Consider the following 125,602-nt stretch of genomic DNA (forward strand, 5'->3'; position numbering starts at 1 on the left):
GGGGGAGAGGGGGGGGAGGAGGAGAAGGGGGGGTGGGGGGGAGAAGAGGGAAGGGGGGAGGCGGAAAGGGAAGAGGGGTGGGGGGAAGAGGGGTGGGGGGAGGAGGGGGGGAAAGGGGGGGGCATAGGTGTACTTCAAACATTTCAAGCATTTCACGTTCTTATATAATACATCTATTGTGCAACCCTGTACAGTGAATATATTGTGAACAGTTTGGTAATCAGGAAAGATAAATTCAACTTTCTTTTGTCTTTGCATTTAGGTGGGGTTCTAGATGGGTTTGCTAACCAGGGGGGGGAAGGGGGGGGAGAGGGGGGGAGGAGAGGGGGGAGAGGGGGGAGGGGGAGGGAGAGGAGGGGGGGGAAGGAGGGGGGGGGAAGGGAGAGGGGTGGGGGGGAGGAGGGGGGAGGAGGGAAGGGGGGGAGATGGGGGGGAAGAGGGGGGAGAGGGGGGGGGGGGTGGTACAGGTAGGTCATGTTTCCAACTTGATCTCTTCACACATTTCAAGCCTTTTGTCTATACATGTTATCTCTACTTCTGAGCTCTTAGCATGTTATTAACAGTTGGGTAGCCTGGGAGATTATGTTCAGTTTCTCCCTCTTCCATTCGATTCAACTGAGAGTTTTACCTCCTAGTGTAATACACCAGTGAAGTTATGGGCAAGATTGCTAATAGAAGTATCGGGCGGGGGGGGAGGGAAAGGGGGAAAGGGGGGAGGGAGGGGGGAGGGGGGGAGTAAGAGAGGGGGGAGAGAGAGGGAAGGGAGCTGAGGACACTCTTCAAAGTGTATGATATACCTTCAATTTACAGTCTTGCAGTGTTATTGGATTTTAAACAGTTTAGTGATCAATGGGCGCATACATGTCAGTTCCTTGCGCTCTGATCTTAAATTGTGGGGAGAGGGAGGGGGGGGAGAGGGGGGGGGGAGGGGGGGAGAGAGGGGGAGGGGGGGAGGAGAAGAGAGAGTTGGGAGCTGATATCACTTTTCATGGTGTATGATATACATTCGGTGTACATTTTTGCAGTGTTTATTGGGTTTTAAACAATTTAGTGATCAGTGGGCGCGTTCATGTCAGTTCCTGAGTTCTGATCCTAAGTTGTGGAAGATGGGGGAATGTGAAGTAGGGTTGGGGGGGGGAGGGGGTGTGTGGGGATGCAGGGGGTGTGTGGGGGGGCTGGGAGGGGGGGGGGTATATGTGAGGAAGGGGGGGGAGGGGGAGGAAAGGGGGGGGAAGCGAGGTATTCTTTAATATATATATCAGTTTGTTGTTTTACTCACGGCCTCCGGGACATCAATATTAGCTTATAATTTTAAGTCCCCTAGATCAGTCTGGGTGGTCCATCCTCCCAGGACCGCAGTCGTCCCCAATTTCACATATTGGGAAGTTCTCTGCGGTATCGGGACTCGTAGCCGGACTGGACGTCTGCAGCAACCCCCCCCCCCCCCCCCTCCATGAAAAAGAGGTCTGCTCCGCGGGACCGGGATAACTGGCGGGAGGAGGGGGAGGGAGACCACAGCTGCCACAAGGCCGAAAAGTTGGAGGTCGGGGTGGGTGGGATCCAGGCTCAGATTTCCCTCCATGTTCCAGAGGTGGAAGATCAGCGATCTCGCTGCACCGGGTTGAATGAGGTGGATGCCGGGTTTTTCATCCGGTGGACGGGATCTTCTCTGGAGCCATCGCGGGAGAACGCGGCCCGTGATCCAACGTGGAGGGCGGTGTCTTGCGTCGGCTTACCAGGGAGGTCGGAGGCCCTCTCCCCGGTATGGCTCAGGTCGATGAGGTGATTCCAAAGGTGAGTGGAAGTGTCTTCTCTCTCTTAGATCTCTCTGGAGCCATTGCGGGGGTAGGCGTCCCGTGACCTCACATTGAGAGTGATGTCCCTCGCCGGCTTCCCGGGAGGGTCAGTGGCTCGCTCTCCAGCGTGGCTCCGGTTCGATAAAGGGTTCTTTAAGGTAAGTGAAGGCACCTTTTCTCCCCTAGCTCCATCCAGGGGGATTCGTCTGGGTGCCGCGGCGGTTGTTATTTATCTCTGGGGTGTTGGGCCGCAATCCTCTCAGATGTTCGGGGGGGGGTCTCCTGGAATATCCTCGGCGGTTGGATTGGTCGTTAACCACGCTTGTGGTGGGGTTAGACCTAGTGCCTTTGCGAAGGGGGCCATGTCTATAGGATATTTCATGGATATGAATTTTCCATTTTAATTGACCGTGAGTCTGAAAGGGAATTCCCATCTGTATTGGATTCCTTTCTCGCGGAGCAGGTTCGTTAAGGGTTTTAGTTCACGCCTGCGGTCTCTCGTTGCCTTTGAGAGGTCGTTATAGACTTGGAGGGTTTCATTTTTAAAGGTTATTTCACCCATGTCTCGGCAAGCCGCGATAATTTTTTCCTTAGATGTGTATTTGTGCATCTTTATTATGATGTCCCTTCTCCGCCTTGGGTCGTCTGATTTAGGTCCTAGGGCACAGTGAGCCCTATCCATTTCGACTTCTTTTTCCTCCAGCTCCCCGCACACCAAATTAAAGAGCTCCAGGAGGTAAGGTCGGAGTTGGTCCTGTGTGACCGACTCTGGCACGTTCCGGATGCGGATGTTTTGGCGCCGGTCGCGATTTTCTTGTTCCTCCATTCCTTCTTTAAGGAGGGTAAGCTCCTCTCCCAGGTGGCCTATCTCTTCCTCTGCTTCACTCTGCCTTTGTAGGGACTCAGTGAGTTTATTCTCCAGGGTAGTTGTTTTCTCCGTTAGCCCTGAGATTTCCCTCCTTATGTCGCTCACTGCAGTTCTGAGCTCTGTTTGAAAAGAGGATTGGAGTGTTGTTGACATGGCCGCTAGCAGCTCTTCCAGGTATGACCTGGTTATGGGGTGTTCAGGACTTGCTGGGGGGCGATCTTTTTGCTGGTTTTTTTTCCCTGGTTGCTGCGTGGTGCCATGCGGTGCGCCGCCATCTTGGGGCTCCATCCCGCTGTCTCTAGTCCGTTGCGGCGGCGAAAAGTATTTGGCAACTCCTTGATTGCTCGCTTTTTTGGGTTTTGACATCGCCTAACTACTCAGCTTTTCGGGGGTGTAAGTATTACCCGGCAATTTTGGGGAAAAATTAGGGTTTTTTCGTCTTTTAACTCGCGGGTCTCTAGAGCTCCTCTTCTTCCCGTCCATACCGGGTGACGTCACCGGAAGTCCCCCAAGAATATACATTTTAATAATAATGTACATGAGCAGGGGGTCTCCAGAGCTGAACCGCATTTTTTTCAGGTCCGGGTACCCTCTACATAAGTGATTCCCAACCTTTTTTGTTTGGAGGAACCCTTGAAGTATTTAAAAAAATCTCGGGGAACCCCTATCTGGCTGACACATAATAGGTTCAACAGGGGTCAGTCATAAAATGTCACACCTCACGAGCCCCCTGTATTTCCTACCCTCTACTCATGAATTTCTCTCCCATCCGTCTCACTCACTATCCCCCCTCCCGCCTCGCATGTATTTATCCCTTGCGTCTCACTCTTACTCCCTCTTTTCCTCACACACTCCCTCCCCCCTCTTTCCTCTCACTCGCCACTACCTTCCGTCAATTACCCCACTCTCACTCAATCCACCCTATAAAATACATACCAAAAAAAACACCCCCCCCAAATACATATAACCCCCCCACAATACATAATAAAAAAAAAAACCTCCCCTAACAATACATATTAAATTTGTAAAGTGTGAAGGGCTGAACTGCTCCAAGGAAAACAGATTTGGGCCGCACAGGTAAAATCATCATCATCCTCATATACCCACCCCCTGCATCTCACATCACCCCCCTGCATCTCGCATCACTCTTCCCCCTGCATCTCACATTACCCTCCCCTCCTGCATCTCACATCACTCCACCCCATATCTCACATCACCCACCCCCTCTGCATTTCACATCACCCTCCACCACCCTGGATCTCACATCATCTCCCTTCTCCCGGTTCTCCCCCCCCCCCCCCCATATGCCTACCTCAGGCAGGAGGAGAGAATGATATCCTCCGGTTGCCGGCAGAGGAGGAGGCGGTGGCGGACAGCAGAATGGAAGACCAGACAAGATTGCACACGCTCACTCTAGCTAGCAGCAGGCACCGGAAGTGCTGGGTCACACTGATAGCGCGCGCTCCTACCCTGCAATCCTGAGAGTGAGCAGGCTTGGGGGGAGAAGGGGTCTGTGGTCCATAGAAGGAACCCCTGAGACTGCATCAAGGAGCCCCAGTGTTCCACGGAACCCTGGTTGTGAATCACTGCTCTACTTCATGAGCTACAGGCCCCGTTATGCTCTAATTATGATGTCCTTATTGTCCCGTAGTGATTTAAGTGCCTGCTGCTCCGCTACCGTAAAATTAGTGAAACTCCTCTTATATTGACTCACTTGTTTCCTGGTGTCAGATTCCACCAAACTGATGAAAGTTGAAATGTTGAAATTGCAGACTTGCGGATCTAACGTGCTGACCTTGCGAAAAGGACACATGGTTGGTTCCTCGTTGCTTGGTGTCTGTGCACTCTCGGTGCATTTCTCGAAGAAGTCTTTCAGACGGAGTCGGCGATTCAACCTGTACAAGTCAACTTCCCAGTCAAAGGGGTCCATTGTGTGTGTCGGTATAAAGGACAGCCCTTTGCTCAATACACTCTTTTCCATTTCAGATAATGGGTGTGAGAAGATATTGAAAATCACTTCCTCTGTGTGCGCCCCCCTTGCGCACCCCTGTTCTTTGATTCTCTGGGTAGAAACCTTGTTCCTCCCACCACCTCTCCGGATCGGTAGCCACCGCCGTGGTTTGGTAGTGGTGGTTTTTGGTGGGGTATTGTGCCTTGACCTAAAAAAGTCCATGTAGGGGGAGCGTCCTGACCATCCGAATGGTCAGTGTCACTGGTATTGTACGCACTTCCCGTAGCCGCTGCCCGTCGGGATCTAGAGAAATTCTTCCTGGGGCCTGTTCTTCCTTGTGTGGGCTCTCCAATACCCAGAAGCCAATTGTAAATCCGACGTTCTTTGTAGTCAGTGTTCACTTGTTTTAACTTGTCCCTTTTGTACTTAATCAGGCTCTCCCTGTACGTGTCAACAGCCACCTGTATTTTATCAATCCAGTTTGTCTCGGTATCAGCTACAAAGGTTTGTTCGTGCCTGCTCTCAATAACCACGATTTCTTTCTTGATTTTAGTAAGTTCCTTTGTCGCCTGTTCAATGACCAGAATCATCAGGTCGAATGAACATTTATTCAGGATGCTGATCCAGCGCTTGCAAAAATCTGGATCGCTGCAACCTATTGTGGGTTGGTTCTTTATACTAAACCCCCTTGGTAGCTGCTTTTCACGATGATAATGCGACAGGGTCGCCCCATGTAGATAATAATCCACCTCCTTTTTAAGTTTCAAGAGGTCATTGTAGATGTCAGAGGCCTTCTCGGGTCCAAAAAATCCACCACTAAATCAGTGTATCTGATGTTGGTAACTTCCATTTAGCTGTAGCTCAATGTATCCGATATAGATGAATATAGACGCATATAGCTCGTCGTCACAGTAATGGAGGACGCCTGCCTTACACTCCACATATGAGATTGTCATCCCCCCGTCGACGCGCATGCGCGATGCTTATGGCAGTGACAGCCGGATGTAAACAGAGCTGGATGGAAGCCTAGCTGACGCACAGTAATGACGATGCCCCCGGCGGCCATGTGACCCTTTTTAATTTTAGAAAAATGGAAATGTGTGGTGCTCTAAAAGAAGCCTCAAAATATATTTGCAAAAAACTATAACATTCAATATTCCATATGATGTTCCTGAGATGAAACCCCTCGGTAATCAATAAGTAGTAAACAATCCAACATGAATCACTTCTCCATTGTAATCTGACTAGTAGGCTAGGACCCCCACAAGCACTGCAGTAAGGGTCTACACAATGAATAAAAGTGTCCCAACATAAGGCATCAGAATGGAGTGTATGCCAGTGATAAAAATAACTCACTTTTGGAGTGGATGTTGTCCTTGTAGATACTGCACCGACACACTTTATTCGAGCAAATACCCAGTATGTACCTGGCAGATACCTGGAATGCGCCGCTCCTCACCTCTGACAAGCCCCGTTGCGTTTGCCTTCCCAGCCTGGGTTCATGCCTGGCTGACGGGCGGCTGATCTGTTAAATGATAATGATTAGGATTTAATAGGCTGCAATGCTTCGCGTGTCTACCAGATGGCATAAATTCATGAATTGTAATGCAGTATATATATATATACTGTGCAGTATTGCAGCCAGCGGGAATAAAATGCTTCAATCCCTGCCTGGAAAATACCTCAATGCACTCAATGCACTCGGGCAGAAAACAGTCACAAACCTCAATACACCTGGGTATACCCGAATTCGTGGGACTAGCCGAGCTCGAATAAAGTGTGTCGCCAGTGTATGAAATCTTCCTCTTCCAATGGGGGGTGTGCATCCATTTTTTCTGATAGAGATAAAAGCAAAAGCAAAGAAAAAGCAGGCACTGTTTCTCAGGGAAAAAGCAAAAAAATTGAATAAAGTCAAGGAGAGCGTTTGCCCTAAAAAATTATTTAATGGAACCAGCAAACAAATACAGCTACATTACGGGGTGCAAATGACCCCCACCAACGCGTTTAGAGCGTGAGCTCTTTATCAAGGTGACTTGGTGGGGGTCCTTTGCACCCCGTAATGTAGCTGTATTTGTTTGCTGGTTCCATTAAATAATTTTTTAGGGCAAACGCTCTCCTTGACTTTATTCAATTTTTTTGCTTTTTCCCTGAGAAACAGTGCCTGCTTTTTCTTTGCTTTTGCCTTTTTAATTTTAAACAGCTGTCCCTAATTGTGTTCACTGTGTTTGGTTGAGGGTATAAATGTTTTCCACAGTCATTGTTCTCAAGCATTCCCCTGATGAAGGTCGGTTGGTTGGTCTCTCTTTCTCTCTCTCTCTCTCTCTCTCTCTCTCTCTCTCTCTCTCTCTCTCTCTCTCTCTCTCTTCCTCTCTCTCTCTCCCTCCTCTCTCTCTCTCTTCTCTCTCTCTCTCACAAAAATGGTAAAGGATATACATGCACCAATAAAAATCTCACATCTCCAAATGAAAACACATCACAGCCATATTACAAAAAATAGCACATAGCAAAATAACAAGATTCCCATCTCCAAAGAAAACACAGCACCTATCCAAATCAATATCTATCAAATGGCAATAAAAACATTGCATTTTACAATGTGTACATGATGCAAATAATCTGTGCATCATGTACACTATGCCAAGCAATGCTCCAAATCAAATAAACTATTCCAAACAATCATTAAATAATAACAAAGCAAGTAAACCAAAATAATCAATTAATCCAATCTAAAATCAATTACAATCCAATCAAAATCAATTACACTATTCAAATCCTAAATCCAAACCATTCCGAAAAATATTCTATTTCAAAGTAAACATCATCAAACAAAATCAAACTTCCAAAAATAAGCCACTTAAAATACACTATTGCAACCACCCTAAAATTTTACCTCGACTTAAATAAAATTTACATTACACCCACATTTGTACAACAAGCAACAAATTACATTTAAAAGCCATCAAAACAAGCCAAACAAACATTTGCAAAACAAGTTTTTATTATCCCTGTATATATATCCATCTAGACATATACAGTAAATGAATGAGCATAATAAACAATTTATTAACATTAAAAATAAACATACAATACAAGCTGTTATTATTCCTGTATGTATGTATATCCATAGAGACATACATAAATACATGGGCATTAAATGGACATCCCAAAAAAATCAATGACATAAAAAATAAAAATAAAAATCTGTAAAAGTAAAATAAAATAAATTTCTTTTGTTTAGTTACCATTAGATGACCCACTCACCGAATCCCGTGGAACTGGATGCTCTCAAACCAACAATCCAACAACAATCCACATGTAACCATAAAATAAAAAACCATTACAATCCAAGTGTGTGTCTTCTTTCTTCTATTTGTAATCCATACCGAGGGTCTTCATCAGTGTTCTTCTGTGTTCTTCTGTCTACTTCCAGAGTCTTCTTAGCTTCTTCTGCCACGGTCTGGTCCTCTTCTTCTTCCGGGGGTCCTCCCTCCTTGGCGTCTGGCTTAAAAATGAGACGACATGTGATAGTGACGAAACTAGTTGGGACAAGGTGGTGACGTCAGCACGCACGGCGGTAGAGAGAAGGTCTCTGTACCTGACGGATAGCCTGGTGGCAAACGCTGCACATGTGGTCTGTGTCCAGAGCATTTAGCTGACCGGAGGACTTTCATTAATGTGCTGAGAGACTGGCTGATCGAGTGTAGCATTGCGGAAGTGCGACAGGAGTTTCCAGCAGCTGTACCATACCAAGGCAGAGTATTACATTGGACCCCTCCAACCCAGCTGATGTACCCCTTAGAGATTTCTCTCAAATGTTGAGGTTTTTTTTAAATCTTGTGATTCCTAGGGACTGGGTGTCATATTGTATTGTATGTCTTTATTTATATAGTGCCATTAATGTACATAGCGCTTCACAGTAGTAATACATGTGGTAATGAAATAAATAACAGATAATATAAATAACAGATCATGGGAATAAGTGCTTTAGACATAAAAGTAACATTAAGGAAGAGGAGTCCCTGCCCCGAGGAGCTTACAGTCTAATTGGTAGGTAGGGAGAACGTACAGAGACAGTAGGAGGGAGTTCTGGTAAGTGCGTCTGCAGGGGGCCAAGCTTTATGTATCATGTGTTCAGAATATCCACAGTGCTATTCATATGCTTCTTTAAGCAAGTGTGTCTTAAGGTGGGTCTTAATGGTGGATAGAAAGGGTGCTAGTCGGGTACTGAGGGGAAGGGCATTCCAGAGGTGTGGGGCAGTCAGTGAAAAAGGTTTAAGGTGGGAGAGGGCTTTAGATACAAAGGGGGTAGAAAGAAGACATCCTTGAGAAGAACGCAAGAGTCTGGATGGTGCATAACGAGAAATTAGGGCTGAGATGTAAGGAGGGGCAGAAGAGTATAAAGCTTTAAAAGTGAGGAGAAGAATGGAGTGTGAGATGCGGGATTTGATCGGAAGCCAGGAGAGGAATTTCATGAGGGGAGATGCTGAGACAGATCTAGGAAAGAGTAGAGTGATTCTGGCAGCAGCGTTTAGGATAGATTGTAGGGGATACAGGTGAGAGGCAGGAAGGCCGGACAGCAGGAGGGTACAGTAATCGAGACAAGAGAGAATGAGGGCCTGAGTCAGAGTTTTAGCAATCGAGCAACAGAGGAAAGGGCATATCTTTGTAATATTGCGGAGGACAAAGCGACAGGTTTTAGATACATTTTGAATGTGAGAGGAGAATGTGAGAGAGGAGGGGAGTCGAGTGTGACCCCTTGGCAGCATGCTTGGGCTACTGGGTGAATGATAGTACTTCCAACAGTAATGTGGAAGGAGGTAGTAGGGTCAGGTTTGGGAGGAAGTATGAGAAGCTCTGTTTTTGCCATGTTAAGTTTAATCCAGGATGATATCGCAGAGAAACATTCCGAAACTTTGGTCTGTTTGAGCAGACCTGGAGCGTGGATATCCTCACGAGAGAGCCAAGAATGTTCCTCAGGCCCATAGCCCTTCCAGTGAACTAGGGACAGGACTTTACCTCTTGAGAGACGGGAATCCAGTATAGAGTGGACCTCATACTCCTCGTGTCCTTGAATGATCAGGGGATCAGGTCTCCGAGTGCAGTCCAGAAAGAAAGTTCTGGGGACGAATGGTTTTAGGAGGCAGGTATGAAAAACATTAGGGATTTTCATGGCTTGAGGTAGCTGAAGGTGGAAGGCTACAGGGTTCACCTGTTCCAGAATCGTGAATGGTCCCAGAAATTTAGGTGCCAATTTAAGGGAAGGGGTTTTCAGATGGATGTTCTTGGTAGATAACCACACCTTATCCCCAGGCTTGTATCTGGGAGCTGCTTGGCGGTGACGGTCAGCCTGTAGTTTGAATCTTTCCGTAGCCTTTTGGAGAGCCGACTGGAACTTAATCCCGAACTCCTGTAGTATGGAGATTCACTCGTCGGCGGCAGGTACTCTGGAGGAAATGTTGGGAAGATGGGCAGAGTGGAAGCCAAAATGTATAAAGAATGGGGTCTCCCGTGTAGACTCGTTCCTAGAAGAGCTGAAGGCGTACTCAGCCCAAAGTAATAATTCAGACCAGTTGTCCTGAGATTCAGATACGAAGCATCATAAATATTGTTCCAACGTCTGGTTGACTTTCTCGGTCTGACCATTGGACTGTGGGTGGTAACCTGAAGAAAAGGACGAGGAGATACCGAGTCTCTTGGTGAATGCTCTCCAGAACCTCGAGACAAATTGTGAACCCCTGTCGGAGACTATAGAAGTGGGAATCCCTTGGATCCGGAAGATTTCTTTTGAGAAGATGTCGGCCAGGGCGGGTGAGGTGGGAAATCCTTTAAGGGGAATAAAATGCGCTTGCTGCGAGACGCGGTCCACCACCACCAGGATGGTATTCATGCCGTTGGATCGTGGTAATTCTACAATGAAGTCCATCGATATATGGGACATGGGGCGCTCCGGAATCGGTAGGGGCATCAAGAGGCCGGGGAATCTTGTTCTGTGCGCACACTGGACAAGCATGGGTATACTCAAGAATGGTTTTTGCCGTACACCCAAGGGGACCTCCCGAAAACACCCGGACACATGTGGGCCCCCAGACAACCGAGGGGACCACCCGAGGACCCCTGAACACCCGCATGGACCAGCCGGAGACTCTCGGAGACCCATGCCTTTATGCATCTTTCAATATTTTTAGCACCAGTTTTTAGCTAAGAGATTTTAAAGGTCGATAGGCTTATCACAGCTTTGTGAATAGCTATTACTGGCTTTTTTAGGCCTGTCGGGTGAGTTTTTTGGCTCTGGCTGTTAATGGTCATTAAAAAGCCATTATAGTGCGATACTGCAGTGTTATCACTGCTCTGTGACTAGTAGAGAAGGCAGTATCACGCTATAAGGGCATTTATTGACCATTAAATCACTTATCACAGCTTTGTGAATAGGCCCCTTAGACTTCTCTCATTCACTCAACCCCCTCCATTTTTCCCACCCCTTTCTCACTCACTCAGCCCCTCTCGTTCACTTGCCTCCTCCCCCCCAATAACTCTACAAGGGCAAGCCCATGCTGAAGAAGCACCGCGCAGTGGAGGGGAGAAGTTCTACCTGGATGTAGAAGTTGTGGCCCAATTTCTTACATTGGCCTGGTGCACCGGGGAGTAAGTGAGTTTGGCAAGAGTGCCCTGCAGCTGGGGAGGGCTGTGGCCCTGCGGCGCACGGAGGCCCCGGCAGCCCGACATTGAAGTTGGGCCCTACCTTCGGGTGGCGTGAAAACTTAAGTACTTGTTCCAGCTTTCCCCCTGTCAGCGGCCCTGTGTGGGTTTGCCTTTGAACATTAATGGATTATGTACAGTACAGTGTCTAAAGGAACATTTTTGCTGTGCCAAATACTGCTACTCCCAAGCTACTTTTTGTATTGCACTTTATATTGCACAAGTACATAAGAAGACGCACTATTAATGATGGGATGATTTTATATATAGGCATACGATATAGAAACAAAGAGACTGTGCTAATAATGTTTCTATAACCACATATGAGTCTAATACAAACAGCTCTGGTTACTATAGTCCACTTTCAATATGGATAAAGTAAAATATTTTGTACATTTGATTATTCCAGAACAATTTGGAGATTTCCCAGATGTCTGAGCCAAATTTAAAATTGCAAGGGACAGCTGATAGCATGCTGGCAGAGGTATGAATGGGGTAACACCGAACCTAGACAAAATCCTTTAGTTTTGGGAAACTGCAAAAAGCTTTGCTAAGAGGCATGGGCGTCCGCAGGGGGGGGCAAGGAGGGGCGCTTGCCCCCCCCCCTGGATCCTGGGCCGCCACCAGCGGGGAACAGAGGGCACTGGCGTGACAGGATTTAGCGCGCTCTTCTGCAAAAAAAAAAAAACCTCCCTTGTCTCCTGATTGGCTGGCGCGTGTTGGCACGCTGCCAGGATTATTTTTTTCTTGTCCCTCGCAACTCTATCTCAGCGGTGCGCAAAACTGGGGGGCGCCAAATTATTGGGGGGAGGGGGCGCAGCCTGTGCGGCGAAACCTGGGGGCAGAACAGAGCAGGGGCAGAGCAGAGCAATGCCAGGCAGAAGATCTGTGCTGTTTCCCTGTGCTTGCAGAGGGGGCGGGGCGTCCCTCTGCACAAAGACACAAACCCTCCTCTTCCTAGCTTTACTTGAGTGGGGAGCCGAGTAAGCAGTACAGGTGTGTGTGTGTGTGTGTGTGTGTGTGTGTGTGTGTGTGTGTGTGTGTGTGTGTGTGTGTGTGTGTGTGTGTGTGTGTGTGTGTGTGTGTGTGTGTGTGTGTGTATATGTATAGTGGTGTGTGTGTGTGTGTGTGTGTGTGTGTGTGTGTATATATATGTATAGTGGTGTGTGTGTGTGTGTATATATATATGTATAGTGATGTGTTTATGTGTGTGTATATATGTATAGTGATGTGTGTGTGTTTGTGTGTGTGTGTGTGTGTGTGTGTGTGTGTATATATATATGTATAGTGATGTGTGTGTGTGTATATATATATATATGTATAATGATGTGTGTGTGTGTGTGTGTGTGTATATATATATATATATATGTATAGTGATGTGTGTGTGTATATGTATAGTGGTGTGTGTGTGTGTGTGTATATATATGTATAGTGATGTGTGTGTGTGTATATGTGTATATGTGTTTATATATATATATATATATATATATATATATATATATATATATATATATATATATATATATATTGTGACAAACGGCTTACTCCGGGGCTCCGTCGTTTGTCCGGGACTGTTTAGAACACGGTCTTTTAGGGTAGGTTAAATGATGAGGCGTCACGTACTGTTCCTTTAAACAGGCTATGCCTGGTTTATTCAGTCCCAGGCACTGAGACTGCCACAGTGCATACAACAGAAAACAGATCAAAACAAAAGCTGCTCATCTGAGCGATAACTTAACTTAGATATCCCTGACTCAGGGTTGGAAGTGGCTTTTCCACTCCCAACAACAAAACAAGGTACTTTTGCAGTCTTATACAAATGAACAGAAAGATTGAACCTGTTAGGGGAAAAGGCTTCTCCCCTCTGTAGTTCAGCAGCCTTCCAGCCTCCTGGCTCTTGTGGAGAGACCAGAGCAAACAGGAAAACAGTCTTACATACCTGAGTCCTAATTAGCATGACAGGTGACAGAAATCAGGCAGCAGACAAACTCTGGTCTGGATCTCTCATCCCTCAGTTCCAGCGCTTGCCAAACTGTGGGATGGAGTGTATGTATTATAAGGCTGCACTCCCAGGCCAAACAGGATAGAAACTGTTTAGTATCCTGGGAGCCCTATATACGGAATTTATTACCATCCCCTGGTTTCTGTCACATATCCTCCCCCCCAGCTCAGACCTCGAGGGATGAGCGACCATGGATATTAGGGAGTGCATCCTTGACAACCCGTCAGCATTGCCATGTTTGTGCCCTGACCTGTGTTCCACAGAAAATTTAAAGGGTTGTAGGCTTAGGAACCACCTGGTCACTCTAGCATTCTTTTCCCTGTTTTGACACATCCAGGTAAGGGGTGCATGATCTGTGACCAACCGGAATTTTCTCCCCAACAGGTAGTATTTGAGCGTCTCTACAGCCCACTTTATTGCGAGACACTCTTTCTCTACTATGGAGTAATTTTTCTCCTGGGGATTTAGTTTCCTACTTAAATAAAGGATGGGGTGCTCCTCACCTTGAGACTCCTGGGAGAGTACCGCCCCCAGCCCTACCTCAGATGCGTCGGTTTGGACTACGAACTCTTTGGAGAAGTCAGGTGTGACCAACACTGGTTGGGCACAGAGAGCTTCTTTCAGGCTTCTAAAGGCTTTTTCGGTTTCGGGGGACCACTTTACCATTAGTGGTCCTCTTGCTTTTGTGAGGTCAGTTAGTGGGGTTGCCTTAGTTGCAAAATTGGGAATAAACCTTCTATAGTACCCAATTAACCCCAAAAAGGTCCTTACTTGTTTTTTTGTAACTGGCCTTGGCCAATTTTGTATCGCCTCCACTTTGAGTGTTTGGGGTTTGAGTAAACCTCTGCCAATAGAATATCCCAGATACTTGGCCTCCTCCAGACCAATAGTGCATTTAGCGGGGTTAGCAGTTAGTCCAGCAGACCGAACTGCGTCAAGCACAGCTTGGACCTTTGGAAGGTGGGATTGCCAATCCTCACTATGGATTACCACATCATCCAGGTAGGCGGCAGCATACCGAGCATGTGGTTTTAAAATTTTATCCATCATTCTTAGGAATGTGGCGGGAGCTCCATGTAAGCCAAAAGGCAACACCTTATACTGAAAGAGGCCGTCTGGGGTTGAGAAGGCTGTCTTTTCTTTTGCCCTTTCTGTGAGGGGAACCTGCCAGTACCCTTTTGTTAGGTCTAGGGTTGTGAGATATCGGGCTTTGCCCAGTCTCTCTACAAGTTCATCTACCCTGGGCATAGGATAAGTATCAAATTTTGACACCGCGTTTAGTTTCCGGTAGTCATTACAAAACCTTGTTGTACCATCTGGCTTTGGGACTAAGACTATAGTGCTGTTCCACCCACTTTGGGATTCCTCAATTACACCTAGTTTTAGCATTTTTTTAACCTCTAAACTTATAGCCTTTCTTTTGGCCTCTGGGATTCGGTACGGTTTAAGGTTAACTCGGACCCCCGGTTCAGAGACTAGGTCATGTTCAATTACGCTAGTTCTACCTGGCCGTATAGAGAAGATTTCTTTGTTTCTTCTCACTAAATTCTGAACCTCTCGTTTCTGATGAACAGACAGGGTTTCAGCTATGCTAACCTCTGGGTCAGTTTCTTGATTCTCTGACGGACCTGGGGGTACTAGGGTTAACAAGACTTCTCTATCTTTCCAGGGCTTGAGTAGGTTTATATGGTAAATTTGCTCAGGTTTCCTCCTACCTGGCTGTCTTACCTTATAATTTACTTCTCCCACTCTTTCCAAGACCTCATATGGCCCATGCCATTTAGCAAGGAATTTACTCTCCACGGTGGGAACCAGAACTAGTACCCTATCACCTGGAAAAAAAATTCTGACCCTAGCACCCTTATTATACGTATTCCTCTGTGCTTCTTGAGCTTTCTCCATGTGTTCCCTCACTATGGGTAGGACTGCAGCAATGCGGTCCTGCATCTGGGCAACATGCTCTATTACACTTCTGTAAGGGGTAACCTCGTGTTCCCAAGTCTCTTTGGCTATATCCAGTAAGCCCCTTGGGTGTCGGCCATACAATAGTTCAAACGGGGAGAAGCCTGTGGATGATTGGGGAACTTCCCTAATGGCAAATAACAGGTACGGTAACAAACAATCCCAGTTTTTCCCATCTTTATCAACCGCCCGCCGTAACATACTCTTTAAGGTTTTATTGAACCTTTCCACTAAACCATCTGTTTGTGGATGATAGACTGAGGTTCTGAGATGCTTGATTTTTAGGAGTTTACATAGCTCTTTTGTTACTTGGGACATAAATGGTGTTCCCTGGTCAGATAGAATCTCTTTAGGAATCCCGACCCGGGAAAACAGAACTACTAACTCTTTTGCTATGTTTTTAGCAGACGTGCTACGTAGGGGAACTGCCTCCGGATATCGGGTGGCATAATCTAATATTACCAATATATGCTGATGTCCCCTAGCAGACTTTATTAGGGGTCCTACTAGATCCATAGCAATCCGGTCAAATGGTACCTCTATTATGGGAAGGGGTACCAATGGGCTGCGGTACGCCTTGAACGGGGCGGTGATCTGACATTCTGGGCATGAGGAACAATAATTCGTAATTTCTGCCAGAACCCCAGGCCAATAGAAGCTTCGGAGAACCTTTTCTTTTGTCTTTTCCACCCCTAGGTGTCCCCCCAATGGATGACTATGTGCGAGGTGTAATACTACGTTACGGAATGTCCGTGGTACCAACAATTGTTTAGTTGTAACTGATTTCCTTTTATCAACCCGATATACTAGGTCGTTCTCTACCTCGAAGTAGGGGTAAGCAAGTGACCTATCTGGTTGGCCAGGAGTACTATTCTGGTCCCGTATATTTCCCCTTGCTACCGCTAATGTGGGGTCCTCCCACTGGGCCTTCTTAAAACTCCCAGGACTGACCTCTAGGTCAGCGAGGGTCTTATCCGGTTCTGGGGTGGTAAGTGTCTGCTCAACATCTTGATTTGGGGTATTCCCTACCAAAGTAGTGATGGGGAAGGGAATTTTACAGCACTCCTCCTTTTCCCCCTTCTTATTTGGGCCCTCGTCAACCTCCATTTCTGAAAAAGGGAAAGGATTTGTTTCTTCTAATACTTCGTTATGGTCCGCTATTGAACTCTGGGCGCTATTCTGAGCGGGGGACCACATTTTTAGAAAATGGGGAAAGTCGGTCCCTATTAACACATCATGTGCCAGTTTGGGTACAATACCCACCTTGAAATCTAAAGAACCAAACTCTGTTTCAAAAAAAACATCAACAGTGGAATATTCATGATTATCCCCATGTATACAACAAATTGCCACTCTTTGTGAACTGTTTCCCTGTTTCTTCTTAATGGGCAAGAGGTATTCGGACACTAGTGTGACCATGCTCCCAGAGTCAAGAAGTGCCCGAACCCTCTTACCATTAACCTTTACAAATGCCCACAGATGGTTATTCAAGGGGTCCTCTGGGCTAGGGCCCATACATTGGGACAACAGCGAATAAGGTTCCACGCTGTTGCATTGCATGGGCTCATCATTTAGTGGGCAGATTTTTGCTGTGTGGCCCCTCTCATGACAATTTACACATTTAGGTACATAGTCTGTGTCCCACTTAGAGCCTTTTCCCGGCTCCCCATGTTGGCTATTGCCCTTAGTGTGCGAACCACTGTTGCTGGTGCTGCGTGAAGGTGGTCGCCGCTCTTCAGCGCCCCTTAACCCCGGTACCCTTTTACCGTCTCTGGAAGAGTCCTGGAACCTCGGGTAGTGGGGTTGCTCCACGACTGTGGGTTGCGGGTGCCCTTCTGCTGCATTGTACCTTTCTACGAGGGCCACAAGCTCATCCGCATTGTGGGGGTCACTCCGACTGACCCAACGGCGTAAGGCAGAGGGAAGTTTCCTCAAGAACTGGTCCATGACCAACCGTTCCACGATGTGGCTGGCTGAGTTGATCTCAGGTTGTAGCCACTTCCGGGCGAGGTGGATGAGGTCATACATCTGGCTTCGGGTGGCCTTATCCATCGTGAAGGACCATGCGTGAAACCTTTGGGCGCGAACAGCCGTGGTTACGCCGAGGCGGGCGAGGATCTCGAACTTCAATTTTGCATAGACGTTAGCTTCGGCTGGCTCTAGATCAAAGTAAGCCTTCTGGGGTTCGCCGCTTAGGAAGGGTGCGATTAGACCAGCCCACTCAGCTTCTGGCCATCCCTCTCTCTGTGCCGTGCGTTCAAACGTGATAAGATAGGCTTCCACATCATCCGAGGGTCCCATCTTCTGAAGGTAGTGGCTTGCCCTGGTCATTTTCGGAACTGGGGCTGCCTCTGCCAGTGGAAGGTTACTGATAGTCCCCCTCAGGATCTCGAGTTCCTGCTGTAAGCCCTGAGCGAACCGCTGTTGCTCCTCTCTCAGCAAGCGGTTTGTCTCTTGCTGGTTTGCATTCGCGTTTTGCAGGGCTTCATTCGTCTGTTGCTGGTTTGCATTCGCCTGTTGCTGGTTTGCATTCGCCTGTTGCTGGTTTGCATTCGCCTGTTGCTGGTTTGCATTAATCTCTTGCTGGGCTATTAGCAGCTGTTGCTGGGCTGCATTCGTCTGCTGCTGGTTTGCATTAGTTTCTTGCTGGGCTATTAACAGCTGTTGCTGGGTTTCATTCACGTCTTTCTGGGCAGCGACATTGCGTACCAGCGCACCCACCACGTCTTCCATCTTGTTTGCAGAGGATGAAAAAACTTTTTTTTTTTTTTTTTTTTCAAAGTTCTTCAACCCGCAGACCCCCTAGTGCTCTGCCCGCATTCTCCACCATATGTGACAAACGGCTTACTCCGGGGCTCCGTCGTTTGTCCGGGACTGTTTAGAACACGGTCTTTTAGGGTAGGTTAAATGATGAGGCGTCACGTACTGTTCCTTTAAACAGGCTATGCCTGGTTTATTCAGTCCCAGGCACTGAGACTGCCACAGTGCATACAACAGAAAACAGATCAAAACAAAAGCTGCTCATCTGAGCGATAACTTAACTTAGATATCCCTGACTCAGGGTTGGAAGTGGCTTTTCCACTCCCAACAACAAAACAAGGTACTTTTGCAGTCTTATACAAATGAACAGAAAGATTGAACCTGTTAGGGGAAAAGGCTTCTCCCCTCTGTAGTTCAGCAGCCTTCCAGCCTCCTGGCTCTTGTGGAGAGACCAGAGCAAACAGGAAAACAGTCTTACATACCTGATTCCTAATTAGCATGACAGGTGACAGAAATCAGGCAGCAGACAAACTCTGTACTAAATGACTTGCCTAGGCGCCACAGCTGTCTAATAAATTATAAAGTATAATTCAGTGAATAAAATAATGTTACCCGACAGGGTACTTCTCAAACCTTCCAGGGAAATATGCTCGGATTTCCCACAAGTACAGTCGTGATTGGTTGTGGAAAGTGAGCGACCCAGTCAGGAAAAACACATGTGAATAAAAAACATATATAAAAAACAAATTAATGTGCAGTATTGTGATTCATTACTAAATAAATGTGCATAGATCTTGGCTCTAAGGGAGAACCTACTTACAACACAGTGAAGGGTAAGTTAGCTTATTTCAGATACTTAATGACGATGAAATGATTTGTGAGGTTTTCTTTGTGTAGGACTTTTTCTCCCCTCTTGAACTTCCCTTCTGAGGGTTACTCCAGGAAAGGTGTAGCTCAATTTCCCATGGTATGCATGTAAAAGAGGAGCAGAAAAAACGGCCAATAGTATAGGTTGCAGAGAACAAAGTTTTATAGGCAATGAAATCGTAGGACATGTACTCACATTCAGTACACTGATATCATGCACATAAAGGTTTCTTTTGCGCTGTGTGCGCCCGCTGTGATCTCTCCCTGTCCTCCTCTGTTCTTAGTGCTGCCGTCGCCAATGGCGTCTGACGTCACTTCCGGATGGTATCTGGTCGCATCCGTTGGTAGTGGACTGCGAGGCGCCGAACGGGGAATCACTGGGGAGTGCAGACGTCTAGGGTCTTTTGGTCTTCGCTTACAGTCAGCTGCAGCTTTGACTGGGTAAGCTCTGGATCAGGCTCTACGCGTTTCGCTGCGTCATACAGCTTCGTCAGGAGCTCCTGAGTTTACAGCATGCAGTAGCTTCGCTCCTGATATAGGTGTCACTCCCCTTTTCCTCCCTGATATCAGTGAAGCATTCGCAACCTAAGGAGCTCATTGGTCCAGGATATGGACCAATCAGATTATACCTTGACGATCTCGCGCCAATGGCAGATGACGTCATCAATCAGCTGGAGGCAGGGGAACTCCTATATCAGCTGCGGTAGCCGCAGTCTGTTTAGTATTCTCGTTGACAAAGGGCGACGGCCCGAAACGCGTTCGAGATTTTTAACATATCCCATGCCATGATGTCTACCATGGAATAAAGGATTTTTAACAGCGGTATCTAGCCCCCTTCTTACTGCATTTGCTGTGCTCCGTTCTTTCCGCAAGGATATCTTGTTGCTGCTTTCTCAAACGTGATGCACGCCGTGGGACTCACTACACAGGATTTCTCTCTACTGTGAGTACATCCATCCGTTTATTACGCCTGGCTATTCATTCACTGTTGTCTTTTCTCCAGAGGGGATACAACATTCTGTGTTACTGGGAGGTCAGAGATTTTTCACTGACACTCACCAATATAATACAGTTCCCCCATACTTCAGGAGATATAATCAGAGACACATTTATATCCATATATCTGTAGAGAGTGGTGTCTCCCTGTTTCCCTCATATAGAGGCATTATTTCAAATGGACATCTAAAGATTTCCTGCAGTTGAGCACGGTACACTGGGAACGCTGTGTCCTAGTATCTACAAACATATACAATATATCCGTCTGCTCGCTGTCTTGGATAATCACGTACTTCATGAACTGTGTTATTATTGCACTTGGGGGCTAGAAATTACCGTGTCAATTTTTATATTGAATTGGGAACGTCTGGCTTTACTCTGAGATGGAGGAAGCAATAGAGGAAGATACAACAGCAGAAAATACCGTTATTAACAATACATTTGTACAAAACTGCTCAGACAATACAGGGCGTAAGAGAAGAGCTGCACATGTATTTGAGAACACTTTCTCTAACATCTGTGAGGATGAAACTGACCTAAATCTGTACTTTTTGAAATTAGAAAAAGCTCTGTCCCTTAATGTTCGCCTGTGGTGGGACATAACGACCCTGGACAACTACTTAGTAGTTAAAAGAATACCAAGAGGGTTACGCATTAAGAAAATACCATCGTTTGGCTTTCCCTCAAAAGATTTTGAGAATGAATGGGTTAATATCCTGAATGAATGTTCAGAAAAGCTTATAGAGCTCATTATCAAAACCAAAATCCAAGAAAGAAATATAGTAAAGAAAACAATAAAAGATCTACAATCAAGTTTAAAAACATACAGAGATATGGACAATTTTGACACCTTAGACAAAAATCTCTCCAAAACTGTCAATGAGATTGAAGAAATCATAATGACAAAGAAACAGACAAAATTTGACAGAGACAGGATAGACTATGAAAGAAACCAAATATATGCATGGCAAAAACCACCCCCATTGAGGAGAAGTTACCAACAAGACCATACACAGAAAACAGACACCCATAGAAGACAACCATATCCTAGGAAGTCAACCCCCAAAAAATCTATCTTGAAGAAAACAACTTCAGGCACTTCAAGTATGTCTGATCTCTCAGATTTGGAGAATCGCACCTCAGCAGTCTCTTTCACAACAGATGAAGAAATAGACAGACACAGTGATCGCACGGATTCAGATGACAGACAGAGAAAAGATCCTCCACGTTATCAAGGAGCAGCGTCAACTTCATATGATCTTCGGGATCATAAAGAATCAAAAAACTTCCTAAAAGGACGCGGCGCTCGCCCAAAAGAAGGGCAAATAAAAAAGAGGAAAATGGATCCCTGATTGTGGAGAATAACGTTGTGAATATTTCAGGGATGGACTTGACAGAGGGGGAATTGAACATTCTCAACAAAGGTCTTAATTTTGCCATTCAGGACAATTTTGATTTGTTCAATACAATAATAGACCTACAGAAATACATCCGCAAGCTATCTTTAAAGAAATTTTTCCACTCCAGACAGCCTGCTGTGGATGGCGCTCTTCCGCTTGATGCCCCAGATGTCACAGATCTGGGTCCTCCTGCGGACGACCTCCCCGACGGCAAGCTATCCTTTAGAGAGTACACTGTCATACAGGATATGGAGGATCTGTATAATGAGCAGGATTATACTGATATGCAGAGTGTAGGGGAAGATGAACAATTTTTGTTTTTGACAAATACCAAACACACATCCCTAAAGAACAAATCCTTATTCTGTCCAGAATTTTCAAAGGGTCCACATTTGGAGACTTATGAGAGCCTGGTGGAAAGAGATCTGCAGCTTTTAGCAAAGGGCTATAAGTTCTCAGCTTCAGAATACAATAATTTGTCTAAAGAGGAACATCAGCATTTGTACACTCTAAAGAAAAGGAGTGATATAATCATAAAAAATGCAGACAAGGGGGGAGCTATAGTTGTTATGAGTTCTGAAATGTATCATACTGAAGCATTAAGACAGCTCAACAATACTGAAGCTTATTGTAAACTCACCACAGACCCCACACAAATGTATCTTAAAGAAGTTGAGAAACTTATAGATTTAGGTAGGGAGTTGCGGGTGTTGTCCAAACAAGAAGCAGAGTTCCTCTTCAATCCCTGTCCCACTGTACCTATCTTTCACCATCTCCCAAAGATTCATAAGTCACTTGTATGCCCTCCAGGCAGACCAATTATTTCCAGTATTGGATCTTTGGGAGATGGTGTATCTAGGTACGTGGACCAATTCTTACAACCATTGGTTCAAAAATTACCCTCTTTTTTAAGAGACTCTTTTGATTTACTCACAGACATTGGACAAATCACATGGTGTCACTCTTATATATGGGTCACATTAGATGTGACATCACTCTACACTATCATTGAGCACTCACAGGGTTTAAAAGCTATTAGTCACTTTCTTAATTTATCTAATCTTCACCTGGCACAAATCACTTTCATTATGGATTGCATTTTATTTTTATTGCAACATAATTATTTCACTTTTGATGATCAGTATTTTTTACAGACACAAGGGACCGCAATGGGCACATCATTTGCACCCTCATACGCCAACTTGTTCATGGGTTTTTGGGAGACTTATCACATTTTCGGTGACAATAATCCTTATAGACAATATATCAAATTCTATCATCGCTATATCGATGACTTACTTTTGATTTGGTGTGGGGATACACAAACACTTTTATCTTTTTTAGATTATATCAATGCCAATGATTGTAACTTGAAATTTACCCATACCATACATGATCATCATATTGATTACTTGGACCTGCATCTTTATGTAGATACAAATTTGTTGATACAGACAGATATATACAGAAAGGAGAACGCTCGCAACTCGCTGTTAAGAGCCAATAGTGCACACCCGAGACCACTGCTCAATGGTATCCCCAAAAGTCAGTTTTTAAGATTAAGAAGGATTTGCTCCACAGAGGAATCCTTCGATACTCAAGCTGAAAATCTCAGACAAAGGTTTCTAGCTCGTGGATACTCTGACAGCGCTATCGGGAATGCACTTAATAATGTGAAAAAGCTTAAAAGGGCAGATCTCCTACACAGATCCAAAAAGAATAGGCCAGTTGAACAAAAACAAGGGAATTATGATAGAGAGGCACCTCTCTTCATCACCACCTATTCCAGACAAGCTGGCATCATTCGGTCTATTCTGAACAAACACTGGGAGGTACTCAGATTAGACCAAGATCTGAAAAAATACACCAAATCAAACCCCAGAATAGTGTACAGGAAAGCTAAGACACTGGGGACTCATCTTTCACCGAGTATGTATAGAACCAAAAAACCCACTAAAAGTACTATCCCCAATGGGTTCTACAAATGTGGATCCTGCAATTTCTGCAAGTACGCCCTACCTATTAAATCCATCAAGAATATATATACAGGCCAAAAACATAGAATCAATTCTTTCTTAACATGCAATACAAAGTATGTGATCTACATTCTGAGATGTGCATGTGGCTGTAGCTATATAGGTAGAACGATTAGACCTTTAAAAATAAGAATTAGTGAACACATCAGAACCATCAAGAAAAAAGATGAGAAATTTCCAGTCGCCAGACATTTCAATCAATGCTCAATGGGCTCGGTAGACCAACTTACATTTAGCGCCATTGAACATATTGCAATACATCCAAGAGGTGGAGATAGAGAATCTCTTCTCAACTGTCGGGAGATGCATTGGATTTATACCCTTGGGACTTTGATGCCCAAGGGTATGAATACCGACTGGGAACTTAAACACTTTCTCAAATAATGTTATCTGATGTTCATACATATCCTTGCTCTTTTCGCCCTCTACCTCTCCCCCCCCCCCTTTTTCTTTCCCTCCCCTCCTTTTTCCTCCCTTCCTTTCCCTCTCTCATTCCTCCCCCCCCTTCCCACCCCCCCTTGCCCCACCCCCTCCCTCTTCCCTCTCCTTCTCCCTTCCCCTTTTTCCTTCTCCCTTCCCCACCCCCTTTCTTATTCCCCTTCTCCCTCTTCCTCCTCCCCTGCCCCTTCCCCCCTCCCCCCCCCCCCCTTCCCATCTTTCCCCCCCCCCTTCCTTTCCCCCCCCCCCCTTCCTTTCCCCCTCTCCTCCCTATTCCCATCGGACCTTGCCCCCCTTTTCCCCCCCCCCCTCCCTTCCCCCCTCCCCCCACCTTCCCATGTTTTCTCTTCCATTCCCTACTTATTTCCAACTATATAATTACTATCTTATATGTATATTTTGGACGTCTCTGACATAGAAATCTGTATACCACTGTTTAATTATCTATCCATGTCACTAGAGAGGCTCAACTCCTAATTATTTTATATATACCCCTGATTGTCTACAACAGATGTTTGATAAATAGTATAGCTTTCTCATTTGTAAAAATTATACCTGCAAAGATGTATTTTGCTCTATGTATATACATACATTAAGGACAGTGGATGATATTATATATAGCTACATATTAGACATAATGAAGAATATTGTACATATACCATACAAATGATATAATGATGCCCTCCATGCTCTCCATTTCAGAGTAGAAGATTGCTTCTATACATGTTTATAGTATTGTTTTTAACTCTGTATGTTGTCATTAGTGCATGTTGAGTTTACAGCATGCAGTAGCTTCGCTCCTGATATAGGTGTCACTCCCCTTTTCCTCCCTGATATCAGTGAAGCATTCGCAACCTAAGGAGCTCATTGGTCCAGGATATGGACCAATCAGATTATACCTTGACGATCTCGCGCCAATGGCAGATGACGTCATCAATCAGCTGGAGGCAGGGGAACTCCTATATCAGCTGCGGTAGCCGCAGTCTGTTTAGTATTCTCGTTGACAAAGGGCGACGGCCCGAAACGCGTTCGAGATTTTTAACATATCCCATGCCATGATGTCTACCATGGAATAAAGGATTTTTAACAGCGGTATCTAGCCCCCTTCTTACTGCATTTGCTGTGCTCCGTTCTTTCCGCAAGGATATCTTGTTTATATATATATATATATGTGTAGTGATGTGTGTGTTTTGTGATTGAATGTGTGCCGTGATTGTGTGTGGTGTGGGGGGTGTTGTTTGTGTTGTGATTGATTGTGTGCTTGGCGAGACAAACAAAATTGACATTGAAGCATGCTCAGCAGTAGTCAATGTGCACAACGCCACAACCCCACACCCACACACAAACACAGAAATAGCCCTGATCCATACCCCCCACTCGTGCTTGCAAAATTATGCAGGACACCCTGTGCTCATGCTTGGAGAGTTGGTGATGTCACCACTCTCGGCGGCAGCGTGGACGCAGCCTAATTTTGCAAACGCGAGCTGTTGAAACATATTTGTATTTACATTGTATATCGTTTAATAAAGGGGGGGGGTTCATGTGATTTTGATTACGTCAGGCAGGGGGGGCCCGAGAAATTAAATGGATGAAAAGGGGGGCTCGGCATAAAAAGTTTGCTCACCCCTGCGAGTCTATCTGACCTTGCATAGCGAGGCCTGCCCTTTCCTGCATGGAGCAAGTCAGGTGACTACTGCTCCATGCCACTCTCGCTTCCCCCCTTGTCCTCTTGCTCTGATTCCCCCCCCCCCCTGCTCCGGTCCCCCCTTCCCGTTCCGATTCCCCCCCCCCCTGCTCCGATTCCCCCTTGTTGCGAGTGTCTGAGTTTGTGTCTGAGTGTGTGTCTGTGTGTGTGTGAGATCAGGGGGGGAGGGAATAAATGTGAGGAGGACTGATTCAGGGAGTGGGTTTGAGTCAGAGGGGCATAATTGTTGGAGGGGGGAGAGTGAGGAGACAGGGGGTGTAATAGAGGAAGTGAGGAAGAGAGGGGTGAGGGGAGAGAGTGAATGAAGAAGAGAGGGGATAAGAAAGAGATGGGGCTACACCTTGGGACTATCTGCATTAGAGTGGGGTGTGTGGTGTGTGGGGTGTGTGTGTCTGAGTCTGAGTGAGAGAGAGAGAGAGTCTGAGTGAGCGAGGGATTCTGAAGGGGAGGGAGTCTGAGGGGGGGAGTCTGAGAGAGTCTGAGGGGGAGAGAGAGAGTCTGAGGGGGAGAGAGAGAGTCTGAGGGGGAGAGAGTCTGAGGGGGAGAGAGAGAGTCTAAGGGGGAGAGAGAGAGTCTGAGAGGGAGAGTGAGAGTCTGAGAGGGAGAGTGAGAGTCTGAGAGGGAGAGTGAGAGTCTGAGAGGGAGAGGGAGAGTGAGAGTCTGAGAGGGAGAGTGAGAGTCTGAGAGGGAGAGGGAGAGTCTGAGAGGGAGAGTGAGAGTCTGAGAGGGAGAGTCTGAGAGGGAGAGTGAGAGTCTGAGAGGGAGAGTGAGAGTCTGAGAGGGAGAGTCTGAGAGGGAGAGTGAGAGTCTGAGAGGGAGAGTGAGAGTCTGAGAGGGAGAGTGAGAGTCTGAGAGGGAGAGTGAGAGTCTGAGAGGGAGAGTGAGAGTCTGAGAGGGAGAGGGACAGTCTGAGAGGGAGAGGGAAAGTCTGAGAGGGAGAGTCTGAGAGGGAGAGTCTGAGAGGGAGAGGGAGAGTTTGAGAGGGAGAGTCTGAGAGGGAGAGTCTGAGAGGGAGAGTCTGAGAGGGAGAGGGAGAGTGGGAGAGGGAGAGTGGGAGAGGGAGAGTGGGAGAGGGAGAGTGGGAGAGGGAGAGTCTGAGAGGGAGAGGGAGAGTCTGAGAGGGAGAGGGAGAGTCTGAGAGGGGGAGAGTCTGAGAGGGGGGAGAGTCTGAGAGGGGGAGAGTCTGAGACGGGGAGAGTTTGAGAGGGGGAGAGTCTGAGAGAGGGAGGGTGTGTGTTTGTGTCTGTCTGTCTGTGAATGAATACAGACACCAACCCACAGTCAGTCAGTCACCCACTCAAGTGTCAGTCAGTCACCCAAGTGTCAGTCACACACGAGTCAGTCAGTCAAAGTGTCAGTCACCCACCCCTGCCCCCCCCTGAAAACATTTCTGCGGACGCCCATGCTAAGAGGAGACATACAGGCATACCCCGCATTAACGTACACAATGGGACCGGAGCATGTATGTAAAGCGAAAATGTACTTAAAGTGAAGCACTACCTTTTTCCACTTATCGATGCATGTACTGTACTGCAATCATCATATACGTGCATAACTGATGTAAATAACACATGTGTAACAGGCTCTATAGTCTCCCCGCTTGCGCACAGCTTCGGTACAGGTAGGGAGCCGGTATTGCTGTTCAGGACATGCTGACAGGCGCATGCGTGAGCTGCAGTTTGCCTATTGGGCGATATGTACTTACTCGCGAGTGTACTTAAAGTGAGTGTACTTAAAGCGGGGTATGCCTGTACTTGCTTTTACTAGCAAATACAAAAAAAGAAACAAAAGCTGGTTTTGTTAAAGCAAGTAAAGACCTTAAAGATGCATTCAAACATTGACTATATCTCTCATTAGCTAATAAAACAAACTACAGTATGTACCATACAGAAGAAGAATAAATGTGAGAGCTGGTTACAGAAAAAAAAGAGGAAAATCATATACACTAACATACAGAAATTCAAAGCTATTTAACTATGGAAACAAGGGAAGAAAATGAATGGGGAACTTACTAAAAGACTTTAAAGGTTTGAATAAGACTACTAGATTGAAAAATAGTAAAGGCAAAATAACTACTAATCCTAAAGAAATTACAAATATATTTAAAACTTTCTACCTTTACAAGGAGGTGGCAAAACATTCTACAATAAGGAAAATGTATGGAAAATATAAAATTGAACATAGAGCTTGGTCCGCTTTGTGGAAAATAAGTCAGGGAAATCTGAGGTATATCAAATACTTACATTCCAAAAACCACCCAGACTTTTCTCTAGCTGTCAAGAACCTGCAATATGAGACCTGAAGGAAAACATTTATAAGGCAATTAAAGGATTATTTGACTGTTAAACTAAAAAAAATCAAGACTTTTGAGCTTTTAAATGAAAAGTTGACCCTTCCAAATAAACATTTATATATGTATCTTCAAATCACACACTACATTAAGAGCCTCTTTAGCTTCTATTAAAGCACATGCAATCTAGCCAAACACATGTAATGCTTGGAAATAAGATTTAAAGATGCATGACCAGGATGTAGTTACATAGTTACATAGTTACATAGTAGATGAAGTTGAAAAAAGACGTAGGTCCATCAAGTTCAACTTATGCTAAATTTAGACAACAGATACTTTATCCTATATCTATACTTATTGATCCAGAGGAAGGCAAACAAAAAAAACCATTAAGGGGAAAAATGAATTCCTTCCTGACTCCAAGAATTGGCAGTCGGATTAATCCCTGGATCAACATCCTTCCATGTATACTTATTTGGTATATCCCTGTATACCTTTCCCATCTAAAAAGATGTCCAACCTTTTTTTGAACAAATCTATTGTATCTGCCATCACAGTCTCCATGGGTAATGAATTCCACATTTTAACTGCCCTTACTGTAAAGCACCCTTTCCTTTGTTGCTGGTGAAATTTCCTTTCCTCCAACCTTAAGGGATGGCCCGAGTCCTTTGTACTGCCCTTGGGATGAATAGTTCTTTTGAAAGCTCCTTGTATTGTCCTTGAATATATTTGTATATAGTTATCATATCCCCTCTTAGACGCCTCTTTTCTAATGTAAATAAATCTAATTTAGCTAGCCTCTTCTCATAAGTTAGAATGTCCATCCCCTTTATTAATTTGGTGGCTCTTCTCTGCACTCTCTCTAGTTCCATAATGTATTTTCTTAGGATTGGTGCCCAAAATTGTACTCCATATTCAAGGTGTGGTCTTACTAATGCTTTGTAAAGGGGCATAATTATGTTTACTTCCCTTCCATCCATTGCCCGTTTGATGCAAGATAAGATATTGTTTGCCTTTGCAGCTACTGCATGATATTGGGCACTATTGCTAAGCCTGCTGTCTACAAGCACTCCTAAATCCTTCTCCATCAAGGATTCCCCCAATATATCTCCATTTAATTTGTAAGTCGCCTTTTTATTCTTGCATCCCAAATGCATAACCTTACATTTATCTGTATTAAACCTCATCTGCCATTTACCTGCCCACGTTTCCAGTCTCTCTAAGTCCTTCTGAAGAGAAATTACATCCTGCTCTGATTCTATTACCTTACACAATTTAGTATCATCAGCAAAGATGGAGACTTTGCTCTCGATCCCAACCTCAAGGTCTTTAATAAACAAGTTAAAAAGCAGGGGTCCCAGTACCGATCCCTGAGGTAGTCCACTCACGACTTTAGCACAACCTGAAAAAGTTCTATTTATGACAACCCTCTGTTTTCTGTCCTTTAACCAGTTTTCAATCCAGGTGCATATATTATTACTGAGTCCAATTTTCTTTATTTTGTACACCAACCTCTTGTGTGAAACCGTATCAAAAGCCTTTGCAAAATCTAAGAAGACCACATCAACTGCATTACCCTGGTCTAAATTCCTACTTACCTCCGCAAAGAAACAAATAAAGTTAGTTTGGCAAGATCTATCCTTCATAAATCCATGCTGACTATTACTAATAATTTTGTTTTCCATTAGGTATTCCTGAATATTATCCCGTATTAAACCTTCAAGTAGTTTCCCTACTATTGAAGTCAGGCTTACAGGTCTGTAATTTCCCGGTTGTGATCTAGCTCCCTTTTTAAATATAGGCACCACATCTGCTTTACGCCAATCTTGTGGTACTGAGCCTGTGGAAATGGAGTCCTTGAATATTAAATATAATGGTTTTGCTATTACTGAGCTTAACTCCTTGAGAACTCTTGGATGTATGCCATCGGGGCCAGGTGCCTTATTTACTTTAATTTTTTCAAATCGCTTGAGCCCTTGAGAAAGGGCTCTTAGAGCCTGAAACGCGTAGGAGGTATTTTGTTTGTCCCTTTTCTCATTTTTTTGTAGTTTAAATAAACGTTTTTAAGCCTTTCTACCTGGTGAGCTGATGGTGCTTTTTTGGACATCTATTTCCAATCCTTTTCTACTTTTGCATTGCCCCACGATTGGTCAGACGCACTGAGGATCAGAGGGCACACTATATGGGAGTTGGCGTTCATCATTTTCTCCCTTGTGGATTACATGAAGGAGGGGAGCGTTTACCGGACACACCGGAAGTGCTCTGACGCACTACCGGCACTCGGAAGCTCCACGCTGTTGATGTGAGGAGGCGCAACTGATTTCGGGACCATCATGTCTACACTGCCAATCTTGTAGTAGTTTCCCTACTATTGAAGTCAGGCTTACAGGTCTGTAATTTCCCCGTTGTGATCTAGCTCCCTTTTTAAATATAGGCACCACATCTGCTTTACGCCAATCTTGTGGTACTGAGCCTGTGGAAATGGAGTCCTTGAATATTAAATATAATGGTTTTGCTATTACTGAGCTTAACTCCTTGAGAACTCTTGGATGTATGCCATCGGGGCCAGGTGCCTTATTTACTTTAATTTTTTCAAATCGCTTGAGCCCTTGAGAAAGGGCTCTTAGAGCCTGAAACGCGTAGGAGGTATTTTGTTTGTCCCTTTTCTCATTTTTTTGTAGTTTAAATAAACGTTTTTAAGCCTTTCTACCTGGTGAGCTGATGGTGCTTTTTTGGACATCTATTTCCAATCCTTTTCTACTTTTGCATTGCCCCACGATTGGTCAGACGCACTGAGGATCAGAGGGCACACTATATGGGAGTTGGCGTTCATCATTTTCTCCCTTGTGGATTACACGAAGGAGGGGAGCGTTTACCGGACACACCGGAAGTGCTCTGACGCACTACCGGCACTCGGAAGCTCCACGCTGTTGATGTGAGGAGGCGCAACTGATTTCGGGACCATCATGTCTACACTGCCAATCTTGTAGTAGTTTCCCTACTATTGAAGTCAGGCTTACAGGTCTGTAATTTCCCGGTTGTGATCTAGCTCCCTTTTTAAATATAGGCACCACATCTGCTTTACGCCAATCTTGTGGTACTGAGCCTGTGGAAATGGAGTCCTTGAATATTAAATATAATGGTTTTGCTATTACTGAGCTTAACTCCTTGAGAACTCTTGGATGTATGCCATCGGGGCCAGGTGCCTTATTTACTTTTATTTTTTCAAGTCGCTTATGAACTTCGAATTTTGGAAAATGACACCATATCATTGAAACATCCCTGAGCCACCACATTACAAGAAAATCACATTAGGGTTTTAAAAAGAACATATAAAAATATCACGTGTGCACACATTCACATGTCTCAGACAGGTCTGCAACCCTGCCTTTCCCCAATATCTCTTAGCATGCAGTGCTACCACTGCAGCCAGGGATTCTGGGTAATGACATGCAAATGAGCACCCAGCGTGTCATTTTTATTTAGACCATACATTTTCCTGTGGAGATGATCCCTATTTGTAGATGATGAGCAGGGAACATGCCCTAAATGTACGCATCATTAAGCTGTACATAGTGACATAGTGGCATTTTAAAGGATTGGGATAGCAAGAGACATTCAAAATTCCAGCGGTTACAGCAATTATATTTATCTTATCAAAACAATCCTGAAAACTTGGTTGAGTTTCAATCCTCTTTTCATAAGAGACATAAAAGTAGATATTTTGGTAGTCCGACAGTTTGACCGGACAGATACAATGAATGAGATTGAGATAGGAGCCAGGAGATTCTTTAAACCATGTAAAGTATTTCAATTCTCTCCCTGCAGATAAGAAACAGTACTTAGTTAAAACCTTTGAGGGAATTGAATGAGTACTTCTTAGAAGTTTGAGGAGCCAGAGGCAAGCTGACTTTGAGATAACCTAGAGGGAGAAATGCAATTGAAACCTCTTAAGATGTCTGGGGTACTGAGTTTTGAGCATACAAGCAAGGAATTTAATGCTACTTTCTAAGAAACGGGATAATCTTGATTTTAAAACATATATCTCCACTAAAACAAGGTTGTGTAATATTGACCTTATTATTGACAGATACTTTTTCTTTTACATTTCAGTCATTTTAATTGTACATTTTAGCTTCCTATTTCATTATCTTATTTTTGTTTCTATTTAAGTTTTATGCATTATTTCCCTGTATCAAAAAATGAAACAAAATGTGTTGAGTTGTCAAACAAGAAACTTGTAATGATGTCTGTAATCAACTTAACAAAGAAAGGTTGAAAAAAATGACTCTCTCCACCAGATGGCGTAGTGAGCCGAATCATTATGTATGTGCAGTAGCCAAAGTGGCTTCAAAAAAGTAGTGTGACTCTGTATTACTTAAAAGAAAATGATAACATTCACATAACGTTGCGGAAAAGCTATTTTAGCCATATTTTAGAAATATTTCTACATTATTTATCCTTAGAAAGAAGAAAAGGAGAGTGGCTTCCTACAATACATCCATAAGTGCATCACAAAAAAAGTGGAAGTCTGTGGTTATAGGCAGTGGTACCCTCTTGTACAATCACACTTCAACCACTGCACATGTGCAAAGGTTCACATCCAGCTTAAGATGCATTTGTCCTTTCTTACCATACCCTTAACTTAAATAAAGATACAACATGCTTTGTTTTATTGTTGGTGGTAAAGGCCACAATGTTACATTATTAACTCATCATAACAAAGCAAATATTATTATCCAATACAGTATCCCTTGCTTCCCACCATAAGGGACAAATTAATATAACATACTTTACCTACAGTATATAAATAAAAAAACTTAAATCTGTTAAGCGGAATTAACTTAGATCTACATTGTAACCCTGTGACAACATGCTTTTTTTTAATGTATATATATATATATGGTCCAAATTCTAATAGCAATATTGTCAATATGAGATATACAGTATATAAAATGATGAAACTTTATCCCCAACCCCACCCACCCCCACCTCCCATTAACTGACAAAACAGCCTTGTGATGGTCAACTGCCCCACATGACTTCACTAGCTGGCCAATGGCAAAGTGCCAACAAACTAACCCTCAACCCTTTTGCCCCTTATGAAAGCTTGTCAGCTGACAACACAGCACCTCTTTTAGCCCCAAGGGTAGCTTTCCCATGAACATGTCCAGCATAAGACGCATGTTCTGGGGTGATTGGCCGCGTTAATGCCGCGTGGAGTACAGCAGCGCACAAGAAAACGGTGCCATGATTTCTTAAAATAATGGCCGCTGCATCTGTAAATGCCTTTTAATAAGATGTATTAGCTCTAACATCTTCAATTCCCCTATGTTGGTACCACCTGTATGTAACAGCACAGATTCTGGGTCTTAAAATCTGTACTTGCTTGTTACCAGCCATGATAATACCGCTCACCAGCTCAAACCTGGGTGTCCCCAACAAACAGTTACAGTTACCTTATCCGTTATGTCCAGGTGAGATCCATAAGGCCACAATTAATGCTCTCTTACCCATTCAGTGTATATAAATGGACAATGATCCAGACACACTTCTCATTTATACTAAATAAATATGGAATATGGGGAACACTAAAATATAATGTTAATAAAGTGTTAAATACCATGCAAATTTTGAGTGCTGATATAGTGCAGCAAATAGTGCAACATATAAAACAATAGTGCAGATACTGTGGTAGAAAAGGTGACAGAATTAACCATATACTGCTTTGCTGTTCTTGTTTATTTCAGAGAACTGTAGGGGGCTTGTTTCTAACTCCAGGAGTCATAGAGAAGAGAAAAAAGGGATTCAATATTGTACATTGTATATGTTTAGACAGTAAACTTCAAATGTTACACTCACATTTTGGACTTGTGAAAAAGACAGTATCGCAATCACCTGGCGTACACTTCCTGGCCATGACATCACGGGTCTCGCGTCTCACGATGTTTGGAGCTGTAATGCTTTCGAATGCTCTGCGGACATCCCTCCGATCACCTCTGCCACTTCTCCAAAACTGACAGGCCCTTCAACTCTACACATTACACCTTGTGGCTTCATCAGGGGTGCAGGAGAGAAGGCACTATTGACCATGAGGGGTCACCGAGGAATACCACTTAAAGACCCTTATACATTGTCTGTTTAACAAGTCCAAAATGTAAGTGTAAGATTTAAAGATTGACAACAAAACTTTTTCGATAACGGTACACCATCATCATGTAGTAGCAAGCAGCCCTCGATGTCCGGTTGTCACGGTGACTTTATGGCAGGCTGTAATTTACACCAAATATATATAATATAATATATATATATATAACTGGGTTGAACTGGGACGAGACTTAGATATGATAAAATATAATTTATTCCTTGATAAAGGTGAACACAACAGATTATACAAATAACAGGCAAAATATAGACACTTACTTAAAGATTAGAACTCTGGGGTCTCATTTCTGTAGCCCCTCATCTGCATCAGGAATGCCAGCTAGTCTACCACATGGAATTCCTGGCAGGATATTCTTTGTTGTGAAGTGTGAAATGGGACACTTAAAGACTGCTCTGGTTTGAACCGTCTCCACCCTCAGGTAAACAGTAAGGGTGACAAAATCCTTTGAACAATACTTAAGTCCTAGACATTGGGTCGCCTCTCTGGCCATATGCTACCCTGGTATGCAAAGGAATTTCCTCTGGGTTTTATCCCTGCTTTGGGACACAGCATGAAAGATAAAACACAAACATATTAAAATATCCGGTTCCGTTGGGTCCAGCAGGTCCAAACTTCCCAGTTCTCAATGCCGGAACTGGGACACCCTATGGTCCAATTTGCGGCTTGCTACGACCTTCGGAACCGGAGTTACACAAATACACCTTAAACCGTTTCCTATTTTAATACAAAAAACGCTGTAAATGAAATCACGGTTTTTCACTGAATCCCCATTGAAAACAACGGGCTCCTCCACCATAGACTTTCAATGGCAAACCGCCGCCATTGGCGGCTATGGGAATCCGCCGCCATAGACTTTCAACGGGGCTGCGCCGCCGTTGAAGTCAATGGGGGGTTTCCGCCATAGCCGGTCAACGGAAATTGGCCGCCATTGAAGTCTATGAGAAAAGTCCCGAACTTTCAAGGTTGTCCATACTCCGTCGGGTTGGTCCAAAAGGGTCAAGGATGGTTCTGCAGCAATGCCGGAGCAGTGACTACAGGTACCCCAAACCCTGGCCCTCTGGACCCTCCGGAACCGGAGGTATGGATTCCCAAATTTCAGCTCTTCACACTTAGCCGTTATCTTGAGCTGTTTCTGCCGCCGCCATTGGAACCTATGGCGTGACCCGCTCTTCTCGGTTCGACCCTTATCAGGGGTCCAGGATTCGGGGACCCGGTTGTGGTTGAGTGGGGGGAGGTCTAGGAACTAGGGGCAAAAAGAACTTTATTTCTATGTGCTCTGTTTATTCCCACTTGTCGTTGAACTTGACTGCTAAGTGATCAAAGCTCTCTTATTGAAAATGTATCCGCTTTGCGGTTTTGCAGTCTGGACGGCAGCCAACTCGTTCCTGGAAAGCTCCTTCGAGGATTCTCCATTGAAGTCAATGGGCCCATTGACTTACAATGGGAAACCGCCGCTCCTCCTCTCGGACGCCATCTGCTGGTCTTCACAGGAAACAGGACCCAAACAGCAAGATTCGCCATTGAAACACATGGAGCCCCAATGGCGGCCTATGGGACCCTGCAAAATGGTGCCTGAAAAGGCGGGGAAATTACACAAAGGGCTATAATCATTAAAGAACTATTAACCCTTGTACTCCCGGATGCATCCTAGTGTGTGTGATGCAGACACTGATATAACAATAAAACATGGGAACAGGGGAATATACATTTTCATGTTATAACAAGGGTTAAATCACATTTCTGGGCATCAGCCCAGTTAACCCCTTGTCTCCCTGGTGAGGTCAGGGGGTTCCCAATTGGGGTGTAACCTCTTTAATCCCGGGCCAAATCCTCCCCATCGTCACACTGGTCTTAACTCCAAATAACATTGTACATCTGCAAATTTGTCTCCTTTCTAACTTGTTGAAAAACCAGCAAGCACCCTTACCAGTTTTATCTGTCAATAAGTATAATTATAGACGTAACACTGTCCAGCCCCCTTGTTGAGTTAGATGACCAATTATGGTCATACAGATGCAGCATCTTGAATCTATAATCAGATATGCTGGTGAACCACGGACCAAATTCAGGACAGGACAGGTGCCTGTTTATTTCTGTAAATGAACCTACTCTGTCACGTTTTCAAACAGCAGATCCATTGCATTTCACCGCAGCAAACTTGGCAAGCCCAGAACAAGTTCATTGAGGGGGAGATGATTAATTAAGATTCGTAAGATTAGGTATGGTTAAGAAAATTGGGAAGGTATTTTTACAATATTAAACAAATTTAGCAATACTATTGTTACTAGAATTCAAGATTTGAAATAGAAACAGTCACTCGCATGCATAGTATATGTAGCCAGGTCACCTGATGGCTACTATTCTGCCCTTGGGCTGGCAGTAAACCCTGGTAAAATCAGGTTGCCAGTTGTTGCTATGGGGTTTTCCCCCTCCATTTTGGTATTGCACTTGAGTGATAGCAGGGGGTGGTACTTCCTGTTGTAGCTAGGACAACGGGGTGCCGACCTTCTGGCTGTACTTAAGGGCAGGACCGCCCTAAAGTTAGTAGTGTTCCTTCCCTCTGAGGAAGGCAGGTCACACAAGTGGGAGCCTGAGATTGTGCTCTTCCCTCCGGTGGAGATTGAGTATGGACCATACCTCTGCCTCCACTAGGGAGGTGGGGAAGAGCTAGGATGGCTGCGGGTGCCCTTGGCCTGTAGTGACGGTCCAGGGACCATCATCCAGTGAGAGCTGAGAGTACTGCATCTAGAAGAAGCCTGCTGTGTAACTGTGCTGTACCGGAGCCAAGGTAAGTGCAGTTTACAGAGGCCTTTGCCGCTTCACCGGCACTTAATTTAAGTGCCTTTGGGAAGCATGCGGGGCCTCTGTAAACCCTGCGCTCTCCGCAGACAATCTCGCCCCCCCAGTTTGTGCACCGCTGGTTTAATGCATATTCTTCTGGCACCCACTAACAATTACAAGGGTTGATGGGACATGCTTTTAAGTATGTGTCTGTGAAAACGAATGAAATGTTTCTCAGTCTTAAGGTACTAGTGGAAGTTTGGGAAAGTGAATTCCACAATGTGTAATTATCTGTAGTATGGAACGAAGGCGATAATATAAAAATACTATGTTACGGTGAATATTAGGAAGAATTTACCTGCTAACAGTGGTATAATGGTATATATAGTGTAGTGGTATAATGGTATCCGTCATAATCACACACTATAAAGGAAGGAAGTATCTATTTGGCAGAATCACTATTTACGAAAGAATATTCCTCTTATTTGCATATAGATCCTTGTGCACAGGGCCGCCAACCGGGTGGGTCTGCCGGGGTTGGCGTCTCAGGCCTGTTGGGGGGGGACCCGGCAGGCAAGGCCGTCTGCCGGTCCTCTCGTGGCCGGGCCCCGGCTCTCCCTTAGCAGCATCCTGCATGACTCTATCCCTCTGTCCCACGCCTCTCTGATGTCAGCGCACCAGAAGCACTCTTACGTCACCGCTCTCTGCTTTCGGCGTGCAACGACATGAGGGAGGCCTGTTGGAAGCTCGGCGTGGGACAGAGGGATAGAAACATGCAGGCTCATGTTGAGGGGAGAGTCGGGGTCCGCCCACGAGATCACTGGCAGCCAGGCCCAGCCAGAGGTCGAGCCCAACTTGCAGTGCCGGCCGCCAGGCCCCCACATCCACTGGACCCGGCCTGATCATCCACAAGGTAAGTCTTTTTTTATATGTATTGAGGGTGGCTTTTTAGAAATATGTATTGGGGAGGTGGGGGTCTTTTTAATATGTATTAGGGGTGGGTGTCTTTTAAATATGTATGGGGGTCTTTTTTAATATGTATTTGGGTCTTGGGGGAATTTTTATATGTATTGGGGGGCTTGCGGGAATTTTTATATGTATTGAGGGGCTTGGGGGAATTTTTATATGTATTGGGGGGCTTGCGGGAATTTTTATATGTATTGAGGGGCTTGGGGGAATTTTTATATGTATTGGGAGGCTTGGGGGAATTTTTATATGTATTGGGGGGCTTGGGGGAATTTTTATATGTATTGGGGGGCTTGGGGTATTTTTATATGTTTTGGGGGGCTTGGGTTTTTTTTATATGTATTGGGAAGGGTTGTTTTTTTATATGATGTATATATATATATATATATATATATATATATATATATATATAAAAAATAATAGCATGTTCTTATATAGAGCTGCTAGTTTTACGTAGCGCTTGACAGACATTTTGCAGGTATATATATATATATATATATATATATATATATATATATATATATATATATATATAAAAATCAATTCGATTGTAAGCAGGGACTCCTCTTCCTTAATGTTACTTCTATGTCTGAAGCACTTATTCTCATGGACAAGAAATAGGGGAGTGAACCCCTCGGGATACCGTGGCTACCAAAACCGTGGTGGTTCTATTAATGCAAGTCCCTGGTAGCAAGAGGTGGACATCCTTTAAATAATAAAGACAATAGGCAACCCAGATATAGCCGTACAGACTAAAGCAGGGCGGGGGGCTTTGGACCGGGGGAAATACCCGCGGGCACGTCCAGGGAGATGCTCGAGAATAAGTCCCAACCGGTAACAGAACGCCTCACCCACGCCCTGTGTCCCGGACTAAACCCAGCGGTCAGTACTCACGACTCCTTGTGTGAACTACCAAAGTGCTGGTTGAGGGGTTGCCCAGCGGTCTGCTGTATGGTGGTGTCCTCGTGTGCTCCAGCAGGAAGTAGAAGAGATAGGTGACCGCGGCGTCACTCGCTTTTTCACCTACCACTTATTCTCATGACCTGTTATTTCTATTAGTTATTTATATGATTACCATGTGTATTACTACTGTGAAGCGCTATGTATATTAATGGCGCTATGTAATTAAAGACATACAATACAATGTGTGTATGTATATAAATAAATATATATGTGTGTGTGTGTGTGTGTGTGTGTGTGTGTGTGTGTGTGTGTGTGTGTGTGTGTGTGTGTGTGTGTGTGTGTGTGTATATATATATATATATATATATATATATATATATATATATATAAACAGGGACTGCGCTTAGATGGACAATGAGCAACACCAATATCCAATTAGTCAGATCTTGTATATATATATATATATATATGGATAAATTAAAACAATTCTATAATTGAACCATAAAAATAAAATAAACTAAAAATGATATTATAAAAACAAAAATGAATTAATGTTCATATATATATATATATATATAATCAAAAAATAAATAGATGATACCGTTCTGTGGCTAACGAAATGCTTTTATTTGTGCGAGCTTTCGAGATACACTGATCTCCTCTTCCGGTGATGTTACTGTACAATGAATGAAGCAAGCAAAAGCTATACTATAAACAGTGTCTATTGGAATGTTATCTGTGCTGGTCCTTGTCCCGGTGTGGATGAGTTTTATGACTGGAGGTGTCAAAAGGTTCCTGAAAGCAAGTGATGAAAGAGTGTGTATGTGTATCAGTGTGAATAAAAATGCCCACAGTATATACAGTTTTTATTCACACTGATACATACACTCTCTTTCATCACTTGCTTTAGGAACCTTTTGACACCTCCAGCCATAATACACATCCACACCGGGGGAAGGACCAGCACAGATAACATTCCAATAGACACTGTTTATAGTATAGCTTTTGCTTGCTTCATTCATTGTAACATCGCCGGAAGAAGAGATCAGTGTATCTCGAAAGCTCGCACAAATAAAAGCATTTCGTTAGCCACAGAACGGTATCATCTATTTATTTTTTGATTATTGAAGCTCGGCTAACACGGTACTGATACCTCTACATGGATATATATATATATATATATATATATATATATATATATATATATATATATATATATATATAAATGAATTGTCTGATGTCTAACTGTAACATTAAATATACACTTGTTAAATAAAAGACCATATGATAATTAAGTCTCTGTTATACTATATCTGTGGTGTTGAAAATTAAACCAATATTTGGGAGTACAAATTAATGTGTGTATACCCGGATGGGACTCACAAATACCATGGGTAGAACCTGTAATTAAATACCAATCCACAAATTGGGAAATAAATACCAAATGTCCTTTTAGGATATCCTTTAAAGAAGGAATGGATAAGGTGTGGTAGAAATGATACTTATGAGTCCTTTGATAAATTGTCCAATTTGATCTTGCACACTGGATTCAGGCTGCCTCCTTTGTGGGCTCAACGAACTCCCCTTTACCTACATAGAAAAAAAGAAAAGCGCCCGATCCTAGCACTGGCCTGGCACCAGTTGAAATCAATGCGGGCTTCTTAGTCTATCGTGGAGCAGCGCCAAGACTTGTAAATCACGTATAGTCCAATCCTACGTGTTTCATCAGATTAAACTGATGAAGTCATTTCAACTGGTGCCACACAGAATTGATTCCCCAGCCGGAACCACATACGCCTGTGGTGTGCTGTCGGAGGATACTTTCACCGAGGACTGACGTCGCAAGTTCTTGCTGGCACAGAGACTCGTGGTGTGCAGTTTTGATGAACAGCAGAGATACAGTCATGGATCGTTGGAGCATGAGTATATACTCATAACACGCCTTTTATTACCATTTGTTTGTGAGTGTTCATTTGTGAATCTCGGATTATTAAATTCATATATTTTTTAACATATTGCACTAGGATCGGGCGCTTTTCTTTTTATAAATATATGTATACACACACATACACACACACACACACATATCTTTTCACCCACCATAACTTAAATAATGTGTGGTGAAGACCTACTCATGTCTCAAGTTGCAAAGCCAGTACAACCAACCTCACAATGACGAGACCCACAAGGTCGAAACAGTCTGTCTGTGAGTGGCTTTATTGGCTTTGCATCTCATCTCAGGCTATGTGTAAAAGCTGTGTTTAAATAAGCATTCATTGGCTTAAGGGTTTAACCATGTAATGTAGTCTTGAGACAAAAGGTGGCACTGTGTGCTCATTTGCATGTCATTTCCCAGAATCCCTTGCTGCAGTGGAAGCGCTGTATGCTAAGTGATAATGGTGAAGGGCAGGGGTGCAGACCTGTCTAAGACATGTGAATGTGCTCACAAGTAATAGTTATATAATATGCATTTTTTTTATATATGTATTGGGTACGTGGTTTTTTGTATGCATTTGGGGGGTGGGGGAGGGTGTATATATTTGGGGGTGGGGATTTTTGCATTGGGGGTGGGAAGTTTTTTGGTATATATCTTGTGGGGGGAATTGTGAGGGGGGGGAATGAGTTACTGTGGTGTAATTGACGGAGAGGAGAGAGGGGGGTGAGTGAGGAAAAGAGGGAGTAAGAGTGAGGCACAGGGGAGAGAAATACATGCGAGGCGGGAGAGTGAGAGGGGGTGGGATGGGAGAAAAATACATGGGGAGAGAGGGGCTCGTGAGGTGTGAAATGGGGGGGGGGGGCAGCTTGCAATACCGCCAACACGGGGGGGAGAGGGGGCCTGCTTAAAATGTTTGTCCCGGACCCCACGATTTCTGTTGGCAGCCCTGTTTGTGTATCCTTGTATCCTTTCAGTATTAATGAAGCACTGGACAGATATCCTAGCAGCAGCTCCTACTCTTTATTCCTTCAGTAGAGGCAAAATAACAAAAAAGCTTCAGATATACAGGTAACAGGCAAAACAGGCATACAAGCTATGAGAAGATATGTCATTTGTTGCCTCTGATGGTATCGGTCGTTTGTTCGGACACATAAAAGTCCAGGCAAAATGTATATACCTAACAATTTAACTGTCAGTAGCAGTTTCTACCAAGCATTAATAAGAACAATGCATATAATCATCCTTTAAGGCAGGGGTGCAAACTCGTCTCCCTGCACCGGCGCGGTTATGTGACGGAACATGACCCCGCGGCATCATTTGACGCTGGGTAGCCATGGTGACGCGTCGCTGGAACGTTAAGGTAAGTACATTTACAGAGGCCTCGCGCGATCCCTGGCATTTAATTTAAATGCCTTGGGGGGAAGTGCGGGACCTCTGTAACCGCTGCGCCACCCCCCAGAAAATCTCACGCCCCCCAGTTTGCACATCCTTGCTTTAATGTTATTTATCCACCGTCTGGGCATCCGACCCAGATTTATCTAATTCTGGCATCCTCCTGATTATCCCACATATTGTTCTTTCTCTATCAAATGTGTTTAGTTTGCATTCCATAAAACTTACTGTATGTATACTCTCTGTAGTGTTACAGAATCCTATCTGAATTTGCTAGTTTACATGCGTTCACACTTCACATCGGTCATGTTTGTGTTTCCAGTGTTACATTGTGATGTGGTCAGTGCGCTAGTTTAAATGCATTCACTTTTCATACCCCAAATCTCGCGATGTCGGACATAATTGTAGTTCTAGTGTAAACTATGTTATAGTTGACATCTGTCCAAGTCCTCCTCATTACGTTGCGGATAGGCTTGTATGCTAGCAATAGTTTTTTAATGGCTTTATTTTTATATATACAGTATAAAATACCAAGAAATATATGTAAAAAAAAACAGCACAAACAAATGCTGTAATAATATTACCCAATGTATGGAATCATAGTCTCAACAATAAATCAAATACAATTTTTTTTAACAAAAGACAAAGTATATCTACAATAATACCCAAATTAAAAAGTCATAACCAGTTAGCAGCTTCACCCTCAGTGTTGCTGACCCCGGCTCCAAATTAAAACCCCCTCAAAGATGTAGAACAAAAACAATATCACTATAATTGCCCTAAAGTACAAAGAATTGTGCTGTGACGTCAATTAAAACTGGTCACAGCACCAGAAGCAATCCTACCAAGCACCCACATCAGGGCTGGCTGGGAGTTTGGTGGGGCTAGGTGTCGGACCTCTTACCTTCTCCAGCATCTCTGTCAGTTATGTCATGGTGTCATGTGACATCACGTTGTCATGCTGGAGATGAGGATATGCCGGAACTTACAGAGTCCCCGCGCTCTCCCCGGCAATCAGTCTAAATGTTGTGGGGAAGAGTGTGTGGCTCAGTGCAGTGGCATCAGACCGGCCCTAACCCACATACACCAATTAAAAAAAAAAAACAAGAATCATATAATTCTACATAGTAATTGAAAACAAATCAAAACAAATACTTCAAAACAGAGATATGGCATAATATAACATTGAAGTGTAAATGTGATAACAGTGTCGTAATGTTCAAATGTGGTCACCGGAGCAACATAATCGAAAGAGCGACACTGCAGGTGATGGCGAGGCTCTTTTCATGCATTTTGGGGGTATTTAAGTTGTAACAGAGATTGGTAAAGGAAGGCAGCGTCTGATTAATGAGTTTGTACCCGGAAATATAATGCCTCACTAGGGCTTTATTTTTTACATTAATATGGAGCTATATATATATATATATATATTTTTTTTTTAAAGAGATGACCTAAGCGCAAAAAAGATAGGGGGAAAAAGCAATACGTTCAAAAAGAAAAGAATGGAGGGATTTCAACGTATTACACTATTGTGGCACTTTAGTCATTTCTCCCTATCCTTTTTGTGCTCATGTCATCTTTTCAAATACTTTGTTGGGCTCTGCCTTCTGTTTTGATCCAGTGTGGGATCAAGGACTTTATGGTAGCAATTGAATAGGCAAAGCTTTATGATAAGTTTACGTATCACTTCACATTTGTGTATTACGTTTTATGGTGAGTTTTTTTTGTTTTACTATATATATATATATATATGATTGTATTTTTATGATCTAGTTTTTATGCGATTCAAAACATTGGCAATTTCTTTTACAGCTTGAGTGCAGGGTTTCTTTTTTTTTCTAATATTTCTTGATTTGCTAATGGTTGGTTAGGATTAGGCCGGGGTTTGACTACATGATGCACCGGCACCTTTTCGCTTATTAGACATATGTACAGTATATATGTACAGTGTATATCTGTATATTGTTTAACTATATGTAAAATGAATACAAATGAAAGCCATTTATTGTGAATACATTTCTATTAAGTAATGTGGTTCATGACTTACGCCTTTTCATACGCATACCAATCTGCTGTTACACGGCAGGGTTGTTTGAACTGGGCCAGTGTCAAGATTTTTTGAATTATGTATCCTATTTATTTTTTTTTTAGACAATATAAGCATTTAAAATACAAAGACGGCTTGGGACACTGATCAGAATTTCAACTGCGATGTTAGAGTATAATGAAACAGTTACGTTTCAGAACCAACCACATTTTAGATTTTGGCTACGTAAAAACGACTTGTTACCAATTAGCTTACAGTAATTGTTTTTATGCTACTTAAAGCAGCAATACTACATTGCCTTTTTCTTTTTCTATTATTTGTATATGTAAAGTATGTGACAATGTATAATTCTACATTCTTACCTAAGCGGGCATTAGTTTGGTGCTCCTGTTTATAAATGTCAAAATCCCAATTGTGTGCCTAACTGAATGGCCGCCTTGTGACTCTGTGCTGCAGTTGATATGTAACATTATATTACTAAGTTTAACACATTATTGCTACAGCATTCAGAGCAATAGACAGTCTGCTATCTGGAACACAGCAACATATCTGTTTGTGATACTTTGTTGCCAAAGTGCAGAGCTCAAAAAGGTGTGTGCATAGCCTGTTTCAAAAGAGAAAGTGTATATGACATTCTAAATGGTTGCTATAGAAATGATCAGTACATTAAAAAAATCATTAAAATGGCATTTGGGGTTAAAAAATTTTTTTTAAAGACAGTATTACTTAATACTACAGAGCTGATTTATTATTAAAAAAAAAAAACAGGGTTTATCACATTTTGCTGCTTTAATTTTAAAATACAGTAGCTATGAATGAAAATAGGTTTTACTTTTAAGGGCTGTATGTTTAGTGCTCCTTTATATAAGTGCTGTATGTTTAGTGCTCCTTTATATAAGTGCTGTGTAATCCAACTTTAAATTATTTCATGTAGGCCACAAAACCTTGAGATAGCAAATCTGATTTTTTTTAACCCAGTTTGTTTCAGTAGGGGATAGCACTTTTATTTAAAAATATTGGATTTTCTTTTTTGTTTTCCTTTGCTACATCTGATGCCTTTTCTTCCTTGTTGACAAAGTAGATCCAAATGTTGAGACACTTCTTTCTCCTCTATCCCCTTGTAGGTATAAAGATGAGATCAAATTGGAGTAGTCATTTGCACTCAAGACTTCTGGACTGGATTCCTTAGAAAACCTTATTTAGTATGCATATGGTAGACAATAAGCTAGGGAAAAATGAATTTGAAGGAGTTTTTGGGCGTAAGTAGGGCATGTTTGAGAAGCCGCAAGTAATAGTACTTTGCACCTGCCTTTTTATAAAATGTATTTGAAAAGTTTTTTTTTTTAAATCCCCTTCCATGGACATTTTTACCGTTGGTTGTCAGGCTATGTTCCCACTATAAAACTGTACTTCAAATGGAGCTTGTTCATCCAGAGAACACAATATATGCCAGGATATCTCAAAATATCAGTGTTTTCAATGACCGTGTTGGTACAGCATATCACGCTATATCAAAAGTTCTTACACCAGTGGGAACAATGAAGCTGCTCAAGTTATGTGCATTTGAGTGCTTTCAGGGAAAGGTTTGTGTCATGGGGTAAGAGTACGAGTTGATATGGGGTTTCTAAATGTTTTGTCCATACCAGTTCTACCTTCACCTCGTACCAGAAATGGTTGGCAATTACTAGGCTAACACCAAAACGGAAATCAGGCACTAATGAATAAAACAAGGAAGGTTCACCAGGTCTCAATAAATCCTTCATTTTTGTTGTTGTTGTTTTTAAGTTAAGTTGTTAGCTTGGTTTATTATTGTTGAACTTTTATAAATAATGCCCAATGCCGAGTACAATTGAGTATGGTTTAGTGCTCTGCTTTCAGAATGCATTCTTTCCACCTACAACCGTGATCAGATCAGCACTGCTAGGTGAAGTGGTTTTACATCACACAATATCCTGGATGGGATACAACTAATGTCTCTCCAGGGCAAGTGTTTGTAAGCCCTTCTAGCACCAAAAGATTGAAGACATGACAATTTCTTAAGCAACAAGCTTCTTCTTTCTATGTCTAGTGACAGAAAATCGGTGTAATGACCGAAAAGAAATTCAACTGGGCAACAGTCTTGAAAATGCTTTATTGAACTGTGTGTATCGCTGTAATGTGCAGTATGTGTTTGAAAAGTCTACAGCTTAAAGGAACGGTTTCTGGAAATCCTCAACAAATATGAAAAAAAAAACTGGGCTAAACTGCTAAGATGACCAGAGAAACGGTATCAAATTTTCACTTACCCCCTTCAAAACCTTAACTCTGGCATGGAGGGGATAAAACATTCAAGTGCTACACTGTGCAGAAATACAGGATCTCAGCATTTAGAGGGAATGTGAATGGAGCAAGCACTAACACTCCAGGTGTTTTAATTCTCAGCTATCATGGGTTACAATACACCACTGTTATTTTGATATCACACTATGCGCTGATGAAATCGGTAATTTTATTCTAAGAGTTGCGTGATGCTGCCGAGATGAAAAGATGCAAAACGAAAGAATTAAGTGAGAGAAAGAGAGCGCGCGCCACATGGAGACATGATCATGTAAGTGTATTTGTAAATTGATCAGAAGCTGTGCGCACGTTTTATTTTCTTTATAATCTAACTTTACATTCCAAAAATAATAATAATAAGAAGAAGAATCCTGCTTATCCCTGCGTCAGGCCCATTATGAAAGTCTATGCACAAAAAAAGAACACTGTACATTATTTTTACATATAGGATTAATAGTATAGGCATGTAGGTGGCATGATTTTTAATCAAAAGGCTTTTTTTACTTGTGTGCTGAAAGAATAATCATAAAGTAACAATAAATAAAAAGGTGCTAACTTTAGCATTTAGAATTAATTTGTAATATACTGACAACGTCAGGGAATCAAATCCTCCAGCTCTCCTTTTGCGGACAAGTCTCTGCGAACTATGAAGCAAATACATAAATAAAGAAACTCAGAAATATGATTGAGAATGTGAAAGGCTTTTTAAAACTAAGACAACATAATCAGGGCTAACTTTTGTTTAAACAGCGAATAAATGAATCAGCCTACATCTGGATAAAACATGTTTAACAGTTGAAAACTTTTTCCCCCCCCCCTCTTTTAAACAACCACAGAAAGAAAAAAAAAACTTGAAACATAGATGAACAGGGTTGTTATAAGGGAACACATACGTAGCAATTTCTGACAGTGGTCTGACTGTAATGTCAAACTTTTCAGATGAAATAATAAAGTTCAAAAAGGAATACAAAAGAAAAAAAAAAAAATCTCTCAATGTTGACCACAGAGTGGATTTTGTAATTTAACAGATAATTAGGATATTTGCATGTAACTAAAGAGCTACACACCCTTGAAAGGACACACAGCTAATACCACTGCAGACTTTGCCTGACGTGCTTTAAAACACACACACAAAACCTTGTTCTCAGTTACACATTATTCAAAAGATACGTGGCCGCAAACCGCTAGTAAACACTAAAATCTTATGTCGTCAGGTGCTGTAACCTTTTGAATAATGTTTAGGAAAGCTTTGGGATTTATAGCTTTACAACCTTAAAATTTAAGTCGTTTTTGTTTTGATTTGTTTTTTTTTGTCTTGTTAATGACTATGTCACTAAAAACTCATGCACGCTGCAAAAAACCTCATGCAGTAGTTATGGTAAACCATCCAAGCAGTTTTATTCATTAATATTCATAAATACACACAGCAGCTTCATTAGAGAATTTTTTTTTTCCATATACTTTTTTTTTTTTTCCTCTTCAGTTTGGATGTGGGCGATTAGGAGAAGTGTTTTTTTTGTTGTTTTTTTTTTTAATCTACTTTTTTGTTTATGTCATGGTACAGGAAGTAGAGAGCTGCCTCTGGTACTGCTACCTATGTTTACCTGCTAGAAGTAAAAATGAGTTAAGTGGATTTGATTATCATATATATTTGCCTCTCTTCCTTTTGTTTATTTTTTTGGGGGGGGGGGGAGGGGGGTCTTTTTTTTTTCTTTTTTTTGAATGTACACAATGTAACAAGAGTGACAGACCGGAAATTACAATCACCAAAACAAACCCAAAGATAGTTGTTTGTCCACTTTCATTGGCAGTTACAGCACAGAGGACATTGTCTGCAAAGGGGGATGTCATCAAAGAGGAGGTGGCGGAGGCTCGTTTCCTTTATTACTCTCTTTTAGATTTAGGTTTTCTAAAGCAACATCTAAAGGCATTATATCTACACAGCCCATTGCCCCGAAATCGGCTATTTCTCCCCGTTCATCCTCATCGGAGGAGCTTTCTTCCTGCATCAATGTCGACAGAAGGAGCTCCTGGACAAACAGGCTGCGGTCGGCCCGCTCGCTTTCTATTGACTGTCGCTCGGCTTCCGTCATCTTGGGGTCGTTCAATCTGTGCGGGAGGGAGGGATGAGAGGCGCAATGTTATTAATGAGGATTACAATCCACCCGGTAGGGCGAGAAAAAAAAGAAATAATACTGAAAAAAAGAAATCCATGTTTATTTTCAATGTGTGGCTACAATTCAATCATTTTACATTATTCAGTGCTCAATAGAACTTAATAAAATAAGTTCTATTATAATGTTTAGAATACAATAATGTAGAAATTGTATGAAAAACTCAACAGTAACAAATATATAAATAAAATAGACCATCACATTTTTTTTTTTTTTTTTACACAACAGGGACCCAACTGTCATTAAAAATTGTAGGACTAGAAACCATCTCTCCCCTCACTTTGGGGGGTGACACATACAAGTTCCTCTAGAAAGGAATCTTATTGGATCTACCAATTGGGCATTTTGGCCCCTGGTGAATACGAGTGCATGGACACAAACACTTTAGTTTGAAAATTCTCTCAGTCTTCCTCCTCTGCTTTTCCTGACCCTCACCTGACTTTTTTGGGATATATATATATATATATATATATATATATAATAATATATATAAATAAAATTATTTTTGACAGTGAATTAATCAATAGTCTCTACAGATGCAGTAATATTCTCGAGTTGATCCTATTGAATATAGTGACAAGTTTATTTTTTCAGAGATCCATATCAGCTGAAGTGCTTCTCTATTCTAATTCAAGTGTGGGACACATTGATTTGATTCCCTCCCCTTCCCGTTTTTTCCTTTGCGCCTAGGTCATCTTCAGCAATATATATATATCATATGTTTATTGTTATGCAAAATATTTACATATTGAATGAGAAATTGCTAGTTTAAGGGGCCATATATAATGATTCCGCTAACGTATATGTGAATAATAGTACTTTGGTCCCTTTTCCGTCTGTGCACGTATTACTAGTTTTTTACATATATATTTGTACATCGATATCTTTATGAATATATATTCTATTTGCAAATGTATTATATTATGCAATTTGACCAAGTGTATTTTGGGTTTTATACCCTGAACTTTTTTTTATGTGTTTGCAATGTTGTTATACATCCTGTACATGAAAGGTTAAATTCCCTGTGTGGCTTGGCAATTGGTTGCAAAGCACCGATACACTATTTAAACTCTGTGATATGGTTTCCCATCATCCTCTGAAGTCGTCATCTTAGTGTGATGAAATGCATTAGGAAGACGGCATTACTTCATCACGCAAGAGCTTGACAAGGCCACGCCCTGCTCAGAGTGTGTTTCGGCCGCGGAATTTAAATATCCCATAAATCAAGGATTCTCTGTCTGCTACACTGGAACTTTATTCGGATAAAGTGCTCAGCGGACTATCCATCTCATTTGCATGAGAGGACTGCTAGTATTGAGATTTCGCATCAAGAGATCGCTGGCGAGTGATATTTCACTAAACGCTGTTTTTAATTCTACCCTTGTGAGTGCACCTTTTCCCCTTCCACTATTAAATTGTTATGCAATTTTACGCTATGGGGCGTGCACTCTCTTTTCTTTTAGGTTTTCTTATGGTTTAACATATGTGAATAATGTGGAAATCCATAGCAGCCATTTTAATGCTTCATTCTCATTTAATTATCAAATACTATTTGTTCAGATTCATATCCCAAAAACCGAAAATGGCACAAAGGGGCCTATAGACTAAACTGCAATAAAATCTGTGCAAAATCATCAGACAAAGGAAAATAGTTAATAGTGATGATAAAAATATGGAATCTCGCCATAGCCATAAATAATTATGATCACTAGAAAATAAAGTTCATTTGAAACATATGACCTGATTTGTCATGGTCCTCGTAAGAAGCAGAATAATTGAGCTACGGTCGGCGCTCTACGAAAATAGAGATTTCCCTTGCACGAGTGTCTCTCTCACACTATAACAAACATCAGTCAACATAAGTTATCAATTCTGCCTATCAATTCATATAGAAGTTTACTGAATCCTGTGAATATTTAGTTTTGCGCGATTTCCGCGTTTCAGTACTACATTTTCATACTAAACACATTTTTTTTATTAAAGACCAAAATAAGTGGCTACTTAACACTTTTCACATGTTTTAGACTTGGAACAGCCAGGCATCTTTTTGATACAGCTTTAACCCCTGAAAAAGTCGAGCCTTGCACGCTTATGACTAGACCCCAAAGATCACACACACCTCGTGAGGAGAAACTGTGAATTCTGTAGAGTTTGCTGATTGTTTTCCGTATTGGATGTGTTGGTTGTTGCTGTCGATTGTGTAATCGTGGTGGTGACGCTGCTTGTGTTGTTGCGCCTAGTTGCGTTGCGTGCCGTTTCCAATTGCTGCCGCGCCGCCTGCGCCTGCTGCCGCTCTAGCTGCAATTGCATTTGCAGCTGCTGCAGCTGGGAGGCGGAGGGGCCCGAGGAATTGAGCTGCCCTCCCGTTGAACGTCTCACTCCTGATAACTGAGATAACAACTCTGCCCGGGAAAGAAGAGGAGGGAAAAAGGAATAGTGAAAATTACAGTATTGTCACATAAGAAAGCAAAACATACCTCAAGGAAACCATTGTTACATCCACATTATATAGAAGGCTGTGTCAATATGTGTTTCTTCAGTGACAAAGGGGTTTGCAATATACAGTGTACTGCTTTGCAAAGTGTTAAAAAAAACTCCTTTGGCAGTGAATGGCAGAAAAATGTTTTTCTGAACACTTTCAAAATTTGCTGCTGTTTCCTCTCAAAGATATGGCGATATTACATGATTGAAAGAATTTATTATTTCATTAAAAATTTAAAATAAAACAAAATGTTTGGTATTTTAAACAGTGCTCTGATTTGGGGACGAATCGCTCCTTAGGCCCGGCACGCGGAGGCTGTGGGAACGCGGGTGCTTTCCCTGGCCATGGTCAACGGGCCCTGGGGGGCGTTACTAGGGGCGTCACAGAGCTGGTTCGCCCTCATTGGGCGAACCGCTCACGTGACCTGCTTGTCGCGCCAAGAAATCAGTTTCAACTGATTTCTTGCGCCATGCGCGCCCCCTCCTGCCTCCGCCCGCACGGTCTATGGGCGTGATCACTGCCTTAAGTCAATATGATCGCACCCCGTGCGGATGCCTCCACGCGGTCTCCCGCACCATGGACTCACCCTTACAAAGAACGTTAATGTAATTGGATAGCTTTGTATTTGTATATACAGGTGTAGCAATACTCACTGTGCCCAGTGCCGCAGTTGACCAAGCAAAAGTCTGCGGCGCAGGGGACAGTGTCTGCCATGATCGCACTGCGGGTGTTCCACGCTTGTCCATCACAACCACATGACAGCGGCACCGTAGAGGATTGGTCTAGTTACATCTGTACAGTACTTCATGGTATACATGGCAGAGGATTTTCTGATGAACCATGTGGCCACAAAAAACGTGAGGGTGAAAGGACTGTGGGAGGCGGTCACTTCTGCCAATATCTGCAGGTATATATTTTTAATGAAATAAGATATTGACAAATTTTAAATGTTGGACTTCTGAAGTTGGTTTGTTTTTGGAATCTCAAACCTATCTTTGAAACGGTTTTAATTAAATTTAATTAATCAATTTAATTTAAAAGCCCTAATTCCAGGGCTTTTGGCTTTCTTTGTTCTAGAATAGACTGTGTTCATATTTTGGAAGCACATTAAGAATTTGTAATGCTTCCACACCTTATACAGTATTTGGAAGAAAATTGCAAGCAGAAATGGTCTTGCTGATCAATCCATAATTAACAGCAATATTATTGAGCTTGGAAAGTATTTACATTCCAGAGTACGCTGCTAAATTGTTTTTACAAATATAGACCGCGCCTAAAATACCAATGACATTTAGCGATTAGTACATGTGTCGTACCGGCTATAGGATCCATGGCTTCCCTATTGCTTGGAGAGTACGAGCTCTGCGAGGATGAAAGCCCTCCAGTGGAACTGCTAGTAAAGTGCATGTTTGATCTGCGAGCTCGAGGTCCACCCAGCCCCCGGCCAGGGTGAAACATCCTTCGTACATGCCGAACGCCGCTGGATTCATCGTGGGTAAGAGTTAAGAGAAGTAACAGGAAAAAGAAAGACTGGAGCTAAAGAACTTCAAGCAAATGAAGAACTGCAATATATATTACAGGACAAAAATTGCTAAATTCCTTTTTTTTTCTTCCTAGGGTACCCATGTTTGTACCATTTATTTATTGATTCTTTTCTTTGGTTTCATCTGACCTGTTGTTGTTCGAGTCCCATGCATTATCCACTCAGGCTAAAATGTGACATAACATGCCTATATTTTTAGATGCCTGCAGTTCAAACACTTAATGATGTTTAAAAAATTAGAACAGGTTTGGACAACTGTGCGAGGCGTGTGGGAGGCTGTGGGGTGCTTGGTCTTTAGTATGCTACAATGAAAATGAACAGAGCTCAGACAGTATCTTAGGTAATTTAACTATGTGACGCTTCTAATGAACACTACTTTAAACTTAGTAATACTACAGAATAGTACAGGCTTTACTCCAAAAATATACAATCTAATATTATTTGGTGCCTGAGACACAAGAGATAAAATGACGTGCCTACGTTTTTAAGAAGATTGTGCTAGGTTTGAAATCCTGTAGGTCATTGGAAGAATTGTTCTCACACTTGTGAATGCAAAAGCAATATGTTAATTAAACATAAAAGGATATTAAATCTCTGGGAGCTCTGTGTTCAAGTGTAAGATGGGCAGCAAAGTCGTCTGTAACGTGATTTGGATCTCCTCCAGGTAACGCTGCACATATTGGGCAAATCTGCAATGACACAAACATAATCCCGTTTAAGGATAGAATATTACACACCAAAGCTTGACAGAGGCTTCATTTTTCATCGCTCTCCGACAGGTCATTAGCAGGAAGGAAGCACCTTGTCATTGCAGAGTGTACAACACAAAGTGAAGCGCCTCTAAAAGTCATCAAAGCGTAAGCAATAAATACATATTATATATACCTGAAAGGTTATGTGAGGACAAAAAATGAAAAATAGCTGGTCAGTTGGTTTATTTGCCACTGCACTTAAACAAATACTGTATATACTTTTCTGTTTATGTTACTGTTTCTGAATACTGTACTTTTGGCTCCCTATAGAATTCCCGGTTCAGTCGTTCAACATTATTCTCTGCAACTTTCAGAATACACTAATACATTGTGTGTATGTGTGTGTGTTTAAGTGGGAGAGAGAGAGTGTGTGTAAGTGGGAGAGTGTGTGTAAGTGGGAGAGTGTGTGTAAGTGGGAGAGTGTGTGTAAGTGGGAGAGTGTGTGTGTAAGTGACAGTGTGTGTGTAAGTGACAGTGTGTGTGTGTGTGTGTGTGTGTGTGTGTGTGTGTGTGTGTGTGTGTGTGTGTGTGTGTGTGTGTGTGTGTGTGTGTAAGTGACAGTGTGTGTGTGTGTGTGTGTGTGTGTGTGTGTGTGTGTGTGTGTGTGTGTGTGTGTGTGTGTGTGTAAGTGGCAGTGTGTGTGTGTGTGTAAGTGGCTGTGTGTGTGTGTGTGTGTGTGTGTGTGTGTGTGTGTGTGTGTAACTGGCTGTGTGTGTAACTGGCTGTGTGTGTAAGTGGGAGTGTGTGTGTGGGACAGTGTAAGTGGGAGAGTCTGTGTGTGTAAGTGGGAGTGTGCGTGCGCAAGAGGGAGAGGGGGGTGAGACAGGGGAACAGGGGAGGGAGGGGGGAGACACGGTGGGTGAGGGTTGGGGTTCCCCAGAATTTCAAAATCGAATTCCCTAACCAAAAACAGGTTAAAAAACACTACTCTAACTGATTCCGTTCTGAGCGCACACGGAATCACATGTGGTACTTCACCCATGTCCACCTTTTAAAAACCCCATAATAGAGACTCAAACAAGTAGCCAGCGGTCTCCACATAATAATGAGGGTTAAAAAAAATTCTAACCGTCTTTCTTCCAGATCTGACTCGCAAGCTTCAAACAGGAGACCTCGGAATCCCCCAAGGCCGTGATTATACAAAAAAACGCGCACGGCGTCAGCCAGAGCAACGCTGCACAGAATCAAAACATATAGTATGCTTCCCAGCTAAGCACATACACCTACCGCGACTGTCGCACCGCTTGCTACTGCAATGCGGGTGACAGTTGCAGAGTTTTTGAAATTTGTTTTATGGTTGCTACGGCCGCATCACGTGACGCAGCCGTCCAATCAAAAAACAGATTTCAGCCTTGTCTCCCCTGTAGTCGCGCGCGCAGAATGTGCTTGTGCACATGTTGCTCTGCGACGTCGCAGATGAGCGCACGCATTGTAGTGCGCTGGCATAAATCGAGCCCTAACTCAGAAGACAGGTAGGGAACCCCTCCACTCGCGTGTATTTGCTGACAGTAACGCTTTAATCTTCTCTTGGGCTTGTTAAGAATCACTTATAGTAGCAATCCTGCCTGCATTTGGTCAATGTGAAGAAGCACAGGAGTTTCCCATGAATCAAGAAGCAGCTGCACTGAGGACTACCTCACACGCACACCCACCCACCACCACCACACCTCACTGATCCTAACGTGGAGTGACAATGGCTAAGCCACGGGGAGAGAGGAACATTTAAAATGATATTAAAATGTGCTTTACATTTATATATATTTGTTCGGTGAACCCTAAGCAAACCATTTCTGGTCCTCGTCACCATTCAAAAGGGGTAAGGGAGAAAGATATTATTATTATTATTCATTTCCTCAGTAAGCGGAGGCTCAGTACTTACTCAGGACCACACAGAGTAAATGTAAGTGACTAGGATAAAACAAAAAACACAAGCTTTTGTATTTGAGACACCTCAACCACTGTCCCGCACCGTGTCCCTTGATGAGTAGGTCTCTCTAAAAAACATCTACTGATTCTGAGGCATTTTATCCTTCTGCACCAGAAGGTGGTAAAGAAAGACTGCAAAATGAATCCTGCATGATGTTTTGCTTCTACTTAGCTGGATAGTCGACCACAGGCATATAAGGCAACAGAAAACGGTATATATTTGCTGCTTTCAGTGCTCTACTGTGGACCTTTGTTTATCTCAAGGAGTCGGGATGCAGCAGTTCATGTGGTCTTTTATAGAGCTACCTACATGGCCAAGTAGAGGGCCCTGCTTCAAACAGAAACTTGGGAGAATATATGTCATTAAAAAAAGAAAGCACAATAAAAATACAAAATAGTGCATAATTAAACTTGACTAGGTCGGTTGCACTGCAGCTTTCTGGTACTATGTGCTGAAATTATCAGTATGCAAAATAGTACAATTGTTGAAACTTTTGTTTAGGTCCAGTGGTAGTTTGCAGTTTGAAATTTTGCTGTGCTGAGCAGAGCACTAAAGTCCTGTCATAATGACGGCTACCAGAAACCATAAATATTTTACAGTATTTGAGCATAAACAGATTATTATTTTAACTGGACTTGGATAATGTGTCACTGGGGTTTTTGTTAGCCATCCTCTGGCCCAATATACTGTAAGTTTTAATATAAATTATCATTAATACATTTTAATCTAATAAAAGTATATTTCTATGAGAGGCTAGCTAAATTAGATGTATTAACATTAGTAAAGAGGCGTCAAATAGAGGAGATATGATAAACAGGTACAGTAGGAAGGAATTAATTGTTCCCCTTAAGAGATAACATTGGATAATGTGTCACTGGGGTTTTTGTTAGCCATCCTCTGGCTCAATATACTGTAAGTTTTAATATAAATGATCATTAATACATTTTAATCTAATACAAGTATTTCTAGGAGAGGCTATCTAAATTGGATCAATATTCTGTAACTAGGATATAGGATAAGTTATGTCGTCTAAATTTGTCATTGGTTAAACTTGATGTATGCATGTGTTTTTCAAAACTCATCAACTATGCAACTGTAACAAGGACGAATTGTAGTAAAGTATAAATGTAATACAATAAATAAACTTATGTCAAAAATGAATGTTGTTATTAGTTTTTATTAGGAATGTATTAAAAAAATCATTAAAGTTGGACGGTGCTAGGTGGTGAGTAACACACACACACACACACACACACACACACACACACACACACACACACACACACACACACACACACACACACACACACACACACACACACACACACACACACACACACACACACACACACACACACACACACACACACACACACACACACACACACACACACACACACGATACCCTGCTTGTGAAACAGTGTATCAAAGGACACCATGCCTCATTTTAAGTACTTTAGTAGATTAAGCCTACAGGGACTCTTAAACCACTTCACTCCCGTGATTGTATTTTAACTACACCAATGGATACAGTCCCGTTGTCAATCAGCACACTGAATTGTGTTAAGATCGGGTATACGTATACCAGACCATTAATGCTGTCCCAACTGACAGTTTTATTGGGGGTCACCACACAGCTCTACCATTAATAGGGCTACTGCATAATGTCTAATGGGGATCCAACATCTTTGGGTCTACCCCCCCCTCCTTTCTAAACAGGCATACTTTACCTTCCTGAGCTGCTATAGAGTGGACCTCATACGGAGTCCATACACAGCAATCAATGTGGTTTCTATTAACATTAGAGGTACTCAATCAATAAAATAGCGATCGTTACTTGCCCCAGTACCCAGTATTAATCTGTAAGATCTGACCACAACTAACACACACACACACACACACACACACACACACACACACACACACACACACACACACACACACACACACACACACACACACTATCTGTTGAGTGCAACACCAAGTGATACATAGTGATAGTACAGGTGTAATTTTATATTAGTTACTTTCACTGTGGCTACAACTGGTGCCCAGTCTCTGCAAGCCATACTACATACTCAGCAGTTTAAAGGGGCTGTCCTTTCGACTTACCTTAGCTTTTCTCCACATGATTATCTATTTGGGTAGTATTGAGGCCCTTGAGCATTAAAATAAATGCGGAAGTAACCTAAGCAGTATTTATACTCCCTTGCCCTAACATATATGCTGAAGTAGCTACTCCATATATTCAGAGTGAGGTTCCTCTACATTTGTTTTATTTTTGCGTGCTTGTTAGAGTTTGTGTCTATGTGTGATTGACCACCACTGTCTTAACCAATCATTACCCATTTTCAATTAAAAGTCATTTGAATTAATTTCATTGATTTCCACTTTCAAGTACAGAGTGCAACTTAGTAGGGATTTTGTTCTCTTCAGTGTATTTACTCATTTATCCCTCCTTGCATCGTACTCCCTTACTAACGCTGACGCAAGAGCTCTCCCCCCCCCACCACTCCTTCTCCCTCCACCTTTTCTTATATATTACATATTGATGGTTTAAAATGTTTACTCCTAAATCCCAGAGAGAAACCAAACCAATGAATATGAGAAAAAATCTGAATATAAAAAAGGTTTAAAAATCAATAAAGGTTCATAGAGTGAACTTGGCACAACACCACTCCAAGGCTTGATAACTTCACAGAGCTCATTAAAAATGAATATATTTAACAACTCAAAGACAAGTACACAAATCTCCTATGCATTTCACTCCAATAGGCGCTTTTGTCAAGGACCCTTGGATTGGTACTGCACCGAGTTACACTCTACAAACTTCCTGTTTTACATTTCATTTCGAGCATGTCCAGTAAGAGTTTTTGCAAACAGACACAGTAGTCGTGGTAGAGAATGTTAGAACACAGAAGTGGATCCCAGGTTCTCTGCAACTCGTCAGAAAGAGAAGTAAGCCTTATGGATTATTTGAAGACCTGGGTGAGTGTTCAGAAAGAAGGATATCTCTATGTTGTGCAAACTCTGGTGATCTACGGTTTGAAATGACGGTTATATGATAATATATATATATATATATATATATATATATATATATATATATATTAAGTATATCTATCTGTGGTAGTCCTGGAGCACTCATTGTGTATATACAGTGTTATAAAATCAAAAAAGCCTACTGTTCGCTTCAGTAAAGTTCAGTCAAGTTCTTTGTGGCTGCTTCTGTTTTGCTCACAATAACTTGTTTTCTTCTACCACATTGATCACAGCTTAAAGTGACACACAATCCGTTTATGGTAGACAAAAAAAAAGTGACAAAAACCCTCTTCCCATGACAGCGTTTACCTGTTTTGCACAGGTCCACAAACCTCATTCATTCACACACTATCACCTCATACAGTAGTTAAGCTGCAGATAAGAATGCTGGGAAAGTGGCATGCAAATTAGATCCATGTGGCTGTGTCACTTTTACCTTTGAATACACTTAAAATTACATGAGCTGCTTACCACTTCTGTTGACGTTTCTGCATGCTCTGAAGTAACATGCTCCTGTAGAGAGGTCTCAGTATAACCCATTTTACCGCAATAAGGGCAAGTAAAAGATTGCGGCTGCTCTACAGAGAAAGCTTCACCGCCATAGTACAAATCTGCAAAGGAAAAACAGGCAAACATTTACATTGTGGTATACAGCACATACAATGTACACGAGGGCTTTCCAAGTTGAACACTTCAAAGCAATCAACCAGACAGATTCTCAAGGCAACAAATGTCTATACAAGTTGTCTTGTTGATGATTAGAACTAGGGTAATTGTTAGTGAACTGGCCCGTTGGTTGCTCTCGAGACCTGAACTTGGGAAGTCATGGCTGTCATCACGAGGGGAGAGGGGGATTGTCCTTCAGAGGTCTCTGCTCGCTTAATAACCTGTGCCCTCGTCATCCCGCCCACCCCCACTATACCCACTCCCTGTTCAGCAACTCTGACCCCCTCCAGCAAACTTCCCCCACTCCCTCCAAACAACTGTGCCGGGACCCTAAGGAAATTTCAATTATGTAATGCAGGGATTTTTTAAATATACAATTTACATTTATGATTTTTTTTTTTTTAAACTAACCAACATAATTCCATTGTAACGTTTCCAAGAACGACCTTGCAACAAAAACCCTTATCACTGCAACTTCAAAATCACTACAGTATTCATCCTTTGGTGTATTTTAAAAGCCACAAACAGCAAAACACATTTTATGTTGTGTGACAGGCCTATTTGTTATTTTGTTTCATCCATGGAGGACAAAATGTAAAAACCCACTTAGCGCTGCTAAAAGAACGAATTGTTGACTATCTAAAGCCAAGTAAATTACAAGATCCCAGGCAGCATGGACTTACTGGGGAATTTCATGTCAAACAAATCAAATTCATTTTTTTTGACTGGCTGACCAAGGTAATAATAGATCAGGGTGGAGCATTATATGTAGCATACGTCTAATCCCAATGGCCCACATTGAACACTGCTAAACAAGTTGCAATGCTTGGGATTCAGTAAATGGAGGAGTGTCAGATGACTAGTGAAGTACCTCAGAGATCTGCAGCGGGATCAGTGCTTTTTAACATCTTTATTAATGACATTAAAAATGGTCTAGAGGGGAAGGATGTCTTTTTGCAAATGACACCAACATCTGGGTTGGCACTCCGGGAGGGTAAACAAAACGAATAATGATTTAATCAGATTGGAGGAATGGTCAAGAGTGTGGCAACTACAATAAATGCTAAAAAGCACAAAATAATGCACTCGGGTCACAAAAATACAAAGGCAGAATACAGTATTTTTATTGGCACTATAATGTCAACTACTATAGAGGAAAGGGATCTGGGAGTCATTATTTCAGCAGACTTACAAGTAGGCGAGCAATGTAACAATATAAATAAATAGCAGCGGTACAACATTCTTCCACAACAGATCTTAAATCAAATGAAGGAGCCAAAAAACGATGAATCTGCTTTGCAAAGATAGCAGGAACCCACAGTTTACACGGGACTCATGTAGGTAATCACAAACAGGAAAAAAAGACATTGTGTAATCCGTTTACTAAGGTGACCTGCACCAAATAGCTGGCAAGCACTTACAATATGCCAATATCAGGTGTACATTGGGTGTTATGTAGGGACACCCGCGGCCTCCTTGAAAAATCAATGTAGTCTTTTCTCGCTGCCCGCTGACCACCCAGACGTCAAGCATTAGAGGGACTTTCGCACGCAGCGTCTCCTCCGACCTGGAGTCTCAGAGCTGTGCAGAGCTGTGCAGAGATGAAGAAAGAACGCTACAGAGAGTCTCTACGGAACGCTGTAGGTTCCAAATTACAGCACCGAATCTTACGTGTTTCACCAATAGTTTGGTTTCCTCTGAGGAAGTCAAACTATTGGGGACTCTCTGGCTGTCTTTCTTCAGACCCTGCACAGCCGAGATTCCAGGTCGGAGGAGACGCTGCGTGCGTAAGTCCCTCTGACGCTTCAGGTCTGTGGAGCCAGCGGGCAGGGACAAAGACTGCAGTGACTGCAAAAGGAGGGTGCAGATGTCCCTACATAGCACCCAATGTCCATCGGATATTGGCATTGTGTAAGTGCATTTCAGCTACAGTATTTGGTGTAGGTCACCTTAGTAAACGGATTACACAATGTCTTTTTTCTCCTGTGATCTCTTAATGTTTGTGATTACCTACTGAAGTCCTGTGTAAACTGTGGGGTTCCTGCTATCTTTGCAAAGCAGGTTCATCGTTTTTTGGATTCTTCATTGGATTTTAGATCTGTTGTGTCTGACCGATGGGCTGCTGCTATCTATTCATATTTTCAGACCAGCAAGTTTCATGCAAGAGTATTTTACCTTTTCTTCATTATTACTCTCTTGCCATTAGTATCCCTATATTAGGTGTATATTTTTTGCACTCATCTTATCACAATAAGAGCAATGTAACAAGGCATCGGGGAAAGTCATAGGTTGTTAGCTTGTACAGTGAGGTAATAGCAGCAGAAAGTGAGAGGCGGTGATGCCACTTTCTAGATCATCTAAAGTACAGTGTTCAATTTCAGAGACCATACTGTATATCTGGAAGGACATACATTGGAGATTGTGCAAAGAATGGCTACTAAAATGGTGCATGAGCTAAAAGACTTAACAGGAGACTAAAGGACCTAAACATGCACATCTTAGAGGATAAAAGAGAGGGGGGATACAAAAACATTCAAATACAAAAAGCGTTTCCACAAAGTACAGGAGGGAAGCATATTTCAGAGAAAGAAGTGCGAAAACAAGAGGTCAGGTTCTGAAGCTGCAGGGTGGCAGGCTTAGGGGAATGGTGAGGAAGTGCTTCTTCATGGAAAGGATGCTGGCTCTGTGGAATAGCCTCCGAAGTCCTGACAGCGGTTGTAGGGATTAATACAGTAAGTTAATTAAAAAATGCATTAGATAAACAGAAGGCTACCCTAAATATGAAAGAAAGCCAAGGATCAAATAGGGCCTGAGGAACGATAGGAGATGGGGAAATAGGCAGCTAGATGGGCCAAGTGGTTCCGATCTGCATTCAAATGCTAGATTTCTATGTTTTTTTTAATCAAATGTTAAAAATAATAGAGTTATAATGCTAACATATAATTTACTGCAGTTCATGCTCATATAACTGTTGCTAAGTAAAAGTGCACTTTTTTATATGGGAAGGAAAATATTGAAGCACTGGGGAAAAAACTGTAAATAGAACAATGGATTATACTTCGTAAGAGAAATATGGAGAGACTGTGGGTAAAAAATAAAAGTGCTACAAATTTTGAATGTCTCATTTTCCTTCTGCAATATCATCAAACCTGAGCTTCTGAGATCAGGAATATCCTAGGTTAAGTCATTGACCAAATAAAGGTTGCAGTGCAAGTAGTGGGGGGCAGTCCTACTTACTGTAGCATTATGCATTACAGCTACTACAGAAATAATACTGAATACATGCAGCTTTCAGAAGGTGCTACTAAGGAAGTCACACCTGAGGAAAGACTGTGGAAATGATGATGATGTAAACACTATAGCTAAGTTATTAAGAATGTTATTAGAATAGCGGTGCGCAAACTGGGGGCGCCAGATTTTCTGTGGGGGGGGGGGAGGAAGGGTGTGGCAGTTACAGAGGTCCCGCGCTCTCCCCTCAGGCATTTAAATTAAATGCTGGGGGACCATGTGAGGCCTCTATAATACACTTACCTTCACTTCCAGCGACGCGTCGTCCTGGTAACATGGCATCAAATAACGATGCCGGAGTCAAGGGGCAGGCAGGGGTGCAAACAGGGAAAAGTTTGTGCACCCCTGTCTTATAACATTGTAAGGAGGCTGAGAAAATACAAGCAAATGAGCACACTACTGGAGAATTTCACAAAATGTGTGTTCAGGGGGATTTAAAAAAAAAAAAAAAAGAAGATGAAAAAGGGAAGTTATAATGGGATATCACCTTCTAGTATCTTGATGCACATTCCTTAATATAATATTCCCCTGGCAGACAAAGCTCCATTGTACTACGCTAAATATTTGACATATTTTTTTCTCTGTGATTTTTCATTTCGTAAAAGCTGGAAAAAGTCAAAGCTGCAGCTTAAGATGTGATCTACTTGGTGCGCTATATATTGACTGAGTAGCAAAGGATTTAAAGGTATTCATGAAGTGATGCAAACCTTCTGTAATGTACCAGATGTCCTTAGGACCTCTCGGGTTTGTATTCGTGTCTTTGCAAGTGGGATGACTTCTCATGTATGGCGATTTGTAAAATGATATGATTATGTAATTCCAACAGTGCAGGAATAAATTAACTGCCTATGGAGCAACTTAAATGTTATGAGTTTGTAACCAGTTTTTTTCTTCCTGAAATACACTGTTTTCATTTTTTAACAAGGGCCCTTCTCTCTGTAGTACACTGTATGGGGCATATCAATACAGCTTCTTTGGGCAGTCCTTTGCATCTCATGTGTAAATACGGAGTATGTATGTGTCAAACTCTGTTGTATTCCTACAACTGCCCGGTACAAATATGCAACATGCAGATATAAAGAAATTCCTAATACAGGCAGTCCTCGTTTTACAACGCTTCGTTTTACAACGAATGGCTTATCCAACGCTATGCAATGCATACCTATGTTCATTTTTACAACGCCAAAACGGTTTATCCAACGCTCTTACAACGCTTTGCAACGTTGTTTATGTGTATATAATATATATATTATACAATATACTATATTATATTTTTATATTATATATTATGTTATATTATATATATAATACAGTATATACACTATATAATTTATGTGTGTGCTGCATATCTTATTGTCTGCGAAAAATATTTTGTGTATTTTAGCATTAAAAATGCCTTCAGGAACGGAACCTTTCATTTAAACAGTGTTCCTATGGGAAAACGTGTTTCGCTTTACGTTTCGCTATCCAACGTCATTTTGAGTAACACATTGTGTCAGATAACCGAGGACTGCCTGTACTGAGTAAAGTTCGCTGTCAGTGAATCACAACCTTGCTGCATTATGCAGTGTATATTTCTATTAAGCTCTTACTTTGTTGACATACTACAACGAAAAATAGTTTAATCAGGCACAGTAGCTAGAGAGAGCACTATAAGCGCACGCGGCAGCGGCAATGTTTTGTTTTCGGGCGACGTCGCGTCGCCGTCACTATAAGCACGGCCTAACTCATAAAAGATGCAAATCCCATATTTCGTTTTTTTTAAGAACTACAAAAATAAGTATACACTTTAAACTTTTTTGTGATGTAACTTTTTTAAATGGGAAATCTATAGCAAACTGTATTTACATATATACATATACATACATACACTTTAGATCTTTGTAGAACAGGGAAAAATGCCATTCAAACGGTTATCCAAGTTATAATGAATGCTATGATGCTAGATGGCATCTTCATACAAATGGATTAAGATTGCTGTGTATGAAAACAGTTGTACAATAAGCTGCAGTGTTTTAGCTAGCCACCCAGAAGCCATTCGGACGCCATAAGAGAACATGAAATAACACTTACCGAAGTCTACCCTTGTCAATATGCACTGCATTGGATGGTCAGTTGTATGTCTTGTCGTTGTTGCACCACTTTCATAACAAGATGCACACAGATCGTAATCGTAACAAATTAAGCACTTGTATCTGCGGCCTCTGAAATTTCCTTTCAAACATGCATCACAGCTGACACCTGCGACATCGGGAAAGAGAAATGGCAGCGTTATATTTCTGGAACTTTGCATGTACTGTAATAGAATCAGTCTAATATTTGTGACCACCATGGGTGTGCATTTATTAATCATGCACCAGGTATTACTATACATATTAGGAAAGATTCTCCCATACGAGCCACTGTAAAGAAAATGGGTATATCCAAAAACAATGGGACAAGACCTACAGTAATTGTCTTGATTGGCCTGAGCAAGTGCAGTTCCTACCTCCACGTAAACTGGCCCCTTAGCCACAGATTTTAAAGAGAAAAAAATCTTTGTGATGTGTTTATGTTTACAATATCAAGTTGTTGAATTGGCAACACTACAGGCTCTCTGACTTCTTGATAAACAGGATAAACCAGGAGTAATAAGTAGAAGAATGGCAATCCCTCCTAGGACCGAAATGTATTAATGGCAGCGACAAAATTAAAAAGGGTTACTGTATATCTGGGTGATTGAAGTAGTTTTTTTTAAAATAACATCTGCCATTTAAGTATTTTTATGTAGTTGTTATAAGTTGATTTGTAAACATGGTGTGAGCGGAGAATTGGGAGGGATCTGATACTCGTTACTCACTTTTAGGCTACGCTTATAGTGCCGGCGACGGTGACGTCAGGCTGTGGTCGCTGGAAAAATCAAATTGAGATGACTTCCAGCGATTGCAAACAAGCCATCGCTCCGTCACATCGCGCTTACTATAAGCGCATCTGACGGCGGCAATGCATTTTTGACGCGACGCTGTTGCCGTCGCCGGCACTGTAAGCGCAGCCTAATTATGTGTTCAGCAAGTGCTTCTACAGTCAGAGCCCTCTCACCACCTATCCTTCTTGGCTCAGGGTGAGGAAATGGTAAGGAAAACACTTAACTGACAAACACTCCCCATTGAGAGGCCTGTAAGAAATTCAATTAGTAATGAATTCCCAGAGAAACAAAAGAAGCCAACTGTTTGATTTTAGTATGGTTACAATTACAGTATAGTGCGTGGTAAACAACACATAGGATTTTTACAGACAGTCCCTGAGGCACAGGGAGATAAAGTGATGTGCCCAATGTCACGAGGAGCCGACATCTGGAGTTGAACCAGGTTCCCCGGATTCAAACTCAGAGTCGGTATCTTTACGCTCGGAGCCACTCCTCCTCCCATTGCATTGCAATCCTTGCACTGTCAGCGGGGATTGCAAGCAATGTGTTGCAGGCCCACCAGACAAGAAAGTGTTTAACAAAGGGCACATTGAACAAACATTACAGTTAAAGTTATCTAGTTGAGGATCATTTCATATGTTTTATAAACAAAGACCGTTTTGGTAAATATTCCTAAAACACATAAATTATGTCTTCTGCCTCCACTAGTAGTAACTTTGGAAAATCTTTTATCACTGTTACACTTAACCCTTTTGGGTACTCCAAGACGAGGCACGGTCCTTCTGAATACCATATAATCAATGCCTGTTCAAATCATCATCAGTATGATACTGGAACAGGACAACTCTGTTTGCTCAATGAGCCTGGACTTTATACCAAATGTTTTTCTAGAAATTATGCTGCGACACTGTAGATTAGAGATGTGCTGAATTTCCTCATGCCTAAGTGAACTCTACGAATTTCACCCTTTTCGATCTAGTGAAAAGGGAAATTTTGATACAAAAGTTCCCTTAACGCTAAAAGTAAATGGGCATTGCATATTCAAATAAATTTGCTTCTGAAATGTGCTAAATTTGAGTAAGAGACTATAAAATGGGGTAAACCCACCATGTGCTTGTGCATTTGGGGAGGGAGTGTGGACAGATACAGATTGTGCATAGGGAGTGCTACCACTACTAGACATGCGTATTACTCAATAAATGTCTAATTCCACGGCAAAGGAAGGAGGTTGGAAAGTTGGCGTAGTGGTCATCATAACCGTGATGGCAGCACGAAAATCTACACATTAATGGGACAGGGACCGCTGAAAAAAGACTAGGAACTGCTAATTCAAAAACAGCAGCAGTTGTACTTTACACGCAGCAGCAGCAAGGACAAACCAGTCCGGCACCACTAGAAGTGGCTTACAGAGTAGCCATCCACTCCAGACTAGGCACACGTAATCTTGCTAGTGTGAGTGAGAGGGATGAGGATTCAGCTGAACAAGAGGGAACTGTACTTCTTGGTGTTTTAGGGCACCAGCAGAAACCACTGGTGAGAGAAAAGAGTGTCTCATACACCAGGGGTGAGTAAAGTTTTTAATTTGCGTAACCTCCCGGCTCGCGCCCCCCCTCCTCCTTGGCATCAAATGACATTGTCGGGTCATCTGACGCCCTTACCATGGTGACGCGTCGCCGAAGATAAGGTAGGAGAACCTGCAGAGGCCTTGCACGGTCCGTCCGTCCCCGGCATTTAATTTAAATGCCTTGGAGAACGCGGGATCTCTGTAGCGACCGTGCCCCCCCTGGAAATTCTCCCACCCCCCACTTTGAACACCCCTGTCATACACCATCAGCAAAGTGTGCATTACGTAAGGGCAACAGGTTCACAAACTGATAGATAATGGTTTCTTGGAGAAGTGTAAAGTGCAGGAAATATAAAAATCTAGATAAATCTGTGCCTATTTTAGTCACTCCTAAACCAACTTGTAACACCCTCTGTCGCCTGTACAGATGTAGCAAGACATAATATCTTAGGTGCTGAGGTCACCCGACCACAGTGGTCCCGACACAGAAGGATTAACACTGCAGTGTGTCCCATTCAGAAGTAGGGACCCTCCGCATCGCGACAGACACTGTCCCCATGGACAAGTCTTACTAAATCTGTAGCAGTGTAACAACCTGCCACGCGACAAACTAAAAGCAGATGTACCCTCTCGGTGTAACTCAACCTTGCACATGCTAAAGCATCTATCAGCAGAGAAGTGAATGATGGACAGCACCAAGCTTATACATGGACAGGGCAGTGTTTGGTGTGACTGCTGCCACAACAACAGGTTCCAGAGAGAAATAGGATAAAACATTGGAGCCTGAGACAAGCTAAAAGGGAGACTAGGCCTCGGGCATGGTCAGCGCATAACGTGCTGAGGCGCGCTGCTGCTCGGCACTGAGCCCCTGCAGCCGCAATGAGAGCGGTTATGGCAGGGTCTCGCGCACGCTTCCGCACGCTTGCGGAAGCCTGTGTCTCACCGAGTCTTCAGATTTTCCTGCTTGCCAGAGCGCATGGCCGGTCACGTGAGCGGTTCGCCCAATGAGGGCGAACCAGCTCCGTGACGTCACTGGCCCGCCCCCGACACGCCCACGAACGGCGCGCTGTGTAAGGCCAGGGAAAGCACCGCTTTCCCTGAGCCTCAGCGAGCCTCCGCACTCGGCAAACAACTATGTCCCAGGTCTTAAGCAGCCATCTTGATTGCCCTGGAGTGGACGGCCCGTGTGTAAAATATAGAACAAATAGGGAGAACTGCTGCTTTACCAGAGTAGGGCCACTGAGAACATGGCGTTCCAAAGATAAAATCCCAACACTGTTGAAAAGCCTCATTTTATTAAAACCTCGAGTGACGGATATTTACACACCTTTCCCCATGGTTTCTGTAAAATCTAACACCTTATGCTAAAACGTTACACATGTATTAATGTTTGATCATTGCTTAATGTGGTGTGACATAGTGACTTCTAAGCAAAAAGGACAATAACAACAAGAGAGAAGCCTTTGATCACCAAATTTAGCGGCATGGTTACATAATTAAACTTAAAAAAAGGGTTGTGTGCGCCGAGCACGCGCATTTTAAGTGAAACTTCTTTGTCTTCTGTCACTGTTTTTCCACAGAAATTGTATTTGTGATGGTTTCAATGAAAAATCAAAACACAATTTCAGTGACAAAACGCAAAGACATTTTACTTAGAACGTGTGTGCTCAGCACACACCCTTTAGCGATTTGCATGTCTATATTTATACCAACTGAATTCCTTGTGTGTGTGTGTGTTTGTGTGCATGTGGGTGACTATGTCAGTGTGTGCGCGTGCCTGTGCGTGTGCGTGCCTGTGCGTGTGCGTGCCTGTCTGCGCGTGTGCCTGTCTGCGTGTGCGCCCGTGCGTGCGCCTGTGCGCGTCTGTGTGCGTGCCTCTGAGTCTGTGCGTGGGCGTCTGCGTGGGCGTCTGTATGTACACCAGCGTCTGCATGTGCCTCTGCGTGTGCTGCGTCTGCGTGTCCCCGTGTGTGTGTGCCCGTGTCCATGTGTGCCCGTGTCCCCGTTCGCGTGTGTTTGCCCGTGTGTGTGTGTCGGTGTCCCCGTCCGCGCGTGTGTGTGTGTCGGTGTCCCCGTCCGCGCATGTGTGTGTCGGTGTCCCCGTCCGCGCATGTGTGTGTCGGTGTCCCCGTCCGCGCATGTGTGTGTCGGTGTCCCCGTCCGCGCATGTGTGTGTCGGTGTCCCCGTCCGCGCATGTGTGTGTCGGTGTCCCCGTCCGCGCGTGTGTGTGTGTCGGTGTCCCCGTCCGCGCATGTGTGTGTCGGTGTCCCCGTCCGCGCATGTGTGTGTCGGTGTCCCCGTCCGCGCATGTGTGTGTCGGTGTCCCCGTCCGCGCATGTGTGTGTCGGTGTCCCCGTCCGCGCATGTGTGTGTCGGTGTCCCCGTCCGCGCATGTGTGTGTCGGTGTCCCCGTCCGCGCATGTGTGTGTCGGTGTCCCCGTCCGCGCGTGTGTCGGTGTCCCCGTCCGCGCGTGCGTCGGTGTCCCCGTCCGCGCGTGCGTCGGTGTCCCCGTCCGCGCGTGCGTCGGTGTCCCCGTCCGCGCGTGCGTCGGTGTCCCCGTCCGCGCGTGCGTCGGTGTCCCCGTCCGCGCGTGCGTCGGTGTCCCCGTCCGCGCGTGCGTCGGTGTCCCCGTCCGCGCGTGCGTCGGTGTCCCCGTCCGCGCGTGCGTCGGTGTCCCCGTCCGCGCGTGCGTCGGTGTCCCCGTCCGCGCGTGCGTCGGTGTCCCCGTCCGCGCGTGCGTCGGTGTCCCCGTCCGCGCGTGCGTCGGTGTCCCCGTCCGCGCGTGCGTCGGTGTCCCCGTCCGCGCGTGCGTCGGTGTCCCCGTCCGCGCGTGCGTCGGTGTCCCCGTCCGCGCGTGCGTCGGTGTCCCCGTCCGCGCGTGCGTCGGTGTCCCCGTCCGCGCGTGCGTCGGTGTCCTCGTCCGCGCGTGCGTCGGTGTCCCCGTCCGCGCGTGCGTCGGTGTCCCCGTCCGCGCGTGCGTCGGTGTCCTCGTCCGCGCGTGTGTTGACATTTTACTTAGAACGTGTGTGCTCAGCACACACCCTTTAGCGATTTGCATGTCTATATTTATACCAACTGAATTCCTTGTGTGTGTGTGTGTTTGTGTGCATGTGGGTGACTATGTCAGTGTGTGCGCGTGCCTGTGCGTGTGCGTGCCTGTGCGTGTGCGTGCCTGTCTGCGCGTGTGCCTGTCTGCGCGTGTGCCTGTCTGCGCGTGTGCCTGTCTGCGTGTGCGCCCGTGCGTGCGCCTGTGCGCGTGCCTCTGAGTCTGTGCGTGGGCGTCTGCGTGGGCGTCTGTATGTACACCAGCGTCTGCATGTGCCTCTGCGTGTGCTGCGTCTGCGTGTCCCCGTGTGTGTGTGCCCGTGTCCATGTGTGCCCGTGTCCATGTGTGCCCGTGTCCCCGTCCGCGTGTGTTTGCCCGTGTGTGTGTGTCGGTGTCCCCGTCCGCGTGTGTGTGTGTGTCGGTGTCCCCGTCCACGCATGTGTGTGTCGGTGTCCCCGTCCGCGCATGTGTGTGTCGGTGTCCCCGTCCGCGCATGTGTGTGTCGGTGTCCCCGTCCGCGCATGTGTGTGTCGGTGTCCCCGTCCGCGCATGTGTGTGTCGGTGTCCCCGTCCGCGCATGTGTGTGTCGGTGTCCCCGTCCGCGCATGTGTGTGTCGGTGTCCCCGTCCGCGCATGTGTGTGTCGGTGTCCCCGTCCGCGCATGTGTGTGTCGGTGTCCCCGTCCGCGCATGTGTGTGTCGGTGTCCCCGTCCGCGCATGTGTGTGTCGGTGTCCCCGTCCGCGCATGTGTGTGTCGGTGTCCCCGTCCGCGCATGTGTGTGTCGGTGTCCCCGTCCGCGCGTGCGTCGGTGTCCCCGTCCGCGCGTGCGTCGGTGTCCCCGTCCGCGCGTGCGTCGGTGTCCCCGTCCGCGCGTGCGTCGGTGTCCCCGTCCGCGCGTGCGTCGGTGTCCCCGTCCGCGCGTGCGTCGGTGTCCCCGTCCGCGCGTGCGTCGGTGTCCCCGTCCGCGCGTGCGTCGGTGTCCCCGTCCGCGCGTCGGTGTCCCCGTCCGCGCGTCGGTGTCCCCGTCCGCGCGTGCGTCGGTGTCCCCGTCCGCGCGTGCGTCGGGGTCCCCGTCCGCGCGTGCGTCGGTGTCCCCGTCCGCGCGTGTGTCGGTGTCCTCGTCCGCGCGTGTGTGTTGGTGTCGCCGTCCGCGCGTGTGTCGGTGTCGCCGTCCGCGCGCGTGTGTGTGTCGGTGTCGCCGTCCGCGCGCGTGTGTGTCGGTGTCGCCGTCCGCACGTGTGTGTCGGTGTCGCCGTCCCCGTGTGTTTCGCCGTCCACGGGTGTCCGTGGGTGTGTCGGTGTGTATCTGTGACCATGTGTGTGTATCTGTGTCCGTGTGTGTATCTGTGTCCGTGTGTGTATCTGTGTCCGTGTGTGTATCTGTGTCCGTGTGTGTATCTGTGTCCGTGTGTGTGTCTGTGTCCGTGTGTGTGTCTGAGTCCGTGTCCGTATCCCTGTCCGTTTGTGTGTCTATGTCCGTGTGTCGCCCTGTGCTGCTGCTGTGGTCCTCTGCGCCATGCGCTCCGTGGAGACCTCTGTGCATGCATGCCATTCGCGCCGAAGACCTCTGCGCATTTACGCCATGCCCGCCGAGTGGGCGCCATGTGCGCCGAGCGCGGGAGGCCTCTGAGGATGTGCGCCGAGCGCGGGAGGCCTCTGAGGATGTACAGCTGCCAGCAGAGCCAACGGCCTCTTCTGTCAGTAGTGACGTCACTTCCGGGAGTGCACATCCATCATCAACAAGGCAAATTACTCCAAGGGCAATTTTCATATGGTAGGTGCCAGCATAGACATTTCACTTAAAAAACAACCCTTTTTTGTTATAATAATGTATTCCTTTCTTTTTTTTTTTTTTAAAGCTATTTTACTTGTCACACACAGCAGATTATTCATAGCACAATTACAATGTCTTCAATGGAAGACTGAGTTTTAATCTGTGTTTTAACAATTTTAAACGTAATTTAATTGCAAAACTATGTTAAATTAATGTTATGGGTACAACTCCAACTGCCAAAACATTATCTCATTTACTTCTTTTCAATTACAAAAGAAAAAGACCATTTTCAGCTGTATCTCCATCCATTAGTGCAGTTGTTTTCAACCCTATCTATCTTCAGGGAAACCCACGCAGACCATATTTTAGGGAGTCAAGTAATACCCCACTATTTGTAAGCCAAGTGTAATCTCACCTCTGTTAGAAATTGGTTATTTCTAAAGGAATGTGCTGGTGTTTGCCTAGCCGAGGCTCGAAAACCACCGCATTAGTGGATTTACTGGTTGGAACAATAAAATGTTTTGCCAGTGACCCAACCCTAGAAGTCATCAACATATCAGAAAACAGCATTGCTTGCGAGTTCATTTTATATATTTTAACCTTTTGTTGGTAATAAAGGCCTCTACATTATTGGAATGCGATGTGCACTTCAAAACTAGTTCACAGTAATAATACCTTACTTTCAAAAGTGTCAGTCAGTCCTAAAACATTGTATATACACACACACACACACACACACACACACACACACACACACACACACACACACAAACACACACACACAAACACACACACACACACACACACACACACACAAAACGGAAATAGCCATATCATCTCTGGATCTGGCACACTGACTGAGAATATTTCTGGCTGGATAGAAGGCATTCTCAAACCACGTGTCAGGATCACACCCAGCTATATAAAGGACACCACCGACCTGCTAAACAAACTTAATGCCATTGGCCCCCTCCCAACAGGAACACTACTAGCAACCATGGATGTAGAATCGCTCTACACAAATAACCCCCACATAGATGGGATTTAAGCCTGCAGATACTTTCTGGGACAGCAGGAGCCACTCACAGAGACAGTGACTAAATGCATTGAATTTATTCTGACCCATAACTACTTCACATTTTGAAATGACACATACCTCCAGGCAACCAGGACCGCTATGGGCACTCGGATGGCGCCACAGTATGCCAATCTGTTCTGTGCAAAACTGGAAAGTGACTTTCTTTCCACTTGTCACTTGAAGCCCCTTACATACCTTCGGTACATCGATGACATCCTCCTGATTTGGACCTCTGGTGAACAGAACCTCCTAAAGTTCCATGAGAACTTCAATACGTTCCACCCGACCATCAACCTCAAACTCACCCATTCCCTGGATGAAGTATATTTCCTAGACACCACCATTACTATAAAGAATAACCAACTACAGACTTCTGTATACCGCAAACCTACAGACAGAGCCAGCTATTTGAGGGACAACAGCTTCCACCCGACACACACTAAGCATGCAACCATCTACAGTCAAGCCATAAATTACAACCGGATATGCTCCAATACAGCAGACAGAGGTCAGCGGATTACAGCAATGAGATCGGATTTCATAAACCGTGGATATAACCGCAGAATTGTAGACCAGCAAATCCACAAAGTCAGCAGAATACCAAGAAGTGATCTCCTTGAATACAGACAGAAAGAGACAAGCAACAGAGTACCTTTGGTGGTCACATATAACCCACACCTAGAAGCCCTACGCAAGATCGTCAGGGAACTACAATCCATCCTCCAGGAAGATACAAGACTGCAACAGGTCTTCCCTGAAACACCCTTATTATCATACAGACAACCTAAATCTCAAGAAAATGATGGTGAGAACTAAGGTATCCAACAAAACAACTGAATGCGGGACAAGACCATGCCAGGACACAAGATGCAAAACCTGCGCAATGATCCACACAGCGGACACAATACACATACCACATAGGAATCTGGAGTACAAAATCAGAGGAAGGTTCACCTGTTCCTCCAGCAATGTCGTGTACCTCATCATGTGCAGGAAATGCCCAGGGGGTTGCTACTAAATAGGTGAGACGGGACAGGGGCTAAACAAGAGAATGAATCTGCATCGCCACAGCATCACACGTGGAACACGAGACAGTCCTGTTGGCGAACATTTCCCTGACTATGGCCATAAAATGAACGATCTGAAGGTGGCCATACTCAAAGGTAATCTTAGAACACCGAAAGAGAGACGATTGCATGAATACAAATTTATGCAACTGTTCGGGACACTTAGCGGTGACCTAAACTGAGACCGAAGTTTCATGAGTCATTACTGACACAAGTAAACTCAATTCCCATGAGTGCTAAAGGCCATGTCTATACATACTGAGCTATATGAATGCACACACAGCTGTCTCCTGCACATATAAATACCCTATGTAATTCCATCCCTATGGGACACTAGGTACCACATTGTATCTACACACACTTATAGTAATGCAACAACCTCTTACATTTCTATACCTACCCACACAGCTTTGGCAGCTTACCAAGTTTTTCAGCCAATCAGCTTTCAGTTCTCATTCACAAAGAGTGACACTTGCTCTTAGACAGGGGAGGTGATTGGACAGAAGGCAGCAGCAAGGCACTGACTCCTCCCCCTCCCTGCCTACAGAGAGCTCTGCACAGGAGAGTGAGGGGAAAGGTTTGTGTGTCTGTGTGTGTAAAGGGGGTCAGCAGAGTGTTTTATTAGTGTGTGTGCCTTCTGTTGGTGTGTGTGTTTTGTGGGTGTAGAGGGGCAGCAGAGTCTTGTTGGTGTGTTGATGCTGTGTGTGTTTTGTTGGTGTAGAGGGGTAGCTGCAGTAGGTGTGTCTTCAGTGTGTGTTTTGTGGGTGGAGGAGGGGTGCAGAGTGTTTTGTTGGTGTGTGTCTGCAGTGTGTGGGTTTACAGGGGGCTGCAGTGGGTGTAGAGGGGGGCTGCTGGTGTGTTTTTTGTAGATGTAGAGGTGGCAGAGTCTGTTTTGTTGATTTGTGTGTGTCTCTGCAGTGTTTGTTTTGTAGGTGCAGATAGGGGGCTGCAGTGTGTGTTTTGTGGGTGGAGGAGGAGTGCAGAGTGTTTTGTGTGTGTGTGTGTGTCTGCAGTATGTGGGTTTACATGGGGGCTGCAGTGGGTATAGAGGGGGCTGCTGGGGTGTATTTTATGTATGTAGAAGGGACAGCAGTTTGTTTTGTTGGTGTGTGTGTCTGCAGTGTGTTTTATGGGTGTAGAGGGGGGCTACAGTGTGTCAGTGGGTGTAGATGGTGGAGGATGGCTGCGATCCTTGAGAAAGTCACTTACTGTGACGAAACGCCTAGGACATGTGACGTCATCACGCAGCAACACACTGACAACAGGCGGGGTTTGCCCAGGACTGAGGTTTGACACGCAATCTCCAGGAAGAACCCCACAACCCTGCTCCTCAAAGAGAAGCCAGCAGCAGCTGCTAACTAATGGAGTTAATCAGCCTGGTCTGAGTGAACAAGGAAGTGATTTAAAAGACATACTGAAAGCTGCAATGCAGAGAGACTGTTTTCCCCAGAGAAGGGGGGATATAGAAAGCGCTCCCCATCCGCGGAAGCTGGTACAGAGGACCTACAGAGGAGTTTCTCAGGGCTCAACGTTGGGCTGAGTTCCCCTAGGAAGAAAGTAGAGACCGTGCTGAAGAGGCGAAGTCTGCTCCAAGGGACTGACAGATAAGCAAAAACACTTAATTGTTGTATGCAGAGACTGTTACACTGTGGCATATGCCAGGGCATGTTTTGGTTTGGGAACCAGCTTAGCTGGCCATCCAGTTAGCAAGGGCTAAAGCTACGGTGTAGTTAGTTTTCCCTAAAGGGAATAGGTGTTATTTTTATGTGGTGTTTTGATTTAAAGCAACGGTGGGCCTGTTGGCATATGATTTAATCTCTGTAAATAAACCCCACGTAAGAAGTACCCTGTTGCCTGCCTTTATCTGGGACTAAAAAATGCTACAACGTGGTGTGGGCATCACAATTGGTGGAGAATGCAAGCAGTCCAAAAGGCACTGAGCAGCGGAAACTGGGGGTTTGAAAATAAATGTGGGGATTTAAAATGGCCGCCCAACTGAGGTGAAAACAAGCAAAGCTTGTCCCACTGTGTATGACCAGTTGTGCTTACAGCATACACAGATAATGTATGAAGTGTGGATGCAATAGCACCCAGAAGTCAGTAGATGAAGATATGTTAAGGAGCTGAACCCAAGCAGAAAAAATCATTTTATTTCTGAAGAAAGTGAAAATTGCAGCTGGCAATTGCTGAGTGTAAAGTCTTCCCCATCGGGTATGAAAAGATTGCTGTGCTGTGTAAAGATAACGCCATAAGCAAGTGCTGAGTGTAAAGTCTGCCCCGTCGGGTATGAAGAATTGAGGAAATAGCGCCTCCAATAGGTCCGGGTGAAGAATACACCTGAAGGTAGAAAATGGAGGATACAATGTGTTATATGTGTAATGTGCCTAGCCACACAAAACAATGTCCTTTCAGGAATGGGTATCCCGGCGAGGTCCCGCAAAAGGAACCGCACCAGAAATGTTTATGGTGTGAAATGCTGGACCACACCAAATACTGTCCCTTAAAGGCTGGATGAGGATGACGATGACGATGATGATGACGATGACTCCGACAGGGTCCCGCGAAAAGAACAGTCTCCATTTTCAACTGAAGCTCCAGAAAAATGTTATCCTGTGTGAGCGAATCAGAGAAAACAAGTACTGACTGGAAACTATACTATGAGATGTCCCAGATAGATGTGCAAAACTTCATCACAGAGTTAGAAGTTTCTCAGCAAGAGGTTTGCGCGCTCAAAGCAGAGCTGGAACTCTCACGCCATGAGGTCTGCGCTCTCAGTACAGAGGTCTGTGAATTGAAGGATGTTGAGGAAGAGAACCTGATTCGTTTAGAGATGGTAAAAAGAGCAAATACAAGGAGACATTCAGACTTGACTGACCAGATCAGTGAAGGTGATAAGAAGCTTCTCCAAGCAGAAAAAGTGAAGAAGCAATTGATCAAGAAAAAGTTAGAAGTGCACGTAGCACTGCAGAATGCAGAGAGGGTGCAACGTGTCTCCCTGGAGCAGCACACACATGCAGCGCACCTACGACAAACCCTGAATAGACCTGTAACAGGGGACTTATCCCTGTTCAGTAATGTGCCTTTAATCTAGCAGTGTGGTAGTTAATTACTAAACACCACCTGCCTGATTAGATTGTTTACAAAAAGCCTGCCTTTGAGACAGGAAGTGTCTCTCCTTAGCTCTGACTGAGAGCTGACCTTTGGAGCTGACCGGTCTTGAGCTCTGCACAGCAGAGCTGATTTCAAGACACAGGGAAAACTACTACACCTGAAGCTGAACCAGGAAGTGAGAAGATTTTCCCTCCAAGAAACAGATAAGACTTTTATTCTTAAGAGATTGCTTATATCTGCTTATTTTCATGCTATATGTTTTGGGGCTGTGAGACATGCTTAACTAATGGAGATGTGAACTAATTGCATAGGATTTCACTAGAAATACTCCCAAGTGAATGGAAGCTTTGTTCCCCCCCCTGTGTTTGGATAATTTCCTGATGAAAACGAACAGGCACAATAAAGCCTATTATAATTTCACATTATAAAGCCTCCTAATTGTGTACCTCTGTGAACGTCCGTCTACATTTGGTGTCCGAGGTGGGACAAGAGGTGTCCTTGTAGTTAAAAAGGACCGGAGATTTTTATGTGAAATTTTTTTTAATGCTTTTTGCCTACAAACAGTCTGAGAAAAAAAAAAAAAAAACCTCATGCAGCAGAGATCAGAGTTAAAGGGACACACCACTGAAACTTACACTGCATTGAAACTTACAAAACCACAGATGGACTTTTTGCCCCAATCCCAAGAGGAGAGAGACTGCTGAAGCAGCTAAAACTTTATTTGCCTATCACAAAGCGTAATATGGTCATTGAAATAGGGGTTTTGCCTTCCAGCCATAGTCAGGGTTCAAGAAGTGAGTCAGCCCTTAAAAGGGATAGGTGTTTGTTGTTTTCAAAAGTTTCGCTGAAGCAGTGAATACAGATGGTGACCCACGAGTGGTACTGATTTTGCAAATAAAGGTTGCCACACCGCATAGGGCTACCAGCTGTGAATGCATTATATGCAGAAAAGTGTGAAAATTGATACAAGACTGTGCTGAAGCAGGGGAATTTTTAGCAAACAAATGCTGAGTGTAAAATTGCCCTATAAAGGAAAAGGTTTTTCAAAGCCAATTGCTGAGTGTTGAGTCCACTGCAAAGAATGTTTTTTTGTAAAAAAGTAAAAAAGTATACCTATTATCTTGGGAGCAAAACAGACACCCAAAGTGTGAAGTGTGAATGCCATAATACCCAAAGATGAGACTGAAAATTACTGAACTCAGGCAGAAAACCAAATTCTGTTGCTGAAGCGGAGGGATGCACCTAGCAAATAAATGGTGTATAGCAAATAGACTTTTTTTACCTAGCAACTGCACATCTTGTATACCTGATAAAAGAAAATGCATGCACAGTACTGCTGATATTGAAAAAAAAATTACCCAAGAAAGAAAAGTCTACAGAGATGTCGGTGAAAGCTACGACCTCTACAAGCAAAATATGCCCATCTGTAGGACTACCACAATTGGGGGTTCTAGCAAATACAGTGGCAACAGCTGCAATAGCGCCTCCTGAGGTCAGGAAGAAAATTACACCTGACAGCCTAAAAATGGAGGACAAGATGCAGTGTTCCTGTAATGAACCCTACCCCACGGAAGAGTGGCCCTTCCAGTCCAATAAAGAGGAAGACATCTCTTACGGGGAACCCGAACCGAGTCACACCCACAAAACACCCCAAGAATGGTGGGGGTGCCTGAACTCGGCACGAACAGAAAAGACCGCTCCCTGTGATGACGAATATGATCAGCAGGAGACAGAGCAGGAGCAGTGGATCACCGAATATTTCTGTCAGCTAAATCAGCTGCAAGAAAAGTCTGGCGTATATAATGAAGCTGCTAAAATTTCAAATGAAGATGGAGACTCCAATATCCCTGAAGGGACGGTGTCATCCAAATCAAAAAGGCGGAAAAAGAAAAGCAGTTCTTCACTTACCGTGGAAGGAACAGACACGTCCGCAGATCCTGTGGAGGAAAAGGGGGACCGAGTTGCCCTGCAGCCTAGAGAAAATGGAGAATTCGTCCCGCGGGTAACCGAATATCCAGAGGGCCCAAGGCAGAAGTCGTGTACCCCAAAGAAGTGTCTGTCCGGTGCCAACAGTGAGGAACCCTCGGCCAACCATCCCAGGGAAGTGGAGTCGGAGCCAGTGAGAGACGATCCCTTGACCAGCCCTGAAGATGCACTGCAAGCTGCCAGGCATGACTGTGAACTACTCTGTGAAGAATTGGAAAGGGAGAGAAAAAATAATGCTGAGCTACAGAAGACTGTGCTCGCAATTTACTCTGCGGCCAAGACCGAATTGGAGGATCTCAAGACTGAGCTAGATACTGCAAAGGCTACTATTTCCGCCTTGGAGGAAAAGCAGAGCCAATCTGATAAAATGGTGGCTACGCTAAAGCGGAAGTATGAGGAGGCACTGAAGCAGATGACAGTCTTCCAGCAAGAGGTTCACACTTTTCGCATAGAGCTGAATGCCTCACAACAGGAGTTCAACAGTGTCTGGATAGAGGTGGACGTATCTCAGAAAGAGGTTCAGACACTCCGCATAGCAGTGGATGCCTCATATCATGAGACCAACAGCTGCCGCACAGACCTGGAAGTTTCCAGAAAGGAACTACACAGTCTCACTGAGGAGCTGGACATTGCTAAAGAAACTATTGGTAATCTTGAAACAGATCTCAAAGTCTCTCAGAAGGAGCTTCAGACCCTCAACCTAGAGAAGGAAGTCTCACGCCAGGAGATTGTCATTCTCAAAGCAGATGTGCGTAAATGGAAGGAGGACTGCAAAGAGGCCCTGAAGAATACAGAGACTGAAAAGGAGAAAATTAAAGATTAAAAAGAGAAAACTTAAAACTGAAAGAAGAACATTTTCAGTTAACAGAAGAAGTCAACGAAAAGTTTGACGCAGAGCACCGACTGCAGAACCAACTGCAAGGTCTGCATACACACCTCCAGTATGCTGAGGAGAAGCAGCAAACGCTACAGGAAGAAAGAAAGAGGTACAAGCGCTGCAGGAACGTCTGAATACCCAGTACGTCCCCACAGAGCAGTATGAGGAGCTAAAGGCCATGCTGCATGTCTTCAGAGCATCGTTGGAAGCGGAGCTTCGATACCAGGTGACTCTGTATGAGAGGGAGCGTGAGAAGGCTCAGAAACTGGAGCAAGAGCTGGAGAGACAGAGAGACTGTTCCATTCCCTTGAGTCAGTACACCAAGGAGAAAACAGACGCAGCGGCAACCTTGACGACAAAAATTACAGAGCTCCAGAATATGAAGGAGACTCTGATACAGATTCCTCCAATACGGAAAAAGGTATTGGCTCTGCCCAAGCACCAGTATCCCACAGTAACTAATGCCCGTAAGGACAAGGGTACAGTGAGAGTTGGGGACTCCACGCAACTTCAAAACAAAATTACGAAGTTTGAGCCACCAAAGAAAGCACTAGCCAAACCTACAGCTGCCCAACAGGCAACAAACAGAGGTAGGAGTGCAGAATCAAAGCCAGAAGAATCCTTAGCTGAAGAAGCTGAACTGGCGACTCCGTGGTGTGGAGAAGCTGCAGAAAGACCACTTCAAGAGCAGAAAACTCTAAGGGCTAGTCCTAACTGCTCTACAACTGTTGCCATACACTTTGTCTACAAAAAGAGGAGTGCCCGACGCAACAGAAATCTCAAGACCGCGCACGCGATAAAAAGACTTTCCGTGGAAAAAGTCCTCCTCGAGCGACTGAGGAGTGCTGATCTCAAGCATCTTCGGGAGGAGACAAAAATAAACTGGAGAAAGGGCTCCAATTCAAGCGGGACAGAGGGTTCTCTTCCTCCATCCACTCTCATTCAAGTCACAGAGATATCTAGAATGAGAGTGGAAGGATGGGCTTTGGCCGTGGTAAGCCCAAGCTTCCCACAAACAGGGGAGGTATGTAACAGGGGACTTATCCCTGTTCAGTAATGTGCCTTTAATCTAGCAGTGTGGTAGTTAATTACTAAACACCACCTGCCTGATTAGATTGTTTACAAAAAGCCTGCCTTTGAGACAGGAAGTGTCTCTCCTTAGCTCTGACTGAGAGCTGACCTTTGGAGCTGACCGGTCTTGAGCTCTGCACAGCAGAGCTGATTTCAAGACACAGGGAAAACTACTACACCTGAAGCTGAACCAGGAAGTGAGAAGATTTTCCCTCCAAGAAACACATAAGACTTTTATTCTTAAGAGACTGCTTATATCTGCTTATATCTGCTTATTTTCATGCTATATGTTTTGGGGCTGTGAGACATGCTTAACTAATGGAGATGTGAACTAATTGCATAGGATTTCACTAGAAATACTCCCAAGTGAATGGAAGCTTTGTTCCCCCCCCTGTGTTTGGATAATTTCCTGATGAAAAGGAACAGGCATAATAAAGCCAATTATAATTTCACATTATAAAGCCTCCTAATTGTGTACCTCTGTGAACGTCCGCCTACAAGACCCTAGCATTGCAATGCAGCAAAACATTTGACAAGGATAAGGCACACCCCTGCTGTTTAGTCTGCGCACACACACACTTGGCTCACAACAGCTCCTTGCAGCATTACTTACCTCTGCCATAATGAACCTGTATGTAAGGCCCTGCTGCCTCAGACCACGCGCCCGCACTGCAGACAGGCGGCGCGTGGAGAGGCACTTGGGACTTTTTCCGGTCCAAAGGGACCATTTTTGCGAGCGGGGGGTGTGTGGCCAAAACGGGTGGGGGGGGCGCGGCCGTGGGGTGGGGGCGCAGCCATGACGTGATGGGGCGGGACCGCCCGTCAGCCGTTCAGTCCCTCAACTCCTCTCACACAGACACGCACTCAGGCACACACACAGACAGGCACTCAGGCACACACATTCACACATACACAGACAGGCACTCACGCACTCAGGCACACACATACACACACACACACACAGACAGGCACTCACGCACTCACGCACTCAGGCACACACATACACACACAGACAGGCACTCAGGCACACACATACACAAACAGGCACTCACGCACTCAGGCACACACATACACACACACACACAGACAGGCACTCACGCTGCTTTCCCCCCACACTCTCCTCCCCGCTCCCCGAAGCCTCCCTTCCTCATTGGCTCACAGCCACACCACGTGACGCATCGCCGCTTGGGATTACAATTCTCTTGAATCCCCTGGCGGCCGACGCGTCACAGTGAGCTGTGCCGTGAGGGGGGACTGGGACCGGCTCGGGAGGACTCCCCTGCTGGTGGGGAAGGCTCGTGCGGCCGCTACTCACTCTATCCACTACAATCCCCTCCCTCCTGGCAAACACCCAATATCACCATACACCCTGGACTACTCAAAAGCCTTGCATGATCTACTGAATGTTGGTGGAGAACTCTAAAAACCAGCACACCAACCACCTCTCACTCTAATGGCAAACACCACACATTTACAACTTGCAAACAACCACTCAAATTTCAACTCATACTGTTACTCTCTTTAGCAGGTGATATTGAACCTAACCCAGGTCCTCCCATTTCAGCTCTGTCCCATACCCCTGAGAATGCCACCTTTAAATTCCAAAAAGGTCTGTCGCCCATATAAATATCCGGAGCCTGCTGCCCAAACTGGATGAACTAAAAGCATGGTGCCTTATGCATAAACCCAAAGCCATTGTTCTCACAGAAACATGGCTAACCCCTAAACCCCCCAATGCATTTAGGGATACTCCATTTCTAGGAGAGATAGGTCAAAGAGAGGAGGAGGAGGGGTGTTATTTTATATTGCAGACACTTTACAATTTACAATGTTAAATTGCCCCCCAAGCCCACCCTCTTTTGAAATTCTAGTTGGCAGAATCTGCCTCCCCTTTTCTAAGCCCATCTTGGTTGCTAGCATCTACCGCCCCCCTAAAGCCCCTCTACAGTCCCTGACTGATATCACCCAGTTTCTTGGCACAACTTCCTCTCTGAATGAGAAGAGTGAGCTGCTAATTCTTGGGGAATTCAACCTCAATTGGCTCGACCCTAAAAACCACAAAATCCAGATACAAATCAAGTCGCTTAACCTATCGCAACTCATTTCCCAACCCACACGGACAGATCTGAAATCACATCACCATTCCTTGCTAGACTGGGTCTCTCCTCAAATCCCAGCAGAATCCAATCCTCTGACATTTTCAGTGACCATGCAATAGTGTACTGTGTAAGGAAAATTAAACCACACCAATCAAGCCCTAAAGTTCTCCTCACTAGAACATTTAGAAACTTTAACCCAACAGTTTATGGCTGACTTTACCAACTGCCCTTGGCACAGAATCGATTTAATTCCCGACCCCAATTCTGCGCTCAACTATTTCCAATTCGTGTTCTTAGAACTCTGTGATACCCATGCTCCACTACGCAGAATAAGGGGGGCCCACCTTCCATGGGTTACAACTGACCTTATATCACTACCAGTTCAGGGATGCCTTGTGGAAAAGCAACAAAGTAACTGGAACCACCAAGGATATCAATCACTACAGATGCCTGCGGAACATGTGCACAAGGCAAACAAGGCAGACAAAAGCATAATATTACTCTGATAATCTCCTCCAGAATACATCAAACCCAGAAAACTTCTGGAAGGTTATCAACAACATATTCCAGCCTCCTAACCATCAACAACCAAGTAATATCACTAAGGGGGATATTACTCTGACAAACCCCACTGACGTTGCAAATGCATTCAATGACTACTTTGTGGGGTGTGCTACTAATTTATTAGCAAAACGCAACCCAAACCACAAACATGAGTCTCATCCTGGGAGTACCCATATAGCCCCAACGACTGCCCACAATTTTGCATTTGGCCTGGTATCCGAAGAGGAGATTACACAAGCGCTCCTCAAATTAAAACTAAGCAGCTAATGTGGACCTGACTTACTGCAATCCAAGTTCCTAAGACTTTGTGCCCCAGCCATTGCCAAACCAATTGCTTCCATAGTCAACTCTATTCTGTCTGCAGGCCATATCCCTAAGACCTGGAAAACTGCCAGAGTTGTCCCAATCTTCAAAAGTGGGGACAAAAACCACTGTCTCAAACTACAGGCCAATGTCTCTTCTCCCAATATTATCCAAAGTCATGAAAAATGTGTTCACCCTCAATCCAATTAAGCGATTACTATACCAAGACAAATTTCCCTAGCCAATTCCAATCTGGCTTCCGCCCTAAACACTCCACTGTAACTACCCTGCAAAAAGTTTTCAATGAAATCCATTGTGGACTGGAACGGGGACAACTCACTGGTGCAATATATCTAGATTTTGCAAAGGCTTTTGATATTGTTGATCACGCTATCCTGCTTAACAAACTCCAGTGCTCTGGAATAGGGTAGCATGCTTTAAACTGGTTTCAGTCGTACCTATCAGGTAGATCCCAACATGTGTCCATCACAGGCTCTAACTTCAATCCCTTGGATATCACCAGTGGTGTCCCGCAAGGCTCTGCTCTGGGGCCCCTACTCTTCTCAGTGTTCATCAATGATCTTCCCACAGCTTCTAAGGAAGATTCAAAGCACATGTATGCAGATGACACAATCCTATATCCACACAGCCATAGCCTCTCCAACCTTGAACACATACATCAGTCTGACTTTTTGAGACTCGAAAAGTGGATTTCCCAAAACAAACTGTTTTTAAACACTGACAAGACTAACAATGGTATTTGGGACCAAGACTAAATTTTGGAGGCTTCCAGTGACTGAGCTCCAGATAAGAACCAACTCTAACACCACCCTAACTCCTGTTACCAATTTTAAATACCTGGGCATATGATTTGACTCCCAATTAACATTCGGGATGCACATTGATACTCTGACATCCAAAACCTATGCCAAACTAGGTGTACTTTACAGGAACAAATTCTCCCTAAGCCTGCTGGTGAGAAAGTGTATCGCACAACAGATGCTAATGCCAATTATCGACTATGGAGACATAGTATACGGCTCGGCACCCCAAACCCACCTTAGCAAACTTGACACCCTCTACAACTCAATATGCCGTTTTGTTCTCCCATGCAACTACAACACACATCACTGCAAAATGCTCAAAGAACTAGATTGGTAATCACTTGAGTCTAGGCACAAAGTCCACCTTTCCTGTCTTGCCTTCATATACTTTCTGGGCAAGCTACCCAGCTATCTGAACAAGCGCCTCACCCCTACCACATGCAGCACTTATCTGAGATCTGACTCCAAAAGACTGTTCAGGTTGCTAAGGCTCAACAAAGTATCCGGCCGCTGCTCCTTCTCTTAACGTGCACCCCAAAACTGGAACAACCTACCGGAGACTCTCACATCCACCACCAGTTTAAGTTCTTTAAAAACCAAAGCTGTCTCACATTTTAATCTTGTCTGTAACTGTTATATACGCCCATAATATATATTATCTTTTTTTGTTTCAAAGTTTTTTTATTAGGCATTAGTACATTTCACACAATTACAGAAACAGAAAATCTTCTGGCCTAATACAGGATTTTTTCATTTTGTTGGTGTTTGTCAGGAAAAAGCCTCAACGCTCCCCTGACCCTCTTGGGTCCACAGGGGCCGTGTGAGTGTAGAAACAGAAAAAGAGGGGGTGGGAGGGGGGCCCGTGGCCTCCCTCCTCCTCAGTTTCCATTACTGAGGTCCCTGTTCTATCCCAACTCCTCTCTTGTTCCTATGAGGTGTTTTAGGGTTGGTGTACCGTTTGGGTCAGCCATGAGTCCCATGTCCTGTTGAAAGAGGCAGTGGTCCTTTTCAAAAAGGCTGATAATTTCTCCATTTCCATCACCTCTTGTATCCTTTTTTTTACTGTTTGTTTAGATCAGGGAGACACTTTCTTCCAGGAGGCAGACACCGCACACCTAGCTGCTGTGAGAATGAAGGAGACTAATTTTCCTGTTGGCCGGTCCAGTGTTTCTAAGGGCTTGGCCAACAGGTAGGTCAGCGGGTCAATGGGTATTATGAGGTCTGTGACCTCTTTTATTAAGTTTTGTATGGTTTCCCAGTATTTCTGAATTTCCGGACATGTCCACCAGATATGGGCCATGTCCCCCTTTTGACCGCAACCTCTCCAACATAGATCGGAAGCCAGGGGATAGATTTGATTTATTCTAACTGGGGTAAGATACCAGCGAAACAGTATTTTGTATATATTTTCTTTGATTGTGGTACATATGGAAGTTCCTGAGGCTGTTTCCCAAATACTTTCCCAGTCCTCTCGGTCTATAACTATATTCAATTCTGCTGCCCAATGTAGCATGTAGTCATGGGTGGGGGCTTCTATTGCCCTCTCCAGTTCTGCATAAATTTGTGTTATAAGACCTTTCTGGTGGGCTGTTTCTCTACAGAGCCGCTCGAAACCAGTGAGAGGGGGAAATTCCAACGTTGGGGATAATGTTTGAATAAAGTGTCGGATTTGTAGGTACTTGAAGACGTTCAGCCCTACTATTTCATATTTGGTTTGTAAGCTTTGGAAACTCAGGAACTGCCCAAAACTTAAGAGGTCGGCAACCACTCTAATATTTTTTGTTTTAAATTGATCGAATTGTCTGGGCTCACAGCCAGGTGGGAATTTTGGATTTTTATGAATTGGTGTAAGTTGAGAATGAGGTACTGTGAGCTTGAATTTGAGTTTGCATTTCGTCCAGGTCTCCAATGTGTGTTTCATCGGACCTAATTTGAATTTACTATTTTGCATGTCTTCCCTGCTCAGGGACCAAAGGCACGCTGGCAGTGAAGGCGTCCCGGCGTAATATGATTCTATATCTAGCCAGCAGTATTGGTTTGGGTTTGCGTTCCAGACTACCTGTCGCAACTGGGTGGCTTGGTAGTATCTTATAATGTCTGGGACTCCAAGTCCTCCTCTCCCCCTTGAGGCCAGTAGAACTGTTCTGGCGATTCTGGTTTTTTTACCCTGCCAAATAAATTGGAAAATTAGTTTTTGGATGTTCTTCAATTCTGAGCCAGGGATGTGGACCGGGAGAGTCTGGAAGTGGTATAGTAATCTAGGGAGTATATTCATTTTTACCGAGATCATTCTCCCGATCCATGATATCTGATATCCTCCCCATCTATCTAGGTCTTGTTTGATTTTCCGAAACAGGGCCGGGTAGTTATGTTGGTATAGGGATTGATAGGTCCTCGATATCTTGACTCACAGATATTTGATACAGGAGGAGCTCCAACGGTAGTTAAAATTTAGTTTGAGGAGTTTCACCTCTGGCTCTGGCAGGCTTAAATTCAAGGCTTCCGATTTGTCACTATTCATTTTGTATCCTGAGATTCTTCCGAAATCCAGGAGTTCTTTTTGGAGGTTGGGGAGGGAGATTTGAGGTTTGGAGAGAGTTAAGATGACATCATCTGCGAATAGGGATATTTTATGTTGCCTGTGCCCAATTTCTATTCCTTGGATGTCTATATTGGTTCGGATTGCCGATGCCAGGGGTTCTATGGTTAGAGCAAAGAGAAGAGGAGACAGGGGGCACCCCTGCCGAGTTCCGTTTGTGATCTCGAATCTCTGGTTACTGCCCCCTGGTAGTTTTACCATTGCTGACGGGTTTTGGTAGAGTCTACGGACCCCTTCTAGGTATGCGTCTTTGAAGCCAAATTTGCGCATAGTGTGGTCCAAAAATAGCCAATCTATTCTATCGAACGCCTTCTCTGCATCTAGGCTCAAAAGTAATGCTTTGCTTCCTGTGAGGTGGACATGCTCAACAATATTAATTCTCTTACGAGTGTTGTCTGAGGCTTGCCTGCCCGCGACAAATCCTACTTGATCAATATTTATGAGTCTCGGTAAGATGGGGTTTAATCTATTCGCCAATATTTTGCTATATAATTTAAGGTCGGTATTGAGAAGAGAGATTGGACGATAGCTTCCACATTGCATCGGGTCTCTGCCTTCCTTGTGTATAATAGCTAGGTTGGCAAGGGACATTGAGGAGGGGATTTGGTTCCCTTCCATGAAATGGTTGAATGTTTTTAAGAGATGCGTGGATAGTGTGGGCAAGAATCTCTTGTAGTAGACATTGGTGAAGCCGTCAGGGCCAGGTGACTTAGTGATTTTTAATGCTTTGACCGCCTCTTCCAGTTCCTCTTTTGAAGTCTCAGCGTTGAGCACTGTGTTTTCTTCCTCCGTTAATGTAATATATTATCTTTAACTGTGCATGCAATGTCCTATATACATATAATGTTCACTTATGTAACTGTATTTGTAACCATGTATTATTTGTCATTTTAACTCTATGCCCAGGACATACTTGAAAACGAGAGGTAACTCTCAATGTATTACTTCCTGGTAAAACATTTTATAAATAAAATAAAATAAAAATACGGCAGAGACAGCTGCAAGAGCTACGTTCAAGTCTGCAAGCGGCCAAGGAGAAACAGACAGATGCAGAGGAGAAGCAGCAAGTTCTACAGGAAGCAAATGTCCAGGCTTCCCACAAAGTACAAGTGCTACAGAAACGGCTGAATACCCAGTGTGTCCCCACAGAGCAGTATGAAGATCTGAAGGCCACGCTGCGTGTCACCAGAACATTGCTGGAGGCAGAGCTTAGATGCCAGGTGGCTCTGTATGAGGGGGAGCGGGAAAAGGTCCAGAAACTGGGGTAAGAGATGGAGAAGCAGCGGGGTTGCTCCCTCCCCGTGAGTCAGTACGCCAAGGAGAAAGAGGCCTGGAAAACAGAAGCAGCGGCGTTCCTAGCGACAAAAAATGCAGAGCTCCGCGGTATGATGAAGGATACGTGGAGGCAAACTCAGAGCGACCACATTGAAGAGATGGAGACGCTAAGAGGAGAATTACAAGATGTTGTTTTCAAGAGACAGCAGTTTCTCGCTGAAGCACTAAACATGCTGCAGGCCAGAAATTAAGAAAAGGAAACAGATTGAAATCTTGCTCTGAATCAGCTGGCAGATGTGGAATCACAACTCAATGTCAAAGAAGCTGAACTAGCAGGTGCACGAAATGGGAAAAGAAATGCAGAAGGACAGCTTCAAGACTTGAGGAAGGACCTGGAGTCTGAACGTGCTGGCCGCAAGGTGGCAGAGAAACAAAAGCATGACCTGGGCAAGGAGCTCGAGGCTCTGAAGACTGAGCGGGACGATAAGTTGGACTCTACTGCTGCCCAGCAGGAGGTTTCTCAGCTGAAGTTGGAGAAAAAGGTATTGGATCAGCCCAAGCGTCTGTATCCTACAAAAACTAATGACCGTGAAGACAAGGGTACAGTGAGAGCTGAGGACACCGCTAAATTGAAAAAAAAAGATCACAAAGTTTGAACCACCTGAGCAAGTGACGCGCTCCAGGAAGCGTGACTGCAATACCTTTGCAGTACTACAGTCTACTTTCCACAGGGCTCGGAATGGGAAGGCCAAGTTGCGATGGAGTAGCACAGTAAGAATCCAGTCATGCTACTGTGCCCATGGGACCCAAAGTGGATTCCTTGCCATAAGGGCAGCCACTGTGAAGAGACAGTCGCAAATGGGACGGAAGTGTGTCCGCGATCGTAAGATGAAAAAGACCTCACAGATTGTCCAGCGACACTCCCAATGGAGTAAGTTAAGGAGTCAAGACAGAAAGGCCCAAGCCTACGAGTCTGCCGACTGTAATAGAGGGGCGTCATGGGGTGCACTTCGGGTTAATAAGAATCCCGCCCACATTGAAGTACTGAAGATAAATGGTCCAAAAACCATTACCGCTAAAGCGGAGTTGCTGTCTTCACAAGAGAAGGCCAAACAGTCACTGGCGAGTGAACCCAATGAGCTGACTGAGGTCAAGGCTCTTCTGCAGGGTAAGGGAGACTGAGCATAAGAGGAAGAAAACAGAGATGCATCTTCTGTATCACAGATCAAGGTCACAGAGTGGCATAGAGTCCTGGCAGAGAGAGCTAATAAACAGCAGGATGCTCAGGAACCGTTGCAAGGATGGACACAACAAAAGCGGAGCTTCAACCTTAAACTCAAACTGGTACAAGATAAAAAAGTAGCGAGGTACCAGTCTGCAGGCCCAGAAGGCCTAGTACTTGCCCCGAAGAAAAAAGTCTTCAACTGGAAGGCAAGGAAAAAGAAAAGATGGATGTCAGATGTCTCTGACAAAGAAGCTGGTGCACGGGAATAATGCACGGGCCGCTCACAGGACAATGTTTCGCTGGGGGTGGGGGGATATGGGATACCATCACTGTCCTCTAGGGGCTGGAAAAGTGCAGTAAGTGTGCTTTCCAGTCCACAGAGAGTTAATTCCTCAAAGAGAAGCCAACAGCAGCTGCTAACTAATGGAGTTAATCAGCCTGGCTGGTCTGGGTGAACAAGAAAGTGGTTTAAAGACAAACTGAAAGCTGCTATGCAGAGACTGTTTCCCCAGAGAAGGGGGGGGGGAGATAAAAAGTGCTCCCCAGCTGCGGAAGCTGGTACAGAGGACCTACAGAGCAGTTTCTCTGGGCTCAACATGGGGCTGAGTTCCCCTAGGAAGAAAGGAGGAGAGACCGTGCTGAAGCGGCGACGTCTGCTCCAAAGGACTGACAGATAAGCAAAAACACTTTATTGTTGTATGCAGAGGGCATGCTTTGGCTTGGGAACCAGCTTAGCTGGCTATCCAGTTAGCAAGGGCTAAAGCTACTGTGTAGTTAGTTTTCCCTAAAGGGAATCCTGTATGTGTTATTTTTATGTGTTGTTTTGATTTAAAGGGGCGGTAGGTGGGCCTGTTAGCATATGATTTAATCCCTGTCAATAAACCCCACGTAAGAGAAGAACGACATTTCCTGCCTTTATCTGGGACTAAAAGATGCTACAACGTGGTGTGGGCATCATAACTTGTAGATATTATCAGATGAGCTGTCTGCATAGAGGTGGCTCCTTTAACAGATGCATACTAGTACTAACAATAAACAGCATTTTTCAGAAAAATACATATTCTGAAACGACACGATAATAAATCAATGAACAGCCGGCACCTGGAAATATTGTTTCAGAGATCCAGAGAGTAATAAATGCTAGTACAGTAATGAAACATTACCAAGCCTCCTGCACAACACTGTACAATACCTGTAATCATCTCTTAATTGAAGACATTAACTTTATTTTGTATTTCCTGCCGACATTAAACATTCAGCTTTCCACTGCTAGTGTGGCCTGCAATGCGTTGCAGAACCCTCTGCCGGAGAAGTTATATTAGCCCTACTTTATAGTAGAGCCAGCAGCGCGATTGCATTCTTGCAAAACCTGCACTGCCAACTGCCGGCTGGAGGCATCGGGAAGTGACAGGGAGGCGTGGCAGTGATGTCACGTGAGCGCATCGTCAACATTGGCGCAGGGAAAAAAATTTTTTAATCTGTCCAAAAATCGCATGCCTGGAAGCGGCGTTTGCGTGCTTTCATTGCTCTGCATGTTTGTTCCGGCGTCGCGCGCACGACCATTATAAGCACGGCCTTAGTCATTTCATGGCAATGAGAGACAAAGTAAATTATGGTGGGTAAAAAGTGACAAAAACCCTCCAACCTACACTGTATTGTAAATAAAAATACCACTTGTGCGCACATTCACATGTCTCAGACAGATCCTGAAACCTGCCTTTACCCCATTATCTCTTGGCATACAATGCTTCCACTGCAGCCAGGGATTCTGGGCCATGGCATGCAAATGAGCACTCAAGCGAGTCACTTTTTGCTTTTAATCCATTTTAACATGGACCCTATGAGCTTATGCCTGCCGTATTACACAGCTTGGCAATGAGGAATGCTTGGTTTAAATTCCAATCTTTCGAAGGAAGTAGGAATGTGTGTGAAGTACAAGTCTCATTATGCTAATTATGACCAACACACAGCTTAGTAAGGATTTGATGTTATTCAGGCTGAGTGTCTCTAAAGTATTTTTGTTAGAAAAACAAACAATGGCGGTCATCAAAAAATAAATGTAGTGTCATGATATCATCAGGAGATATTGTGTATTTTAATTCATCTGGTGCGTCAGGGGTTAATGTGATTAGAGTTTTATTTTAAAAATACCATATGTTGGGTTTGTAACAGATCAGAACTTTTTCTGGGTTTGTGCTTGTCTTCCAATAGAGTTTAATTGGGGGTGCCTATCCTGTATGGTCCACTAAAGGCGCCAGATGGGTGGCATGTTTCTGATATAGTCTCGAGATAAGGGCAGTTGTCTTGCCAGATGTGGGAATAAAATATGGCCCCTGCAACAAGTTTCTAAACATGAGTCTTTTAGAGCTAGCTTGAAAGGCATTCTCTGTACGGTTGAGGGGGCATGGCTATGAAAGTATTGGACATGAGTGACTTTATTAAAAATGAGAATATCATGTGATGTCATTTCCTCTGCATAAGAGTTACAAATCTGTAATCCTGTCACCAAGGGGCATGTGCTGACATCACACTCTGTATGTTTAAGAGGTAATTAGAGACAGATATTCATTTGTCGCTCAAATTTAGGATTAAGATGGTCATATTTAGACTTGTCTTGTCCGCCATGAGTGCTTGAATGTATTAATATAGCTCACGTGTACGTATTAGTTAAGGAAAGTTAGGAGGGCATTTAGATATGGGGGTTGGTTTAAACGTCATTTTGTAGGTTTTTTATTCTGTTGTAAATCTGTGAATCTCACAACTGATTTACAACAGGGGCTGGGTTTATGCTGTTTCCACGAGGAAGGAATGTATTTAAGGCTGAGCAAAGATTACGAAAAATAAGATTTCAACAGAGGTTCGTTTGGACCAAACAAGTGAATATTCTTAGATTGTAAGCTCTTCGGGGCAGGGATTTCCTTTCCTATTGTCTGATTTTGCTGCACTTATTATATAATTATAATTTCCTGTACTCTATTCTTTGTGAAGTGCCGAGTACACTTTTGGCGCTATATAAATAAAGACATACAATATTATGTTCTTGAGCCAGTGACCTCTCTGGGGCAAACCTATGAAAAGGATAATGTATAGAGTGTTCTGTTTATGTTCCTCCTTTTTATTTTGAGAAACTGTTCTGCATTTATAGTAATTGTATGTTCTTGTAATACTTTTTTTCTGTAATCTAAGCACTGTATTTTTATATATAGATTAAAACATTTAATAAGTAATGCTTTGGGCTCTGAATGAACTGCTGCACGCTCTGGAGTATTAACGTTTTTGGACACATTTTGCTACAATGGATTTGGGTGTGTTAAAGTGCACAGTTTTTTTCTATAATAAACAGGGACCTGGCACCTTTGCTAAATATTAATTTTACATCTTATTTGCATTTCCCGGGTGGTCGCAGTGTATAGATATGATTGCAATTGAGTAAGGGGTTAATATTAACTAATTGGAGGTACCTTTGTGTGTATTAACCCTGATTGCATATCGAAGTCGCGTGCCCACTTGTGTGCTGTTCGTGACAGGTGGCATATTGGGATGGATTTAGGGGAGATGTTAACTCATTTGAGGGACCTTTCCGAAGGGGAAGAGTGGGGCCGCTTACAAACAGAGTATTAACCCCTGTCCCGTATGCAGGTCGCGTGCTCTCAGGTGGGCCATACGTGACATCCAGGACGAATAACTCGCAGGGAAAAAATATATATGTAACAAAAGATTGATAAAAAAAAAAAAGCTGTTGATAATGATATAATAACAGGTATAATGTAATCAAAATGGAAGATGTTTGGCCTACTGAAAAATGGAAGTTACCCTAGGCAGAAGTATGACCTGGGGAAACAAAATGAAAGTTCTACCGCAAGGCTCTTCAAATGGCAGCCAAATGTGACCACAAAGGTCTTGATGTGGCCCTTAGACTCTCAAAGCTGCCTTTGCAAATATTAGCAGGAGCAAAGTTCAGTTTTCCACACAAACTCACTTGCTAGTTAAGGCAATGTAAACATACAGTACATGGTAAAGAGGTTATACATGCCTGCAAAATGTTGAAAAATAATCATTTCCAACTCTTTAAATGTATCTAAAATTATGACAATAAGATGGTAGCCCTTCTACGCCTAAAAGTTTTCTGATCTGTCCCTTTTGGGGAACTAGTTGAAGAGCCGTGCTCTAAAGCAGCATCAGTTTCTACACAGACAATTTAGCAAGTCTGTTTTCCCTAAAAAGGTGTTTTTAGAACTTCACCTTTTATCGGAGACGCGTACATTCAGAGGCATTTCCTCTATCCTGCATGATACGGTCATCAACCCACTTATGTGGATTGCTGCTTTAAGTTTTTGACCTATTTTTTTTTTTTTTAAGTGCCAACACCTACCAATATTATTATGGGGTTTTTTTTGTTTTTTTTAAGTGCATACTAAAATGAAATACAAAGATCTGCTTTGAATGGCATCGGAGCCATTTTATTTACATTTATATCACTAATACAGCAGGAGACATGACAAATCTTTGGGTCTCAGATAGATTAAATTAAAGGATCTTCTGTGTCGCGGTCTGCACAGAATTATGAATTATACATTCAGATATAAATATGACAGTCTTTCACAAGTGTCCGTCTGTCACGCGGTGGACCTCCCACAACTTTTTTTCCCCCACCTAGTGCTGCTGTAAATCGATATAAAACTCTATGCGAGTACAAATTTTGACCCCATTTCTATTTGTTACAAATCCATACCGCTTGCATTTTATTGTGTGGGCTTCTGCTAGTATATCTAATTAATAATACTGTATGTATTAGAATGTTTTTTTATATACACCTCAGGTACTGTATATAGTATTTTTGTTTCTTGTTAAATGGAGTAGCAACTATAGTTTATTGGGGTGTACCCAATATTTGTAGAAGAAGAACCAGGCAAAATGTTAGTTCCTACCCCTTTTGCTTAACCATTTGAAGAGCAATGTGTTGCTGGTCCTTCCAACAGTGTAGAGGTTTTATGGCACATTGTCCCAGTACAGAAGGCATGTTGTGGGTTTTGGTTTACAATGGCTATGGAAACTGCAGGGCCCTGAGGCTAAACAGACAAAAGGTCTCACCGAGCTAATGATGCCTCTGTCATTTTCTACACAAGGGGAAGCAAGCCCAGACCAGCGCTGGAGCAGCAAACACACAGCCCGTTGAAAGCGCTCAACAACCAGCGAGTCTCGGTTACTGTCATTATTTATGTTGCACTCGGGAATAAGTGAAAGTGTACATTTTTTGGCCGATCATCAATGCTGCCGACACTCTGGAAATTCTAGAAGTAGCTCTTGAACACTATTTATCAGAACAAAACCAAAATAAAAAAGCGTCCCATTAGAACAGCTCTTGTGGTGGTCGTTAACAGAGACTTTACGGTTGTACATAAAAAGATATGCGGCTATAGTCTCGTGTGTGAAATATCGGGTTTTGCAATCTCAATGGTTTTAGGTTTTCCCAAAAACTATTTCTCAATTATTTATAAAGACACCACGGTCTTCCATAAACAGCATATTGATAGTGAAAGACAACAACAAACGTTCTACACAAAATACTGATGCAACATTAATAGGATTCTGATTAGAATTTAAAACAAACGTCTGAAATGGTTCTTTTTAGTTACAACAGCTTTTATATTTCAGAGGTGACAGTTTCATAGTATTAAACTCCCTGCGACTTTTGTCCATCAACTATTTTATACCAATATACAGCTGTAACCAAAGTTATTGCACCTGTTGTCGCACACCAACGTGTTTCTGGTGTGACGTCAACGCGTTATTATGTGATTTGCGTTAATGTGCGATTTGCAAATCAATACAATAGAGCCGCCAGCTGCAAAATCCATTTAGTGCCATACTGCGCAATAACGCAGAATCGTGACATTAAGCTAACAGACATTTACATTAATTATCTGGCCTAACAGTCATGCTAAGGGAGATAATACACTGACACTCTAGTTATAATGCAAAGAGACAAAAGTCTTCTTGTATGTATGTATATATTTTCTTATATAGCGCTATCAATTTACATAGTGCTTTTCAGTAGTAATACATGTGGCAATCAGAAAAGGCGCTTCATACAAACAAGTAGGCATTAGAAAAAGGAATCCTTGTCCCGAAGAGCTTACAATCTAACACTCCATTTTAACTTGCTGCAAATCCTTACATCTTTGGAACGCTTGTTGTACTGTCCTGAGAAATGTAATATTTATTCAATCTTCTATATTATGCTGGTCACTGTGTTGCCTCTCTGCTTAGATAAATACTAGCACAGCCCCACATTAAGGTTTGTTTCACTGCCGAGTTCCACCTTCCCAAGCTGAGACAATTGAAATCAACACCAGAACTTGTATGGTCACATTCATAAGCTCATTTGAAACAATGAGCAAAAATATGGCTCCCCTTGCAATGGGATCTTTCAACATACTACAGGCCTCTCAAACAGTAAAAGAGTTTATAAAAAAAAAAAAAAAAAAAAAAAAAAAAGGGGGTGTTTTCTCCCCACCCTCCCATCAAAAATCACAGGTTGCCACGGGTGATGGGAATTGTCTGTCTATTGATGCCCAGATCCCATAGCAACCCAGTGTTGGCTTAGCCAATCGGAGGCCTTGCATTTCCATTTCAGTTTTCTAAACTTGACACCCACACAGTCACACATTTTTATAATGAACGTGTCGTATTTGTAGTACAACTCATCACGTGGAAGCGCAAAATCAAAGTGCAGGACCTCTCAATGAATTTAGTTTCCATACATTATGCAAAGTTGCACTTAGGTTGAAACAGTAAATCCTAATTTACATGCACAAGACAGACTATGTAAACTGCTTAAAAGTGCAATCCAAGCAGACTATTTTTTATTTTTTGCGCAAACTTGATTGTGAGAGACGCGTGCGCAGCCATACAGGCACTGAGAGAACAGCTGAACAGCTCGAAGTGGATTTCCCCCCCCCCCCCCCCCCCCCCCGGCGTCTGCCCCTGCACTAAAGCTCACTGCACGGAGCATACAGATGGCATTGGGGGGCAGACACATCCAGTTCCTTTGCAGAGGAGGAGCTACTAGCCGTCATCTGCTTACTGCTCGAAGTGCCTTATTAATACCTACTTGTTGTAAGTAGCATTCTGGTTTTTGTAAAACCGGAAGAACAGTGCGGGGCAGCTCACGTGTTTTTAGACATATATTGTCTTTTTTTATAGTTAAATTAAATAAATTAGCTTAACTGGTTATTTCAGCAATGTTATTTATTGCTTAGTGTGTGTGTGTCCTGTTAACAGTTGTCTATGTTGTGTTGTTCGGTCTAGATTAGTAATTAACAGTATACACTATGATTTCTTTATTTGTTTAAACCCACATGTCCTGAGACACTTCTCCGTGGATTATACAAGCAGATCCGGATATTCCAGATTGGACTACTTAGAACGGTTTGACAACCTGCCATCTGCATTTATTGGACATTTGAGACGCTGGTTTGTATTTGTTAAAGGTAAAAACGGTGCCATCATTTGTCAAAGAAACACATAGGCCAACAATGCTATTGACCGGGAAACAGTCAGATCACAAAAAGACATTAGAAGGTTGTTAAAATTCTCCAAAGCATTTCTGAAATATTAGAAGTTTACAAATGTCTACATTTTACAAATTAAGGTAATTGTATCAACAGCTTTCCCACTGAAAATGTGAAAGCAAAGTTTGTGAACTGCTCACTGTGTGACGGTACGGACTAATACTGTCAGGCCATCTCCGACATATTACGCCTTTCACAATCTTAAAGCGGTCCTTCTAAGGCTGAGTCCCCAGTGCGTTCTGTGACATGCGCGCCCGGCGGGGGGGGGGGGGGCAGCGCGTGCACAGCGCTAACTGCGATCTGCGGTCTTCAGGAGAGAGGGAGAGGTTGCGACAGGAGGGGGCGTGTTCGGGTTTTGCAGGGGCGTGGTCATGACCTCACGCGGCTGGTTCGCCCTCATTGGCTGAACCGCCGGTTGGGGCGTGGCCATGGCTCCGTCGCAAGTTCCACACACAATTTTTCGCGTGTGTGGAATCTTGCAGTACAGTGCGGCTGCTGAATGTGCGCCGACGCATGTACTCGGACCTGAGTGATTGGGGGGGCGTGCTTGTGCGCACGACGAGGCGTGCGCTGTGGCAGTCACTGGGACCGCAGCCTAAGTATCCTATAAACTTTCACTACAAATAAAGTACTTTATAAACCATAGCTTTAGTATTAATAACAGCAATCTTAATGAGCAAATGTGCGAGGGCTTTATAGTCATAATAATGAAAATATATTAATTATAATAATAATTACAACTAGGCTGTCACGGGAATCATTCTCAAGGGAAAGCCCTATGAAGGGATATTAAGAACATAAAAACTGTCATTTTATACACACTGGTTCATTTCAATTAATCCAAAAAGCAGAGGCTTGACAAGGGACATTAATGGAGATGATTTGAATAAAAGCAGGGTTTAAAATGAATTTAAAGGGACCTTGGCTCTGTACTGAGGACTTTTTTTAATTGCTTTTTTCATCTTAAATCAGAGCAGAACCATTGAAAGTAGCAACAATTTAGAAGAACAAAAGCAAATAAAAATACCAGTTTCACCGGCAAAAAGCCAATGAACAAAGAAACAATGCTATAATGTGTGATGTTCCTCTCATTGTCTCACTGCTCTAACCCAGAGATGGCCTTGTGCACCACAACTTCTCAGGGAATTAGGCTGCGCTTATAGTGCCGGCGACGTCAGGCTGCGGTCGCTGGAAAAATCAAATAGAGATGACTTCCAGCGATCGCGGCCAAGCCGTCGCTCCGTCACGCGCTTACTGTAAGCGCACGCGACGGCGGCAATGCATTTCTTTTGACGCAACGTTGCGTCGCTATAAGCGTAGCCTTACACCAGAGCCTAGGATGGAAACAGGGGAGGCAAGAAGTTCAGGGGATGATACAAAGTCTGTGGTTCTCTGCTAGAGACTCCCCAAATTTAGGTAACAAACACAAAATAAATAAATAAATAAATAGAGGGATATTGCCGTTCAAAAAAAATTCCGAACCGGAACCGGTGGCAGGGACTTCCAGCATTTGCGGCCATGTGATCGCTTCGGCCCCATCTTCCCCTATAAAACAAGCAGTTGAAGGTCAATAGGGCTTCTGGTGTGGCCATGTCATTAGGGCAGGGAAAAGGTTTAAGCTACACAGGGCTACGATGCAACACAATATATGGCTTTGCAACATGTAACTATAACCAAATCGGGCACCACTTCAATGCTAGTAATCACTTGGATGACCTTCACAAATGCATAGCTTTGTTGATTAATATATTTCTACAGGTGTAGCACAAATGCATAGCTTTGTTGATTAATATATTTCTACAGGTGTAGCACAAATGCATAGCTTTGTTGATTAATATATTTCTACAGGTGTAGCACAAATGCATAGCTTTGTTGATTAATATATTTCTACAGGTGTAGCACAAATGTACAGTATTATGTATTGGGTTTTTTTCAGCACAGATATGCAGTCAGTGAAAGGAAATGTACAGATTGCCCATATGCCTGCAGTGAGATTTGGGGGGTTTCAGTGTCCACTAATAAAACCTTTAGGGACATACTTTGAAAACTAGTCTCCCAAAGCAAGATAAGGACAGAAACTGCCATGGAGCAAGAGTGGGGACAAGTACTTGTATTTCTGTGACACTATTTACCGTTTCACACCATGATTCTTCACCTCACACCAGTAGCTTGTCTTTACAGCTTTTTTTTACACTCATTTTCAGCTACTGAATCATTTCCCATTTTCTCCTTTCATTGGCAGATATGAGGATTTTCTCAGATCCTAAATTCTTTCATGTTCCATACATTTTTGGAACACACCATATAATTAAGAATAATCGCACAACCGGTTCCTGAGGAAGCCAGGCTACTGACATGCTTTGTGGCATGTTTCTTAATTAAACACTTTTTTGTACAGTATTATGAATTTGTGCAAGTCGTGGTACGGGACTTTTTTGTTGACTGTACCCAGTCTATAGGACACTCACACTTGCTCGGTGTGTGTGCCTCTCCATTCTTCTGGCACTTCTATACATTTTTGGTGATACACCTCATAATTGAGTATAACTGTAAAACTGTCTGTCAGTATTTTATTCATAGGAATGGAAAAACAACAGCCGTTTATAAGCCCTCACTGCAGGGGCGTAGTTATAGCTCGGGGATCCGCACTCCTCCTCTGTCAGCGGCTCTGCTGACCAGCTCGCTCTCTTCTCCCCCAGACACAGGCAGGCGGGGGGAGATTATTTTACGCGGCGGCGGAATGAAGCAGAGGAGCAGCCGGCAGAGGAGTTAGCAGTTGCACGGAGGCAGAGCAGGATGTCCGGGGAGGAGCGTGCCCTTGCGGTCCGACCTGGAAGTCTTTCTTAGGCTGCGCTTATAGTGCCGGCGACAGCGACGCAACAAATGGATTGCCGCCGTCGCGTGCGCTTATAGTAAGCGTGACGCGCCGGATTGGTCGCGATCGCTGGAAGTCATCTTTATTTGATTTTCCAGCGACCGTCGCATCGCCGGCACTATAAGCGCAGCCTAACTCCCAGTGTCTATGATGCTACAGCACACTCCTCCCGGCCGTCCTGCTATGTCTCCGTGCAACTGATAACTCCTCTGCCGGCTGCTCCTCTGCTTAACTCTGGCAGCCCGCCGCTGTGTAACATCATCTTCTCTCTTTCTCTCCTTCTCCAGCCCTCCCCCCCCCCCATCTGTCTCTATCACCACCCTGTCCCTCAGGTAGGTATGAAGGAGGGGGAGAGAGCTGGAGAAGGTTGGAGAGACCTGAGGAGAGGGAGAGAGCTGGAGGAAGCGGAGAGAGCTGGAGGAAGCGGAGAGAGATGGAGAGATGATGAGGAGCGGGAGAGAGCTGGAGGAAGCGGAGAGAGCTGGAGAGAGCTGGAGAGAGCTGGAGAGAGCTGGAGGAGCGGGAGAGAGCTGGAGGAAGCGGAGAGAGCTGGAGAGAGCTGGAGGAGCGGGAGAGAGCTGGAGGAAGCGGAGAGAGCTGGAGAGAGCTGGAGGAGCGGGAGAGAGCTGGAGGAAGCGGAGAGAGCCAGAGGAAGGGGGAGAGAGCTGAGGAAAGATATCCTCCAATTTAAAATCGAGGCAAATTTTTCTCCTGTATATTTTTCGACGGAATATGTTCACTTATAATGGGGCCCGGAATTTCCCCCCCCCCCCCCGGGGCCCGCACATGTCTAGCTATGCCACTGCCTCATAGTACAGGCATACCCCGGTTTAAGAACACTCACTTTAAGTACACTCGCGAGTAAGGACCTATCGCCCAATAGGCAAACGGCAGCTCACGCATGCGCCTGTCAGCACGTCCTGAACAGCAATACCAGCTCCCTACTTGTACCGAACCTGTGCGCAAGAGGGGAGACTATGGAGCCTGTTACAAATGCGTTATTTACATCCGTTATGCACATATATGACGATTGCAGTACAGTACATGCATCGATATGTGGGAAAAAGGTAGTGCTTCACTTTAAGTACATTTTCGCTTTACATAGAGGCTCTGGACCCATTGCGTATGTTAGTGCGGGGTATGCCTGTATGCAGGAGCTACCAATTCATGGCTTTGCCGCCCAATACAAGTCAAATGCCTTTGTCTTTAACAACACATGAAATAACATTAAATTCCATTAAAACTCAAAAACAACGTTGCAAGTTATTGTATATAGATTCATAATATTAGCCTTCTCTCTCCAACCTACCTGTTGAGAGGGGGCCCAAGCTCACAATAAATAATCTCACGAACTAGTCTAAGGCTGCGGTCCCAGTCACTGGCGCGGCGTGCGCTGTGCGTGTAAGCACCGCCCCTGAATGGGGAAGGGCCCAGTACGCACCTTCACGCTGAAGGTGCAGCCGCGCTGTGCTGCAAGTTTTTTTAAACTCAATGAAATTGAGTTTAAAACTTGCGACGGAGGCGTGGCCACGCCCCCACCGGCGGTTCACCCAATGAGGGCGAACCAGCCGCGTGACGTAATGGGCACGCCCCCGCAAATCCCCGACCACGCCCGCTCCCGTCGCAAGCTCCCTTTCTCCTCTCAGACCGCGCTGTGCACGCGCCCCCCCCCCCCCCCGCAGGCAGGGCGCGCGTGTCACAGACATGACTGGGACCGCAGCCTAAGTTTCATCAAGTATGCACCCTATCTGAAACACGAAACACCAGCATTCACCGGCACCAATGAACACAGAAAGGCTGAACAGAAGTAAGTTAAGGGCAGGCGTCTGGCACTCAAAATGGACACAAGACTTTCGCTGCTTAACTCGGCATACATTATCTGTATAAGCAGTTACCAAGATGTTCAATTAGAAATCACTAAAGCTAGAAACTGCAGTGTGACAGACAAAATAACCAGGCAGGCATGCCATGTATTAATAATTTTACAAAAGTGCAGTTCCACATACAGTAAGACTGAATTGATTTCATGCCCACAATATATTTGATATGTTAAAACTAGGTGGCAGATGACTTTAAAAAAAAAAGTGTACATTTTTATTAGTATTATTTGGGGATTTTGTAAAATACTGCAGCCTGAAGTTTAGTGTTTTAATGCTCTTAAATTGTGCTATAGGAGTACTCATAATTAACCATCATAACCAACTTTAGAATGCCAGTTTAAATGGGAAAATTGGGAATTAAGACAAAACAAATATTGTACGTTATTTACACATTAAAAAATATTAAAGCATCAATTGATGCTTCTCCCTTTTTGTTTAATAAATATTATTTGAAACAGTGGTTGCCCCATAATTAAACTGTACTACCTGCAGATGTAGGACCCCCGCACGTTTCCAAGACATTCACTTTTTAGCTTATTAAATATGAACAATGTAGTATTATAATACATATCTATAAATGTTACATGACAACAGCATTTACTGCAGGTCATTGTAAGGAATTTCCATGTGCTTGTTGTGAAAATGCAGATAACAGCAACATGCTAAATATCCTTCATAGGCGACAAGGTTTTTTGGTAAATGTCTGTGCCAACACAAAAAAAACGAATTATTTGCTACAGAAAGGAAGGAAGGATCGATATCTACCTCAATCTATTACACACAAAATAGCAAGCATAGACCTTGATAAAAACGTACATGACAAATGTTCATTTAGTGTAATATAAAGAGATCATGAAACTGGTCTATCTGCCCTGTGCAGACCCTCAACCCTTCCCGGATTTATTCAGCTGATGTAAAAATCCATTCATATATTTGTCTGGTGCAGCAGCTCATTCACCTAGTTACTCGGTACATGCCCTCATTCACTTAGCTTGCACTGGACCAGTGATTGATTGTTCCATGATAAGATGAATAAAGGGCTCTGCATACGGATGTTTGAGATATCAAAAGACAATTCTACTGAGACGAAAACTAACCCAATTTCACAAGTAAGTGGCAGCTAGACTTTAAATCTATGCTGCAGCTTCAATAAAGTGTCAACACTAAATCAGCGTCTCCATTACTAACATTTGCATCAAGATTTTAAATAAATATGCATGATTACTATGTGCCCTGTTCTTCCATTACCTCTGTTTGCCAAGCTTGGGAAACATATGCATCAATTAATATTTCGTTTTAAGATAGAACTGCTAAATAAGAATGCATTCTCTCTGCTCTTGTCCAATCATTATGTCTTTCTAATGCAATTCTTTTTTTACTCTACAACACATTTCAATCTTCTAGCCATGTTGACCCACCTTTGGCACAATAAGAGGTAGGATACCACCACAATATCCCAGTGATGAGACTGATAAGACACTGCTGTTCTGATCATAACCCCTGACCAACATTATTTGAAGCAAGCAAGTCTTTGGAGCATTTACATCAAGGTGAGGTGTCACAACTGCAGGAGTTTGGTAACCATCCAATAATCAACCACTGTTGTGCATGAATGTCACCAAGGGCAAAATCCTTTGATGGGAAGAAAGATATTAAAATTGACAAAGATGATTGTAAACCATATCCCAAGGTTACAATAAATGTATCACTTTCAAAGTCTTTCATTCCGATTCCATCATTGAAAATACATGCTTAATGAGCACTAGAAGGATGTTACAACCACAGCAGTCCAACACCTGTGTTATAAGCCTACTGCTATAGTGTTCTGCATAGCTCACGTAACGTCACAAAACATTAGTCAGGAGCTTGTGTTATTGTTCAGGCTATAGAAATTAAGCGAAAAAAGTAGCACTTCAAAAAAGTGGTCAAGTGGTTAGTATTTATTCATCCAACGTTTCAGTCCAACGCAGCACACCTTTCTTAAGAAAACTTGATGAATTAGACGTTGGACTAATAACTGCTTCTCATTTCTATGGGATTTCACCATTGAGTTTCAGCACCCGCAAGTAGAGTATTAAACATTTTTGGGTGCACATATACTTCTATATATTTCGGATTATTCAGACTATGGCATCTATTATTCTGTTACATACAAAAAATGTAGCACCTCCACCTCCCTTTTTTATTCAATTCTAATTTTTACAAAGTATAATGAACAGTGGTGTCCACTGGTTCCCAGAAAATTCTGGGACTGGAGAGCATAGAATTCTGGGACTGGAGAGCATAGAATTCTGGGAAATCTAGAGCATAGAATGCTGGCACAGGTTGTTCAGTTCTTGATATACCACTAATAATCACAGTGACTACAAGCTCACCAATGGGTTTAAAAAGGGAGCTCAGTACATGTCTGACATACTGTGTTTGAAGGTTTTCATTTGGGAATATAGGGAAGATTTGTGTGGTTAGGCAGTGTTATCAAGCATGTTATTCTGTACAAGGCCTTGCCATCATCAATATCCGAGAAAAAAATTCAGATCACATAAAATGCACACTAAATCAATAAACCACAAAATCCCTACTCTATAAGCTATTTTATACTCTTCTCCCAATAGCTCTTGAATATTAAGAAAAGAACATTGAACTAACGCATATAAAGGCTAGTTGTAGGTATTTTTGTTTGCACCTTTATTTATTTTTCTCTCCTCAATCCCTTGGTACACTGAATTTGTTGAGTATTTAAATCCACATGTGATATCAACATAAAGATAACAACATTACGTGACAGCAAGGGCAGTCAAACATTACAAAGGTGAGGATATGTATTGAATAATGTGCGTACAAGCTGTAAAAGCTGGTAATTCAAGAACAAAAAGGTACACCAAGTCGAATTAAATAAAATTGCCCATGTGGAATTTCTATTGAAGACTGGGTGTTTGGAATGCAAGTAGCATAGAGAGAGGGAAGTAGTAATTTAGGAAACAGAGGTTATCAAGGAAACAGCCATGTATTGAGATTAAGTCATCTGAAAACTGCTGATACTTCCACAATCAATAGTTCAAACCTGAACAAGTGTAATTATTAAACACTTTCCCAGTCCCTTCTAAAAAAAAATACTTTTTGATATCATTTTGCTTGTTATGAGATTAATTTTTCAATTGGAAAGAACTGCATACTCTCGCCCGCTGGTTGATGGAAATTAGTGCTTTTAGTATACAGTTATGAAATAGTAGCTGCACTTAAATCATTCACATTAACTACATTTCAAGAAATGTGGTCCTTTATTGGGAATGATTTCAAAAAGGACTTTATAATGTAAATCTATCACTGGCTCTCTTATTTACTCTCTAGGCAGTAGCGTCCCTTTTTTTCGCTCTCCATTTTGTACTTTACACCTTTATAGTCGATCAAATGTTTTCATTACACGCAGTATTGTTTTTATTTTATTTGTAATATAGTTAACAGTGTATAAATTGTCTGTTCACCAGAAATGGAAATTGCCTGAGCGATTGCCTAAAATTCTGTCTCTGGCATCTGTGCGCGCAACATGAAAGCAGGATGGCACGCTGCGACTGGCGGTGACTAACAGGCCACTCAGAACTGCACCGGTTTGTGTGGAATGCGGCAGGGAGGCTCCGAAGTGTTAACCATTTTGTCCAACCCCATCAATTTGTATTAGGTTTCGCCTTAATTTCTGTAAAAATGTAAAATCTTAATTAACAGTTAAAAGAAGAAAGGGGAAAGCAAGAAGTGGCGCTTAAAATCCGTACCCTGTAGTAAAAGAAAGATGCTACACAATCAGGATTAAGGAATTGGCAGTCACTTAATAGTATAGTAATGACCACAGCATGTGGTCCTGGGGGGATTCACTGATGTGCAATTACTGAGACTTGTTTTATATTGTGCTTTCGAACCACCCAAACTGAAAGCTCAGCAGATCCTGCTCCCTTTTAAGGATATTCAGCACTATTTTGCCCATTACTGAGCTCACACAAGACTAACGGCATCAGCAGGATGCAGAGTTCCAGTGGTTACTTGTCCTGATCCCCTTCCTTGTGCAAAAAGGCGGAGGCTGCAAACACTTCCAATTGTAGTCCCATACTGTAATGCTGTTGGGCTGAAGCTTAGTGGTAATGTCACTGCCTTAGGCTGAGTCCATGGTCAGCGCCCCATGCTGAGGCGCGCTGACGCTTGTCAGTGAGCCCCTGCAGCCGCAATGAGAGCGGCTTTAGCAGGGGCTCGCGCACGCGTCCGCAGGCGTGCAGAGGCGTAGCACGTAAAAAAAAAATTGTTTCGGCGCTCACGGGAGCGCAGGGCCGGCCATGTGAGCGGTTCGCCCAATGAGGGCGAACCAGCTCTGTGACGTCACTGGCTCGCTCCCCAACACGCCCCCGACAGCGCGCAAACTAAGGCCAGGGAAAGCACCCGCTTTCCCTCAACCTCAGCTCCGCACAGCTGGAGTCACCATGGACTCAGCCTTAGAAGTGGGTGAACCCAGTTTGAATCCCAGTGTCAGCTTGTAACCTTTGACAAGTCACTTTACCTCCGTGTCTCAAGCACCAAAAAGAGATTACAAGCTTTAAGGGTCTGCGACTCATTGTACCTGAAAGAGTTTACATACAGGCATACCCCGCATTAACGTACGCAATGGGACCAGAGCATGTATGTAAAGCGAAAATGTACTTAAAGTGAAGCATTAACTTTTTTCCACTTATCGATGCATGTACTGTACGGCAATCATCATATACGTGCATAACTGATGTAAATAACGCATTTGTAACAGCCTCTACAGCTTCCCCGCTTGCGCACAGCTTCGGTACAGGTAGGGATCCTGTATTGCTGTTCAGGACGTGCTGGCAGGCGCATGCGCGAGCTGCCATTTGCCTATTGGGCGATATGTCCTTACTCGCGAGTGTACTTAAAGTGAGTGAGTCCTTAAACCGGGGTATGCCTGTACATGGTCAGTGCCATAGAAGAAACATTATTATTATAGCATACTCACGAGAAGAAAAAAAAAAGGGAGGGGTGCCGAGCACGCGCATTTTAAGTAAAACTTCTTTGTCTTCTGTCACTGTTTTGTCACAGAAATTGTATTTATGATGGTGATGTTTTTAATTAAAAATCAAAACAATTTCAGTACCAAAACGCAAAGAAATTTCACCTGGTGTGTGCCAAGCACGCGCGTTCTATTTGCAAACAGTGAATTCCTCGTGTGTGCGTGCGAGTGTGAGGGTGTGGGTGGAGGTGTGTGTGCGCGCGCATGTGCCTGTGCGCGATTGTGCGTGCGAGTGACTGCGCGTGTGCATGCGGGTGACTGCGCGTGTGGGTGACTGCGCACGTGCGGGCGACTGTGCGCGTGCCTGTGCGTGGGTGGGTGACTGGGTGGGTGTGTGTATTGTGTGGGTGTGTGGGTGTGTTTGAGTGACTGGGTAACTTTGACTGGGTGGGTGGGTGACTTTGGGTTTGTCTGGGTGGGTGTGTGACTGACTGACGCTGCTCCACTCCGTTGACTGGTGGGAGCTGACGTCACTGATGTCCTCTTCTGCCAGCAGTGACGTCACTTCAGGACTTTACTCCTGTCACCTTCAAGGCAATTTACTGCAAGGGAAATTGTTGTGTGGTAGGTGCCGCTAAAGAAGTTTCACTTCAAAAATCCACCACATCCTAAGGGAGACCCCCTCCCAGTTCTTCTGGTGGATTTAGAGCCTGGGAAAGGGCCGTAGGAATGAACGACATCTGTAATTATTGTCCTGATCGTGCACCAGGAACTCAGGGTTCAGACAACAAAGGAGCTCCAGAAATAGAGCCAGTGAGCCAGTACTACAGTACTACAGTACTACAGTACTACAGTACACTGCTACAAGCTCCACTAGGGATTGTCCCAGTGACCACAAACTAGTAATTACCATAAATAGCACAAATGCATGCCCAATGCTTAGGAATACGCCTGCATGATCTTACATTCTAAAGGTCATCTCTTCAAACATTTTTATTGCCTATAATCTGTATAATATCCATTAAAATGCTGAGGTTTGGAGTTAATGTTCAGATATACTGAAGTCACACGCCGTAGTAAAACACACCCCGGTTCCATCTCCCCTCCCTCCTCAAGGGGCTTACATTTGGGGTCCCTTATGATTTTAGGGGGAATTTTTCCTTTTTAGCAATACCCATTGTGTTACTGAACAGAATCCTTGCACTTTTAAATAAAGATGCAGAAACTTCTCCATAACAAGAACCCGTATTTGGTCAACGGTGGTATCCAATCTTTTTTAAAAGACACAATTATTTTGCCATTCGGACTTCCTTCTTGTATCCGATGCATAAAGTGAGCTGAGCAAGATTTGGATATTGGTTTTGCAAAACTCCTCTTTTAAGCAATGATCATGTCACATAGAGGAATATATGAATTGGGCTATTAATACGTAAAACAAAAAATAAAGCGCAAAGAACACCCACAGCATAACACACTTTTTTTTAAATAAAAGTAAGTTAAAACAAGTGGTATTGAACTCGCAAGGTGTCAGTTAAAACAACTTTCACAGTTTGCAGGGGGGGGGGGGGGAAGGGGTAACGGTGGTGCCCACAGGTTCGCCTGGCGGGATAATGGTATACCGCTCGTTTTAACTTATTTCTATTTCTATAATTGTATTACACTGTGGGTGTTCTTTGGGCTTTCTTTCTTCTTTTTTCTATATGTGATGAAAGAGTGTAAAACCTCAAACAGAGAGGTGCACACGCCTGCAACAGACCACATCCAGGACTCTGGGACCATCTTTCAGATAAGAATTTTATCCTCACCAGGAAGAATTTTTTTTTTATTTTTTATTTCATGGACGTTATTGTTATTTATCTCTAACAATTTTATATTGTGTTTCCTAAATTGTGGATTTTGCACTTTGGTCATCATTACATCATTGTATCTTTTCCTTAGATTCACACATTTTCATAGGAGATTTATTATCTCAATAACACTTTTTACCCCATATATTACATTTAATTATAATTTATTTACATCACTTCTTTGCAGTGCTCTATACTCTTCTCACATCACTTATTAATACAGGGAGACGACATCTCTCTCTGTCACACACACCCTCTTACTTTAATTTTAATGTCACTATTCCCTGTGTCGATCTCTGTAGCTCCTAGTGTGTATGCCGCCCCTCCTATGATTCGGAGGCTCGTCTTAAAGCCTCCTGGCCCCTAAACGAGCTCTACAGGTTGGCAAACACCTCCAGGCTTATAGACATCAATTTCTGAGTAATATTATTTTACTATATTTATCCAGAAAGGTAAAAAAAAAAAAAATACTTTTTGTCAACTTGTCACAGAGACCAACATGCTAGTGGCCCCTATAAAGTTCAGAGATCATCACAAAATTTCTGCTAGTTTTCTAGGGGAGATCACATTCACTCTCCCCAGGAGCAAAATGAAAGACCAATGCTACACTATACTTAGCTTTGATATATGATCTGGGACACCAGAGGTGTATGGGAGGTCCTCTCACTGCAGAATGGAGGGAAACACCAGATATCAGTCTCTGAAAGTCCCTCTGCTTGTCTGGTCCAAATAACAGCTACAGGAAACGTTGATCTGCACTACACCACAACGCGTTTCGACCCTGTGGTCTTCTTCCCCACTACAGTTTGGCTTTATTTTTGTTAAATAAATCATGACACGGAGTAATATGTCATGTGTTGCTGTTCATCTGAGGTATTTACCTAATTTTTAGACCTGCTAAGGAACAGATGATTGTTATTATGTCCTGATATGTAAAACCATGGAATTCTAAGAGGGTGTACTTTCTTTTTCACATGACAGTACATACATTTTGCAACTGCATCAAATGTCACCATTTTCCAATGGCTAGTACACTTGACTTCTCAGTGCCGAAATGTACTTTTATTCAATCATTTAACAAACATTGACTTTTACTTCAAATTAACGCACAGGAACTAAACAAAAAAACGGAGATATGGCACAGGGCATGAAGTAATCTTTTTCACATGCAAATGGATCCCAAGGAGCGAAAAGGCTTAAACTTTCCCCATTAACCACAATACCACTTGGAGTTCAGCCCTCAATGTGGTATCTACTAAAATTGTGAGTGTTAGTTTATACAAATTATGTACATGATTAAGTGGGTTGCATAAATATGTTTAATCATTATAATGCATTCTTATGCCTGGCTCCAACATTCGGGACTTTATGAGATACAGACAATTTGCCTTTGCCATACTTTGTCACGCTGTTTTTTGGATCACCAAGTCCAGTTTCTCCTATCTTTTTCACATGGCCTTCTAGTTCCAGGCCAGTTCACAGTAAGCCTCCGAATCAACAGTTTGTGATGTCCCCCAAAAAATAAATATAATAATGTGTGTGTGTGTGTGTGTGTGTGTGTTTAACTTATTGCAACATTATGGCTGGGTAAAAATTTAAATAAGGCAATACAGTTTAGTCTACAAATGACTAATATTGACCTGCCATAGGAAGTGTAATGCTATTTCGAACCTTGACAACCTTAGCCTATGTGCGTTGTGCGCCTTGTTCTTTTGTTTTTTGCTTAGCCTATTAAGACCTGAGCCCCTATATCACAGCAAATGATGCATAGTACAATTGTGAAGACATCAGGAAAAATAACTAGTCTTCTTACATACTTGTACAAGAACATTCAAATAATGCATATTACCTTCTGTCAAGGTACCTAGCTATCCTATGTCATCCTAAATGCATCATTTGTTTTCTATGTACTGTTTAGTGTAAGGAATGCATATTTTTGCTTTTCTTTAGATTAATTTTTTTTTTTTATTTTTTTTTTTTAAATGCCCCCATCTGGCCGTTTAAACTTGGGGTGTGGGACAGTGCCAGTCATATAACTACTGTGAATGGCAGTGACTGCATGAGAAAACAGCATCACGCTGCAGACTACATAATATGGGTCCGTTTTATATACAGTAGCGAAAAAGGTTTATGAACCACTTAGAACTTTCAGATATTTCAAACCTAAAATATTATTGGATCTTAATCCAAGTCCTAATAACAGATAAAGATAATTTGATCAAACAAATGACAAAAAAACATTATATTTTCTCAACATTTATTTATCCACAAATGATTAAACATTCAATATCCATGAGTGAAAAAGTATGTGAACCTTTGGATTTGGTAACCTTGAGCAGCAATTACTTCAACTTTCCTTTAACTGCAGGTCAGTCTCTCACATCGGTTTTGAGGAATTTTGGCCCATTCCTCCTTACAGAACTGTTTCAACTCAGTGACATTTGAGGGCTTCCTTGCATGGACAGCTCGCTTCAGATCCTACTACAACATTTCGATGGGGTTTAAGTCCGGACTTTGACTAGGCCATTCTAAAACGTGGAATTTCTTCTTCTGCAGACATTCTTTTGTCGATCTACTTGTATGTTTAGGATCATTGTTTTGCTGCATGATCCAGTTTAGTTTCAGCTTCAGCTCACGGTCCGATGGCCTGACATTCTCCTCTAGAATACGATACAATGTAGAATTCGTGGTTGTGTCAATGATAGCAAGCCGTCCAGGTCCTTAGGCAGCAAAGCAGCACCAAAACATCACACTCCCACCACCATGTATGAGGTTCTTCTGCTCTAACGCAGTTTTGGTTTTTGCCAAACATAACGTTTCTCATTGAGACCAAAAAGTTCTACCTTTAACTCGTCTGTCCAGAGAACATTGTTCCAGAAGTCTTGTAGATCATCTATGTGCTCTTTGGCGAACTTCAGATGGGCAGAAATGTTTTTAGAAAGCAGCGGTTTCCTCCTGGCTATCCTTCCATGAACACCATTCTTCAGTCTTTTTCTGATAGCTAATGTGAGTGACTCAACTAAGGCGAGTGGTCTGCAGATCCTTGGATGTTACTCTAGGGTTCTTTGTGACTTCCTGGTTTATTTGCTGGTGTGTTCTTGGAGAGATTTTGGTAGGACGACTGCTCGAGTAGAGTGACTGTGGTCTTGAACTTTCTCCATTTGTAGACTGTCTGACAATGGATTGGTGGAGCCCCAAATCCTTAGAAATGGTTTTGTAACTCTTTCTAGACTGATGAGCATCAATAACTGCTTTTCTGAAGTCCTCAGAGATTTATTTTGATCATAGCATAACACACCTGTAGGGTGAAGACCAAACTCTCAAAGTTTCTGATCTTTATATAGGGTGGTGCCTCCCAAACACATACCTGAAGATCTACCTAATTATTTAAACATCGGATTCTTATTATCCCTTTTAATTTAGCTGATAAAAACAGAGTTTAACTTAATTTTTCACATGCCCTGATTCTTAATTACTCATTGTTTGTCTAATTCATTTTGTTTTCAAAAGACATGTTAATATAAACCCTATTGGATATTTAAGAAAAGACTGGTTTTGATTCAAGGAGGTTATCATGGAAAAACCTTTGGAATTTCCATAATTATCACTGGGGTTCACAAACTTTTTCTCGCCAGTGTACAAGTAGTTTTCATTAAATTTGTAAATGAATGCTAGAGTAAATGAAACCCATTGAATAAAGTTTTTGGTGAAACTACAAAAAAAAAAAAGTGGCGACCCACTGCAATGTGAAAAAAACTAACCGAGGTGTAAAAAATATATACTGTATGATAAAACGGCCAGAAAATCAGAGCATTTACAACAGTACTCTTAAACTATATTTGTGTGTGGCTTGTGGCCCATCTGCTCTTGCTAGTTCCAAAACAGTTGCCCAAGTACCATTTTTTCACACTAAAAACTCACTTTTTTTGCTAGGGAAATTAAAATATGATGCAAATATTTGTATGATGATCACACTGTTATACTTCAATTGAAAGTGAATAGGAGTTCTTCAATGTGTCTAAGATTACTTGAAAATCTGCTTCTGGGCACGCCCCCCAGTACACTTTTTTCTCATCATATTTTAGAAAACGAGTTGAAGAGCAATGGATTGCAAGCTCTGCACACCACCAAGGAATAAAATGTAAGATTCGGTTATACTCGCCAAAACAAATACCGTATTTCCTCGATACTAAGACGCCATCGATTGAAAGACGCACCATCGATTTGGCCCTTACAAATCGAGGAAAATTACTTTTTCACTGACCATGTTTCAGGAGAGGTCCCATGTCAGCGGAGGATGAAGCTTTGTTGAAGATGGACAGTGGGCAGGTGTGCGGCAGGAGAAAAGGGCCCAAGTCTGCAGGTGAATGAAGATAAGAAGACAGCGGGCATGCGGTGGCGGCGGCGGCAGGAGATCATAATAGCAGGAGAGCTGAGCAGGAGCAGAGTGGCATAGGGGAATGGCTGGGGAGGAGCACACTGTAACACGAGAAGTTGACCGGTGTCTGACTTCCGGTTACAGTGCGCTCATCCCCAACCGTTCCCCTATGAAGCTCTGGTCCTGCTCAGCTCTCCTGCTATTATGATCTCCTGCCGCCACCTCCACCGCACGCCCGCTGTCTTCTTATCTTCATTCAACTGCAGACTTGGGACCTGTCCTGCCGTCGCCGCCGTAGTCCCGCCCGCTGTCCATATTCAACCATCTGCAGACATGGGACCTCTCCTGCTGCGCCCCCTTTATCCTCCGCTGACATGGGACTTCTCCTGGAACATGGTAAGTGAAAAGAGGGGTTTAGTACTGTGGACACTTTTTATTTTGTATTTTTTTAATACATCAATTCTAAGACGCACCCCGATTTCAGACATGTGAAAATCGAAAAAAAGGTGCATCTTAGAATCGAGGAAATAGAGTAACTAACACTTGCAAGACTTTCAGCACATACCGTGAATAAAATATATATATATCCTCCGAGTTCAATGTACAAAATAAAACCAATGGATATGAAAATCAATGACGTAAACCCTTAAGCCCTATAGGGGCTCCTATGGTAGTCCTACTCATATTGTATTCATATTGTAGTAGTCCCTTCTGTTATTGTTATTATTTAAGAACAGCGAGAGCTGCTTAGGGAGGACTGGCTCAGCGAGTAGACACTGAATGAAAACCACAAAACTGAATTTGAAGCAGGGAAACCTGGTTCAATTTCCGATATCAGCTCCTTGTGACCTTGGGCAAGTCACTTTATCTCCCTGTGCCTCAGGCACCAATATCAAAGATTATAAACTCATCTGGGCAGGGTCTGTAACATTCCCTATGTGCTGCGTACTGTGCACTATACCAGGGGTGCGCAAACTGGGGGCTCAAGATTATCTGGGGGGGAGCGGCAGTTAGAGGTCCCGAACTCTCCCCCAAGGCATTTAAATTAAATGCCGGGGGACCGCGCGAGGCCCCTATAACACAAAACATATTTAACAGAATAAATGTCTACTTTATGCAAAGAAGGCCCATTAAACCTCACAGGGGAAAATAAGAAATAATGGACAGCATATTAGGCAGACATAAACATGTTTTGATGAAACCATTGTGGGACAATATTATTAATAATAATAATAATAAGACCGATACACGTGAATTTATTTTCATACGTTTTGTACAGTATACCTTTGCTACTATTATAATTGGTGATGTAATCCCATGCAACACTATAAGGCTACACACACAGTGCCGGTGACGCGACGGTGACGTCAGGCTTCGGTCGCTGGAAAAATCAAATTGAGATGAATTCCAGCGATTGCGACCAAGCCGTCGCGCCGAGCTTACTATAAGCGCACGCGACGGCCGCAATGCATTTGTTTTGATGCAACGTCGCGTGGCCGTCACTATATACTGTATACTACATTTGAATTCTATTAAAAATGTAGGTACTGTTTTTGCTCAATTGTTTTTTCTTACTTTTAATACATTCACACTGATAAAAAAAAAAGTTTGAATAAACTGAAAAAACAATACATTGTCACGTGGAATATGTGAGTTTAACATCTAAAGAACTATCAAAATTGTTATACAGCGTTGCACGATTACTGCTTTTTTCCTTTTTATGTTCCTGGATGAAATTTGCGCCCTTCTTCTTTTGCCACTATTCTGTCTGGACTGGATTTAAGTCCTGTTTGGGAGCTGCATTGTCTATCAAGGACAGTACTGTATACATTTATTTGATCATCACTATTCCCTTTGGAATTTATGTCCATTTAGCGTTTTTTCACACTTCGTAGTGTTATTTGCGCTTGCACCCTTTTTCTGCAGGGATACAGACCTGAGACATGTGAATGTGCTCAGTGGTATTTGTATTTGCTGTTCACTGGTAGCGATACCTTTTGACCCTTCTGGCTCCCGGGTCTTGGGATTACATGGCCATCCACGTCAGGAATAGAGGAGGAAGTTCTACTCATCAATCCAAGACATAAGCAAAAACTTTGACACTCGGGAATGTCATTAGGGTCATCTACCGCCTTGTAAAATTTTCTGAAGCCTCATAAGAGCATTTTAAAATTTAAAGCAGGAACGTGGCTATTCCAACTGGGGGGTCCTCCAAAGCAAAACTTTCTGCTCCAGGTATCAGGTGTTCTTCTTTTCCACCCATAAAATCAAAATAGCCGCTGTACCGTGCGCCAAGTGGAAACAACGAATTTTATTGCCGCTTCATCTTGGACAACTGCGGCCAGCTTCTTTATATAACCAGGAAGTGTGCCTGCACCTAGAACTGTAAGTATCTCGGGAACTGGGGATCCCCAGAGACGAAAATAGTACACTTCAGCTCTGGGGGACTCACCAGTTTGAATATGAAGTAAAGAAAAAAAAACATTCCAGTTTTGGGCACGATTGCTGCTTTAACCTTTTCAGGGTCAGGGTCCGAGGGACTCCTGCAACTGAGGTGGAGGGAGCTCTACTTCCGTTTGGATCAGGCTGGCTGCGGAGGCCAGGCCGATCTGCCTCAAAAAACAGCATGTGAATATGACGTGCAGGGGATATGGTGTACGTCAATAGGGCACTGAAAAGTTAAATGTGGAGTCCCACTTACCAAAATATATAAAATCTTTTTTTTTTTAAAGTTAAAGGACTAAGCCATGAAACACCATCCATATAACTTTCATTTTGTTTCAAAAATATTTTTTTTTTAAATTTATTTATTTTAAATATATAGACTTTCTGGCCTGAATTTGAAAAGCTAACTATGAATAATCTAATTCTTTATAGATGTGAATGAGACTTCTATAACATTACAGCAGAATAACAGGTAGTATGGTCATGTTTATCCTTTGAGCTACAGACCCTCTTCAGCAGTTTTTGACGAATCCTTTTAACAGACCTTTCCGTTTCCACCCAGTACATTTTTCCTTTCATTACTAAGCTTTAGAATTCAGGATATATCTGATCTGGATGTAAAATCAAATGTCTGGTAAATGCAACAGGAATGAGGCCTGTGTTAATTATGAGATTATTTCAGAGGAATGAAAAGAGAAATAATAACAGTGCTTTGATTGCTTTTGTGGAGAAAGGACAGCACCATGTTGAAGTATCACCTGCAATATAACTATACGTAGTGCAAATATGGCTGTCAAGACTCTACACCACACAAAATATAGAAGTCCAAACTTCCAGAGGACAAGAGACTCAACTCAAAGTCCTAATCTCACCTTCTGCATTTACTGAGATTTCTGTGTAAATAAATCTATTTCTTCAAGTGGGGGATATTGGGAGGATTAGGGTGGAGGTTGAAGCAGGCTTCAAGATGACTTTTAAAGCTTTGCTTGAGACCTTTGTGCCATAGGGTACATACAATGTGACACACACACACACACCTTTCTACTTATCAAGAAAAGATTGCAAACCAGAACTCAAGAAAAATCAGCTGCTTTGCCCTCTGCCTCTTCAACTAAATAAATCACACCGAGCTGTAAGATAAGCGTATTGAACATAAATTCACAAGCAGGAAAACTTGCCAAGGTTTACACTAGGCCTCAATGTTTAAAAAAAAAAATCATTTTTTTTTCCTCTTTAAAACAGCAGGGATCAATTAGAGTAACACATGTCTTTGGTCACAAATAAGATTGTTGAAAGTACCGTAAAGTGCAACTACAAAAGGCAAAACAGAGAGGAGGAAGGAAAAAGCAGGAAACGTTTAGAAGCATGAGAGACTGGGCTGGCCAAAATGCTGTGATTCATGCTTCACCCTAGACACAGACGCATTCGCAACAGGGCCCAGCAGAACAGAAGGCCGTGAGGTGGAAGAGGTGGAGAAAGTTACTGAGCAAATACATGGGACAGATCGAAAGGCAGGAAGGGGAAGGAAAGAAAAAAAAAGACCAGAAGTGTGACAAGAAGCAGGATTCAAATAAGTGAAATAGAGTTTAGCAAATTTACAAGGGCCCTTTTGTACAGTATGCAGTATTTGAGGGACAAGCAATAGCTGTTTTGTGGGGGAATTGCATACATCTGTGAAGATCAGCCAGACGGACAGGTTACTTTTGCTTACAAAATAATACACAAATGCTTTAATTACTGTATACTGGTTTAACAGAATCTTTAAGGGTGAGGGGAAAACTAAAAAGGTGTCAAATGAATGAGTAAAAGAAAAAATAACATATAAATCTAAATAAATATACCTTTGCAGGGCTACCCAGCCAGCAGCAAAGACAACTAGAAGACTCTACTACTCTGCATGTCTCACCTTACACAACAGAAAATGCGATCATACCCCGTGATTATACCAATCGCGCGCGGATGCGCCTGAAAAACATTAAAAAACCCAAAAGAAGCACTCACACCTGTTGCGGCGTGCGAGCTGCGTGGAACTGCAGGGCGGATGTCCCCTGGCGCGATCCTCAGATTTGTTCTTGGCTGGTGACTGCCGCGTCACGTGAGCGGTTCCAGCCAATGAGGGTGAACCTCTCACGGCCACACCTCCGCCACGCCTCCCTGTCTCCGCTTTTCAGTTTCCCTGGTACAATCAACATGCCGCTCGGCGGCAGCGTGCGGGTGATGTCACCGGACCGCGCTGCCGCTCAGCGACATCTGATATAAATCGAGCCCTTACACAACAGAGAATAAGGAATAATGAGACTGGTCAAAGGCAAACAGTCCAAGAGCTTGTCTTGTTCTTGTCACCACGGCACATACAATGCAATTGGTCAACCCCGCTTTCCTCCCTGATTCCACACAGGGGGAGCGTCATATCAGCTCACCCGGCCGACATACATAGCTTGCTGTCAATAGGGAAAACAGGAGTTGCAGCACTAGGCCTCAGCCTAATGCCGCGATTATAGTGAGTGCAACGGCACACGTGTTGTGAACAAAATGCAGGAACACTATGAGGCCGCCCAAAGTGCACGCGACCAATGAAGAGCGACCGCACAGCAGATTTTTGAAAAGACAAATGATTTTGTCTTTTCGAATAACGGCCCCGTCACGTGAGCGGTTCAGCCAATAAGGGCAAACCAGCCTCGTGATGTCATGGCCACGCCTCCGCCGCACCTCCGTCACCTCGGATCACAGTGCAGGGATCGCTCGAGTGACAGGTGCGCGCAACGCCATGCGATCCGTTGCGAGTGCCTACTATGAACGCAGCCTAAAGCACTTGGGATATCACAAGCTTCACAGAGTTGAAAGGTGTCTTGAAGCATAAAAAGGTGTCTTATGGAGTAGCACATCATAGTAAATGAGGCCCATGAAGTCCTATGAGCAAAACATTACTGACAAAGTGAAGTACAGAAGTATAAGAATACTCAGCATATGTCCACCTTATGCTCATGACTCACACTCACACTTCATCACATCACCACACACGCCCAATGGAGCAACCAGCGCACATCTATTGGGCTTTGCGGAGACTACTACAGGACAACTTTCCTAAAGGGAGAAAAACTAAGGGGAACAAGTCAAAATCCCAGGGCCATTACAGCATTGAGAAGCCTACTGCTGAGGAGGTACTTAAAGCAGCAGCAGTTTCCGCTGTTCACTGATTGTTCCAGGAGTTTTCTGGGTGTTTTTTTTTTTTTTTTTTTTTTTTTTAGCTTACCCGAATTGGTCCATGCAGTTGAACCGTAGTCCCCCAACCTCTTGCCCCCCCCCCCCCCCCTCCTCCACCCCCTCGCTGAATACATTTGCCCACCAGACATAACTAGCCTGGTGAAGCAAAATGGGCACAGGGTGACACGGCTCCCTCCTGCGACCAAGAAAAAGTTGCAAAGTCATCATCATATGACGTTGCGACTTTCTGTTCGTTATCCCATGGTCATATTTGTATGGGTTTCTGTTGTGTCAAAGCCAGCACAGGAGAGAGAGTACTGCAAATGTCTCAGGAACAGAAGGGTCGCCAGAGGTCTGGGGACCAAGTATGAACTCCAAGGGAGTTGCAGTTCACATAAGGTTTAAAAACAAAAAAAATTTTTTAATTATCCACATAGTTTACAAACTTATGTAATAATTAATTAGATATAAAACTACATATACATACAGACAACCACATATTCATTCTTAAAAAACGAATTAGAGAGGGAGATATTATGCGTTTTTCCACAGAGAGAGTTATGGGACCAGTTTCTATTATAAAATTATAAATTATTTATATAAAATCATAACACAACCACAATTTTATAAACGCCTTATGGAGAATATCTGCGCATTTAACTATGTCTAAAGCTATATCAACTACAACCCTTGTGATTGGCGATGTAAAGATATTCACATGTGGGGCAAAGGTTTGGGACTGACACAAATGTTTTGCCACATCTTTGGTATGAACCAAAAAAATTAGAGACACAAAAAATATATTATTTGCATTTCTTGATTTTTTTTTTTCAATCTAATAAGAAAGAATGTATAGAAAGCCAAGTGGAGAATCAAAAGGACACATCCAAAATTGCTACTGTACATACACAAAAATATTGTGCACGTCTATCATATAGATTTTCATACATAGAAAAATATAGCTAAACAAATGTATACACATCAAAACTTGCACGTTAACACACAGTATATAGGCAGTATATGAATATTTATATATATATATATATATATATATATATATATATATATATATATATATATATATAATGATTAATACTATGTTTATGCACTACAATATGCAACTGCAGTTTACTGGAGCAGTGTAAGCACAAATACTGTAGATTTATACATATACTGTATGTACAAACTTTAATGAGCAATGTGTTTACATTGGCCTACAGTACCAACAAGCATGTATTAATTCTGTAAATTGGAGCTATGCATAACACATTAAAATACCCCAATACAGCCTTACAAATATACTATGCTCCGCAACTGTGTGTACACGCCATATGTATATATTCAGAGTGTGTATATATACTGACAGATACACCTTCCTCCCCCCTTCTCCCGGTGTATATGGCTCCCCTCCTCCCCCCCTCGGATGACAGTGCAATCCCTCCTCCTTCCCCGGCCTCTCCCTCCTCCTGCCCGCACCGACACATATCACCTCACCCCCCTTTCATGTGCACATATACTGTATGAATACACACACACACACACACAGAGATGTGTGTATATAGATATATACGTAGATGAGGTAACACACACGTGTATATAAATACACATCTGTACAGTGCAGGGCGGCCTATGTCCGTGTGCCCGGCCTCAGGCCGCGGCCTGGCTGAGGAAAGGGATCCCGGGGAGCGGAGATCCGGGGACCTCATGGAGGAGGGAGGGGCAGCACGACATGTCGCGACCGGAGAGAGAAACACCGGCACAGATAAGAGGAGCCGGCAACACACGGAGGAGGCCCGGGCCTGCACCCCGGGCACACACAGGGGTGTGTGTACGGGAGTGTGTGTGTGTGTATATATACACATACAGAGACTGTGTGTATCGCAGTGAGTGTGTGGATAGGCGGTGGGGGGTCGGTAGGCCGATAGCCGGAGTCTCCCCTAAACCATGTCCTCCCCAGGCTCTCACCTTCATGTCGGGACATCCTATCGCTCAGGCCGCCGCCGCTGCAGCTGCTGCTCCGACTCCTCCTACTCCTGAGACCAGTGTGTGTGTGTGTGTGTGTGCTTCCTCTGCACCCTCCTCCTCTTCCTCCTCCTGACACAGGCTGCTACTGCTGACACACTGGCATACTGCCGCTAACACACATACACAGGGATTCTGATACTACTACTACTGACACACAGGGACACAGATACTGCAAACACACAACGAATCCAGACACACAGGGATACAGATACTGCACATACACATCGATACTGACACAAAACTAACATACACAGGGATACAGATACTGCACATACACACCACTAACATACACAGGGATACAGATACTGCACATACACACCACTAGCATACACAGGGATACAGATACTGCACATACACACCACTAGCATACACAGGGATACAGATACTGCACATACACACCACTAGCATACACAGGGATACAGATACTGCACATACACACCACTAGCATACACAGGGATACAGATACTGCACATACACACCACTAGCATACACAGGGATACAGATACTGCACATACACACCACTAGCATACACAGGGATACAGATACTGCACATACACACCACTAACATACACAGGGATACAGATACTGCACATACACACCACTAACATACACAGGGATACAGATACTGCACATACACACCACTAACATACACAGGGATACAGATACTGCACATACACACCACTAACATACACAGGGATACAGATACTGCACATACACACCACTAGCATACACAGGGATACAGATACTGCACATACACACCACTAGCATACACAGGGATACAGATACTGCACATACACACCACTAGCATACACAGGGATACAGATACTGCACATACACACCACTAGCATACACAGGGATACATATACTGCACATACACACCACTAGCATACACAGGGATACAGATACTGCACATACACACCACTAGCATACACAGGGATACAGATACTGCACATACACACCACTAGCTTACACAGGGATACAGATACTGCACATACACACCACTAACATACACAGGGATACAGATACTGCACATACACACCACTAACATACACAGGGATACAGATACTGCACATACACACCACTAACATACACAGGGATACAGATACTGCACATACACACCACTAACATACACAGGGATACAGATACTGCACATACACACCACTAGCATACACAGGGATACAGATACTGCACATACACACCACTAGCATACACAGGGATACAGATACTGCACATACACACCACTAGCATACACAGGGATACAGATACTGCACATACACACCACTAGCATACACAGGGATACAGATACTGCACATACACACCACTAACATACACAGGGATACAGATACTGCACATACACACCACTAGCATACACAGGGATACAGATACTGCACATACACACCACTAGCATACACAGGGATACAGATACTGCACATACACACCACTAGCATACACAGGGATACAGATACTGCACATACACACCACTAGCATACACAGGGATACAGATACTGCACATACACACCACTAGCATACACAGGGATACAGATACTGCACATACACACCACTAACATACACAGGGATACAGATACTGCACATACACACCACTAACATACACAGGGATACAGATACTGCACATACACACCACTAACATACACAGGGATACAGATACTGCACATACACACCACTAACATACACAGGGATACAGATACTGCACATACACACCACTAACATACACAGGGATACAGATACTGCACATACACACCACTAACATACACAGGGATACAGATACTGCACATACACACCACTAACATACACAGGGATACAGATACTGCACATACACACCACTAACATACACAGGGATACAGATACTGCACATACACACCACTAACATACACAGGGATACAGATACTGCACATACACACCACTAACATACACAGGGATACAGATACTGCACATACACACCACTAACATACACAGGGATACAGATACTGCACATACACACCACTAACATACACAGGGATACAGATACTGTACATACACACCACTAACATACACAGGGATACAGATACTGCACATACACACCACTAACATACACAGGGATACAGATACTGCACATTCACACCGATACTGACACACAACTAATCCTAACATACACAGAGATAGAGATACTGCTAACACATGGATACTGTACATGCACTGCTAACACATACAAAGGGATACTGCTACTGACACGCACAGGAACACCTATACGGCAAACACACAACTAATCCTGATACACACAGGGATACAGATACTACACTGCTAACACATACACATGGATACTGACACACACAGGGATTGAGATACTGCTAACACATGGCTACTGTACATGCACTGCTAACACATACAAAAGGGAAACTGATACTACTACTGACAGACACAGGTACACCTATACTGCAAGCAAACACACAACTAATCCTGATACACAGGAATACAGATACTGTACATGCCCAGATAACGCATACACAGGGATATTGTTACAACTAATCATGATACAGATACTGCAGACACACATACAGCAAGGATACCGATACTACTCCAAACACACAGACAGGTATACAGATACTATGGCTAACACAACTAATCATGACACATATGGATACTGCTAACACACACGGATACGGATACTGCTAACACAAATGTTTACCGTGCCTACCCTTCGATGAAAAAAATTGAAGTCAAACACAGTTCTTAAGTGGAAGAAAAATTACATCACAGCTTTATTGTTATTTAACAACATAAGTAAAAATAAAATAAAAAAACTCAGCTAACTGCTAGTCCCTGTATGTGGACGAACCTCTGCGTCCTGCAAATAGACGCTTAATTCAACTGGCAAACCCCACCCGGAATGCTCCACCCTTTGTCATGCCCCCCTCATCCCCCCCTCGTGGTAGACTAGGCCCAACCGTACAATTTGATGCCCAGCTTAGGCCGCGATTATACACTGCGCGATGGCACGTGCGACAACCACATATTACTGAATGCCTATGAGGCCGCCCCTAGTGCGCGTGCACGACGGAGGGCGATGGCACAAGTGCGTTTTGAAAAGACAAAAAAATGTCTTTTCAAGCGACAGCCGAGTCACGTGGCAGTTCACCAATCACGGCGAACCAGCCTCATGACGTGTCTCCCAATCGCTTCCATCACAATTCACAGATCGCTCAGGCGAGAGGCGCCCGTGATGTGATGAGTACGCGCAGAGTATAAGGGGAGAATGAGAGGGAGGAGGGAGGGGAGAATGAGAGGGAGGGGGGGGAGGGGGAGGGAGAATGAGAGGGAGGGGGAGGGGAGATGAGAGGGAGGGGGGAGGGGAGAATGAGAGGGAGGGGGGGAGGGGAGAATGAGAGGGAGGGGGGAGGGGAGAATGAGAGGGAGGGGAGAATGAGAGGAGGGGAGAATGAGAGGGAGGGGGGAGGGGAGAATGAGAGGAGGGAGAAGGAGAGGGATGGAGAGGGAGAATGAGAGGGAGGGGGAGGGGAGAATGAAGGGAGGGGGAGGGGAGAATGAGAGGCAGGGGGGAGGGGAGAATGAGAGGGAGGGGGGAGGGGAGAATGAGAGGGAGGGGGAGGGGAGAATGAGAGGAGGGGGGAGGGGAGAATGAGAGGGAGGGGGGAGGGAGAATGAGAGGGAGGAAGAAGGAGAGGGATGGAGAGGGAGAATGAGAGGGAGGGGGGAGGGGAGAATAAGAGGGAGGGGGGAGGGGAGAATGAGAGGGAGGGGGGAGGGGAGAATGAGAGGGAGGGGGGAGGGGAGAATGAGAGGGAGGGGAGAATGAGAGGGAGGGGGGAGGGGAGAATGAGAGGGAGGGGGGAGGGAGAATGAGAGGGAGGGGGGAGGGGAGAATGAGAGGGAGGGAAGAAGGAGAGGGATGGAGAGGGAGAATGGGAGGGAGGGGGGAGGGGAGAATGAGAGGGAGGGGGGAGGGAGAATGAGAGGGAGGGGGGAGGGAGAATGAGAGGGGGAGGGAAGAATGAGAGGAGGGGAGAATGAGAGGGAGGGGGGGAGGGGAGAATGAGAGGAGGGGGGAGGGGAGAATGAGAGGGAGGGAAGAAGGAGAGGGATGGGAGAGGGGAGAATGAGAGGGAGGGGGGAGGGGAGAATGAGAGGGAGGGGAGGAGAATGAGAGGAGGGGGGGGAGAATGAGAGGGAGGGGAGGAGGGGGAGAATGAGAGGGAGGGGGGAGGGGAGAATGAGAGGGAGGGGGGAGGGGAGAATGAGAGGGAGGGAGAATGAGAGGGAGGGGGGAGGGGAGAATGAGAGGGAGGGGGGAGGGGAGAATGAGAGGGAGGGGGGTGGGAGAATGAGAGGGAGGGGGAGGGGAGAATGAGAGGGAGGGGGGAGGGGAGAATGAGAGGGAGGGGGGAGGGGAGAATGAGAGGGAGGGGGAGGGGAGAATGAGAGGGAGTGGGGAGGGGAGAATGAGAGGGAGGGGGAGGGGAGAATGAGAGGGAGGGGGGTGGGGAGAATGAGAGGGAGGGGATAGGGGAGAATGAGAGGGAGGGGGAGGGGAGAATGAGAGGGAGGGGGGAGGGGGAGAATGAGAGGGAGGGGGAGGGGAGAATGAGAGGGAGGGGGTAGGGGAGAATGGAGGAGGGAGAGGGGGGGGAGGGGAGAATGAGAGGGAGGGGGGGAGGGGAGAATGAGAGGGAGGGGGGAGGGGAGATGAGAGGGAGGGGGAGGGGAGAATGAGAGGGAGGGGGGAGGGGAGAATGAGAGGGAGGGGAGAATGAGAGGGAGGGGGGAGGGGGAGAATGAGAGGGAGGGGGAGGGGAGATGAGAGGGAGGGGGAGGGGAGAATGAGAGGGGGTGGAAAATGAGAGGAGGGG

The 125,602-nt window shown here is 43.9% G+C and overlaps 1 protein-coding gene across 3 annotated transcripts; it reads right to left on the reverse strand.

Moving 5' to 3' along the window:
• Positions 1-47,709: 47,709 nt before the first annotated feature.
• KCMF1 (potassium channel modulatory factor 1) lies at positions 47,710-120,936 on the reverse strand. Of its 3 annotated transcripts, none has more exons than XM_075606701.1 (8): positions 120,681-120,936; positions 98,555-98,638; positions 64,222-64,389; positions 58,666-58,805; positions 53,061-53,162; positions 52,247-52,421; positions 50,568-50,850; positions 47,710-48,383 (listed from the first exon to the last, which is right to left on the reverse strand). In XM_075606701.1, the coding sequence occupies exons 1-8, from the start codon at positions 120,694-120,696 to the stop codon at positions 48,125-48,127; spliced, it is 1,227 nt and encodes a 408-aa protein (XP_075462816.1). In that variant the 5' UTR covers positions 120,697-120,936; the 3' UTR covers positions 47,710-48,124. The 3 variants fall into 3 exon arrangements, with proteins under 3 accessions (XP_075462816.1, XP_075462817.1, XP_075462818.1); XM_075606702.1 differs by having other exon boundaries at positions 98,576-98,638; positions 120,681-120,933; XM_075606703.1 differs by lacking the exon at positions 98,555-98,638 and having other exon boundaries at positions 120,681-120,920.
• Positions 120,937-125,602: the final 4,666 nt, after the last annotated feature.

This window comes from Ascaphus truei, chromosome 1, assembly GCF_040206685.1.
Source record: "Ascaphus truei isolate aAscTru1 chromosome 1, aAscTru1.hap1, whole genome shotgun sequence".
NCBI lineage: Eukaryota > Metazoa > Chordata > Amphibia > Anura > Ascaphidae > Ascaphus > Ascaphus truei.

Excerpts from the sequence above, each read along its gene's own strand:
- KCMF1 (XM_075606701.1), bottom strand. Across the intron at positions 58,806-64,221 it reads ATTGACAAGGGTAGACTTCG|ATTTGTACTATGGCGGTGAA; the intron begins GTAAGTGTTATT and ends TTTCCTTTGCAG. Across the intron at positions 52,422-53,060 it reads ACAGAGCTCCCAGAGATTTA|GATGAATCCAGCGGCGTTCG; the intron begins ATATCCTTTTAT and ends ACTCTTACCCAC.